This window comes from Mustela putorius, unplaced genomic scaffold, assembly GCF_011764305.1.
Source record: "Mustela putorius furo isolate JIRA1106 unplaced genomic scaffold, ASM1176430v1.1 tig00003845_pilon_pilon_pilon, whole genome shotgun sequence".
NCBI classification, from domain to species: domain Eukaryota; kingdom Metazoa; phylum Chordata; class Mammalia; order Carnivora; family Mustelidae; genus Mustela; species Mustela putorius.
In genome coordinates, this window is record NW_025421998.1 from 15,761,424 (window position 1) to 15,905,602 (window position 144,179).

At 38.1% G+C, this 144,179-nt stretch overlaps 1 protein-coding gene, 1 long non-coding RNA gene and 1 gene segment (V, D, J or C); 1 reads left to right on the forward strand and 2 right to left on the reverse strand.

Moving 5' to 3' along the window:
• The first annotated feature begins 21,331 nt into the window (after window positions 1–21,331).
• Window positions 21,332–32,615, forward strand: LOC106006555. The segment is given in 4 exon segments: window positions 21,332–21,619; window positions 25,970–26,299; window positions 29,119–29,154; window positions 31,247–32,615. Coding segments are annotated over 4 exon segments (549 nt in total).
• On the reverse strand, window positions 25,095–28,459 carry LOC123394859. The gene is made up of 2 exons (XR_006609581.1): window positions 27,040–28,459; window positions 25,095–25,267 (listed from the first exon to the last, which is right to left on the reverse strand). It is a non-coding gene; the product is annotated as an uncharacterized LOC123394859 (long non-coding RNA).
• Window positions 32,616–35,654: 3,039 nt separating the features above from the next.
• Window positions 35,655–89,363, reverse strand: STARD3NL (STARD3 N-terminal like). Of its 6 annotated transcripts, XM_045089640.1 has the most exons (10): window positions 89,147–89,363; window positions 88,389–88,444; window positions 79,442–79,495; window positions 60,073–60,340; window positions 53,940–54,017; window positions 50,785–50,862; window positions 48,116–48,169; window positions 47,885–48,002; window positions 47,581–47,676; window positions 37,356–41,768 (listed from the first exon to the last, which is right to left on the reverse strand). In XM_045089640.1, exons 4-10 carry the CDS (start codon window positions 60,295–60,297, stop codon window positions 41,656–41,658), a joined length of 762 nt encoding a protein of 253 aa, XP_044945575.1. In that variant the 5' UTR covers window positions 60,298–60,340; window positions 79,442–79,495; window positions 88,389–88,444; window positions 89,147–89,363; the 3' UTR covers window positions 37,356–41,655. The 6 variants fall into 6 exon arrangements, with proteins under 6 accessions (XP_004739552.1, XP_044945575.1, XP_044945576.1 ...); XM_004739495.3 differs by lacking the exons at window positions 79,442–79,495; window positions 88,389–88,444 and adding an exon at window positions 35,655–36,150 and having other exon boundaries at window positions 37,300–37,375; window positions 89,147–89,353; XM_045089641.1 differs by lacking the exon at window positions 79,442–79,495.
• Between the last annotated feature and the right edge of the window lie 54,816 nt (window positions 89,364–144,179).

Here is a 144,179-nt window from a genome sequence, read left to right on the forward strand (position 1 = left end):
AAAAAAAATTTAGAGATTACATAAATAAATAAATTTTAAAAAGAGATTGTAGAGATTACATAAATAAATAAAAACTTTTAAAAAGGAAAGTATTATTGAAGAAATAGGCATGGCAGGGTCCTACTAAAATTTTTAGATTATACGTTCACATGGTTCCAAAATTTAAACACTCTAAAAATTGAACTACAAAATCTTACTCCAGCCACTGTCACTACCTGCCCACCACTTACAGGTCACATCTTTTGTTTCTTGCCCGTCCTTCCAGGTTTTATTTAGGCAAATATGAACTTAGATATTTTAAAAAAAATACGTATAGATCTAATTTTCTTCCTTCTAACACACAGGTAGAAATGACATACATTATCCTGCACTTCTCACTTATATACCCTTCTACTCTTTTTTTTTTAATTTTTTATAAACATATATTTTTATCCCCAGGGGTACAGGTCTGTGAATCACCAGGTTTACACACTTCACAGCACTCACCAAAGCACATACCCTCCCCAATGTCCATAATCCCACCCCCTTCTCCCAAACCCCCTCCCCCCAGCAACCCTCAGTTTGTTTTGTGAGATTAAGAGTCACTTATGGTTTGTCTCCCTCCCAATCCCATCTTCTTTCATTTATTCTTCTCCTACCCACTTAAGTCCATCAACAGATGAATGGATCAAGAAGATGTGGTATATATACACAATGGAATACTATGCAGCCATCAAAAGAAATGAAATCTTGCCATTTGCGACAACATGGATGGAACTAGAGCGTATCATTCTTAGCAAAAGAAGTCAAGCAGAGAAAGACAACTATCATACAAATGAATCTTTTTAAAGTAAAAGTTTTTATATACTGGAATAAAACAATGCCTCATTTAAAATTGGGAAGGATTTTCTGTTTATTTACAATCAGCCTCATTTCTGTGAAACAGGTTCTATTGGAAACCAAGTAGAGGTTCCCAAGTAGAGGACCCACCAGATACAAGAAAGTGGGAATTTAATTTTTTTCTACTCCTTGATTCTCAAGAATGTGATCAGACTCCTTTAGGACAAATACCTGGCTTCTACTTAGAGATCTGGAACTGTTTCTGCATATGGAAATCATTGAGATACAAAAGGAAAACTAACAAAAGATAGAAAGCTGTGTGGAGCTGATGTCACTGCTGGGGCTCCTAGGCAGTGCCTCCTGTGGCTTCCAACTCCTTAGTACCCTCATTCCCCAACTGGACTTGGACTGCCCAGGACTGGGAAATGCAGAGAGGGGGAGGTGCTGGAGACCAGTGTTGGTGGCAGGAGGGTGCTGGTGTGATGATGGTGTTCTATTTTCTCAGGCTTGTTTTATCTATGTGCTCTGTCAAATGTGGTTGATTCATGGAAAATGCTTGAAGTCAAACAGGCCTTTACTAGTTGGGACTGTCAGTGGTGGTTGCCATGTTAAAAGATAAAATAAGGACAGTTAAACCCCAGCCAACTTTGCTCATCCAAAGGGCCACAACTAATCGGAAGAACATATCCATCTGCACACGCATGCTCCTTCTGTCAAGGCTGTGGTTGAGGGCCCCCATATTTTATACCAAGGCTCATTCCAATAGCTGCTACATGAGTTGGGATTGTAAGATCAGAGGTATTGAGATACTGCACCCTCAGTCCACTGTGATGACACTGTTCTGAAAGAAAGAAATAACATGCAGACTTGTAGAACTAGGTGATCCCTGACATTCTACCAAGACCTACTCTTTTCCACAGCAGATGATTTACTGAGGGTCCTATTTTCAGTCTCATTTTGTCACTATAGGCAGGGATATATGAGATCCTTCACCATGAAACTACTAGCACAGACAGACTGTAGACATTATAACAGCAGGTGCTTCTTTCCTCACAGGAACACAGACATACAGAGACCCTGAGTTCCACTGTGTCATTGGATGTCATAAGCTGAATCTTCTCAATGCCTCTAAAGAGACAAATGACTGCAGAGTCAAGAATAATTAGAGCAAAGCCATTTTTTAAAAATTTAATTTAATTTAAATTAAATTACTTGACATATAGGGTACTATTAATTTCAGAGGTAGAGTTTAGTGATTCTTCAGTTGTATATAATACCTAGTGTCCTCCTTAATGCTCATTACCCCATTACCCCATATACCCATGCCCCTCCCCTCCAACAACCCTGTTTGTTACCTATGATTAAGGGTCTCTTATGGTTTGCCTACCTCTATGATTTTGTCTTCTATTTTTCCCTCCCTTGACCTATGCTCCCCTGTTTTGTTTCTTAAATTCCACTTATGAGGGAAATCATGTGATAATTGTCTTTCTCTGATTAACTTATTTTGCTTAGCGTAATACCCTCTAGTTCCATCCACGCCCTTGTAAATGGTAAGATTTCATTTTTTGATGGCTGGCCAATATTCCATTGTATGTGTATTCCACATTTTATTTATCCATTCATCTGTCCCTTTCTCCACATTCTCACCAACATATGTTATTTTCTGATTTATTAATTGTAGCCATGGAATACATGGTATACATGGTATAAGATGGTATCTCTTGTGAATTTGATTTGTGCTTCCCTGATGCCAAGTGATGGTGAGCATTTTTTCATGTGTCTGTTCACCATTTGTATTTCTTCCTTATAGAAATGTCTGTTCATGTCTTGTGCCATTTCTTGACTGGATTATTTGTTCTTTGGGTGTTGAGTTTGAAAAGTTCTTTTTTTTTAAATTTTTTATTTTTTATAAACATATATTTTTATCCCCAGGGGAACAGATCTGTGAATCACCAGGTTTACACACTTCACAACACTCACCAAAGCACATACCCTCCCCAATGTCCAAAATCCCATCCCCTTCTCCCAAACCCCCTCCCCCCAACAACCCTCAGTTTGTTTTGTGAGATTAAGAGTCACTTATGGTTTGTCTCCCTCCCAATCCCATCTTGTTTCATTGATTCTTCTCCTACCCACTTAAGCTCCCATGGTGCATCACCACTTCCTCATATCAGGGAGATCATATGATAGTTGTCTTTCTCTGCTTGACTTATTTCGCTAAGCATGATACGCTCTAGTTCCATCCATGTTGTTGCAAATGGCAAGATTTCATTTCTTTTAATGGCTGCATAGTATTCCATTGTGTATATATACCACATCTTCTTGATCCATTCATCTGTTGATGGACATCTAGATTCTTTCCATAGTTTGGCTATGGTGGACATTGCTGCTATAAACATTTGGGTGCACGTGCCCCTTTGGATCACTACGTTTGTATCTTTAGGGTAAATACCCAATAGTGCAATTGCTGGGTCATAGGGCACTTCTATTTTCAACATTTTGAGGAACCTCCAGGCTGTTTTCCAGAGTGGCTGCACCAGCTTGCATTACCACCAACAGTGGAGGAGGGTTCCTTTCTCCACATCCTCGCCAGCATCTGTCATTTCCTGACTTGTTGATTTTAGCCATTCTGACTGGTGTGAGGTGATATCTCATTGTGGTTTTGATTTGTATTTCCCTGAGGCCGAGTGATATGGAGCACTTTTTCATGTGTCTGATGGTCATCTGGATGTTTTCTTTGCAGAAATGTCTGTTCATGTCCTCTGCCCATTTCTTGATTGGATTATTTGTTCTTTGGGTGTTGAGTTTGCTAAGTTCTTTATAGATTCTGGACACTAGTCCTTTATCTGATATGTCGTTTGCAAATATCTTCTCCCATTCTGTCAGTTGTCTTTTGATTTTGTTAACTGTTTCCTTTGCTGTGCAGATCTTGATGAAATCCCAATAGTTCATTTTTGCCCTTGCTTCCCTTGCCTTTGGCGTTGTTCCTAGGAAGATGTTGCTGCGGCTGAGGTTGAAGAGGTTGCTGCCTGTGTTCTCCTCAAGGATTTTGATGGACTCCTTTCGCACATTGATGTCCTTCATCCATTTTGAGTCTATTTTTGTGTGTGGTGTAAGGAAATGGTCCAATTTCATTTTTCTACATGTGGCTGTCCAATTTTCCCAGCACCATTTATTGAAGAGGCTGTCTTTTTTCCATTGGACATTCTTTCCTGCTTTGTTGAAGATTAGTTGACTGTAGAGTTGAGGGTCTATTTCTGGGCTCTCTATTCTGTTCCATTGATCTATGTGTCTTTTTTTGTGCCAGTACCATGCTGTCTTGATGATGACAGCTTTGTAATAGAGCTTGAAGTCCGGAATTGTGATGCCACCAACGTTGGCTTTCTTTTTCAATATCCCTTTGGCTATTCTAGGTCTTTTCTGGTTCCCTATAAATTTTAGTATTATTTGTTCCATTTCTTTGAAAAAGATGGATGGTACTTTGATCGGAATTGCATTAAATGTGTAGATTGCATTAGGTAGCATAGACATTTTCACAATATTTATTCTTCCAATCCAGGAGCATGGAACATTTTTCCATTTCTTTGTGTCTTCCTCAATTTCTTTCATGAGTACTTTATAGTTTTCTGAATATAGATTCTGTGCCTCTTTGGTTAGGTTTATTCCTAGGTATCTTATGGTTTTGGGTGCAATTGTAAATGGGATGGAATCCTTAATTTCTCTTTCTTCTGTCCTGCTGTTGGTGTAGAGAAATGCAACTGATTTCTGTGCATTGATTTTATATCCTGACACTTTACTGAATTCCTGTACGAGTTCTAGCATTTTTGGAGTGGAGTCTTTTGGGTTTTCCACATATAGTATCATATCATCTGGGAAGAGTGATAATTTGACTTCCTCTTTGCCGATTTGGATGCCTTTAATTTCCTTTTGTTGTCTGATTGCTGAGGCTAGGACCTCTAGTACTATGTTGAATAGCAGTGGTGATAATGTACATCCCTGCCGTGTTCCTGACCTTAGCGGAAAAGCTTTCAGTTTTTCTCCATTGAGAATGATATTTGCGGTGGGTTTTTCATAGATGGCTTTGATGATAAGGTATGTGCCCTCTATCCCTACACTTTGAAGAGTTTTGATCAGGAAGGGATGCTGTACTTTGTCAAATGCTTTTTCAGCATCTATTGAGAGTATCATATGGTTCTTGTTCTTTCTTTTATTGATGTGTTGTATCACATTGACTGATTTGCGGATGTTGAACCAACCTTGCAGCCCTGGAATAAATCCCACTTGGTCGTGGTGAATAATCCTTTTAATGTACTGTTGAATCCTATTGGCTAGTATTTTGTTGAGTATTTTCGCATCTGTGTTCATAAAGGATATTGGTCTATAGCTCTCTTTTTTGATGGGATCCTTGTCTGGTTTTGGGATCAAGGTGATGCTGGCCTCATAAAATGAGTTTGGAAGTTTTCCTTCCATTTCTATTTTTTGGAACAGTTTCAGGAGAATAGGAATTAGTTCTCCTTTAAATGTTTGGTAGAATTCCCCCAGGAAGCCGTCTGGCCCTGGGCTTTTGTTTGTTTGGAGATTTTTAATGACTGTTTCAATCTCCTTACTGTTCATGCTTTCTAATTCTTCCTGATTCAGTTGTGGTAGTTTATATATTTCTAGGAATGCATCCATTTCTTCCAGATTGTCAAATTTGTTGGCATAGATTTGCTTATAGTATGTTCTTATAATAGTTTGTATTTCTTTGGTGTTAGTTGTGATCTCTCCTCTTTAATTCATGATTTTATTTATTTGGGTCCTTTCTCTTTTCTTTTTGATAAGTCTGACCAGGGGTTTATCAATTTTATTAATTCTTTCAAAGAATCAGCTCCTAGTTTCTTTGATTTGCTCTATTGTCTTTTTGGTTTCTAATTCATTGATTTCTGCTCTGATCTTTATGATTCCTCTTCTCCTGCTTGGCTTAGGGTTGCTTTCTTGTTCTTTCTCCAGCTCCTTTAGGTGTAGGGTTAGGTTGTGTACCTGAGACCTTTCTTGTTTCTTGAGAAAGGCTTGAACCGCTATATATTTTCCTCTCAGGACTGCCTTTGTTGTGTCCCACAGTTTGAACCGTTGTATTTTCATTATCATTTGTTTCCATGATTTTTTTCAATTCTTCTTTAATTTCCCGGTTGACCCATTCATTCTTTAGAAGGATGCTGTTTAGTCTCCATGTATTTGGGTTCTTTTCAAACTTCCTTTTGTGGTTGAGTTCTAGCTTCAGAGCATTGTGGTCTGAAAATATGCAGGGAATGATCCCAATCTTTTGATACCGGTTGAGTCCTGATTTAGGACCGAGGATGTGATCTATTCTGGAGAATGTTCCATGTGCACTAGAGAAGAATGTGTATTCTGTTGCTTTGGGATGAAATGTTCTGGATATATCTGTGATGTCCATCTGGTCCAGTGTGTCGTTTAAGGCCTTTATTTCCTTGTTGATCTTTTGCTTGGATGATCTGTCCATTTCTGTGAGGGGAGTGTTAAAGTCCCCTACTATTATTGTATTATTGTTTATGTGTTCCTTTGATTTTGTTATTAATTGGTTTATATAGTTGGCTGCTCCCACGTTGGGGGCATAGATATTTAAAATTGTTAGACCTTCTTGTTGGACAGACTCTTTGAGTATTATATAATGTCCTTCCTCATCTCTTATTATTGTCTTTGGCTTAAAATCTAATTGATCTGATATAAGGATTACCACTCCTGCTTTCTTCTGATGTCCATTAGCCTGGTAAATTCTTTTCCACTCCCTCACTTTAAATCTGGAGGTGTCTTCGGGATTAAAATGAGTTTCTTGGATGCAACATATAGATGGGTTTTGTTTTTTTATCCATTCTGATAGCCTGTGTCTTTTGACAGGGCCATTTAGCCCATTCACATTCAGGGTAACTATTGAGAGATATGAATTTAGTGCCATTGTATTGCCTGTAAGGTGACTGTTACTGTATATGGTCTCTGTTCCTTTCTTATCTACCACTTGTTGGCTCTCTCTTTGCTTAGAGGACCCCTTTCCATTTGGTGTTTGCAAATTCTTTCAGTTTTTGTTTGTCCTGGAAGCTTTTAATCTCTCCTTCTATTTTCAATGATAGCCTAGCTGGATATAGTATTCTTGGCTGCATGTTTTTCTCGTTTAGTGCTCTGAAAATATCATGCTAGCTCTTTCTGGCCTTCCAGGTCTCTGTGGATAAGTCAGCTGCCAATCTAATATTTTTACCATTGTATGTTACAGACTTCTTTTCCTGGGCTGCTTTCAGGATTTTCTCTTTGTCACTGAGACTTGTAAATTTTACTAATAGGTGACGGGGTGTGGGCCTATTCTTATTGATTTTGAGGGGTGTTCTCTGAACCCCCTGAATTTTGATGCTTGTTCCCTTTGCCATATTGGGGAAATTCTCCCCAATAATTCTCTCCAGTATACCTTCTGCTCCCCTCTGTCTTTCTTCGTCTTCTGGAATCCCAATTATCCTAATGTTATTTCATCATATGGTGTCACTTATCTCTCGAATTCTCCCCTCATGGTCCAGTAGCTGTTTGTCCCTCTTTTGCTCAGCTTCTTTATTCTCTGTCAGTTGGTCTTCTATATCACTAATTCTTTCTTCTGCCTCATTTATCCTAGCAGTGAGAGCCTTCATTTTTGATTGCTCCTCATTAATAGCTTTTTTGATTTCAACTTGGTTAGATTTTAGTTCTTTTATTTCTCCAGAAAGGGCTTTTATATCTCTCGAGAGGGTTTCTCTCATATCTTCCATGCCTTTTTCGAGCCCGGCTAGAACCTTGAGAATTGTCATTCTGAACTCTAGATCTGACATATTACCAATGTCTGTATTGATTAGGTCCCTAGCCTTCGGTACTGCCTCTTGTTCTTTTTTTTGTGTTCAATTTTTCCGTCTTGCCATTTTGTCCAGATAAGAGTATATGAAGGAGCCAGTAAAATACTAAAAGGGTGGCAACAACCCCAGGAAAATATGCTTTAACCAAATTAGAAGAGATACCAAATCGTGATGGGCGAGAAAGGGGATAAAAAGAGGTTCAAAAAGGAAGAAAGAAAAAAAAGAAAAGAATTAAAAAAAAAACAAATAAAAAAAATATAAAAATATAAAAAAGAAAAAAAATATAAAAATATAAAAAAGAAAAATATATATATATATATATTAGATAAACTGGTTAAAAAACGTTAAAAAAGAAAAAGGTAAAAGTAAAAAAAAAATTTTACCAGAAGGCGAGAAAAAAAAGAAAAAATGAAAAAGAAAAAAATTAAATTAACTTAACTGCAAGACTAAAAAAAATCACAGGCTAAAAGCCATGAGTTCCATGCTTTGCTTTCTCCTCCTCTGGAATTCTGCTGCTCTCCTTGGTATTGAAACCGCACTCCTTGGTAGGTGAACTTGGCATCAGCTGGATTTCTTGTTGATCTCCTGGGGGAGGGGCCTGTTGTGGTGATTCTCAAGTGTCTTTGCCCCAGGCAGAATTGCACCGCCCTTAGCAGGGCCGGGGTGAGTAATCCGCTTGGGTTTGCTTTCAGGAGCTTTTGTTTCCGTAGAGTTCTGGAGGACGGGAATACAAATGGCAGCCTCCTGGTCTCCGGCCTGGAGGAGCCGAGAGCCCAGGGCCCCACTCCTCAGTGCGCCCTCAGAGAACAGCGCCCAGTTACTCCCGTCTGCCTGACCCCCGGCCACGCTCCGAGCTCACCGAGCCTGCTGCCGGTTCAAGGTCACCCCGAGCTGTGAGCTTACTGTCAGCTCTGTCTCTGTAGCCGGCTTTCCCTTTCCAATACCCGCAAGCTCTGCGACACTCAGACACCCCCGATCCTTCTGTGACCCTGCGGGACCTGAGGCCACGCTGACCCCGCATGGGCTTTGCCCGGTTTAGCCTCTGGAGCGATGACCCTCAGCGGAACAGACTTTTAAAAGTCCTGATTTTGTGCTCCGTTGCTCCGCCGCTTGCCGGGAGCCGGCCCCTCCCCCCGGGGTCTAGCTTCCCGTCGCTTTGGATTCACTTCTCCACCGGTCCTACCTTTCAGAAAGTGGTTGTTTTTCTGTTTCCAGAATTGCTGTTCTTCTTCTCTTCCATCTGCCGATGGATTTTCAGGTCTTTGCAATCTTTAGATAAGCTATCTAGCTGATCTCTGGCTAGCTGAAGTAGTCTCAGCCTGCTACTTTTCCGTCATCTTGGCTCCTCCCCCCCAGTACCATACTGTCTTAATGATGACAGCTTTGTAATAGAGCTTGAAGTCTGGAATTGTGATGCCACCAGATTTGGTTTTCTTTTTCAAGATTCCTTTGGCTATTTGGGGTCTTTTCTCATTCCATACATATTTTAGGATTGTTTGTTCCAGCTCTGTGAAAAATGCTGGTGGTATTTTGATAGGGAATGCACTGTATATATAGATTGTTCTGAAGATATTTGTTCTTCCAATTATTAAGCATGAAATGTTTTTCCATTTCTTTCTGTCTCCCTCTATTTCTTTCATGAGTGTTCTATAGTTTCCAGAATACAGATCCTTTACCTCTTTGGTTACATTCATTCCTATGCATGTTATGGTTTTGATGCAATTGTAAATGGGACTGATTCCCTAATTTCTTTCTCTTCTGTCTCATTGTTAATGTATAGAAATGTAACAGATTTCTGTGTGTTGATTTTATATTATTCCATATTTCTGAATTACTGCTTGAGTTCTCACAATTTTCAGGTGGAGTCATTTGGGTTTTCCACATGGTGTGTCATGTCATCTGTGAAGAGTGAGAGTGTTATTTCTTTGCCACCTCAGATGATTTTTATTTCTTTTTGTTGTCTGATGGCTGAGGCTCAGACTTATAGCACTATGTTGAACAACAACGGTGATAGTGGACATCCCTGCCACGTTCTTAACTTTAGGGAAAATGCTCTTAGTTTTTCCCCCATTGAGATTTTCATATCTGACTTTTATGATATTGAGTTATGTTCACTTTATCCTTACACTGTGAAGAGTTTTAATCAAGAAGAGATGCTATATTTGTCAAATGCTTTTTTTACATCTATTTAGAGGATTATGTAGTTCTTGTCCCTTCTTTTATTAATGTAGTGTATCACATTGATTAATTTGCAGATGTTGAACCAACCTTGCAGCCCAGGAATAAATCCCACTTGGTTGGGGTTAATAATCATTTTAATGTACTGTTGTATCTTATTGGCTAGTATCTTGGTGAGAATTTTGGCTTCCATTCATCAGGGATATTGGTCTACAATTCTCTTTTTTTATGGGTTCTTTTTCTGGTTTTGGGATCAGGGTAATGCTGGCCTCACAGAGAGGGTTTGAAAATTTTCCTTCCATTTCTGTTTTTTAAAATAGCTTCAGAAGAATAGGTTTTATTTCATCTTTAAATGTTTGGTAGAATTACCCTGGGAAGCCATCTGGCCCTGGATTCTTGTTTGTTGGAAGATTTTTTTATACCTGCCTCAATTCTCCTTGCTACTTATGGGATGGGTCTGTTCAGGTTTTCTATATCTTCCTGTTTCAGTTTTGGTAGTTTGTATATTTCTAGGAATAGATTCATTTTTCCAGATTGACTAATTTGTTGACATGTAGTTGCTCATAATATGTTCTTACAATTGTTTGTATTTCTTTGGTGTTGGTTGTGATCTCTTCCTCTTTCATTCATGATTTTATTCACTTGAGTCCTTTCTGTTTTCTTTTTTATAAGTTTGGCTAGGGGATCATTGATCTTAATTCTTTCAAAGAACCAGCTCCTAGTTTCACTGATCTGTTATACTGTTCCTTTGGTTTCTATTTCATTGATTTCTGCTCTAATATTTATTAATTTTCTTCTCCTGCTGAGTTTAGGTTTTATTTGCTATTCTTTCTCCAGCTCCTTTAGGTATAAAGTTAGGTTGTATATTTGAGTCTATTCTTGTTTCTTGGAAAAAGTTGTATTGCTATATACACTCCTCTTAGGACCACCTTTGCTGCATCCCAAAGGTTTTGAACAGTTGTGTTTTCATTTTTATTTGTTTCCATGGATTTTTAAAAAATTCTTCTTTAATTTCCTGGTTGACCCATTCATTCTTAAGTAAGATGTTCTTTAGCTTCCATGTATTAGTGTTCTGTCCACATTTCCTTCTGTGATTGAGTTCAAGTTTTAAGGCATTATGGCCTGAAAACATGCAAGGAATAATCCCAATTTTTGGTACCAATTGAAACTTGATTTGTGACCCAATATGTGATCTATTCTAGAGAAGTTGTCATGTGACTTGAGAAGAATGTGTATTCTGTTGCTTTAGGATGGAATGTTCTGAATATATCTGGGAAGTCCATCTTGTCCAGGGTGTCATTCAAAGCCCTTATTCCCTTGTTGATCTTCTGCTTGGTCTGTCCATTGCAGTGAGTGGGGTGTTAAAGTCCCCTGATATTATTGTATTATTATCAATGTGTTTCTTTAATTTTGTTATTAATTGCTCTATATAATTGGCTGCTCCCAAATTTGGAGCATAAATATTTATAAATTTTAAATATTCTTGTTGGATAGACTCATTAGGTATGATACAGTGGTCTCTTTGTCTCTTATTACAATCTTTGGTTTGTTCTAAACAAATCTAATTTGTTTGTTATAAGGATTACTACCCCAGCTTTCTTTTGATATCCATTATCATGATAAATTGTTCTCCATCCCCTCAGTTTCAATCTCGAGGTGTCTTTGGGTTTCATTTAAGATAGAATTGAGAATAACTATTATAAAGATACTAGCTGGGCTTGAAAAGCTGGGCTTGCAGACAACATATTGATGGTCTTGCTTTTTAATCTAATTTGATACTCTGTGTCTTTTGATTGAACATTTAGCCTATTTACATTCAGAATAGCTATTGATAGATATGAACTTAGTACCATTGTATTACCTGTAAAATAGATGTTTTTGTATATTGCTCTGTTTCTTTCTGGTCTATGTTACTTTTGTGCTCTCTCTTCACTTGAAGGATCGCCTTCAATATTTTTTGCAGGGCTGATTTAATGATCACAATTTCTTTTGTTTCTGTTTGTCCTGGAAGCTCCTTATCTCTCCTATTCTGAATGAGAGCCTTGGTGGATAAAGTATTCTTGGTTGCATATTTTTCTCATTTACCATCCTGAATATATCATGCCAGTCATTTCTGGTCTGCCAGGTCTCTATGGATGGGTCTGATACCAACCTTATATTTTTACCTTTGTAGGTTAGGAACCTCTTGTCCCAAACCACTATCAGGATTTTCTCTTTGTCTCTGAAATTTGTAAGCTTCACTATTATAGGTCGATGTGTTGACCTATTTTTAGTAATTTTGATGAGGGTTATCTCTCCTTCCTTGACTTGAGTGCCCATTCCCTTCCCCAAATTAGGGAAGTTCTCAGCTATAATTTCCTTAAATATACTTTCTGCCCTTCTATCTCTCTCTCTCTTTCTCTTTCTCTCCTCTTCCTCTGGGACCTCATTATCCTAATATCGTTTTGCTTTATGGTGTCACTTATCTCTCACATTCTCACCTCATGATCTCTCTTTTTCACAGATTCTTTACTCTCCATCATTTTGTCTTCTATATCACTGATGCTCTCTTTTGCTTCATTTATCCTAGCATTAGAGCCTCCATATTTTATTGCATTTTATTAAAAGCTTTTTTTATTTTGATCTGATTAGATTTTTGTTCTTTTATTTCTCTAGTAAGGGATTCTCTAGTGTCTTCTATATATTTTTTAAGCCCAGCTAGTATCTTTATAATTGTTATTCTGAATTCTTTTTGTTGCTGTTGTTGTTATTCTGAATTCTATCTCCACTATCCACTTATCCATATTGATTAAGTCCCTGGCAGTTAGTACTTCCTCTTGTTCTCTTTTTCAAGTGAATTCTTCCATCTTGTCATTCTATCCAGAGAAGAATAGATGAGTGTGAGAACAAAATAAAAAAATAACAACAATGAACCCAGAAAAATATACCTTAAACAAATCAAAAGAGACCAGAAACCAAAAAAAAAAAAAAAAAAAGAAAAGAAAAAGTAAAAAAGAGAATATAATCAAACAGGTGAATGGAACAGAGCAATATACTAGATACCTGGTGTATCTTGGTCTGTTAGAAGAAACTAGATCCCAAAATTGTAAAGAAAGAAAAACTTTTTTTTTTTTTAAAGAAAAAGCCACAAGTTCTATATACTATTTTCCCCTAGCACTGGAGTTTTACAGTTCTCTATCGTCAGTAAACTTGGAATTGGCTGTATGTTCTTGCTGATCTTCTTGGGGAGGGGCCTGTTGCAATGACTCTCAGGTGTCTTTGCCACAGACAGAATTATACCCCCTTTTCAGGGGGCCAGGCTCTGTGTAAGCAGCAGCTCCAGATTGTTCTTTGCAGTTTTTGTTTCCTGATGGCATTCAACACCAGTTTGGGATATGGGAATTAAAAATGATAATGGTGGTGTTCCAATCTCCAGCCCCAGAACAGAAAGCTCATGTAACCCTCTCAACTCCTCAGTGCACCCTCAGGGGAAAACAATCAATAACTCCTGCCTCTGTGGTTTCTGGCTGCACACCATGCTCACCCAGCCTGTGACTGAGTATTTCTATCTCAGGCACACAACCCTGACACCATTTGGAGTCTTCAAATCCTGAAGAGTCTTGGGGCTGATATTTGTACCACTTTTCCCAGTGAAGGGGGTGCATCCCATCATAGTTCTTCTGCTTGCTGAGTCCTGCTTAGAGAGAAGTCACTGATTGTGCTAGGCTTCCCAACTTATGGCAATACTGAGCTGACAGGTCACTCCTGGGATTGCTGACTGCAGCTGGCTTCCCCACTCTGATGCCTGGGAACTCTGCCACACTCAGACACCCCTGTTCTTTCTGTGACCCTACAAGATCCTGAGACTACACTACCCCATCAAGGTCTGTGCTTGCTTCACCACCTGAGTACCTTTCAGGCAGGGATGTCCTTCTCCTTCTCCCAAACAGACTTCTAAAATTTCCATTTTTTTTCGCCACTGTTGTATCACTTTCTGGTGCTGGCTTTTGGAGGCTCCCTCTTGGATTCACTTCTCCACACCTCCTACCTTGCAAAAAGTGGTTGCTTTTCTATTTATAGAATTTCAGAAATTATTTTCTTGGATGTAAGTTTGAGTTCACAGGTGTTCAGAATGATATGATAGCTATGTAGCTCAAGTCAAAGGACCAGATGAAATTAGAGTCCCCTATTCCTCTGACATCTTCCTCACTTCCCTAGAACAAGTCTGAATAGAAGACATGCATATCAGAGAAGTGTGCTGGGAGTGGAGCAGAGGAGGGTTGTTCAGCAATATAAGCACAAAGAGCAAGTGTCCTCACCCTCACCCCACCTAAACATGGAATAGAGATGGTGCCCAGTCCAAGGTCCTAATCTTTCCAGTCCCTGGCAAAGTATAGCTCTATTCCTGAGATCACCACCCCAGGCTTTCACAATCTGACTTTGCAGCACATTCTCACCATAGACTTTACACCTCTTGGTCTGTGCTTGAGATCCAACTTCTGGGTGAGCCTTGACTTCCATGAGCATGGACCAAATGCTACAGGTTCAGCTTAGCATGTGTAGGTGAAGGCAGTTTCTCAGAGTAAGTTAAGTCTGGCTTAGGCATCATCTGTGGGTCTGGAGTGAATGTGGCTTCCCTCCTGAGACAGAATATTCCAACTGACCACACATCTGACTCTTAAAATTTGGGTCCCAATGCCAACCCCCCACCTTCCTCACCCATTCTCCACCATAAGAAGCTCTTTCTGGTTAGGCCTCAACCTCCCACCCCCTTCCCAGTGGCACTTCTATTATTTGGTCAATTCTCAGAACAAGCACAGTTGGATGATCTGACCTGCACAAATCAATGTTCAGTTTCCATGCAGACCAGCACCATTGCCACTACAAACAAGTGAGTTTTTCTTGAAGGACACAATGAATAAAGAAGGAAAACTAATCAACACACTACTTTCCTATGAAGCATTAAGGTAAACATTCACATTTGAATGAAAGGGCTCAACACATAATTTAGTTCACTTTAATTCAAATTAGTGAAACACACTATTAAAAAAAAAATGTGCCAAACACAAAGGGAAAACAATGGCTATAATTTCAGACTGTGGATTCAAAATAAGAGTCTCACATTATTTGAGAACCATATTTCTTAGTTTCTCTATTTTTGTGTTGAAAATACAGAATGTCTGGTTACACTTTACATTCCCCCTTTGGTAATTCCAAATCTTCAGGCCAAATACGTAATGCAAATCAAGAGAGGCAAAATGAATCATTTTGATATGTTGGATTTTATTACTTTTTAAAATTGTACAAAGAGCACATGAGCATGAGTTAAAAAACATAAAAGAAATAACAAATAGCATGAAGGACACGGGGAGTTAGAGAGGAGAAGGGAGTTGGGGGAGATTGAAAGGGGAGATGAACCATGAGAGACTATGGACTCTGAAAAACAATCTGAGGGTTTTGAAGCGGCAGGGGGATGGGAGGTCAGGGTACCAGATGGTGGGTATTATAGAGGGCACGGATTGCATGGAGCACTGGGTGTGGTGCAAAAATAATGAATACTGTTATGCTGAAAATAAATAAAAACTAAATTAAAAAAAAAGAATATCATAAGATTAATGTGTTGATCGTAAAAAAAAAAAAAAAAAGAAGGATGTTACCAAAGAAATCTGAGCCATAAAAAAAAATTCCATTTTGCTTATCAAATTAAAAAGATACTTTCTTAGGGTGCCTGGGTGGCACAATTGGCTAAGTGTCCCACTCTAGACCTAGGTCTTGGTCTCAGTGTTGTGAGATAGAGCCCTGTGCTGGGCTCCAGCTTAGTTGAGAGTCTGCTTAAAGACTCTCTCAACCTCTGACCCTCCCCCCACCCTGCTTCCTTGTTCTCATGCACATGCTATTTTGCTCACTTAAAATAAATAAATAAATCTTTAAAAAGAAAGATATTTTGTGGAATAAAAATAAAAACTGTTATTCTAATATATTAAGAAGTTTTAAATTGGGAATATAGCAGAAGACTTTGCTCCAACAATTCATGAATAGATCAGATTCAGTCTCATGGAACATAGATGTATCATCACATTATCTTACCAACCACAGGCAGGTCCTAAATGTACACGATCTGGCACAATGTCTTGCAATAAATAAATTCTTCACTAACGATCATTCAAGTCAGTAGCAGATGTCGCCTTCAACTTTCAATAGGACGACCCCAGCTCTGGTCCTTTTTTTTTTCCTCCAGTGACTTTCAATGATGAATTTTCACACTTAGAAAAATTATTTAAGATGTACAGTTAAAGGGAAAATGGTACTTTGCCTTATGTTTTTATGAGAAAGTCTGTGTGCTAAAGATGGGCTGTTAGGACACAAAAAGACCTGAGTGTGGGCACACAAGAATTCGTTTTAAAGTATTTAAGGATTTTATTGTTATTTTGTTGTTATTTGTTATTTTATTGTTATTTTATTTTATTGTTATTTTGCTCCCATCTCTGCTGTATCACCGATAAGGAAAGCTCAGCCAGAGCTTGTGGAGCCCTACAGGTATAGGCATGAATCCCACTTGCAGTCCCCCCTCTACAGGCCCCTCCACTCCTCTGAGCCAGTTACCACTTTCTTTCTGTCTTCACATAATTAGGTAGAGCTATTGCTACTACAATTCACTTTGTTTTTATTTGTGGGCATTTCAAAGGTTGAAGAGATTTGCTTGATGATTTGAAGGAATTGAACAAAAGGCCTCATCTTGTGGCCCATCTAGTTATTGCCCTCATTGGACCACATGTTTCATCTTGGAAGCTCTATAGCACTTGGTGGACATCTGGGTGCAGGGCCAGGATGAACCCTGGTACCAAATTGGGTGGGTCTGAGTCCCAGCTCTGCCACTTGCCAGCTGTGCTGCCTGGGACAGTGACTCACCATGCTAGTCCCATGTGCCCAGGGGTAGACCAAAACACAAATGGTACCTGAACCCCATAGGACTGCTACCATCATAGCACACATATGTGAAAAACAACTCACAGGGACACATGCTGACTAAGAAGACAAAGATGAACTCAATCTTAGGGTGTAGTAATTTGGGTGGTAACAAGAGTTAATGGTTGTGATCACTTTGTAGTGTATACAAATACTGAATTGTAATGTACTCCAGAAACTTATATAATGTTGTATGCTAATTTTATCTCAATAAAATAAAGAAAGAAAGAAAGTTATTTTTTCGTACTTTACAAAGTCACAGCAATGCAAAATAATGGTCAGAAATTGGGGAACCCGGGTGGCTCAGTCATGAAGCATCTTCCTCCAGCTCAGGTCATGATCCCAAGGTCCTGGGATAGAGCCCTGCACTGAGCTCCCTGCTCAGCGACAAGTATGCTTCTCCCTCTTGCACTCTCCTTGCCTGTGTTCCCTCTCTTGCTGTGTCTCTCACGGTCAAATAAATAAATAAATAAATCTTTTAAAAAAGAAAAATTGGCAAGAAATTGTACATGAATATCATGAAACCTTAAATTCATGTGAACAGAACAAATTTGCTACATACCTGAACTCATATTCTTCGAATTCTACCTTAAATCTACTTAAGGAATTTTACCCTAAATCTACTTAAAGAAATGAGCATTTTTAACTGCTTCGTTTCATACAATTACTTCAACTAAAATAAGTTCTTAAACTGTTCTAAGCATAGTGTTTCACTGTCCTGCTTTTTGTCAGCTTTTTCTTCAGATCCTACTTAGTTGGGAAGAGGACAAAAAGTATCACATTCCATTCAGGAATAACACAAGTTATTTAATATTACAATATATGTGCATCAAATTTTAAGACTTCCAAAGATACACAGGTTTAATCCTCAAGAGATTTAGGTTAAAAAACTATAACTGTAAAATAAAGTCTTATTTTATTTTTGTAGGAGGAAAACCTTTAAAACAAAATCTCTAACTCATGCTAACTTGTCAAAATGGATGTCACTTCTGTACCACTACAAATATTTATATGGACTAAGAACTATTATCTATTTCTGCTACTCTCTTCCACCTCTTAGCTGACAAGCTTGTATATGCTTTTCAAGTGCAAGTAACTGTAAGCTTTGGTACAAATACTCTAATCTACTTATTTTTAAAAAATCACTGTACCCAGTGAGTGAGTGTGGTGAGAAGTTCCCAATGCCATGGGAAAGCTCAGATGGTCACTGCTGTGAGCTCTAGCCAGTGACTACTGCCACAACCATGGCGGGTCTCCCCTCAGGAGTCTCAAAAAAAAAACAAAACAAAACAAAACACTTCAAATACAGTCTAACTTCTGACCAGTTAACACAAACTCCTACACTAAAGGCCTAGAGGAAAAGATGTGCTCATTTCCAAGCACAAAATATATTTACCTCAGTATCTACTATACCACAGAAGCTCACCTTCCAACCTAAAATGTAGAGGTATACCATAAGTCAAGAAGAAACACAGTCTGAGGACACAAAGCAGTCACCAGAACAGAGTGAGACATGACACAGATATTGAACTATCAGGGAATTCAAAATAACTATAATTAATATCTTAAAGGTTCTAATCTAATAAAAAAGGTAAACAGTATTCAAGATTAGACAGATAATTTTAGTAGAGAGATGGAAACAACCAAATTAAAAGTAAGAAATAAAAACACAGTTACAGAAAAGAAGAATGCCCTGAAAGGCTTAACAGTAGATTTAAGAGATATGAGGAAAGAATTAGTTAATATTAAGACAGACCACTAGAAATTACCCAAACTGCAATGGAAGGACATATGGAGAGAGAGATACAGAGTCAGAAAGAGAGAGAGAGAGCAGATAATCATAACTCATAGAAGAAGAGAACTCTTCCCATCTGTCTCCTGCATCTGTGTCCTCAGCAAGGTCTGACCTCAGACCCTCAGACCCAATCTATGATGTTTCTTTCAGTTAGGACAAGTTATCCTCTATTTACCTCTCTGGGGCCTAGGCTGGCTTTTGTTAGTTCTGATTTTTTTAATTCCTGCATCTATTAGAAGCTTCCTGGGAAAGAAGCCAACCCTAATGTGCAAAATGGTGTGCTGACTAAGGAAGGAAGGAAGGAAGGAAGGAAAGAGAAAAGGAAGAAAGGAAGAAAGAAAAAGAAGAAAGAAAGAAGAAAGAAAGAAAAGAAAGAAAGAAAGAAAGAAAGAAAGAAAGAAAGAAAGAAAGAAAGAAAGAAAGAAAGAAGGAAGGAAGGAAAAAGGAAGGAAAGAAAGAGAGAAATCTGAATTCCAAATTCCTACTCAGCCACTTACCTGACACAATCCAGGAAAGTTACACAATCTTTCTCCTAGGGTTGCTGGGGACAGAAGAAAGTTGTATACAGGACAGTTCTAGCACAGGATCAACACATCACAGTGTCCTTTCCCATTACAATTGACCTGCTTCACTGAGCCTTCTCACTTAACACAGAAACTCAGGGGGCTCTTTGAAAGTCCCACGTTCTGTCCTCCAAACAGTAAAGTTTGCTTTATTTTGAAAAGCTAAGATTTGTGGAGAAGAGTCAAAGATGGTAAATCAAAGGATATGTTTACTCCAAGATTTTTCTTCATTCACACTAGAGTGTAGAAATGTAATAACCTCTAAAGCAATAACTACAGTAACTTTTTAAGATTTTATTTATTTGACAGACAGAGATCACAAGTAGGCGGGGGGTGGGGGGGTGGGGGTGGCGGGAAGCAGGCTCCCTGCTAAGCAAAGCCTGATGTAGGGCTCGATCCCAGGACCCTGGGATCATGACTTGAGCTGAAGGCAGAGACTTTAATCGACCCGGGCACCCCAATTACAGTAATTTTTAATATTCACCAAACTTTGTGAACTTTCTACAAACTACTGATCTATAAAACGTGCATACTTCTGCATAAAGTTGTGGGATTATTGTCTCATTTATTGTATAGAATTAAGATTTTTCCCCCCAATTCTCATGATAAGCATAGAGTGCCCCACACTTTCACTCAGTGAAAAAGAGCTCAAAGATAGTGTGTTTGAAACAAAACCTAAAGGACAATGCAAGAGTATTGTCCCCAAGGGGAATATAACAAAGAGTTATTATAACATGGGTGTTTGGTGAGGTCTTCTGAGTTCTGATAGTTCTTTATACCAGGAACATAATAACACTAAGACAGATCATACTGAGGTCTTTCATTGGTGCTAAAGCAAACATTCCTTCCCTCTCCTTGCCTTTGAAGAACAGGACTGCCACTGCCTCCCCAGTTCTGATGCATGACCATCTTAGAGAAAATTCTGACAAGTCATTGGCAGTGCCAACCCCATGGATATACATGTATCTTGCGCTTGGGTTTGTAGGTTTACTATATTCTATTTTTGTCTTTTCATGTTTTTATGTCCACTGTCAACTTGTTCAAGTATCTCTGATTTTCTCTTTTGCTTTACAACGTAGATAGCAAAATGAGACTCTCAGGATCAAGTTTCCTTTACCTGAAGACATGCGAGAACAGTGCACATAGGGCTGCAAGCTTTCTGGGGTTTCCCTGGAGAAGGCTATTATGCATGGTACCAAAAAAAGAAAAGGAGCCCTTGAAATGACTCTTATATAGATCAACCAGTATTACTTGTAAGACCAGCCCAATTCTGGCTTGGGCACAGGTAAGAGAGACAACAGAGTCTTTTACCTAATAATCCTTAATGTCCTCAAGTCTGAGGAAGCCCCCTGCTATTGTGTCCGCTGGGATCTCACAATGTCACAAATTCAGAAGGGACCTGCAGGAAAACCTTCTCCATTACTAACCTTCAACTCCTTTTTCACTTGAGCAGCCACAGCAAACAAACCTGCTCTTAATCACAGGTTCGTAAGCTGTGGGAAAAGGAAGAGCCCTTTGGACATACATAGCCCAATGTCCACACAGCAAATGGGAAGTGGTGTCCCGAGTATGACAAACACCTTATCCAAAGCTAGTTAACCACACAGGCAGAGCTACATGTGCATTTCTGAAGATCATAGAATAGCTTCCAAGAGGCTTTTTCCTTCAACATATCAGAGAACTGGGTTTTGTTTTCAAAAATTTTGGTTTAAATAGGAATCTATTATTTCATGGAAGATAGAGTTCTACAAATTTATTCCTTCATTCCAGGAATAGTATGTCATTACACAAATTCTATTTCTCATTTTGCATTATGTGGTAAAAAAAAAAAAAAAAAATTTGCCAAGTCATAAAAGTAGCTGGTCACAAAATGAAGAACATTGTTAACAATTCTCAAATAGATATCTGTTGATATAATTACATTTTGGATTACTAAAGAGTTTCCTCCTTTAGAAATACAATCCCAAACTGCTAATGGAGCAGGGTTTTTTTGTGAGAACAGAGGGGCTTCTCCTTTGATGCTTCTCTAAGCAGTTTCGCACAATTGAATACCTGGAAATCAAAACCTCTTAACTGATTGAATACTTTTCCTGGTAATTTAGATAAGTGGTTGGTTGCCCAGTTACTCCCTCTCTCTCTGTTTTTTTTTTTTTTCTTTTGCTCTTTTTATTTGTTTTCTGTTGTTTCTGTGATTACTGCCTCCTTGCAAAACAGATATTGTTGTCAGTTAATTTGAGGAAAACTTATAAGATATCAGATGCCATGAAGCTTATATTCAAAGACTTTCAGGGGAATGCAGAAAATCAAATTGCCAGTACAAGGTTTCTACCTGCTGGTCCTGCCATGAAGCTCCGGAGAAGGCTGGTGTCTTTATAGAACCTCTAACCGGTGTGATAACTCAGGCTGGATCAAGATGTTTGCCCAAGGGACTAAGCTCATAGTAACTCCCCCAGGTAAGTAACTTTGTTCTGTTTTGACCCTGTAAATGGTAAACTGAGAGATGTTTTTTAGAAAAAACAATGTAAGATCACCTCAGCATCTGGGCAGCAATTTTGCAGCTACTGGTTACTATATATGGAAATAAAACTACTTTGCAAATGGTTTATTTACTTCCCTGTGTATGAGCAGATTAAAATTCTACTTTTAGAATATACATACACACCCAAAAATAGATTCAGGCTTGAAATTAAAATTATTTTTAAGACTGTGCCTACAAACCATTGGTGTGACTTATTGGTTCAAAATGCTTTTCTTCTTTTTTAAAGATTTTATTTATTTATTTGACAAATAGAGAAAGAATGAGCACACAAGCAGGGGGAGCTGCAGACAGAGAGAGAGAAAAGAAGCAGGTTCTCCAATGAGCAGGGAGCATGATGCAAGGCTATATTCCCGGCCACTGGGATCCAAAATGGTTTTCTTCTAATTGGTCACTTAAATGAGAAATGCTTTGATTAAGTACCTCTGGTGTCAATAGTGTTCCTTTCTTAATGAATAGTGTTCCTTTCTTTAATAACCTGCAAAATGTATGTGATCGCTTTTGATCTCATTTTTAACAGCAGTGGGAAAAAAAAAAAAAAACTCTTATGGTAAATGACAATAGAACATCAATTATTCTGAATTGAAAACCAATACCCTGGAATTTATTAGGGGGTAATTTCGAGTTCAGAGAGGCAGTCTTTCAGGAATAAATATGTTACAGGACTCTGTAACAACTCATCTCGTCTCTAATTAGTGGGGATTGCATTCTGGAAAGAGCTTACTTTACAATCAAACAAAACACTCACCCCTCAATATGTAGAAAGAAAAAAAATCTGTAAAAACATTGAACATTCATTTATTAAATACTTTTTGATCCTCTTTTAAAACAAAATAAATACTAGCTGTAAGTTATGTCTAGTAAAAGAAGTTATATTGCACAAGAAAACCCTTTAAAGGAAGAGATAGCTAAGGGTCAAGAAAATGGTGAGGAAAAGTGAAATCATACTCCCCAACTCATGTGAGTGAGCTGGAACAGACAGACCCAAGCTGTCCAGGCAGGGAGGGGTCAGTTCTTCCATTCTCAACTGCATTCATATCTAATGTGATTTTGCTTGAGCTTTATCTTTGTTTAATGTTAACAAGGTCCATTTTTATAAATTTATGTAAATACTGAAAAAAACTGTGGGCACAATTTTAAAAGAGGCACAGAAAGATTGCTGTAAAAGTTTTTCAGGTGAGATTAGTATGGCTGGAGCAGAATCAAAGTGTTTGGTCCTGGCACAAAGTTAGGGTTACAGGTAAATTTCTTTACATTCTTCAGTATAAGGTAGGGAGGGGAGGCTGGCAATGCAGGGGCCACATACTGGGTGCTGGTGATGGCTCAGAATGCACTGGGTGTGGTGCAAGAAATACTATAGTGCTGAGAAGAAATGAAAAACAAACAAACAAACAAATTATAAGATAAATAAAACATAAAATTAAAAATTAAAAAATTAATAAAAAAGAATTCTAGGCTTTGGTCCCAGTTTGGTCACAAATAGCAGCAGGATCCTTGGGGAGGCAGGAAATTCCATCCCAGTCCTTGGGGGTAATTGCTGCTTGACCTAGCATGGAGGATATTAGCAAGGAGCTAACTAGCTGCAACAACTGAGGGTTTCTAAGATCTTAGGGCAATTTGATATTTCTGTGTTGAAACTTTGTAAAGAGGCTTATACATTTATTTGATTTCAAAAATAACCAATGGAAAAGAACAAAAAATTGCTAAACTTTCATTTGTCAGAGGATGACTAATATAAAGTATCAAAATACTTAACTGTGTAAACATATTCAAAAATGTATAAGCTAAGTTTTTTTCCCCCTAAATTCAATCTACTAAATTTGTTCATTCTTCGCTAGCCTTAGAGATGAAATTTTGCCTGAATGAGGAAGAACATCTCACAGGGAAGTTTCTAGCATACTGGGTCTGCACAAATAAAAGTTTTCAAGAATTTTCACAAAGGCAGTAAAACATTGAAAAAAATGAGAGAAAGTATACATTTTGCTTTTCTTAGTGGTTGTGATGATAGGTACATATGAATTCCTAAACTGAAAAACAAGGTTCTGGTCTTTTTTTTTTTTTTTCCCAACTGACTGCATAATCAATGTGTATTCTAGCAATCGAATTAAATAATGCTTAGTGAACTATTCTATAGAGAAAATTGTGGAAGTTCAACACACATTTTAATTTTTTATAAACATATATTTTTATCCCCAGGGGTACAGGTCTGTAAATCGCCAGGTTTACACACTTCACAGCACTCACCATAGCACATACCCTCCCCAATGTCCATAATCCCACCCCCTTCTCCCAACCCCCCTCCCCCCAGCAACCCTCAGTTTGTTTTGTGAGATTAAGAGTCACTTATGGTTTGTCTCCCTCCCAATCCCATCTTGTTTCATTTCTTCTTCTCCTACCCCCTTAACCCCCCATGTTGCATCACCACTTCCTCGTATCAGGGAGATCATATGATAGTTGTCTTTCTCTTATTGACTTATTTCGCTAAGCATGATACCCTCTAGTTCCATCCACATCGTCACAAATGGCAAGATTTCATTTCTTTTGATGCCTGCATAGTATTTCAATTGAATACTATGCAGCCATCAAAAGACATATTTTATCCAAAGAATAAAACACCAAGAATCTAAATAAGGGGACAGAAGATAAAAAACAGTGTGTTACTGTCTAGAAACTTTTCAAATTCATCATTTGATTTTCAATTTCTTTACTATAATGAATCAGTATTCCTATTAAAAAAAATACAAAGTTTCTAAGATGAAAATTAGATTCCTTAATGTTTGAGTAGAGGTTAAAATTATGTAACTATTATGTGCAGTTGAAAAATTAATTTTTAACATGCTTTTTAAATTAAAAACAAAGTGTATGGTTGGAGCAATACACAGTGTCTTACTATTATAATCAATAAAATACTATTTGCACTGCAAGCAAGATGTATAAACTTAAAATAAGTACGTTATCATCTAATTCTACTTATACCTTGAATAAGAACTCATTGTTTTCTTACTGAATTAATATGGAAATCAGGAGTTTTGCTACAAAGGTAGAAATTCTCATGAATTTTTTTGGAAAAAAAAAAAAAACAACAATATTAAGAATCTCTCCCAAAAGAACTTTTTCCTTCTCTTCTTAAATGAGAAATCCAACTCCTCTCTCCTTAAGAAATTGAATTATTAAACTAACTTCAAACTAGCTCAAAGAGAATATCAGAAAAATACTTGAATTTCATTTGGAAATCAATTTTAAAATGTTTCTAACATTTGTAATTTCAATCATTAATTTAATAGTAAATGTATAATCAAGTAACATACCAACATTCAAGTGACACATCCTTTAAAACTATGATGTTTTGTTAAATATTTTGACATTATTTTAAAAAAGTCTGGAATCATAACTTTTATACTACTAGTTATATATCTATTTTATTCAGCAGGTGAAATTACAGAATATTATGGCATTCTAAAAATGTTTAGCAGTGTTCTAGAGCAGATTCAACTTTGAGGGGAGATGCTGAGAGTCCAAATTCTTCACAGTGTGTCTTCTTTTTAGGGTGTCTTCTTAGTTATACCTAAAGTACAAATGAAATTCCAATGTAAAATGTGTTTTCAATGAACATTTTCCAAAACAAAACAAAATTCTGAAAAGTGTGTTACTTGATAAAGTTAATATAAAAGCATTCCTGAAAATAAGCTTTCCAATAGCAGTTTTGAAATACTGCCCCTTTGCTTCTAAATTCAAGGCATTATAAATAATTGGGAAGTACAGTTTTAAACATTGTCTTACTTAAAACCCTGGAGTCATTCAGATGTGAGATTGAGATATTTTATAAAATCAGGAATTAAGAAGGAGACCTCCACTACTTCAGAGTGGGCATGGGATCCATATTTGAAGAGTTAAATGTCAACTTGATAGATGGCCAAATACATGTTAGTAGAACCCATTCAGAAAGTGAGCATGTACTGTTTCAAAAATCTCACATTTTAATCCAGACTCTAAGGCTTACTAGCTGTGACTTTGGGCAAGTTATATGATTTATTGAATCTGTTTTCCCACTGAAAATAAGAACAATCAATATCTCATAACCCACTGTGGATGAAAGACCATGATAAGCACTAATTCTAGAGCAAATCCCCCCCTCGCTTCACTCTGTACTAGGAGTTCCAAACCACACGATGTTTGTATTTCTCTAATGTGTTTTCTAATGTCTTTAGTTGCTATTGTCTTTAATTGTCTTTAATGTTTTTAATTGATATTCTATTTTCCCCTACAGACAAAAGCCTTGATGCAGACAAATTCCCCAAGCCCATAATTTTTTCCCCTTCACTTGCTGAAATAAAATTCCACATGTCCGGTACATATATTTGTCTTCTTGAGAATTTTTTCCCCAAAGTTATCAAGATACATTGGAAAGAAAAGGATGGCAAAAGAATTCTGAAATCCCAGCAGGGAGACACCATGAAGACTAAGGACACATACATGAAATTCAGCTGGCTGACCGTGGCTAGAGAGTCATTGGCTAAAGAACAAAAATGTATCATCACACACGAGAGTAATAAAAGAGGGATTGATGAAGAGATTGTTTTTCGTTCAATGAAAAGAGGTATGTGCATATATGGAGATATAACCTCCCATTACCTATTTTTTTCCAAAGGAAATACCACACCTTTTCTGTTAAATATTAATGAAAAGAAACAAAGAAACATTCAGAACTATCTCTGAATGTTGTTACCTTTAAAGGCAGTATAAATGTCCTGCTATTTCCCCAGTGAATTGAAATAATATGGGCTTTGAAATATTAAAAAAGAAAAAGGAAAAGAAAAATTCACTTATTCTTTCTTGCTTCAGTTTATCATCCAAAATATGAAGGGCACAACGATTTTTTTTAGGGTCATTGTAGAGATTAAATGAAACAATACACATGAAAGTATATAGCAAATTAGCGCACCATATATGTTTAAAAAGAGAGTCCACTTTTGACGATCATACTTAGTCAGGAAATAAAAACAATTATACACCTTTCAATAATGTTCTACTCAGAAGTCAAAGTCCCTCTCACTTCAACCTGGTCTACTCAAGGTATAACCCATTAACGATGAGTTGGTGACAAGATGCTATTCATTTGATAGAACCAGATCCCAACTCAACAAAAAACAAACAAAACAAACAAATAAACAAACAAACAAAAAACAGAATAATTTGGGAGCTGAAGTTTTAGTATGGTCTTGGGTTTTTTAGATTTGAATTTTATATACGCCATAAGGTGAAATTTGGTAATTGAAGATTGAATGAGGCTAATGTGTACATATATTCTTCATTCAACCCAATGAACATATTTCTTACCTTTGGTAAAGCTGCTCAGCAGCATTCTTGCAGTCCTGGTGTGTCCCAGGCCGGGGAGGGATGCAGGATGAACTACTGTCCCAAGGAGGATCACTACAGTAGAGAGAACATGCTTTTCCTAATCACTCTGGGTCACTTGTGATTCAGGCATGGTGTCCCAAATGAACCTCATTGGTGCAGATACTGGATATATTTAGACAGTGTGGGCAGACGGCTGAATGCGCCCTGGCCCTGCGGTGATCCAGTAACCCACTAGACTCAGTGAAGTGCTGGCATTAACATCACAGACCAAGACCCAGAGGGCCCATAAGAAGGTACCAGTTTGTATTTTTCGCTGTGGTTCACAAGCCCTTGGGAAGCAGCAGGGGACAAACACTAACAAGATGTGCAAAGACCATTGCAGTATACCACTCTGAATTGCTGAGGTGATTCTTTATCTTCTTGGATCTTTAGTTTTTCTAACAATCAAATTGGGGTGGAACAATTATCTTCCCTTTTTCCTGGCATATGGTGAAGAAGCAGCACAATAATGTCTGAAAATGCTTGTTTTTGAAGACATAACATGTATATATTTATTCATATATTTATTGTATTTATGTATATTCTTCCCTAAAATAACTGAAGTGAGACTGAAAACAGTCTGAATTCTTTTTATTTCTACAACTAAGAAACAGAGAGGAGGCAAATGAGCTAAGCATAAGTTTAATGTAACCACTGGGCTGAAGTCCTTTAGGTATTGATTTTTATACTGATCAATGTGAAAATATACTATAGTAACATCCCATGGTGATGATTATAACAAAAGGAGAAGTTCTTATGATGTGTTCTTTATGATGTGTTTTACTTGGGAATTAAATTATGAAAGGAATGTCTCCCAAGGTCTTCTCATAGCAAAAAAAGCTAGTGAGGCCATCTTGTTAATGTTTATCCTCAGCAAATTTCTAATGCTATTTCTTGTTTGTTCTTTTTGTTTTTGATGAAAACTAAAAATATATAGAACATGGAAGCCCAAATTGAAAAAGTGATTTTGAAGAAGTAAAACTATCTGGTCCAAGCTTTCAACCAAGCTTGATTGAGAAAGAAGTATTCTTTCTTGGGTGGGAGATTTTAGTAAAAAGGACATTAGTTGTGATGAGCACTGGTGATGTATGGAAGTGTTGTATCACTATGTTGTACACCTGAAACTAATATTACACTATATGTTAACCAACTGGAATTTAAATAATAATTTTAAAAGTAATAAAATAAAGTGCAAGAAAGGGCCGATACCAAATTTTCTGCAACTTTAGGAGGTCAAATTCACTCCTTTGTCTTTCCTGAATACCCTCATTTTAGCCACGATGTTATATGATAATTTGCATTTATTATCCTTGAACTTTTTTTTTTAAGATTTTATTTATTTATTTGACAGAGAGAGATCACAAGTAGGCAGAGAGGCAGGCAGAGAGAGAGAGGAGGAAGCAGGCTCCCTGCTGAGCAGAGAGCCCGATGCGGGACTCGATCCCGGGAACTCGAGATCATGACCTGAGCCGAAGGCAGCAGCTTAACCCACTGAGCCACCCAGGTGCCCCTATCCTTTGAACTTTCTTAGGAAATACATGATGTCAAGAAATAATTAGTGCTAACAATGGTGGGACAAGTTGGCTACTCAATGAATGATCAAGCTGAGTCTGTTCATACGGAAATTTCTTTTATGTGTTTATCTCCAAAGAATCAGAAATTCAAAATCATTAGCCCTTAGCCTGGAAAGCAACCTTGAGTGTTGCTGTACTCATAACTCCTTGCCCTTGGCCTGGTAATATGTTAGCTAAGGTCCACAGACCCCTTGAGTTTGGACATGGAGGACAGATCAGCAGAACTTCATGTGCAGAAATACAATATATGAATTGATCTACTGAATTACAAAGAATCAGACCAAACATTTCAGGAAGTGTGGGGCTCATATTTGCAATGGATCTCTCCTCTCTGTTTACTAATTGTTATCTACTTATCATCTACCTATCCATTTATCCACAACACAGATACTTGTCTAATAGTAGATATGAATATTTGAATAATACTTGTTCTCATTTATTTTAGAGCTCACTGCTATTGATTCTACAAAAATTGAAGATGGTAAGTTGTTTTTTTTTAATATTTTATTTATTTCTTTGACAGAGATCACAAGTAGTCAGAGAGGCAGGGGGTGGGGGGGAAGCAGGCTCCCTGCTGAGCAGAGAGCCCGATGCAGGGCTCGATCCCAGGACCCTGGGATCATGACCTGAGCCGAAGGCAGAGGCTTTAACCCACTGAGCCACCCAGGTGCCCTGAGGATGGTAAGTTTTTGTCTATGTTTACCTTTATGTTATGCTGTAGCATTTTTTTCTTCCTGATCAACTTAACTTTTGAACTCCCCTGGCTTCAGGTAGAAACCTCAGAATAGCTGGATCTTGCAAAAGAGACTGAGTGTTATGTGAAGTCATCTTCACACAGCAAATGCTATTTGGGTGTGAGAGGACTATAAGTTAGGGGTACAATGATGTGATCTGAATTCTTTCAACAATGGACTTCATTTCTGGGACCTTTGTTTCTACTGATTAAGGAAACCTGGTATTAAGTTGCTTCTAGTGCTTTTTTAAATCTTAGTTCTTGATGGTGAGTAATAACATGAACACCAAGAGGTTCTCATACAGAAGGTGTTATGCTGCACCAAGAGTGCATTTTGTTTAATTCTCCTAACACTCACTGTGAAGGATTTTATTCCTGTTTTACACATGAGGGCAAGGAACTGAAATTAATTAAGTCCCTTGAACCATGCCACACAGCGAGATCTGGGGCATCAACCCAGAACTTCTGAATCAACAATACAAACACTTACTCAGTTTTTTATTCTTCTTCTATGATGTAATCATAGAGCAAGAAATCCCAAAGCTAAGGCCCTGAGACAGGTGTACACATGGGGGGAGGGTCAGTGAGTGCAGGGCTTCAAGTGCCACAGACTAGACATTAACAACTGGCTTTTAAATATTAGTTGCATGAATATGGGTACAGTAGTTAACATTTCTGAGCCAACGAGGAATAACATGAGTATCACTTCACTCAGTTACTGAAGATATGATGTCACATATGTGGAATGTCTAGCATAGGGTATTACATTTAGCTGATACATTTTAAGTACTGGTTTCTAGCCCTTTCTCCCTGCATATGTACAAAGAATGTGACTAGGACCATTGACTCTAGCCCTACTGATCTACCCTCCATGAACACAATCAACCATGAACCTACTATGAACACAATCAAATTTCCATTGATTGTACCCTTGATAGGAATCTCATTGATGCACAATATGTAATGGCTGAGATGATTCTAAATCAGCAGTTCGGGGGTGCCTGGGTGGCTCAGTGGGTTAAAGCCTCTCCTTTCTGCTCAGGTCATGATCCCAGGGTCCTGGGATCGAGCCCTGCATCGGGCTCTCTGCTCAGTGGGGAGTCTACTTTCCCCTCTCTCTCTCTGGCTGGCTCCCTGTCTGCTTGTGGCTTATCTGTCAAATAAATAAATAAAATCTTAAAAATAAATAAATAAAAATAAATCAACAATTCATATCTTTATATTTATGCTTAACTCTTTGTTGTCAGGGCTGTTTATTGAATGTGGAGGTTCAGAATTACAGAGTAGGTATATGTGTTCTTGAATATTATGTTGCTGGGATAAAATCTGGCTTTTGGTACTTACTGTTTGACATCAGGCAAATTAGTTCTCTGTTCTCAATTTATTTGTGAAATGGAAATGAAAATAATCTCATAGATATTGAGAACTTAAATAAGATTAGAGCTTTGCACACAAACCTCTAAAATTAAATATCTGCCATTTAGTTAGTGGTTAAAGCATATGTGTTAATATTATTACTTACAGACATGGTAGGAGTAAAGAAATTATAAAAGCTGCCTACCACCAGTGCTTTTTTCAGGTTGACTCATCCATCTAAGACCTAATCTTACTTTTTAATACTTGAGAATGTTCTAAGTGAATTTCCCAGAGGTTGTTGTTTGACTTGATGTACAAGTTGGATTCTGAGTTGTCTTGGTGGCAATGGTGGATAGATATTCACTCTCTGGTTGTTTTGTGGTGGGGGTGTCCTTCAACCTAGATATTCAGAAATATGTGACCCCCCCATTAATAAGACCTGGTCTTTCAAAATAATGTGAAACTAATAAATGACCTCTTTTAGCCACCCTGCAGCTACAGCTCAAGACCACCTCTGCCTGCTACACCTACCTCCTCCTCTACTTCAAGAGCCTGATCTCCTCCACCATCACCACCATCTATCTGTTTGGGAGACCAGCACTCGGTGGCAATGGGAAGAGTTCCTAGCACATGGTGGCACCAAGGATCCACTTTTCTCCATTGGCTGTTGTCGTTAAAAATCTTTCTTTCTTGGTTAGCTTTATTTCAGTTCATGCATGCATTTTCAATTGTGTCATTTCTGCAGAATGGGTTTACAAATCACTGGGCAAACAGCAATTTTCAGTCTGCAGCAAGAACAAATTCTGCCATGACTCCAGGGCGGGGCCAGGGGGCATCTAGAGGGGCATCAGCACGCCTCTCTCCTTAATGTCCACCAGCTCCTCAGCCACCCAGTCCCCGTGCCTGAGTACAGCCAGCATGCAGCTTCTGTCCCCTGGGGCTCTTTAATCAGATAATTGCCAGGAAGCCTTTTATTCTGCACATCCAAAGAATAAAAGAATAAAAGAAGCCTTTTATTCTACACATAAGCTGCAATCTTTGCTACCTGAATTTTGTACTGTTTTACAATAAAAACAATTAAATGTCTACTTTGGCCTCTGTGTACTTTCACTTGGTGCAATCTGAGAGTCCAAGGTGAGGGACAGGATGACAACTGAGCCTTCCAATTCAGCAGTGATTGTAATAATGGTCAATTCCACATTTCTAATTTTTTCTCTGAGGTAGTCCTTATGATGCCTTTTTTGGGGGCACCAGCTGTAAGAGAGCCACAGCCAGTGAAGGTGCCCTGGTATTTCTCCTTCAAAGGTCAGCAGATTCACTCATTTGGTTAAAGACGCTCCAGTGGTGACAGTATAACCTGTCGCATGACTGGCAGGTGTGCTCAGACCTGTCCCAGTATGTCACCGTCACCATGTTCCTGATCTCACAAGAATCCCATGACAGCAGCACTAACACTGGAAAGGTAGGGTGGGGGAGGGGTTAAGTGCTTGGACTCTGAACCCCAAGTGCCTGGATTGAAATCTTTGGTCTACAGCTATTTGAACTCTCTGTGCCATTATTTTCTCATCTGTCAAATAGAGTTGTCAAATGTGTCCTGTCTCCTGGGGTTGTGTGGATGAGAAGAGTTAATTTTGGGGATACATGGGAGTCCTCAGCAGCATTAGCATCTACTGTTGGCAGCTCTCCTTTAGAAATAATAGTTAACACACCCACCCAGCCCCACACATACAAAAGGTATGCACTAAGATTTATGTGTGATACCATAGTACCATTCACAAAGGTCCCAAATTCACTCAAATGCCAGTAAGAAACTAAAAAATAATTAAATGGTATTATATGATGGAGTAGTATGCATCTACAAAAAAATATAGGTTGTCAAAGAAATGTAAAATTAATCAGAAAGTGTTGCTGAAGAACTATGCATGCCAGGACTTTTCTAAAATTCTTTTTTTTTTAAGATTTTATTTATTTATTTGACAGATAGAGATCATAAGTAGGCAGATAGGCAGAGAGAGAGGAGGAAGCAGGCTCCCCACTGAGCAGAGAGCCTGATGTGGGGCTAGATCCCAGGACACTGGGATCATGACCTGAGCCCAAGGCAGAAGCTTTAACCCACTGAGCCACCCAGACACCCCCGCTTCTAAAATTCTTAAGAGTACAACTTCACATGGCTCCAAAATCAAAACTCTAAAAATGAAACGGGAAATCTTCCTTCAACCACTGTATCAACCTCCCTGGCACTTACAGGTCACACTTTAGTTTCTTGTGCAACGCTCCAATTTTTTATTTATGCAATATGAATGTACATATAAAAAACAAATCCACATGAACTAATTTTCTTCCTTCTAACACAAAGGGAGTATACAACATACAATATTCTGCACTTCTCATTTATGTATCCTTGAGCTCTTTATATGTCAGTATACAGGGACACTTAGCTCCAAAGTATTTTACAGGTGACTCTAAAACTTTCTAAGAGACATTATAAAGTCAGTTCCTTGTGATAGACCAATGGATTATTTCCAGTCTTTTACTGTTATAAAATATGCTGAAATTATAATATTGCCTTATGTCAATATATGCTTTATGTCACTATGGACATGTGGACTGGTCATTTTACTAGGTACTGTCAGCTTACCCAATAGAGATAGCACCATCATGCATTTCTACCACAATGTAGGTGAATGTCAGGACACTGCTGCCGAACATCAGGATTTTGCTAATCTGACACATGAAAAACAGTATTCTATCATGTTTTGAATTTGTCTCTGATGAGGATAACCACCTTTTCATTTTTTGAGTTTTTTATATTTGTGTGTGCAATTTTCATTCAGTCCCTTGACCACAATTTCTATTGAGTAATAATACTAACAAGTATGACACTGATTTATATGTGTGTGTATCTCTTCAAACATGATTATAAAACAAATGTTCAATGTATGGTCAGTAGAGGAACAAATAAGTGGATGTTTTTCTTCTTTTCTAATGAATCCTTTTAAAGTAGAAGTTTTTATATATTAGAATAAAACAAGACCTCATTTAAAATTCGAAAGGAGGGGCTCCTGGGTGGCTCAGTGGGTTGAGCCTCTGCCTTCGGCTCGGGTCGTGATCTCAGGGTCCTGGGATCAAGCCCCGCATCGAGCTCTCTGCTTGGTGGAGAGCCTGCTTCCCCCGTCTCTGTCTGCCTACTTGTAACCCTTCTCTCTGTCAAATAAATAAATAAATAAAATCTTAAAATAAATCTTTAAAATCCTAAAATCTTTAAAATCTTAAAATAAAATTGGAAAGTTTTTTTTGTTGTTTTTTGGGGTTTTTTTGTTTTGTTTTTACTTAAAATCAGCTTTATTTTCTGTGAAACAGATTCTGTTGGAAACCAAGTAGAGGTTCCCATGTGGAAACAACGTTAAGACCCACAAGATATAAGAAAGTGGAAATTTAATTTTGTTCTATTCATTGATTCTCAAGAATGTGATCAGACTTATTTAGGGCAAATGCCTGGCCTCTACTTAGAGATCTGAACCTGTTTCCACATGTGGAAAGCAGAGAGATACAGAGGGGAAACTAACAAATGACCTACAGCTCTGTGGGCTGATGTCACTGCTGGGCTCCTAGGCAGTGTCTCCTGTGGCTTCCAACTCCCTTCCCCAACTGGCCCTGAGCTGCCGTGGACTGGGAGGTGCAGAGAGCAGGAGGGTGGTGGTGCTGGAAAGCCTGTGAGTGGCAGGAGAGCTCTGCTGTGGCGATGGTGTTCTATTTTCTCAGGCTTGTTTTTATCTACGTGCTCTGTCAAATGTGGTTGATTCGTGGAAAATGCTTGAAGTCAAACCGGTCCCTGCTGGTTGGGGCTCTGCAAGCATTGGCTTTGGGTCTTGTAAGATCAAATAAGGACAGTTAAACCACAACCAACTAGCTCACTTCCTAAAGGCCACAGCTAATAGAAAAAAACATATCCATCACACAGGCATGCTCCTGCTGTCAAACATACTCTCAGGCTGTGGGTGAGGGTCCCCTATTTTATACTGAGTTCATTCCAAGTAGCTGCTATGTGAGTTGGGATCGTATGACTAGGACTGTCGAGATGCTGCTCCCTCAGTCCACTCCAATGACACTGTTCTGAAGGAGACAGCAGGCACACTCCTTGTAGTAGCACTAAGTGATTCCCGACATTCCTCCAGGGTCTGCGCTTTTCCATGGCAGGTGATTTACTGAGGCTTCCATTTTCAGTCTCATTTTGTCAGTGTAGGGAGGGTGAAACGAGATCCTTGCCATGAAGCTACCAGCACAGGTAGACTGTAGTCAACACAACAGCAGGTGCGTCTTTCCTCACAAGAACACAGACATACAGAGGCCCTGAGTTCAACTATGTCACTGGAAGTCACAGGCTGAGTCATCTCAGTGTGTTCAGTAGAGTCAGGCTGAGCCAGGCTCCACAGAAGATATGCACATCAGGTAAGTGTGTGGGGGTGGGGGGGGAACCAGACCTGATCTGACCTGCACAAAGATCACTTTCTAGCCAAACCAGCCCCAGTCAGTACTCACAACTGAGTTTTTCTTGAAGAACACAATGAATAAGGAAAGAAAACTAAGAGACACAGTGTCTCCGCATGAAGCATTAAGGGAAATATTCATGCTGGAAAGAAAGAGTTCACAATATAATTTAGTTTATTTTAATTCAAATTAGTCACACAAGGAGAATGATGGCAATGATTTCAGACTGTGGATTCAAAATAAGAGTCTCACACTATTTTGATAAGAAAGATGCTATTGCATAATGAAAATAATACAAAAATGTCTGGTTACCCTATATATGTACTCACATTCCGTCCTGGCCCCCTCTGGTAATTCCAATACTGTAAGCCAAATACATAATGAAAAACAAGAAAAATAAAATGAACCATTTTGATATGTTGGTATTTATTACTTTTTAAAACTGTACAAAGAGCGCATCAGCGTGAGTTAAAAAAACACAAGGGAAATGTTGGATGTTAAAAAAGAAATACAAAAGAAATCTGAGACATGAAACAAAAAATTTCAAACTGCGGATCAAATAAAAAGATATTTTGCTTACTAAAAAAAGTGTTATTCCAATATATTCAGAAGTCTTTTGATCAGGAATATAGCACAAGACTTTGCTCCCACTATTCATGAACAGATCAGACTCAGTCTCACTGAACACGGGATGGATCATCACATTATCTTACCAGCCACAAGCAGGTCCTAAATGTATGTGATCTGGTACAATGTCTATGAGGTATTACAATAAATAAATTCTTTATTAACTGTTCATTAAAGTCAGCAGTGGATGTCACCTTCAACTTTCAATAGCAAGACCCCAGCTCTGGTCCTTTTTTTTTTTCCTCCAGTGACTTTCAGTGATGAATTTTCACACTTGGAATAAAAGAGAAGAACGTAAAAATATTTGAGCTGCAGTGTTACAAAGTAAAGCGCTACGCTTTGCCTTATGTTTTTATGAGAAAGTCTGTGTGCTGAAGATAAGCTGTTACAGACACAAAAAGACTTGGGTGTGGCCACACAAGAATTTATCATAAGGCATATTAAAGCTTTACTATTCACAGGGCCCCATCTCAGCTGCGTCTCAACCACAGATGCAGAAAGCATGTCTCGAGCATATGGGGGTGCCGGGGGTAGAGAAACAGGGTCCACCCACTGGCCCAGGCTGCTCTGCAGCCGGTCCCCACCTGTCCCCGCTGCTCGCCAGCTCCAAGCCAGCCACCGCTCTCTTCTGTCCTCACATAATTAGGCAGCGCTGCTGCTACTACAGTTCACTTTGTGTTTATTTGCTGGCATTTTTGAGGTGGAAGTGATTCCCTTTGATGATCTGAACAACAGGCCCCACCTTGAGGCCCATCACCTCCTACTCTGATTGGACCACATGCTTTCATCTCAGAAGCTCCACAACATGCGGGGGACATTGGGATGCAGGGCCCCGGCGGACTCTGGTACCAGATTGGGTACCAGGTGAGTCCCAGCTCTGCCCCTTGCCTGCTGTGCTGCCTGGGGTGGTCACTCACCATTCCAGGCCCAGGGGCTCAGATGTAGACAGACACTCGGTCCCCACATCCCATACCACTGCTACTCTCACTCAGCTATTAGGGCCTGTAACTGAACAGCATCTGACATGGAGACATGCTAGCTAAGTAAACAATAATGAACTCATCCTTATTCTATAGAAATGGAGATGGTAACTAGATTTACGATGGCAATCACACTGTAGTGATTTGTACCATATACAAATACCAAATTCAAATGTTATACACCTGAAATTTACATGTTACATGCCAATTTTACCTCAGAAAAAAAAAAACAAAACTTGAACTCTGAGGTATTTTTCATACTTTACAAATTCACATCTATGCAAAAGAATGTTAAATTTTACATGAATAAAATATAATTATAAATCCATGTGACTAGGATAAATCTGACTATATATTTGTACTCATATTATTGAATTTGACCTTGACAGTACCCAAAGAAATGATCCAGTTTTTTGTTACACTTTTACTTTCAAACACTTACTTTAACAAAAGTAGTACTCATAGCTCCAAAAGTGGTTTTTCACTGTCCTGTTTTTCTTCAGCTTCTTCTTCAGATCCTAAAAGGTAGGGAAAAGGGAAGGAGAGAAAAAAATGGTGAATCTTATATCGTTCATACATTCAAGCCCACCATTTCACTCTGGAATCATTTGTTTAGGAAGTATGTCTAACGAAATGATATTTGTTTTTCATTAAGTAGATTTTGACAAAAATGAGGGGGAAAAAATCTAGATGCCTGAGGCTAGAAGAAAGTTTAAAAATTATTTTATTTCCACAAAATATTTCATATCCACTTGCATTTATGTAGTTCATTACAGCATGGAAAATGCACATTTTATAAAGTACAAGCAAATATATAATGAAAAGAACTATATCCAATAGGATCGTAATTACAAAAATAAAAACCCAAGTACATATGTGCCAATCAGAAAGCCTACAAGAAAATAACCAGAGGACAGAATCATTTCCGGATAATCCAAAACGTGTACAACAAACCAACTTTGTAATTTTTAAATTATGTATTTTTTTAAAAAGGGTCTAAATAAATACCTTTATTTATATCCTTTATACCCATAATAATAAATTATGTGGAATTACAAACACAAAACCAGCAGGAGACAAACTGCTGTCTACACTGCTGTGGCACAGAGTGAAGGACAGGTTCTGTGATTGCTGTTCTGTGCACATTTTTATAAAAGCATGTGATACTCTCACAGTCAGGGAAGGAACACAAAAAGAGATCTGTGGAAAGACAAGGTAGCGGGTGAGGGATAGAGCCGACTCACAAAGGAACAGCCTGCCTCACTGTTGCTTTCCTCTGGTCAGATACCACACCTCCAACAGCACATTTCTGTTCTGAGAATGTTTGCCTCACTAGAGCCAAGAACTAATTTGGTCCAAGAGAACAGTTATAGCAGAGAATCTTAAGATTGTACCCCATGTCTTAACCTCATAAATGGCACACGGCTCAGGTTAAGCTTGTGGTAACATACACACATGAAGGTATAGGGGTTGGAAGGCTTCACTTTTCATCCTATTAAATTGCTGTAAGTCATAGTCACCCTGAGGCAGACTAAATGCCTTCTCACTTTGAAATGAGTCTAAGGCAGATCGTCATACCATGTCTTCCTGCTTCTGGACTTAACTGTCCACCTGTCAGACAAATGGCACTTGAGCCACAAGAGCTGACATGTCTTGTAATTATTTGGGAGTCCTAAATAAAACCAAACTTTTAATTAAAACATAGGAATATATATGTTTTACATAATTTAAAAATAAATGCTAGCAAGGCCATCTTGTTATGGTCAAGTGAAGTTAACAAATCTCCTTGAAAAGCAACTATAAAACCGGACTAGATGAACAAAATTAACCATTTCAGCAGTTGGGCAATGTCCAAAATACACAACAATCAGAAGTGATTTTGCTTGAAAAACTGCAGATCAGAAACAACAGTAGTGCTCTTGCCTGGAGCTGAGCCCATTCCTCACCACCTCCCAATACCCAGCTCCACGGGCATGAAAATTTTTCTATGACAGGATGGCCCATGAGGACTAGCAGTACAATTACACAGTGTAAGGAGCTGGGTTAATTTGGGATGGGGAAGCACACAAAGGTGAGCTGACAAGCTGTGTGGTGTGCAAGCAGGAAGGCCAGGGGCTCTGTTGGTCTGCGGTTGGGGTCATGACTGCAGCAAGCATGTGCTCGGCTGAAACTGTGTGCATGCTTAGGGAGACTCAAAAGAGCCCACACCAGCCACACACTTCCTGCTTGACCCTGAGGCTTTGGATATATTGCAGAGGAGATGTGAAAAGACTCGGCAAATAGTACAAGTAGAGGAAAACTTGAAATTCCCTAAAATCTGAATATGCTACTCAATATAAACACATAACTATCTATCAGAGGATGGAGGTCTTTATTTAAATTTCCAGTATGACTAATGTATACTGCTATATTTGTTTCAGACATACAATATAGTGATTCACCAATCCCAAACATTACTCAGTGTTTATCCCAATAAATATACTCTTAATCCTGTTCACCTATTTCACCTATCTGCCTACCTACCTCCCACTCTGGTAGAAAGTTTGTTTTCTATATTTAAAAGTCTGGTTTTTTTGTCTTTTTTTCTTTCTTATGTTCTACAAATGAGTGAAACCATATGGTATTTGTCTTTCTCTAACTGATTTATTTCACGTAACAGAGGCTGGAATTCTTATCAAGGTGCCTGAGCACAACCTCCACCCAGTCACTGGCTATGACTAAACCACGTAGACACAAAGGTGGTCCCTGGGGAGCCAGGCTTAAAAATAACGGAGTAGAGCCACTGAGAGACACAAACTGCAGGGGACATAATTTCACAGATTTAGCCTAAGCAATTTTTTAAGCAAAAGAAGAACAATAAAAGCAACCTTTTGGGGAAAGAAGTCAGACTCTAGAGTTGCTAGAATGTTTTTTCCACAAAATATTTTTCAATTAAAAAAAAATAAAAAGAAAGGCAAATAATCAATAATTGGGTGGCAGAAACCCTGATAATTCAATAGAAACTGTCTCTGGGTGTGTCCAGGTTTTTTATTTAGCAGACAAAGACTTCAAAGCGGCTATTATAAATATGTTCAAGAAAATATGGAAAGCTATGTTTAAAGAAGTAAAGTATGACAATAATAAATGAACACACAGATATTCTACAGGATGCAATAAATTATAAAAAAGAAAAGATTCTTTAGAAGTAAAATGTAGAATAGAAAAATATAATAATTTAAGTATTCTCTAGAGGAGTTTAAGAAAATATTCAAATTGGCAGAAGAAATAATCTGTGAACCTGAAGATAGCACTGTATGTTATCCAAGCTGAGTAACAGAGGAAAAGACTGAAGAAAAAATGAACAGAGCTCAGAGGCCAATGAGATAGCATTAATGGAATGGGACTCCCAGATAGAGCAGAAGAAAAAAAGAACAGGAAAAATATTTGAAGAAACAATGGCCCAAACTTCCTTATGGCTAACACGTCCAATATTGTTGAGAAATATTAATCTATAAGTCTAATAAAGGAAAGGAATACCAATTAATATATATACAAATATATTCACCTAATAGGCAACCTTCTGAAAGCCAAGAGTACATGAAAATAAACACATAATACATCAAATCTCCTAAGAGGTTGCTAAATGTCTAAAAGAAAATTAATAGCTTTAAATAAAAACCTTAGAAAAGAAGAAAAATGTAAACTCCAACATGGAAAAGAAGAGCAAGCTAAACCCTCCCAAACACAATAAGGGAAATAAAAACTGGAACGGAAATAACTGAGGTAGAATGCAGAAAAACAAGAGAGAAATACCAATGTAAACCAGATGGTGTTTTGAAAATACTTGAAAATATCAGTATTTAAGCTAGAGTTAAGCTAGAGTTACAAAGAGGGAAGGAGAGAAGACAAATTACCAAAACTAGGAAACAAGAACATCACTACCAATTCTGCAGAAATTAAAATATTAGGAATATTAATTATTAATTAAATATTAAATATTAGTAATGATTAATTAGGAATAATTAAATAATTAGGAATTAAAATATTAGGGATAATTTATGTCCACTAAGTAATTTAGAAAAAATTGTGAATTCCTATAAATTCACAAATTATCAAAGACTCCAGAAGAAATAAAAAATCTGAATACATCTATATATAAAAGGTAAATAAACTGAATGAGTAATTAGAAGTCTTCTCACAAAGGTAACTCTTGCTCCAGATGGTTTCACTGATGAATCTATCAAACATTTAAAGGAGAAATAATATTAATCACTCATAAGAAGAATTCATTCAGAAAATAGTATGTTTGGAAAGACTTTCTAATGTATTCTATGAGGTCTGCATATTAAAGGTAAGGACAAAACAAGAGAATTACAGACCAAAAGGTAAAATATCGTGAGCATATGTTTTATATCTACACATAGGTACAAACATTCTCAGGAAAATATTAGCAAATCAAATCCAGAAAACTACTACTGGATTATACAACATGACCAAGTCAGATTTATCCTTTATATATAAACAGTTGATGTGATATACAGATAGTACTTAATGTGCGTCATCATATCAACTGAATATAGGATAAAAACCATACTATCGTTCAACAGATGCATATAAAGGCAAAACATTTAATGTTTATTCAGGAGGAAAACTCTCACACTAAGAATAAAAGCAACCTTTTTTAACCTGATCAAGGGCATCTGTGAAACCCACAGCTGACATCATACTTAAGGCTGAAAGACTGACCATGTCCCCCCCAGACCAGGAACAAGACAGGGTGTCTGCTCTTGATATTTCTATTTAACACGGTACTACAATTCTAGACAGTGTGGCTAGAAAAAAAATAAAATATATTTAACAGAAGAAAATTAAAAGTAAAAAAGTCTTTTACCACAGATGACATGATCTTGTATGTAGAAAACGCCATGGAATCTATATGTACACAAAACCAAAATTAAAACTCATGAACAAGCTTATTAGCATTGTCACAAGGTACACATTCCATATACAAAATATCAATTAGATTTTTATATACTAGCATGGAAAACTGAAAATAAAATTAAGGAAACAATGCCATTTACTATAGAACTAAAAAGGATAAAACACTTAGGAATTACCTTAACAAAAGAAAAGCAAAACTTATATGCTGAAAATTACAAAATAATGCAGAGAAAAATTAAAGGATATCTAAATAAATCCAGAGAGGATCCATGCTAATGGATTAGAAGATTCAATACTGTGACACCAATTCTTCCCAAATTCATCTATAAATCCAATGTAGTAGGCTTTACTCACAAAAATTAACAAGCTCAACCCAAAATTGACATGCAAACCCAAAAGACCTAGAATAGACAAAATAATGCTGAAAAAGAACAAAGTTGGAGAACTGACATGGTCACCCTACAGAAGTAATTGGGGGGGCGCACCCAAAATTTGATTTGGATGATGAGACTGATGATGCCGCACACACAGAGGGTGTGGAAAGCTTTGTCACTGACACATGAGGTCCTGGGGACAGCAGGGTGGGCCTTTCAAGCACAGGCTTGCAGCACCTGATTTCAAAGCTACAGAAAGATTAAGTTACAGAGTAAGGCCAGTGTGGTACTGGTGCAAAGAGAGCATACAGGTCAGTGAAAGAGAACTGAGAGTCCAGAAATAAACCCTTACACTTATTGTTAAATGGTTTTTGACAGATGTGCTGCATTAATTTGGTGCAGGAAGGGAAAGTCTGTTGGACAAAGTGTACTACCACAGCCAGATATTCGAAAGGCAGAAGAATAAACTTAATTCCCTACCTTTTCCATAGATGAAAATTAATTCACAATAGACCTTAAACTTAATGGAAGAGCTAACACCATAAAATATTCTCTAAGAAAACATAGGAAGGATACAAGACTAAGGCAAGGAGTTCTTAGATATGGCTACAAACACATTATCCATAAAAGAATATATTCTGATAAACTGGATATCATCAAAATCAAAACACGTACTTCAAAAGGTTCCATGAAGAAGATGAAAAGTCTACAGCCGGCAAAAGAAATATTTGCACATCATTTAAAGGACTTTTATCCGAAAAAGGACTTTTATCTATTTTATCTAGAATTTCTAAGGAACTTCTACAATTCAATAAGACATACAACATAACTTAAAAAAAAAATAAAGGTGGTAAAATAGACATTTCTCCAAAGAAGACATATGACTAATTAATAAGCTCATAAAAAGGTTCTCAAGGTCATCCATCAGTCCTTAGGGGCAAATGAAAACCACAAGGAAAGAGCACTTCAGACCTGCTAGAATAACCATAATCAAAAAGCCCCTGCCAGGTATGGAAGAGTACATGGAAAAACAAACCCTTACACACTGCTAAAGGGAACGTGACATGGTACAGCACTTTGGAGAACACTTTACCAATCACTTGAAAAGTTCAACAGAAACTCACCCTAAGATTCAAATCAAAACGACATTGAGATACCACCTTACACCAGTTAGAATGGCCAAAATTAACAAGACAGTAAACAACAAGTGTTGGAGAGGATTTGGAGAAAGGGGAACCCTCTCACACTGTGGGTGGGAATGCAAGTTGGTGCAGCCTCTTTGGAAAACAGGGTGGAGATTCCTTAAAAAATTAAAAATAGAGCTTCCCTATAACCCTGCAATTGCATTACTGGGTATTTACCCCAAAGATACAGATGTCGTGAAAAGAAGGGCCATCTGTACCCCAATGTTTATAGCAGCAATGGCCACGGTCGCCAAACTGTGGAAAGAACCAAGATGCCCTTCAAGGGACGAATGGATAAGGAAGATGTGGTCCATATACACTATGCAGTATTATGCCTCCATCAGAAAGGATGAATACCCAACTTTTGTAGCAACATGGACGGGACTGGAGGAGATTATGTTGAGTGAAATAAGTCAAGCAGAGAGAGTCAATTATCATATGGTTTCACTTATTTGTGGAGCATAAGGAATATCAGGGAGAACATGAGAAGATGGAGAGGAGAAGGAAGCTGGAGGAAATTGGAGGGGGAGATGACCCATGAGAGACTATGGACTCTGAGGAACTAACTGAGAGTTCTGGAGAGGAGGAGGTTAGGAAGTTGGGTGAGCCTGGTGGTGGGTATTGTGGGGAGGGCATGTATTGCATGGAGCATGGGGTATGGTGCATAAACAATGAATTCTGGAACACTGAAAAGAAATTTAAAAAATAAATAAAAATTTAAAAAAAAAAAAGGAAAAGAAACTCGCCCTAATACCCAGTGAGTCCTCTCCTAGGAATCTAAGAAAAATAAAATGTCCCCAGAAAGACATGCACATAAAAGTTTGTAGCAGGATTAGTCATGATAGCAAACATAGCCAACAATTCCAATGTTTAACTACTGATAAAGAAAAGACTGTATGTCCCTAAAATGTAATAGTATCAAGTCACATAAAGGAATGAACTACTTATACATGCCACACCATGAATGGCTGTCAAGAACATTATATTAAGTAAAAAAAGCCACATGCAAAAATTACATATTCTATGATATTGATATTAACTGTCCAAAAAGGGCATATTTTTAAGACAGAAAGTAGATCAGTGGTTTATCTGGGACTGGAAGTAGGAGTGAGGGTTAGTTAAAAAATATTTTTGGATGATAAAAGTGCTCTAAAATTATACTGTGATGTTGGCTTAAAAGTATAGGTTTACTAAAAATCATGCAGTTGCATATTTACAATGGATCAATTTTGTTTTCCAAATTATAACTCATTAAAGCTACTCTTTTTGTAAGTTTTTTATTTCTTTTCAGCTTAACAGTATTCATTGTTTTTGCACCACACCCAGTGCTCCATGCAATCCGTGTCCTCCCTAATACCCACCACCTGGTTCCCCCAACCCCCCACCAACCCCTCCCCCTTCAAACCCTCAGGTTGTTTTCAGAGTTCATAGTCTCTTTTTTTAAAATCAAGGTTAGACAGTATCTTCAGTGGCGATGTTTTAATACACTTCAAACTTTTAAATAAAAAGTAGTAAAACTATGTTTCAAATCTGTTGATTACACATCAAGTGACTATAGAATTGATCATCTAAACGAGAACATTTCCAATAGATCAAAGAAGCTCTAATAACAACTACATGGAACCACAGGACACTGCCAAGACTGTCCAGGGCAAACCAGCATGTATGGCTGGTTGCTATTAGAAAGTGTAAAATTATAATTACAGTGTCTTTCTCTAGATTTGCTTACCACAGATTGTATTATGCAACTGAACTGTTCTTCAAATTAAGTATTTTGATGATTTACGAGGTGGCTAACTTTTTCTCAGCATCACAATCGGTTCACTTCAGCTGTCTGACCCCATATAACACCTTCAGCCCAACTGTCTGACAGAGGATTGTGGTTCCTTGTTCCTTCCACTGAATACACAGGGAAGCAGGACACAGACCAATACGTAAACTGGCAAACACATCACGTTATAACCCTTCAAAGTACATCTAACAAAAGTTGCTAATTTTCCAAATCTCTATGATAATAAAACTCAACCCATCCCTTTAAAAGGAAAAGTGCTAACATTTTAATTTTAATTCTCTTCTCATCCATTCCTTCCACAGCTATCCTCTACTCTGTGCCGTTGCCTCACTAGGTGCTAGAGAAAGAAAGTCAGGAGAAGGCCAGCAGCCCCCAGACGCCCTCTCCTCCACCAGGGGCCCATCAGCGCTGGATCCGTCCCAGAGCAGCAGGAGCCCAGATGTCCTGTTTCATTTGTAGCCACTGGCCAAAAGAGCCCACAGTGCTTTAGAGTCGAATCTTATGTTGTAGGAACCTTATTCCAATAATAGTTTCAATTTTAATAACTTCCTAACTTGATGGTCAGACAATGAAAATATAATACAGTAAAGTCAGTCATTTTGAACACTCCTTCTCTGCCTGCTACTCAACTGCATTTTGTCTTGAACAAAGCACAACACCGCGACAATGTTTGTTCTAGCTCAGCTCCTTGATCCAACGAAATGGTAATGCTAACAACCACCACTAGGTGGGGGTAAAAGTCAGAGGCAGGAAGACAACCATAGATTCAGAACTAGAAAGCTTGAGGAAGAATGTCTAAGTGGTATTCCTCCTGTTACTATTCTGGTCCTCTGAACTTCTAACTAAGTAAATACATTACTACTAAGAACATTTATTACTCTTAGAAAAAGAAAATCTATATGAAAGCATGAACAACAATGTAAACTTCCTTTTTTTAAAAGGAGTCCTATGACAAAAAAAAAAAAAAAACTCAAGGAAATAATTCTCTTATGAGGTAAGCAGAAGTTTAACACTTATTTCAGTTACTGTTGGCTGAAAAAGAGATCTTCTGCTAGCTTGCATCTGTATCTTATCTAACTCTGTGCTTTCATGGTTTAATCTGCAAGAGTCCATAATACCAAGTTACTTAAGAGTTCTCCTGACTCACTGTCCCATGGCCATGGCCATGCCTCTGATCTTTAAGTCTTTCTGCCTGGAATCTGCTTTACTATTGTGTGTGTGTGTTTCATTACTTACTTAGGGTACTTAGGGTCAATGCTGGGAATAACATAACACAGTCTCTAACTCAGTTTACTATCCCAGTAGTGGAAACAGGTCAGGTCAGTGCAGAGGGCAGTGCAGCCAGCACACAGGACAACGTTGGGGAGAGTTCCTAAGGAAATGCAGAGAACACCTCCCAACAGCCAGGGGGTGGGGGTGGGGTGGGAGAAGCCTTCTCCCCTGGCAGTGGAGAGTAGGACTACAGAGCAACAGTGTGAAGGAGAGAGAAAGCAAGCTGCCGAATGGCCTGAAGGTTTGTTTAGGCACACAAGGTCTTCAACAAAGTTCAGAAGAGAACACAAGAGGCTACGGGGAGGTTGGACTACTGTAAGTGAGGTCAAATGGTGCTTCTGCCAGGCCAAGGACCCATCACTTCCCTTATCCTTTTTGCCACTGAAGGATTTTGAACAGAAGAAGATGGGATCAATGTTACATTTCCATAAATACTGAGAGCCCCCACATGGATTAGCTGTGAGCGTGGACTCCAGCACTGAGACGGGGTTCAAATCTGAGCTCCCCTTCTCACTCTTTATATGGCCTTCCACAATTACTCCCTTTCCTATGCCTCAATCTGCTCATCTCTGAAATAGGCTCCTAGAGTGGATTGAGGAACTCATGGAACAATGCAGTGTTCTATGTCCCATGGCACTCTGGTGGGGCGGGGAGAGGCTGACTGAGGCAGGGAGACAGGAGCTGGTGCAGGAACCACAGCAGGAAGAGCTGGATGGAAGGTGGGGGAGACAGGACGTGGTACAAAGCAGGAGACACAGGAGGCAGGAACACAGAGGATGGAAATGGCAGGTGACCAGTGGGATGGGGGCCTGAGAAAGGGCAGCTCCCCATGGAGGCTCTGGTCTCTGTCTCGGGCAACCTGGAGGACAGCGCTCCCGCCTCACACAGGGGGTGTCGGAGGATGGTCAGGTGAGGGGATGACAGGGAGTAGGAGAGCATCAAGACCCTTCCCCTGCTCTGTCTTCTGAGATGCAGATCACACATCACAGGGTCTGTGGCCCTCGGTTACATTTATTTTACACTCTGGGTCTCACCACAGGTCCCACAGCAAGGCCATGTCTCAACGCCTGCTGTGTTCAAGTCTGCTCAGGTTCTAAGAGTAGGTGAGGGAAAGGAAAAGGAGGGAGGGTCGAGCTATTGAGTGATGGATGAAAACACAAACGATAATCACATTATTTTACCTGCTTCAGATTCAGGAGGAGAATAAAACTGACCATCTGAAAGACCACCAGGTATAAGTGCTGCCCTCTCTGAAGCATCCTGAACTATCAGGAGTCCTAGAAGAGAAGAGATTGAGTTGCTGGGGATGATGGCACAATTCTGGGAGCTTCTTGGCAAGGTTAACCAAAATAAAATGCTGCTATCATTACATTAAAAAGAAGTCTTGGCAAAAAGCTAAGCTCTGTTCAAATCATGACTACCAGAATCTTCCTTCTGGCCTGCTCCCTAACCACTCTCAGGAGACTAACCTGGGGAAACACTTACTGTTTTCCTCTTCTGCCTCTTGAGGTAAGACTTTGAAATCCAGGAACCACGTCTCAATCCAGGCAAGGAGAAATGAAATGATGGGCAGCACGTAGCCGAAAGCCCCTTGGGAGAAAAGCTGGAAGGACAGACGTGACGAGGAGAGGGACATGCAGTTACCGGGAGCTCACACTGGAAAACGAGGCTTCGCCATTAGAGACGATAATTGTAAGAAAACGTGGGAGGCTGTACCTTTGAGAGGATCACCTTTGCGAGTAAAAAGGCACTGGTCACTGCTGTTGTCAACTGAAAGACACATAATCAAGCACCATTTGAATTAGACATTTGACATTGGGAAGGCACCTGCTCCCAAGACACCTGTCTGAGTGAGAAGCTTCTAATGCCTGGAGAAGCTCTGCCAGGCTGGGCTCCTGCCCACATCACTCTCTCCAGCTCCTGAACATGCACTGGGCCTACGTGGGCTTCTCCGTGGTGCCCCATCCTTCCCTGGCTGCTGGTGCTCTCCCTCCTCCCAGGGTCCAGCAGGCTAGTGTGTTGGCAAACTAAGTTTTGTCCCCCACAAGGTGCAACAGGCAAAGGCAGTCTCCCCACAGAAGGGACCCCTGAAATGTAGAGGCAGCACTCCCCTTACTGGTTGGGGACCCAGAGATCATCCCACAGGACCTGGGCCTTGTCCCTCCATCCACCAGCTAGGACTCCTAGTAACAGGAATGCTGTCTGGAGTGATGCCGACAGTAGCCCGACTCACAGCATGGGGTTGGGGGGACATCGAATGTGAAGCTCTGTACGTATTAAGACAGCTGCAGAGTCAGTATTTGTTAGCAATTCACAGCGTGCGCACACACACACCCCCCAGTCAAAGTAAGCTCTCTGGAAGAGGAGGCATTTTACATTCCGACACTCATTAACTTTATAGGCTGACATTTAGTACCTTTTCAGGTACTAGGTGAGTCCTCCTTCCAGTTGCCTGATCCCTCACTGTGAATGTTTTTAAAACGAAAAATCAAAAATAATCAAATGGATGTGCTAATCATGATTCATCGCTTCATAACTTGGTTTAGATATTGAAGATACTTGGGATGCCTGGGTGGCTCAGTCAGTTAAGTGTCTGCCTTCGGCTCAGTTATATCCCAGGGTCCTGGGATCAAATGCCGCATCGGGCTCCCTGCTAAGTGGGGAGTCTGCTTCTCCCTCTCCCTCTGCCTGCTGCTCCTCCGGCTGTGTGTTCTCTCTCTCTTCCTCTCTGATAAATAAAATCTTCAAAAAAATTTAAAATAGATATTGAACATACTTCCTAAAAAGTTCAGACTTTCACTGAAAGTCACTCTCTCCTCTGAAACAAATACTGAGACTGACAGTCTGACAAACACTAGTGTACATTAAGGAGATCTGGAGTAGAACGTCTTAAATGGGATGGCTGTAGAAAACTGGGAACGGACAATCACAGCAGTTGGTTATCAGCAAAAATGTATTCAGGAAAGGGAATCAAGTCTGGCTAACACCGTCAGCCTACAGCTGAGACACATTAGCATGGGGCTCAGCTGATGGTCCGATGTCAGTCCCATGATACTGTGGGTGCTCGGGAGAGATGCCCCAGGCCAGTGCAGCTCCTGGTGGACTGTGTCTTAGAAGGGAGTCTGTCCCTCTTAGAAGGGAGTCTGTCCCCAGCTGGGCAAGCCATGCGGGCCCCCACACACACCCCAAGGCCTCACTCCAGGAGCAGGTCTACAGGCACTCCTAAACAGGTCTCTCCAGCTGGGGGAGTTCAGCATTCCTCCCCATACACCTGCCTTATCAGAGTGCTCCAAAGGGTGAGTGTTCAGACATCTGTGAAAATGGCAAAAATAATTGAGGCAGAATGGCTTATAATTCTTCTTTTAACCAGTTAATATTTACTGACAGTGAAGAGCAGGTGCCAAGCTCCGTGTCAGATCCAAGAAACAGAGATGAGCAAAAACACCACTGCCTTCGGGGCTTCTGGGTGGCTCAGTCAGTTAAGTGTCCAAACCTTGGTTTCAGTTCAGGTCCTGATCTCAGGGTGGAGAGATCAAGATCAGTGTCCAGCTCAGCACTCAACTGGGAATCTGCTTCAGGTTCTCTCTCTCTCTCTCTCCCCCCTCCCTGCATTCCCTCTCTCTCTGTGTCTCTAAAGTAAATAAATCTTTAAAAATGCCACTGCCCGGGCACCTGGGTGGCTCAGTGGATTGAGCCTCTGCTTTTGGCTCAGGTCATGGTCTCAGGGTCCTGAGATCGAGCCCTACATCGGGCTCACTGCTCGCCAGGGAGCCTGCTCCGAGCAGACCGCCCGCTTCTCCTCCTCCGCCTGCCTCTCTGCCTACTTGTGATCTGTCTCTCTCTCTCTCTCTCTGTCAAAAAAATTAAAGTATTTAAAAAAAATTAAAATGTCACTGCCTTCAAGAAGTCTGAAGGCAACAACTAAAAGGAACATGGAACTTTTCCCTTTAATATTGAAGGGAGGGGATAAAATAGCAAGAAAGCCAATTATCAAAATAAGCAGAGAACAAGTCGTGAAAAATTACCAAGCAGTTTCAACCAAAGGGGAAATTTTCTAAGTATCTTTGTGCACCAGGGCTGATTTCACCACTCATTTGCAAAATGAGGCAGAGGGTGTGCTGGTGCTTGGCCAAGAATCACTGCTGGGGCTCTACGTTCTTCATCCGGCTCAGAGTCCACCAAGGCGAAGCTAGTTACTCACACCTCTGGAATCACCACCACCCCAGCGCATCGAACCTCCTGAAGGGTGGAGGCAGGGGACTCAGGAAAAGCTAGCAGAGTTCAACCCAGAGGAAAAGCGCATTTTCTCCCAGCCTGTCCCTGCTGTGAGCAGGCCTGGGCCACCAGCATTGGACGGGATGAACCAGCCACACAGACATACTCACCGCTATGGCCCACCAGTGGCGCAGTCTGCATACAGCATATGCAAGTATTAACACTTTAAATCGAAAAACTGCCAAGAGCTACATTAAAAAAAAAAAAAAAAAGACAAGGTAAGTTTTTAAAAAGAGATACAAGTATCAAATAACTGAGTTTTATGAAGAACTCAACAGAGCGTCTTTACTATTCTAATTTAACTTGAGATGGGCACTGGGCTGTAGACCCATATTTGGATCTCTGCTTGAGAATCTATGCAGTACTGCCCAAATGAGAATTCAAATTCACGTCCCATTAGCAACACAAGAATATATAATTACATGTTTTATTTTTCCTTTCTGTTTGAGTGCACATATATTTCTGATATCCTTTTAAGACTGGAGAAAATGTTCTGAAAGTTGACTTTTCCACTCCTGGTATAAACACCTTTGGAAGATACCAGGTTCTTAGTAAAGTCCACTGCAGAGCTCTAGGTTTTGGGGTTATTGGGACAGTTCTATCCAAGTAACTACCACCCGGTTATTCAGGGTGGCTCTGGGACTTTTGTGAAATCCTTTATGTGTATTATTATCCCATGTAATCCCTTCCTTAACAATCCCATGCATCAGCTACTGTCTTAATCCCATTATACACAGAAGGTGGTAGAAATAGTGTACAAGGTCACACAACTCCTTAGAGAGGAAGAAGAGGACTTGAACCCTAGCCGCCAGACTCTACTGAGCCACTACATCACAACTGTCTTCGTAATTCTCATCATTTAAGAAATACACATAGAGGGGCGCCTGGGTGGCTCAGTGGGTTAAAGCCTCTGCCTTCAGCTCAGGTCATGATCCCAGGGTCCTGGGATCGAGCCCCGCGTTGGACTCTCTGCTCCCCAGGGAGCCTGTTTTCTCTCCCCCCCCCCCCCTGTCTGCCTCTCTGCCTATTTGTGATTTCACTCTGTCAAATAAATAAAATTTAAAAAAAATACACATAGAATAAGATTTTACCCATTTTCCCTTTGGAAGGCATGCCTACTGTGAGCAGGGAGAAGTCAGGTGACTCTTGAGCAGTGCCTGAGGGCAGGGGTCTGCCAAAAGTTCCTCACTAATCAATTCTGCCGGAAGGCTGGAGGCTGACAGTCTTTTCGAGGCCACTGACCAGAGAACTATACTACAATTCTTTTATGTAAATGAAGGTCACAAGTTACGCTTTGTTTTTAATTTGCTGTTTTCATTAAAAATGTGTTTTCCAGGGCGCCTGGGTGGCTCAGTGCGTTAAGCCGCTGCCTTTGGCTCAGGTCATGATCTTAGGGTCCTGGGATCGAGTCCGGCATCGGGCTCTCTGCTCAGCAGGGAGCCTGCTTCCCTCTATCTCTCTCTCTCTGCCTGCCTCCCCATCCACTTGTGATCTCTCTTTGTCAAATAAATAAATAAAATCTTTAAAAAAAAAAATGTGTTTTCCAACAGTCTGCAAACTGTTTAGCCTCTCTATTCATTCCAGCTCTATCCCTGCATTCTGGGTTTGGCAAAAAGGGTCTTCATCAGCCCTCTATCTCAAAGTCTCCCAGGCCCCAAGGTTTCCTGGAGGCTGTGTCCATTTCCCAGGCCAGGCATGCCAGTCCTTCTAGTCTAAACTAATGGGCCCTGCCTATTTGGCCATTACCACTGACTTCTCCAGCATAAAGGACAGACAACCCTCAGAGATCTGGCTGGTAGATTAGCCTGGTTTCTTGGCTGAGGCTATTTTAAGATAAATTCAGCAAGAGAAAGAAGAGAAAAAAAGAGAAATCCATCTTGCTATTATATGTCAATAGTTTTAGGAGAAAGAAATGGGATCTAACATGCTCTGCCCCCAACTTCAATGACCTGGGTGGGTCGAGACACAGCACCAAAGAATCTCAATTTCCTCATCTGGAAAAATGAGGGGATTAAATTATATTAGCGGTTCTCTAAATATTCTGCAGCAACCAAACACCTGTTCAACACAATCTTACTGGAAACAGACTGTACAGATTAAAACAAAACTACCTGGGTTACACAAGGCTGATGAAAGGGAACCCTAACCTCTACTTATTAGGAGGCCTACCTCCTTCTCCATACACAATTCTGCAGGTCCCTTCAGAAATAAAACAACAAAAAAGCCTTTCTAGTGTAGTTTGAAAACCACCAAAAATATAATTACTCAATTATTAAAATTCTCAACCAAAAATAATGATGATGGTAGTAACTGAGGATGGTTCTCTGAGCTCATTGCTCATTGGGCAAATGTTTTCCATGCATTATTTCATTTACTTTTAAGAACTAGGATGACAACATTTTACATACAAAAAAACATACATACATACAAAAAAACTGAAGTTTAGGCCCAATATATTAAAGACATACAAACAGTGATAACGTTGTGAATCAAACCCAGGTTTTTCTGACTTTAAGTGTCCTGCTCTTCCTAACCATTATGCATAACGATTCTAAAAGTAATAAAACAAGTAGGTAAAATGAATTTGGAAGAATTCACTGTGAATATTGCCCATACTGCATCTAACACAATGTTAGGATCTGATTTACTTACACCATAAACTATAAAGAAAATACCAGGGAGGTGTACCAAGCCCAGTGAGAGTCACAGTATGTCCTAGAAAGACTGTAAGCATTCCTTTGAATGAAATGAAGGCCTCATCGACAGAGAATTGAATCTTTGCAATTCTACAACTGGCTGGTGTTGCCCAGGATTCCCAACAGCTCATTTTCCTCAAGAACTCCAATTACCGAAAAATGTAACATAGTATCATTATTATCACTCACAAATCTATCTCAAGGCAGAAAAGGAATGGCATTTTCTTCATGTTATTATGTAAAATGGGGAATTTTCCTGTTAGAGATTAGGGTATGTCGCTGGCTTCTATGAAAAGAATGAAGGCTCTCCGTCAAGAAAAGCAGAATGGCTCCTTATGCTGCCTTTTCTTATCTCTCGTTAATCATGCCCTTCTTTCCTGTGACCAGACAATTCCTTATAAAGAGAGCGCAAGTACACTGACTGGGCCAGAAACTGAGGGGAAAGGAAGGCCCGTGTTCCAGTGAGGGAAAGAGAATGGCATAGAATGTGCAATCTGTTCAGAGGAAATTTGCCTGGGGGTTACAGATGAATCCTATCTGAAATGAAAAGTAAAACAGGAAATACTTACGAATATATCAAAATAAGAGGAGTAGTAGTCATACTGCACCACCTCCTTCTCTAATGTGTTCTCAATGCCTCCATTCACCTGGGAAGCAGAGTGAGAAGTAAAAATGAGATTCATATGGGAAAACAATACAAGAAAACATACAAATAAGGTATCGGAAGCACTCTTCTGCCTACCTTCTCAGAACCCTGGAATGTTGAAATAGGAGAAAACTGACACACTCCTAACTCAGACAGAAAAATGCCAGAAGAGCATTTCCCACTTCAATTCTTCATTCATTCATTCGACAAATGCATGTGCATCATGAGAAACAATGCCTTGTTTGTCATTCCTATTTTGGCAAACTAAAAATGTTAAAAAAATGATACTTTTTCTCTTCTAAGATAAAGTCTTCAATCAAACCAATGTATAATTTTAAGGAAGACAATTCACATTCATCCAGTTCTGCCCTCTCTGGCCACACTCCACTGTTTCAGCTCTGGAAGGCCAACAGCTCCTCTGATCTTAGCAAAGGTCAATGACATAAGATAGAAGTATAGATGTTCTCCCTGGTTTTTCTTTTTTATTTGTTCCTGGCATTTGAAAATCCTGCACTCTCATCAACTTTCATATAGATATTTAATTTGATAGATAATGAAATGAGGGACAGACTAGACCTATAATCATATGTGTAGAAGTTACAGTTAAATGATGAAAATCAGACCTAAGATGACAAACTTTCTCTCCTCTCCCAATTCTCCTATCAAGATGACTTTTAAGTGAGCAAGTTCAGAACTCTACATATTACACACTTACAGAAAACATTTTTTTTTTAATCAAGTAATGGAATGTGTGTCTGACAGCTAAGGCAGCACCCAAGCAGACACTAGAATTGTTAGGGTCCGTGGATTAGGAAACATGACGTAAATTCTCATTTCCAGTCTGGAGTACAGACATTGTTTGTCCTGGCAAACTGATGGACATGATCTGAAAAAGGACAAAGTGAAGGGCGGTGGACCCAAGACCTGGATAAAGGCGGAGAAAATTAATAGAGAACATCTTTGCAAGGTTTGCTAACTGGTCAAACTAGAGTTAAAGTTCCAACAAAGAAAAAGGATCCTCTTGGCTAGGAAAACTTTAAAAGTATTTGCATTTGTTATTCAAATGAAAGTACGCCATAAACACCATCGGGTACTTTAAAACTCCCTTAAGGAGGTTTAGATTTCTGCGTAATTTCTGCAGATTGCCCACTGACCTGGTTGAACACAGATCTTTACAAGAAAATAGAATGGAAAACTTGGGAGCAAAGAGAAAACCAATGTAGTCTTCTCACTGTGTCTCTCCAGACTAAGAAAACTTAGCACTAAAATATTAAAAGAATGATTATTCCAGAGCACCTGGGTGGCTCAGTTGGTTGGGCAGCTGCCTTCAGCTCAGGTCATGATCCCAGAGTCCTAGGATTGGGTCCCACATCAGAATCCTAGCTCCATGGGGAGTCTGCTTCTCCTGCTGACCTCCCCTCTCATGCTCTCTCTCAAATAAATAAATAAAATCTTTTTAAAAAATGATTATTCCAAATGATTTATAGCAAAGAGGAGTTCTCTAAGGCACAGAGACTACCCTCCTAGCTGAGAGAACCAAAATGAACCTGCTGATACAGTCTTTAATAAACAGCCAGTAGAAAAAGGGTTTCTATGACATCTGTACTTTAAAAAACACTGACTGGGGGCAGGGGTCACCTGGGGGCTCAGTCAGTTAAGCAACCAACTCTTGGTTTCGGCTCCCCACATCAGGCTCCACCCCCAGCATGGAGTCTGCTTGGGATTCTCCCTCTCACTCTGCCCCTCCCCCCCACTCGTGCTCTCCCACTCTTTCCTTCTCTAAAATAAATAAATCTTTAAAAAAATAATAAAATAAAAGACTCTGATTTTGTTACCTTTAAATAGAGAAATCTAAAATCTACATCTCTACCTCCAACTTGTACTCTAAATTCCTTATTTCAAAATCTTTGTCTCAAAATGTACCCCATAGACTCATCTTTAGTTTCATATGGAACCTCTTCTCACAGTTCTGACAGAGCTCGCCGATTCTTCTACCGTCCATCATTAGAAATCTTAAGAGTCGTTTCTGGACATGAGGGATAATAAAATCAGCATATCTGTAAGTCTATCAGCATACTTTTTTTTTATGAGTATGTCTCTCAAATCAGTTTTTTCCTTTCTATTCCTACTACCTTACATGGGATTTCTTTCATAGCTTCAGAGCCAATCTGTCCCTAATGTAATCCAACTGGTAAACCACTGCCACAAGATCTTTATCGATTCACCAAGTATTTGCTGAACACTTATTGTCAAGTATGATCCTAAATACAATAAATTCTTAATCTTTAGTAAACAAAACCATATCTCTGTCTTTCTGGAACTTACATTCTAGCAAGGAGAGATGACAAACAAGAAAATAAGTGCTCTACAGAGAACAAAACAGGACAGTGGGACAGACTGAGTAAGGGTCGACTGCTCTGGGACCGGTGGTAAATGGAAGCCTTCCCCGTGGTGATATTTAAACTGACAGACACCAGCATGATAAGGAGTCAGACTCTGCATCAAGATAAAGGAAATGAACCATTTCGTGAAGAAGGAACAACTCATATGAAGGTCCAAGACTGAAGGCATCTTGTTCCATTGTGAGACCAGGAGGCAAGTCTGGGATGATCTGAGTAGGCTGGGAACAGAGAGTGGGGAAGGAAGTCTGGACAGGCTTCTTGGAGCTATACAAGCCCAGTTAGGCAATTTTTATTCAAAGTGCCCTGCTAGGGCAGTGAAGGGTTATAAATAGAAAGAACTACCTGATTTGTTTTTACTTTTAGAAGTCCCTCTAGAGGGCGCCAGGGTGGCTCATTCATCAAGTGTCTGCCTTTGGCTCAGGTCATGATCCCAGGGTCCTGGGATCAAGACCGACACAGGGATCCCTGCTCATTGGGAAGCCTACTTCTCCCTCTCCCACCCCCCTGCTTGTGTTCCCTCTCTTGCTGTGTGTCTCCCTCTGTTAAATAAATAAATAAAATCTTTAAAATGAAGAAATAAAGAAACATTCCTCTGGCTTCTATGAGGAGAACGGATACTAGGAGGGCAAGCATGGAAGCAGGCCAACTAGTTGGGCCTCTGGTAGAGTAGCTTGGAGGAGCGATAACACCGGCTGGGTTGAAGGGGCAACTGTAGAAATGGAGAGGAGAGGTCACATTTTGGATACATTTAGCAGGCATATCTGACAGGGCTTACTTTTCAACTGGATATGGAGTGTGAGAAATACAAAAGAAACACCCAAATTAATCAAGGACGTGTCTTCATTTTTGGCCTCGGCATCTTGTTTCCTTGAAGCAAGGAGGAAAATTGGCTAATGTGGAAGTCACATATGAAGACAAAATATTTTAGTTACAGTTATAATTGCATAGTACAGCTGGGTTCCATTACTCTTCTGAAGACCTAAACACCGTTTGTGCTATTTCTTTTCTCTTTTCAAGACCAACGCCACAAGGCAGTATATGCATTCTATCTCCTCAGCTAAACTTCAACTCTCATATGATTTTTCTGTGGAACCTGCCATACCTGAATCTGAAGCCTATGCCCTGGGACTCAGTAAATGTATAGATAGATATGAAAAAAGAACAATGGATTTGAGTAATTAGAGATTTATAGAGAGACCACAATTCTTAAAAAAAATTTAAAAATAAAAAAATAAAAGCTTGCTAAAAAAAGACAAGATGTGCTATCCTAAAGATCACATATTCTTTTTTTTTAAGATTTTATTTATCTGACAGAGAAAGAAATCACAAGTAGCAGAGAGGCAGGCGGGGAAGGGGGAGGAGGCTCCCCCTTGAACAGAGAGCCCAACATGGGGCTTGATCCCAGGACCCTGAGATCATGACCTGAGCTGAAGGTAGAGTCTCAACCCACTGAGCCACCCAGGCACTCCAAGATCATATGTTCTTGTATGATCTTTTTATTTTACAACTGGGGCAATTTGAAAAGATATATGTATACCTGTGTTTACTGCAGCATTGTACAATAGCCAAGATATGGATATGTCCATCAGCAGATGAATGGATATGTTATATACACACATACATGCGTCCATGCACAAATACAGTATTAGCCATAAAAAAGAATGTGATCCTGCCATCTGCAACAATGTGGATGGACCCAGACGTTATTTTATGCTAAGTGAAATTAAGTCACTCAGAGAAAGACAAATACTAAGTGATCTCACTCACATGTGAAATTTATGAAATAAGACAAATGAACAAACAAAAAAGAGACAAACCGGGGTGCCTGGATGGCTTAGTCATTAAGCCTCTGCTTGCGGCTCAGGTCATGATCCCAGATTCCTGGGATCAAGCCCCATATTGGGCTCCCTGCTCCGCAGGAGGCCTGCTTTCTGTCTCCCACTCCCCCTGCTTGTGTTCCTTCTTTCTCTATGTCTCTCTCTTTCAAATAAATAAATAAAATCTTCGAAAAGTAAAAAGAGACAACCAAAAAGCAGACTCTTAAATACAGAGAACAAACTGATGGTTGCCAGAGGAGCGGTTGGGTAGGGTGATGAGTGAAACAGATAGAGGGGATTAAGAGATATAAACTTCCAGTTATAAAGTATGTAAATCACAGAGATAAAAAGTACAGCACAGGAAATACAGTCAGCAAGACAGCAATAAGGTTCCTTGGAGACAGATGATGACCACACTGATTACAGGCCCTGAGTAATGCAGAGGAACGCTGACTCATGTTATATACCTGAAACTGTGATAACACTGGTCATTATATTTCAATAAAAAATTAAACAGAAATTAATTTTTATTTCTTAATTGCTAGGTCTGGTGATTTTTCATGTATAACATGTTGCACACAGATGAACACTGATCCCCTCTGATGCATAAGAACAGCGTGCAGTCCACTTCACTTCCATTTCAATTTTGTTGAAGCAGTAAGAAAGGGGGGGAAGTGAGAGTGTGATCCATGAACCCCACCACAGTTCTACCCCCATGATTTCCATCACTTAAAAGCAGGGAGTGATATTAGTGGTAAATCAATAAATACTTTGATTTTGTGCTGTTATTTAAATAACTTTTACGTGAGCTCCCTGAAAACTGCTACTGTGCTTTCCTGTTAAATGATGGATCAGATTCGAAACTAGTTTTCAATTTTGGAAAACATCTTACTCCTTTGAAAAATACATTAATTTAAATATTGTCTTTAATGTATACATGTGGAACAAATAATAAAAAGAGATACTCTAAATTAATGTGTCCTATCACTGGCTTGTTTGATTTTAAACAATTCTTCCTTGTGAGAGAAGCATTCTGGAAGAGTTACCTATTTGTTGGTAAGGAATATAAACAGAGCCAAGGTTTTAGGGGCAAACAGACATACTGGGTTAAATAAAATATATTATTAAAATGTATTTTATCTGTTTATTTTTACATTTATTAATATAGCAACTAGAGAACTTAATCATCTACGAGGCTTACATTATATTGCCATTGGACAGTACTTACTGGTCTAGATAATTTTATTTGGCAATATAACCGCAAAGACTCGATGAGAAGGGGACAAACCTCCGAATGGTTCTAGAACATTTTTTCAATAACATATTAATTATCTCTTTGTGAAAAAGTAAAGAATACATGTATGGAAAATCTTAAACATGGGGATTAGAAAAGTAAATGTAACATCTAAAACGTATTCCAGAGGCAAGAAAAGGGCCAGGAAATAAATACTTTTGCCTTTGTGGCCCAATATTCAACTCAACCACTTAGCACAAAAGACAGCCATAAACAACAGGCAAACAGTAAGGGCTGGGCTGTGTTCCAATGAAACTGTATAAAAACAGGCCAGCTGAATTTGGGCCCCAGGCTATAGTTTGTTAACTCCTGATATAGAGCAAAATACTGTGAATTCAAATTCCAAAGTGAGTTTTAAATGAACAGGCTCTGCTTTAAAACATGACAGTACAGAACAAGAAAAGTCAAAATCATCTGGAAAAGAGCAATATTACTCCCTCTGGAAAAAAGACAGTTTTCACTAAAGAAAGAAATGATGAGAAAAATAAAATTGTTTGTGTCTGGAAACAATTCTTATGTAGAGCCATGGGGAAAACCACTTACATTTAACTCTATTATCCAGAGTAATGTTACAAATAAGAGGTCAAAGGTGACAAACAAACAGAAAGTCCTCCTGACATCAGATATCCCTTTCTTTTCCCTTCCTTCATAAGACTCGATCCTGGCCATGAGGTGTGTGGGGTTGATGGAATGAACATCGCGCAAAGAAGCGTGAGAGCTCTGACTCCCTGTGAGAGCGTTCTCCATGTCTTCTTGCAGGGGGTTCATCCTGGAGGAGGGTTAAAGAAGCCTTTCTCCAACTTCACCATCCCTAGAGAGAAGAGAGTTTTGTGTTAAATCAGAGCTCACCTAAGACCACCATGCCACCCCCCTACTAGACAACTGTTTCTCTGAGAAACAGTGTCTTAACTGAAGACATTTTTCTGATGAAGACATGAAGAGAAAGTGAAATGAGAAGCAATTCTTGATGTTATCAATATTATAAAAGAGCTTTATTTCATTCATTTCTGAATGAAATAAAGAAGAACGCAATTTACAGAATTAAAGACAGAAGACAGAATGCTAACCACATCAAGAAAGGTCTCAGTGATAACCTGAAGGCCAGTTCCTTTGCTGGGCCCTAGAGAAAACCTCTCCAACTCTTGTCATTACTCCTGAACCAGGAATCCATTTCCTGAAAGCTCCCCAGAGAGTTCATAACCAGAATGTGTAAACAAGACAGGAAAAACGTGTTTCCTGAAGAGGAACTGCTTTCCACCAAAGAAAGTATCTAATAAACTGACTTTAGCATTTCCTCATCACCTCATAATGAATAAGCATGTTTCCAGGTCTCTTCTTGGAAAAGAAGTATACACACTTCTAAAGTTCAGCATTCTCCAAATACCTCTGTGCTAATTACACAAGCTACAGCTCTATCTAGAGATCCAGGAACCCCCTTCTCCAACCAAGACCAAGATGTGCTTCTACAGTACAACTAAAAGATTAGTCACCTAAGTGGTCTGGTCTCTTCATGAATGATGGGAAGTCATAAAACAGTATGGTAGATGGCATTACTGTTTGCCAAACATTCCTGCTTCCCTCCTATAGCACCTCTCCCCATCGGAGTTTCTATACCACAGGCTCTATTGACCTCATGTGCCTTTCTTTGGCCAAGGGAATGCAAGCAAAAGTTCATGTGCCACTCTTTTTTTTTTTTTTAGATCTTATTTATTTATTTGTTTGTTTGTCAGAGAGGGAGAGAAATAGGGAGAACACAGGCAGGCAGAGCGGCAGGTAGAGGCAGAGAGAGAAACAGGCTCCCCGCTGAGCAAGGAGCCCAATGCGGGACTCGATCCCAGGACCCTGGGATCATGACCTGAGCTGAAGGCAGCTCCTTAAGCAACTGAGCCACGCAGGCATCCCTCATGTGCCACTCTTGTCTAGATCCAGGAACCATGCACTAGTTCTCTTTGCTTTTGCCAGTGACCAGCAATGGCCAGATAAGAAGAGGATTTTCAAATCTATGTCATTAGAGGTTGGCTTAGTGATTATCTTCAAGCAAGAGGGAGGGAATAGCAACTAGAGCTCACAAGTTTGGTCAAATTCCATTTCTTGGCCTGAGTAGTGCTAGCATGGCTCTGCCCACTTAATGATAATCTACTGATGTAGGTAGTAGCTTCAGCAGTGTATTGATTTGTGAATATTCAAAATGCTGTACGCCTATGTACATACACATATATTGTCTACATGTCTCTACATGATATCTCTACATGTGAAGTAGACTTTATCACTTTATCATTATACGTCTATAACAGTTCCAACTAGAAAACAATCTAAATATCTAACAAGGGATTAGATAAATCATAGTACAGCCACAGTAGTCATTAAAATAAATACTTAGAAAGTATGAGTACTTAGAAAAATGTCTGTTTTAATAGTAACTTGACTAAAATCTGAATATTAAACAAAACACAGAGTACGTTCACAACTTCGTAAAAATAAAACCAAATTTTTATAAGAATGTATCTATGAAACATACCAAATCTTAGTACTGATTATCTTTGCCTGATATCAGAACCCCCCGCACTTTTACCTTTTCCATATTTTCAGATTCCCTATTTTGCACATATTGTATTTACAGTAGGAAGGATTATATTAAAATGTAAAATTGTTATAGTCCTGGACAGATGTCCCAGGACTCTATAAGGCTCTTCCCTCCCTTCTCAACACATCTGGATGACAGTAGATAACATCACCTTGGACATTCTGAAATGCTCAATAGGAGTCCAATTCAGTGCTTTATAAAATAAAATACAAATTTCCAAAAATTGAAGCATTTCTACACAATTTATTTCTCAATGAGATCATTATCATTCTAGGGGAAGGAATACCAGTGGGATATTCCCCAGTACAGTTTGCCTTAAAACAAAGCTCTCAAAACACTAAAGTATCTGCCAGGCTTCTAAGAGTTAATTCTGGAACAATAGCTAAAAAGGAATGTAACTGTTTTTTCTGTGGTGAAACACACATTTTAAAGTTCAAAAAGATACTGCAGTTGATCTCTAAATTTCAACCTGGATAAATAAAGACATATTTCTGTAGCCCTGCATTCTACATAAGAAAAAGCAATCTAAGTAGTTTTTAAGCCAATCTAATATTCTATTAGCAAGTATATTTAAAAATTAATTTAAATTTTTGGTCTACTAAACTGTATAGACAATCCAATAAATTCACAACTGAAACTCAGGACTGTAATTAGGAAGAAAATCACTTCTAAGGTAATTAGATCATTTTCTCAATCTCATCCAGTCCTCCTTCCCTGAACCTACTCCTCATGAATAAAAAATGGTAACGAAGCAAAACACCAACCCTAGAAATCTGAGGCTATTTCAAACTAAAACCTGACATCATACAATGATATACACCTGCCCTGAGAAATGACAATCATTACACTATTTTTCAGGAGCATGCACACAATTGCTAACTAGCTAGAATTTACAGATACTTGCATACCTTCAACAATAGTTACCCGAAGCACAGACTGTTGTGAGCAGCTTCCTATCAGATTTAGGACAGAGGGAAATCCTAAAAGGGAGAGAGCTTCCTTTTAATGTATAGAAAAGGATACTATATAAAGCCCCTTTCTACTCTACGGTCATAGGACTTCATGCTAACACTGTTTGAATCCCTAAAGATTCAACTGTGAATTCCTTCAGGAAGAGTTCAGTGAAATGCTCCCCACATTCTAATCTCCAGGCAAGGTCAAGTACATCTCCTCCAAGTTCCCCTAGGACTGTGGATATGCCACTTCTGCTACTGCTTACCACAGTGTGCCCTAATTATCCATTTATTTGCCTGTTTCTCCTGCTAGTCACTATGCTCCATGAAGGCCTTGAATTTGATTTGCACACTCCTGTGCCCCGTGGACTACTACAATAGAGCACTACCACAGAGGAGGAACAATACAACTGGTCAACTAAGTTAATTCTACCATCTATCACAAAGATTAGCACAGAGTCAGCTTTCAACATTCTCTGAAAAGATTACAACTATTTTTCCCCCTAAGGAAGAGCTCAGACAGTCTTCCAGATATAATTTTGGAAGTATTAAATATTCAGTTCTTGGTACCGACAACTTCTCTGGGGTTGGCTTAGGGAAAACAAGCCTCTCTAAAGATGGTGTTAAGCATTGATTAGCTGTATGCACCAGAACCTAAATCTGTAATTCAAGATTTAATCCAACCATAGGGAAAGTATGGGGGAGGAGGAGTAGGGTGGAGAATTATTCTTTAAAAAGAAAAACATCTCCTTATCTTTTTCTGGGATTTGTGTGAGGAGATAAGAATCTCCTTTTGTTGCTTCAGTTATTGAAAATGAGATTCATGTCTTCTTCTCTAGATGAATAACTATAATATTAGCCAGCTACTTCTACAATCACGTTATATTGACACCTCCACAAAATTCAGTGGCTTAACACAATCTACCTTTATTCTCAAGCACACGGGTCTACAGGTTGCCTGAAGTTCAGCTGTTCTAGTGGGGGCCCAGCTGGGAAACTGCTTCTGGAGGCAGAAGAACTTGGCTTCAAACTGTGTGTTGGATCTAGGTCTGATCTTCGTCTTCCTCCTTGGATCAGGACTGTGTGGGTCATGTTCTTTTCACCGCAAGAGCACAGGAAACAAGCTAGATCATGTAAATACACTTAAAATTTCTGTATGCATGCTATCTGTTCATAGTCTATTAGCCAAAGTATACCTCAAGGCCATGCCCAAGGGCAGCAGAGCTACCATGTATGCTCCCCTCAAAGAGCAGGAGAATGTAAGTGCATATTTGCTGATTAGTACTCCAATCTAGGACAGCTATCAATGTTCTAAACCCAGGGTTGACAAACTATAGCCTGAAGTTCAAATATGACCTGCTGCCTGCTTTTGATTACCAGGTTTTATAGGAACGCCACCACAACCATTCTTCCAGTCTATTGATGCTTTCACATGAAGATGGCAGAGGTGAATTGTCCCAACAGAAACCAGACTTTATGATGGGCATTTTTCTAGAAAGAGGGATTACTGCTTTCATTAGCTTCACAAAGGAGACCCAGGTGAGATTTAGTTGTTGGATTAGCAAAAATAGGCTAATTGATGAATATTCATTTTTCCAATGCATGCTCTGATTGTATGACTGGCAAGAACCTATGATTCATTCTAATTTCTCCACCCGTTGTTCTAGTGACACCACAGGTTAGGGACAGACCGTATTTTGGCTCCCTGGGGCCACTTCAGCAGTGCTTACAACATCAACATGCTGCTCTTTGCTCTCTTTCCTTAATTCCATACTACCAGAATTGGAGAAGAATTCTGTCCCATCTATGTTGGTAGTTTCTTAAATGATGACATCCGTCCCAAGTGGAAAAAACAAAACAAAACAAAAAGAACTCGAATCCTTTCTGTTTCCAAGAGGAATTGCTCACATCTCCAGGATTCTGCCACGGCACCCATCCCCAGGCTGGGTGCAAAGCTGAGGCACAACTTCAACTCCATGGGCTTCAGCACAGAATTGATACTATCAGATGGTAAAAAGGAGCTGCTCTGGGCACTGGCTACCACTGCTAGCATCATACAGGAGTCCCACAGTTTCCTGTACCTTCCTAGAGGAGGAGAGTGAGCCTCTGGGCACCCACAGGTGGCCTCAAACCACATCTTTCAACCAAACTACCCAGCCTCCTTCTCTGCACTACTTCTGGCAACAGCCAGGACACTGTATGTTCTCCTTGAAGAGAGTGTCAGAATAACAGACACTAAAACCATTTCTTTCAGACAGACTTTAGCCATCATCTTAACCAAAGGCCTAGGGAGCAGAGTTGCCTTATAGACATGTTTTGCTTGGTCTTGCACAGTGTTGCTCAAGATTTTGAACTAATTGCGGACATTTTAAATAATGAATTTTCATGTAAAAATCCAGATTTCTAGATTCTCTTGAAAAGTTAAACACAGAACCACTAGTCCTGCATTTCCTTACCATGACAATAAGGCCAAGAAGCTGCTGACCTCCTTAGAGGCAGTAAGATGCCCTTTCCACTTGGCCTCAGTTTGACCTAGCCTGGAGGCATTTGAGTTTTTCACTCTAATCTAGTCCACTCTCTTGTTTTAAAGGTAAGAAAATGCATTAACACCTGGAGACTCTCTTATCACATTGTTTCAAAGCTTTCTTCATGTTTGTTATTAAAGTTATTTTTGTCTATAAAACAAATGTATGCTTAAAGATTAAAAAAAAAAGAAGGAAGAATCTGAGGCCTCTGTGGATTATAGGGATGTGCCCATATTTTAAGGATTTAAAATTTAGTTTAGGATTAAAACTGAGGTCTTCTACGTCTTTCTTCCCCATCACTCAGCCTCCTCCCATATTACTAGACGGAAACAGGAGGTACATCAGGAGGTGTTTAAATGGACTTGGGGATGCAGGCACCGAATTTGAGAATCCCGAAAGACAGGGCTACCTCAGCTATGCCCACTCTACCCTAGGACTGGGTTTCTTTGGGAGCAGGGAGCAGCCTGAGCTAGCTAGCCTCTTGCAAGGCCCACATGGGATAAGATCTAGTTTACTGTGGTAGAAGTCCCATCTAGAGCCTAAAGGCTCCAAGATGAAACAGCTAGAACTAGAAATAGGAATACTGAGGGGATAACCTGACATTTACAAACATGCCTTGCCAGTATAAGAAACATAGAGGCTTTAGAAATTAAATATACACAGAAAGAGAGGCAGTGGGAAGGAAGCCACAGCTAATTTGAAGTATCAGAAAACATAAAACCACTTTCATATTTTAAGGATATCAGTATGAGGTGAGCAAAGTTCTGCCATGCCTAAGAAGAGCTTGATAACCTACATGTCAAATGCAATCAATTATTAACCTTTCCTAAAATATAAATTTCTACTTAATGTTTGCTTCAATGAGGCTGCTTATGTTTTTTTAAAACTTCCAATGTTGTTTGTAGATAAGATGTTCTAAACAAAGAAAAAAGTAAAATTCATTGTCCTATACTTCATGTTGTTGATTCTACCCTGTAAAGTAAAAGCCAGGCAGAACTCTGATGAAAGTGGCTTCAGAAAGACTAGCAGGGGACAAGGTTAAGCAGTTGACACCTTTGGACAACACTTCAGCTTCCTGAGCTGGAGAACCAGCATCAAAGTACTAAGATCAAATCCAAGATCAAACCAACCTTTTTTTGGCCAATTGCCCATTACCACTGTGTTCACATTTCAAAAAAGTCTTGGCTTACTTTATGCCATATATACTACAAACTAAATACAATGTCTAGAAAAATGTTTCTAAAAATTAGGCTACTGGATTGAATTTTATTATCTTTTATTTTGTTTCAGGCTTTTATTTAAATTTTAGTTAGTTAACATACAGTGTAATATTGGTTTCAGGAATAGAATTCAGTGATTCATCACTTATATCACGCAGTGCTTATCACAAGTGCCCGCCTTAATGCCCATTACCCAGCTAGCCCAACGCCCACTAGCAGCCCTCAGTTTTTTCTCTACAGCCATCAAAAAGAATGAGATCTTGCCATTTGCAGAATGGAGCTACTGGGCATTACGATGAGCAAAATCAGTCAGTCAGAGAAAGACAAATACCATATGATTTCGCTCATATGTGGAATTTAAGAAACCAAACAGATGAATACTGGATTGAGTTTTAAAATACCTACCAATCACATTCAAATTAGCAGCTGAAACAACAGGATATTACTGGATAGAGAGAAATACAGATTACTGGATACAGAAATCTGTGGGCAACAATCAGTTACTGCAAATGATTAAATAAAAACTCTTTAAAGCATTTAAATAACATCACCCTATTGTTTGGTACAAATAAAAATTAACTCCTCGGTCAGAGTCAAATTTTGCCAGCAGTTCCCTATTAATTTGACTACTGAGTGAAATACTTAAAAAAGAAAAAGAAAACAATGTACGTGCATGTATGAAGGTCTGCAAGGCTTTTTACAAATCTGCCCATATCATCAGGGCTACAATGGGGGAGCAGAGCGGAGACGTGTGAAACCATTAGAGTTAAGACTGCTCTCAGAGTTCAACTCTAAGGTCACACATAATGAATCAGAGTAGATGTACGGTGTCCCTGAAGGAGCAAAATGGTTTGCAAGACAAGATAGGAGAACGCTGACAGGGCATGCATTCAGCTCTAAAGAGCAGAGGTGAAAATGTGCCCATCAGAAAGGGGATGGGTCAGTTCAGAAAGCACAGGAAGAGGAGTATCACAGCAAATGGAAGCTGTGTTTAGACTGGCATCTTCAAGGGGGAGTTCCTCGCCTGTTGGATTTTAAATATCTCCAGTCCGCAGGCCAGATTATTCCTATGACTGATATGACGGCACAAGGGTATCATCAGTGCCTTTTGTCACTGAACAATTTAATAATTCCTGGCATGCCTCCTATCATCTTTTTAAAATTCTGGGTTTTTTTTTTTTTCTTTTCTAATCCATACAATATGTGCCCTCCTTAATATCCACCACCAGGCTCACCCATCCTCCAGGCCCCCCTGCCTTCCAAAACCCTCAGTTTGTTTCTCAGAGTCCACAGTCTCTCATGGTTCATCTCCCCCTCCAGTTTCCCCCAATTCACTTTTCCTTTCCTTCTCCTAATGTCCTCCATGTTACTCTGTTTCTTATTAAAATGTCACAGTGTAGGGCCCCTGGGTGGCTCATTTGGTTAAGCAACTGCCTTTGGCTCAGGTCATGATCCCAGAGTCTCGGGATCGAGTCCCATATTGGGCTCCCAGCTCCAAGGGGAGTCTGCTCCTTCCTCTGACTTCCCCTCTCATGCTCTCTCTCACTGTCTCTCTCTCAAATAAAATCTTTAAAAAAAAAAATGTCACAGTGTACATAGAGAAACAAGAGATTGTTCAGCTTGAGATAGTCATTCAGTCTACACTGAATGTTCACTAAAGATTTGGGGATGTGAGTTGACCCACATGAGGCAGAGTCACTCTCCATGGGACTCTGGCAACAGATGGTAACAAACCAGGTTTCTCGGGCAACAAGAGGGCTGGACTATAACATTAACAATCAGTGTGATGCCACTAAGAAACTTTTGGGAAAGTGGGTGTCTGGATGTCTCCTGATGACCCACAAAAGCACTGCTCTTTGAGAACTCCTAGAGATACCATTCAGATACCACCTTAGAGATAGTCACCTTAAATATTACCATCTCTTATGTATCATGGGCAAGTGGTGACATTCCAAAAGCAAAAGAGAATTATAGAAAGTTGTACTTTCACTCCAGTATTTTTCCAATATATCTTTCACAACTCACATGATAAACAAGAGTGGTGAGAGCGGACATCCCTGTCCTGATCCTGACCCCAGGGGAAAAGCTCTCAGATTTCTCCACTGAAGATATTCGCTGTGGGTCTTTCGTATATACGGCTTTCATGATGCTGAGCTATGTTCCCTCTATCTCTACATGGTGGAGAGTTTTTATCAAGAAAGGACGATATATTTTGTCAAATGCTTTTTCTGTACCTATTGAGAGGATCATATGGTTTTTATTCTTCTTTTATTAACGTAATGTATTGCACTGATTTGCGAACTTACATGCAGTTATCAATAATTTACTGCAAGTAAATTATTAAGAGGACCACAGTTATCAGGCTCAAAACAAAGCTAGAATAACTGAACTTGACTCTGTAATGGTAATACAGTACATTTGCTTTTTAAAAAATCTGACCTACAAGTATTTAAGTATGATTATTCATTTATAACCACTAAAAAGCAGGGAAAGTTCAGCAAAAGGCTCTTAATAAGTACACAGATTCTGAGATATATCCTCTCAACTTAGCAAGTATAGCTAATATTTGGATTTCTAAAAGTTGAGAAGTATAATACATTTGTAATCAGATTTAAGATTTAACACTCAGTATCAATAATGTATGCAGAGGAAAAAAGCCCATCTTAAAAATGAAGACAATGTAAGAGTGAAGAAAATGAAATGGAAGTGTTGACAGTTTACTTCTCTAAAACAATCTATTTGGTATTTTAAAGACATACATATGGATGCAGATTATTTGAATACATAATTTTTTAAAGACTGATAATTATTTTTTAACCCCTCAATCACAGACAATATGCTTTTTTTGAGGATATGATGTTATGCTTATAAAATTTAGCATAAAACTATATTGCTAAATAAAATCTAATTCAATAAGTCTTTTAATTAGGAACTGTACATAGGAAAAAACAACACATAACAATCAGAACACTATTTTCTAAAATACTGAAGTAAATATATTTAAAATTTTTAATATTTAAAAAACAACAGCAAGACCTTAGGAAAATGTTTAGAGAGTTGTTTATAAAAGAATTCTGAAGGGGCACCTGTGTGGCTCAGCTGGTTAAGCATCTGAATCTTAATTTGGGGTCAGGACCTATCTCAGGGTCCTAGGATCAAGTCCCGGGTCGGGCTCCACACTCGGCATGGAGTCTGCTTGAGATTCTCTCTCTCCCTCTGCCCTTCCCACCTCCCTGCCTGTGCATGTCTGTTCTCTCTCTCTCTCTCTCTCAAATAAATAAATAAATCTTAAAAAAAATTAATTCTGAAAATGTCCAACTAACTAAGCAAGAACTAAGTAAGAACATGTCAAACTCTCTGATGTTCAATGTAAATATCCATTTTCTCCTCTCAGGATGAGAAGTAGATTCAATGAAAGTAAAACATCTTATTCTGAAAAAAATAAATAAATAAATTGGGTTGTATGATTTTTTTTAAATGGCAGTAAAAGCAGTGGAAAGCTGTCAAAGCTGTGCTTAGCATCAAATTCACTTCTTAAAGTACTTTAATTACTTTTTAAGTAAGCAACAAAATTTTTAAAATAGGCACTTAAATTTTAAGACTACAAAAACTACATGTATCTTATAGGGAAAAATATCAAAAAAGAAAAAACAGTTAAGTACGATTAATAAATAAGTCCTAAAGGAGAATGGTAAATGTTCCAAGCTGGGGAATGGGTACAATATGATTCATCACACTCAATGCTCTATTTTTGTACATGGATGAACATTTCCACAGATTTAAAATATATAAATTAAACCCAAGAAATAGGCAAAGAGGTAAACCTAGATTGGGAAAAGAGAGATTAAGAAAGAAATAAAAGTACCACTATAGGAGAGGCTATTTTTCAAGCTACAAATGATACTTAACAATAATTACATTTCAGCATCATAAAGGTAATACTCTGGAAATATTTTAGTATTCTTGATTTATCAAGAAGACGATGGCCTGATTAGAATGAACCATCCTAAAAAGAAAAGTAAAAAAGTTGACAAAGAATTACCTAGCAAAGGAACTACAGCAAGACAGTTTGCTCAGTATTTCAAAATTTGAGAAAAAAAAAAAGATAAAATCTTGCAAACTACTCTAGAACATTAAAAAAAAAAGCTATTATAGTACTAAATAAAACTAGCATAATCCTGACTTAACTGTCCAAAAACACACAAGAACAAAGAACACAAGTATTAACTAATCCCACCTATGACCATGTATATAACACTATATATACCACATATTAACCTAATAGCAAAATGAGTAATTTTGTTAGTGCAAACTGAGTTGGGCATATTACGGAGTACTTAATTTACAATAGAGTCATTTAACCTCACAACAGCTCCCATGAGTAAGACTCCCATATTTGAAGGTATTTCTGAAACATCACATAAATTAATCAAAACTCATATAAATAAAAGCTAAACCTAATAAGGAGGCAGATATTTCGGTTTCTTTGCATTTCAAAAGCATGCATGAACACAACTTATGATTCATGTGGGCCAAAAAGCTTTGAAATTATGTAAATTTTGACTGGTTTTCAATTCGGGGGAACTGGGATGATTTCAAATTTTGTGCGGCTCATCTCCATATTGACCTGCTGTCTTCCACTTTCTTTAAAGCGAGGCCCTTTCAAGTCTCTTATTCTCCAGGTTTTGAAAGAGATATAGGGAAACAAACTAGTGATATAAGAAAAACAACTGCAGACTGAAGGAAAAAAGTGGCAAGTATAATCACGCGGAGACAAGGAACAACAGATAGAAGAGGAGTGTGTGCCAATCTTCATGGGCCACACAAGTGGACAGAGAGGCCACAATGCTGATTTATCAGAAGTCAGAAATTTTAACTGAGAAAGGAAATTAACTACCAAGTATTAGTTCAATTAAAAAAAAAACACTAAAGATCAAGGAAAACGTATTACCTATAAGCCATCTGGCCTGTACTTTTAAGCTCTTCAGCAAAAAATATTTACAGATGATAAAAATGCCATCTAAATTCAGTTACAAAAGAAAGAAACTATTAAATAGTCATTATGGCTCATGGAGAAAGAAATCTATACATCGAAATATACTGAAGGTTCCATTTAAAAGTTAACAAAACAAGGGGCACCTGGGTGGCTCAGTCATTAAGTGTCTGCCTTGGCTCTGGTCATGATCCCAGGAGTCCTGGGATTCAGCCCCACATCGGGCTCACCGAGAAGCCTGCTTCTCCCTCTCCCACTATCCCTGCCTGTGTTCTTGCTCTCACTACCTCTCTCTCTCTATCAAAGCTACCTCTCTTTCTGTCAAATAAATAAACTTAAAATTTTTTTTAAAAAATAATAAATTTTTAAAAAGTTAATGAAACAAAACCATTTGAATGTGTTATGCAGTAGAAGAAACTGCAGGTAAATAAATGTTTTTAGGATGACGAATTTAAAAGAACATCTACAAAGAGATACATATGAATACATAAAAATCAAAAGCTTCCCTATATTACGTTAGAAAGTGAAACTTTTGTTTTTTAGATAAGTTGGTATTATTTTTTTTAAAGATTTTATTTATTTATTTGACAGAAATTACAAGTACACTGAGAGGCAGGCAGAGAGAGAGAGAAGGAAGCAGGCTCCCTGCCGAGCAGAGAGCCCGATGCGGGACTTGATCCCAGGACCCTGAGATCATGACCTGAGCCGAAGGCAGCGGCTTAACCCACTGAGCCACCCAGGCGCCCCTAGAAAGTGAAACTTAAAGGTGATTAAAGACCTAATGAAAACCTTAAAATTCAACCGGAAGAATGGGCAAAGAAAAGACAAGGCACACAAGATAAAGAAATTTATTGATAATCTAATAAAAAAAGAATTCTCATCAAACACCTGTAAATTTTTTAGAGAAGCAAATTTGAGATATGATTATTTATTAAAGTTTCCTGGGACCTTCAGGTAGACACACCTGAAACTCTTTAATGTTGCCTAACCTAACACATGGTCTACTTCTGCCTCCCTCTTCAGAACCACTTCATGCAAGAAATTGTAAGCACTTCCCTAAAGGAATCAAATTCTCTGGAAGCTCTACTTGTACTTTTCTCTCTACCTGGAGTGCTACTCTCCTTATGTCTATGGCTTACTCAACCTGTAAGCCTTAATTCAAAGGTTGCTTTCTCAGGGAAGCTTTGGCTTCCTCCCACTCTTCCACACCCTGCTGCCAGAGCAGAGAAAAGCATACGCAGATGTCTGTAATGACCTTTATTATGCTGCAACAAGATTATTTTTGCTTTTCATTTTTTTTTTTAAAGCAAAAGTTTGCTTAAAATTTTGGGATTCACCTACTTACCAGTCCCTTCATTCCGGACAGTGAAAGTGGGAAGAAATTAAAGACAGACAAACATGGGGTGCCTGGGTGGCTCAGTCAGGTAAGCGTCTGACTCTTGATTTAGATTCTGGTCATGATCTGAGGGTCTTAGGACTGAGCCCTGCATCAGGCTCCCCGCTGAGTAGGGAGTCTGCTTGTCTCCTGCCCCTCCCTCTGCATGCACTTTCTCTTTCTCTCCAAATTAAATAAATAAACCTTTGAAAACAATACAGACCGAAAAAGACTATTTAAAATTGCATCAAAAACATTAAAATAAATTTAACAAAATATATGCAAGTTCTCAACACTGAAAATTTCTGCTTAGAAAATAGAGATGAAAATAAATGGAGAAATATATAATGTTTATGGAGTAGAAGAACTCATAGTATTAATATTTCAGTTCCCCCAAATCAATCTATACATACAACTCAATCCCAATAATAATCCCATCAAGTTTTTTTGGTAGAAATTGACAAGCTAATTCTAAAATACATATATACAAAGGCGAAGAAATGAGAATATCCAAAGCAATTTTGAGAGAAAAAAGAACAAAATTGGAAGACTCACATTGCCTAACATAAAGATTTTCTATAAAGCTTCAGTAATGAAAACAGTATGGCACTAACATAAAGGTCAACAAATAGATGAACGGAACACAAAAGAGAGCCTAGAAATAGACCTGCACTTATATGATCACTTGACTTTGGACAAAAATATCAGAGCAATCCAATGGTAAAAAGACAACAAATGAAAAGAAAAGGACTTTGAACCCTGACTCACACTGTGCAAAAAATACGAATGTATAGGAGAATATTTTTAAACATTTCTGTAAGCAAAGATTTCCTACAGAAGATACACAAAGAACCCAAAATCATTTAAAATAATTGTATAGGCTGTCTTGAGGGGCTCCCACTGGCCAATGTGGGACAACCTGAACATGAAAATAAGTAATGGCAGTAATGTTAGTAAAATCTAAAAGTTCCAGAAGTCCATTAGTATGTAAAAGAGAGAGAGAGAGAGAGATGGGGCAGAAGTTCTCCTTTACCGAAAAAAAAGATAAAAAAGGAAGAAGAGATAATGAAATTAGAAAAATCAACAATTTGTAACCCACAGTTGGAGTAATTGAACCACGTAAGAATCTTCAACAGATGCTAAAAATTATTAAGAGGTTGTTGAGAAAAAGGATCTTCACAGTCTCAAAAGTATTATCCCTCAGATTATCCAATAAGTCCACTGGGAGTAATACACCTTTACAGTGAAGAGATCTAGCAGCCACCATCTGTACCCAATCAAACAGCATCATCAATATTGGAATAAGCTGACATTATTATATATGTCCTGATGTGATGCAGTAAGAAGTATACAACACCACTTATCTATCATGACATACCCTAGCAAAAATGTTTAACCTGATTTTAGTCATAAAGAAACAGTTAGATAGACACAGTTTTGGGATGTTCTCCACGACAGGTATTGCAGACTGTTTAAAGAAGTCAATGTGGTTAAAACAAAACAAGAACAGAAAGAAGGAAAAGTGTTGTGGATACTCTTTGAACTTAAAAAAACATCAAGAGATACAACTACCAAATGCAATACACAAGCCTAGATTGAATCTTGAATATGAAAGAAAAAAAAAATAAAAGAAAAAGAAAAGAGAAGAGAAAAAGTTACAGAAAACAATTGGAGAATTGATTACAGTCCAGTCTCCTGGTTATGTAGAAGAATGCCCCTATTCTTAGGAGACGCATGCTGAAGTACTGAGTAGTAAGCGTCATGAAGTACATGGCTTAATTTATGAATAGTTCAGAAAACAGGAGGACAGAAAGATGTTTTGTAATAGAGTTGCCTCTATGTATCTATCCATCCATCCATCTGTATCTGTAAACCTACATATGATACAAATTTAAGTATAATGTATACATGTAGTTGTACATACATACATGTAACATGTAGCATACTGCTATTACAGAGAGCAAATGTAAATTTTCATTACAAAAAAAAAATCATTAAATTAACTCTGCCACACTGTGAGCTACTTTTCGGAGCACAGAGGAACCAGAATCATCTTCAGAAATAACTTATCATTCTATAAAACAATGCACATGAATTTTGCACATATTTGCATAATTCTTCTATACAAGACAGTTTAAGTGACAGACTAAAAGGAAAACCTCTGTAAGAGGCATGCAAAATAATTTTGCCCTTTATGTAACTATCAAATTATCTCCACACAAATGAAAACTGGTTGAAGACTTCCTAAGTACTTGTGACTGAAGATGGCAGGTATTCTGTCTGAATGTTCGCCAGTGTTAAGTCAAACCCCTACTAATGGCCTTTCTGGTTGTTGTCCTGGGGCCTAAGTGGAACATTGGAGAGTATACTGAGCAACAGTCTAGGCTCTAAAGTTTGCCCAGGTCTTTAATGAACATGTGCACAAGATAATCACTTTTCTATAAGCTTTTAGAAGCCAAATCTGTCCTTCATTTGGTTCCACATATTAGTACCCAAACTCTTCCTAGACTTGGGGAGAGATTTTTTTACACGGCACCATCCACCGAGGCTTGGACATACCAGATGCTGTTTAATTCATGCAGCTGATTTATTATACGACTACTGATTGCTATACTTCAATACCACTTCCTTCTGTTCTTTCTCTTAGTTCTCTTTAAGAATTTAGAATTTCTGGGCACCTGGGTGGCTCAGTGGGTTAAGCCGCTGCCTTTGGCTCAGGTCATGATCTTAGGGTCCTGGGATCGAGTCCTGCGTCAGGCTCTCTGCTCAGCAGGGAGCCTGCTTCCTCCTCTCTCTTTCTCTGCCTGCCTCTATGCCTACTTGTGATCTCTTTCTGTCAAATAAATAAATAAAATCTTTGAAAAAAAAAAAAGAATTTAGAATTTCTGACTCCATAGTAATATCTCTCTATATACTTTCCACTGTTTCATTCCAAATATTTATTTTCTAGGTCTTTTCTAGTGTTGTTTACTCACTTGGGATATAATGAAAGCTTTTATTCCATTCTGATAAATCTGCTCTCTCTTTGCTGCTATTTTCCGCCCTCCTCCTGCCCACTTCCCCCAACACACACATTTAAAGCTTTCTGTCAAAAACCTCTGTCATTTCTTGCAGTCTTATATCACTCAATAATTTCTGCTAATATCAGCAGATCAAAGTAACCATATGTGCATAAATAGGACTTAACCTTTCAATGATATGCTTTAGGACTAAGATTTATTTAGAAATTGATATCAATGACCACGAAAAATTAAAGCAAAAAACAAATATGCTATAGTATTTTTAAGTAAGTCTTCTAACAACACTAATTTATCTACCAAACCCAAACCTGTTTTTTTTAATTAATTAATTTTTTAAAAATAAACATAGAATGTATTTTTATCCCCAGGGGTACAGATCTGTGAATCGCCAGCCCAAACCTGTTTTTATAGAAACTTAATTTCTAAGCAATCTATTTCTATAGCAATAGTAAAAATATTAGTGAACTTTTTTTGACACTAAATATAGAAATATTAAGATTTAAAGATGGCTGGATAAATGTATATTGATGTTTGCGAAATTTATGAGGCGAACTCAAACATATACTGAGAAACTGAATCTAGATGTGTACTACAAAATTTTAAAATTGCACTTGATAATTTCTGAAAATTCAAAGTTTGCCAGGAATATACTATGTCTACTTCATTTACTCTACAAATATGTATCGACCACCGAAAAGCTGTACCAGGTCTTCCTCTGAACATAGGATGTGGCAACGAACGAAATAAAAAATATTTCCTATGCTCACAGAGCTTACTTTCTTTTTCATTTTTTTAAAGACTTTATTTATTTGAGAGATAGATCACAGAGGGAGAGAGAGAAGCAGACTGGCTGCTGAGCAGGGAGGCTGACTCAAGGCTCGATCCCAGAACCCTGAGATCATGACCTGGGAAGAAGGCAGACTTTTTTTTTTTTTTTTTTTTTTTTTTTTTTTAGTATTTATTCACAAGCATGTTTATTGGGTTAGAGTCACATAAAAACTGAAAATAACATGATTGTTTATCAGTGGAAATAAGTGAATAGGCTATTGAATCAGAAGCTGCTTATAAAAATAGTTACATCAGGGGTGCCTGGGCGCTCAGCTGGTTAGATGTCTGACTTGATTTCAGCTGGGGTCATGATATCAGGGTTGCAGGATCCATCCCCACATCTAGCTGCCCACTCAGTGGGGAACTGGCTTGGGATTCTCTCTCTCCCTCTGGAAGGCAGACTTTCTAAAGGGGGCAGGAGGTAAATAAAAAAGCACTGTACATTTAAACTGCGTGTTTACAATGACCTCACCGACGAGGTGGAGCAAAGACCAGCAAAGAGCATTGCAGGGAGAGGGAAGAGTAAGGGCACTGCCCTGAGGTGGGTGGACTTGGCCACCCTGGAGTACAGACAGTCATTAGCTTTCAGCTTGGCTGTAGCTAAGTAACAGAACTGGAGAGCAGGGGCGTCTGGGTGGCTCAGGTCATGATCTCAGGGTCCTGGGATCCAGCCCCGCATCGGGCTCTCTGCTCAGCAGGAAGCCTGCTTCCTCCTCTCTCTCTCTGCCATCTCTCTGCCTACTTGTGATCTCTGTCAGGCAAATAAGAAACAGACAAAAACAAACAACAACAACAAAAAAAAACTGAAGAGCAGCAGGAGGAGATAAGAGAGAAGTTGAGAAGAGGCAGAAAACCTTATAGGCCACTGTAAAGATTTTAATGAGACAGGAAGACACTGAAGGTTTTCAGCAGAGGCTCTCTAGCTGAGAGAGCCATAGAAGCAGGAAGACCAATCAGCAGATACGGTAACAGATTCCGGAAGGAGGTAAAGCACTGACTTATTAGACTAGCATGGTAGCATGGAGGTGGTAAGAACAGACTGGTTCTAAATACAGAGTCGAAAGCACTTGTTGATGGGTTGGCTGTGGGGTCAGGGATAAAGGAAGGACGGAAAGAGAACTGCTGGGTTTACAGCCTGGGGAAACTGAAGGATGGAGCTGCTATTTACGGAAATGGAGAAGATCGTGGAAAGGCAACTTCGAGGAAGAACATCAGTTCAGTTTGGACACATCAAGTTTGAAATGCTTATTAATATCCAAGTAGATAGTTATTCTTACTAAAGGAAATTGCCAGAAAGAAGTCAGGAGTTCAGGGAAGAGATCTGAACTAGAGAGAGAAATTTTAGAGTTCGTAGCTTAGGGATGGAAGTTAAAAGAATTCAATAAAACAGAAATTTGAATGTCCTCCCTTCTTTCCATAAAAGATGAGAAAATAAAACAAGGCTCCTTTATCTGTAGAACAGAAAATAATTAAGATGGGGCCCACTCTAAGTCCACTAAAATTCTCATTTTATTAAATAATAAGCACTGAACACCTACAAAATGTAAAGCCCCAAGGACATTTAAAAGGTTTCAAAAAGCAATGTTAAGTGTTCCCCTGCTTTCAGAACTGCCATCTACTTGAGGAGACAGCTAGATAAATAATAGAAGGGAATGACGAAGAGGAAGAAAGGAAGGAAGGAAGGAAGGAGGGAGGGAGGGAGAGAGGGAGGAAAAGGAAGAGAAGAAGGAAGGAAGCTAGTCAAGTGAGTACCCCGACAATAACCATGCCCCTGGGTGTTGCCTGGTCCAAGGGAAGATGAGCCAGCTGGGGAGAGGAAGGACACTTGACAATGTAGATTTGTTCTTCCACAGATCACAGGTTGGCAAAATGGCAGCATGCCATGGAATGGCCAGTCACGTTGGGTAGTTCATGTTGTTCGCTCACTACCTCCGCAAGGGTTGACAACTCGGTAGACAATTACGCCACCAGCCCTGGCTGAGTCAGATGGCTGGCAGGTTACAGCCACATCTCATCACCATCCAAATTTAAAAATCTCTCTCAAGATGGGCTCTGGCAAACAAGAATATTCATCTTTTTCAAAAACAGCTATCAGGTGGCCCAGAATAACCGGAACAACGTGGTCTCTACAGCTACTTCCCTCCAACTTCTACTGTTTCTTTCCAAACTCTGAGTCTTCTTCCAGTAGATCTCTTTTGGTGCTCAAATAGATTTTTACAGCTTTTCTCCCTTTCACAGCTTCAGCTCTAACTTCTATACTCATATACTACCTTCACAGCTCACCTAGAAACAACTTTATTTTAATCTTCTAGGTCACAGAAGCTATACATAACCCCATTTCCCTTCATGAGTCAAACAAAGTCATTTCCACAGGTATAAAAGACTGCTGATTTTCTTGGTTGCTGACTACTCACCATTTTCCAGAACTTTTTCTTCTTCCCACAGAACAAAATCTACTTTTAGCTTTCCTAAAAAATCACAGGAAATCAGTTATTATGGTTATTATGGAGTTAGCACTATTTTTCCCAATTTTGCATTCATTAGTACTCTCAACCGTCAGTAGGTGGTAATTCAGAGCAACCGTGTTCCTCCTTAGTGCACACATTCTCATGAATATTTAAAACTTCCTCTTCAGGATGTGCTACCAGCTTTAGCAACGATGGAGTCAACCATCATATTACTTCCTTTGGAGGAGATCGTCACGATGTGACCACCAGCCAACCTGTGAGCTGGACCTGGCCACCAGGAGACTCGCCACCCCCTTTCCTGTCCTTGGAATGTATATTCTGCTCGTCTTCCTCACTCTCAGAAGCTGCTCCAAAGATACAGGCTTGAAATAGAACTGTGGTGCTGAGACCATCTGGACTGGGTGTGTGTGACTGACTGAACTCACTTGAGGCCTTGACATAAACTTTGAAGATTCTGGAGGCCGGGTGAGGAAAACTACTCATCTTGCAACTGCTCAAGACAAGCCTTGTAAGTAAGTTCCTTCATCCCTACAACTGCCATGGCAAATGTGAAATGGTCTGCCTCTTTCTTCACTGTCCCTGCCCTGCACACACAGCGGCCAGTTTCATTTACACCCCAGAAGCTCCAGAGGAAGCTGTAAACCAACAAATCCCTCAGTTATGCAACCTAAATATTTTCCAATGCATATGAAGACATCTCTGCGCCATGTACTGCCATTTCGTCAGTGCTCACTGCAAGCAATTTTCAAAAAGAGGATTTCGGTTCTCAGGACAGAACTGCGATCTTATTGATCTCTATCTGAAAATCAGTAATGTCCCAAGACAGTGAGCTCAATGACCTCCCACGAATCATAGCCAAGTGGCTACAAGTGGACACTTCTTTTAGTAACCGTCTCTCTTCATCTCAATGACTAGAATTAAGAATATGTTCATCACACATTCTCCACAGCCCTCCCCAAACTTATCTCCTCTACAGGGGAAAAACTGTAGAGTAGCCAGCTGTAGCTGGCCAGCTGACAAGTAGACAGCAAAGCTAAGGTGGTTATTCAGAAGTGAGGAGCAGGGTTTCTCTTCATTCAAAGGCACAAGACCCTTTCCGTGAAAGAGGAGAAATAGGGGCGCCTGGGTGGCTCAGTGGGTTAAGCCGCTGCCTTCGGCTCAGGTCATGATCTCAGAGTCCTGGGATCGAGCCCCGCATCGGGCTCTCTGCTCCACAGGGAGCCTGCTTCCCTTTCTCTCTCTCTCTGCCTGCCTCTCTGACTACTTGTGATCTCTGTCTGTCAAATAAATAAATAAAATCTTAAAAAAATAAAAAAAAAGAGGAGAAATAAACATTCCTGCAAATGTCACTCTAGCTGACAAAGCCATCCTCTCCTCACTGCTCCTTGGTGGCTCCAACACTGGGAGAAGTAGTACACCAAGAGCAATGCCAGGGAAGACGGAGTATCAACTGCCCCTGGCATTATCCAAGGCCAACTCCCTAATTCACAAACCAGGACAAGCCAAGAGAAGGAACGGTCATTCACATCTTTGCCCAGGAGTATCTACCAACAGGCAGAAGTTACATATGTCACCTCCTACTCTGGTATACAAAATGGCACATAGTTCCTAACATAATTACTAATCTTTATGGTGGGTGAAGGTCTGCTTGGTGCACATGACAGATTAAGAAAATCAATGGCAAAATCTTGACATCTGGATTTGAAGGGGAAAAAAAAAAACTGTAACCTTTCCTTCTTTCATCAGACTTCATAGGTGGCCATATAGGAAACTGATCTTCAGAAGATCAGCATCAGATGACTTTAGCTTATGCTTCAGGAAACAGAATCACAAAAACAAAGACCACATAAGACTCAGTGCAGTTATAGGCTAATATACTCAGGAAACAGAATTAAAGCCTCATAATGAGAACGGATTCAGAGAATGTTACAGAGGTAGAGGATATCATAAAAGTAGTAGGAGCTCAGGCGCCTGGGTGGCTCAGTGGGTTAAAGCCTCTGCCTTAGGCTTAGGTCATGATCCCAGGGTCCTGGGATTGAGCCCCACATCAGGCTCTCCGTTCCGCAGAGAGCCTGCTTCCTTCTCTCTCTGCCTGCCTCTCTGCCTACTTATAATCTCTGTCAAATAAATAAATAAAATCTAAAAAAAAAAAAAAAAGTAGTAGGATCTCTTTAAGCTCTCAAGGTTCTCAAAAAGGTTTGAAACCAGCTCCATTATTTGCTCTAAAATAATGTAACAAGAGATAAGTAATTACAAAGTCAAAAACAAAACTGTAAGAATGACTTAAAAATACAGATATTGGTGTAGAACATACATACTACCCGTAAATACTTCAAAAAATATTTAGGGAAGGAAAAACTAACAAATAATAACCCATAATTTCTTGTGTACAGCTTTTATTATGAAGATAAGCATTAAATTTGATTCTGCTATGAGCTTCATCTTCCGAACTGGTGACCATGTCATTCCCTAATATCTTTTACTGGACTTTTCCAGTTTTCCCAATTATCACTCATTCACATTACTCAATAATTCAGACTCACTCATCTCTGAAACATCTTCCATCCTGGTATCACGCTAGTTTTTTTTAAAAAATGAAAACTCGAACGAACCATTTTATCCCCTTTCTCTCATACTCAGGGCTCTAGTCATAGGGGCCTATTTTTAGTTCCCTGTGCAGGAGGAAATTTCACCATCCATGCCTTTGCTCTAATGCTCCATTTTCCTGGAGAGTCTTATCATCAGAGCACTTAAACAACAGCAATAAAAGCCTGTTCACTATTTAAGGAAGCTTAAGTACCACTTCCTCAAAGAAACCTTCCATAAACTCACTGGATGACACACATGTCATGCATCTTTTATGGCACCTCGAATCTTTCACACATTATTCACATGTCCTTTTCCCAGTGCTAGACCAACAGTTCCTACAAGACATGTAGACATATAATCCTTCACACCTAGGGAAATGCCTAGCTATGGGTTATGCATTTGATTTGTTTAATTCATGAATCACAAATATCATCATATAAAAGTCTGGGGTCTGGGTGCTTGTTAACTAAAATTAGGCAAATTTATACACATGTCTGGGATTTCAGTATATTACGTTAAATGAACCAAGAATATTTAACTTTCTTTAATTACTGTAACTGACAAAACAATGAATCAAAATGTCCCAAATTAATTAATTTGGTCATCTCTTATTCCAATGTATTTTCAATGCTATTTACTGAAGTCATCCCAACAACACACTACATAAACTGATATAAATATATGGAAAAAGGGAAAGAAACCACTAAAGGAATGGGACCCAAGTAGACAGATATTAAAATCTACCACAAGTAAAATACTATGCTAGAAGCTGTGAGGAAAACCAAAATGAGAAAGACAAGCCCTTGATCCTCAAGTAGAACAGTTTTATAAAGGAGGTAAAATGGTTATAGAAATAATTAGAAATCAAAGCCTAAGATAATTATAATACAGAGAAGACTGAACTTTGGATTGTGGTGACCAGAAAAGCCTTCATGAAAAAGCTGGCCCAAGAGTAAACATATGACTTTGCAAGAAATGGAAAGGAAATGCATATTGTGAATAAGGGGAAGACTGGAGTAAATTAAAAACGGAGGTGCAGGAGCATGTCCAGGACCAGTGAGCCATGGACGGTCTGGGAGGGACCCCATGTGAGCATGCCTCAGAGGGTGCGGCTGGGCCAGGAAAGAGGACAGGTGACAAGGGCCATGGATGGTCAGCACGGGAGTGAGGGCTCGCTTTTCATACCTAGAGCCGGGGCATGAGGGTACACAGGCTCGACTAAGGGGGTCAGAGACTGAGGACAAGGAAAATGCGTCAAAGGCCACAGCTGTCCATTGGCTACTGAAATGCAGGCAGAGATGCTCTTCAAAGCGTTAAACCAGACTCAATGGGTTTCTGGCTGCCACAAAGTGAGGTGTAGTTGTGGTTTGCTTCTCCAAGGATACAATCATTACAGGATTCCAGAATTTATGCTTTCTCTCTGTCCTATAAAAATGTGTATTTTACCACCTGTACACACAGAGGGCAAGAGAGAAACACCGAATTGCCAATACTAAAATACTAAAATATGAGACTTTCCCCCTCATAGATCCAAATTTCTAGTTTCTCTTCAAATATAGGCAATCCTGGCAATATTTCCCAGCTCCCCAGTTTGACATCCTGCCACCTCACTTACATGCAGCCCCACCTAGTCCTTCTTGGCATTTGTTTGGGCTCCTAGTTTACGTGGTCTTTGGATCCCCAATAGTTGGGGTCCAGTCTCAGCTGGCTGTGGGAGGATGGGGCTCACAAAGAACACTGCCTAGTGTCAGTCCCCTCCTTACTATCTGTGTAACCTGAGACAAGCTACTTTAACCTCTCTGTGTCTCAGCTTCTCCTTCTGTAAAATGAGGACAATTATGATGTAATGTACTTCAGAGAGCTTTTGCGAGGAATATATTAGTTTCTAGAAAGCAGTGGTTGGGCAGGTATTGGGGCCAGTGAGACGTTTTTGGTTGTCACAACTGGGGGAGGTGTCCCTGGCATCTGGTTAGAGTCCAGGGATGCTGTAGGATGGCTCCCACAACAACAACAACAACTAGCCAGCCCAAAATGTCAACAGGATGAGCAATCCAGACACAAAGCGATGAGAACAGCGCTGGCCCAAAGGAAGCCCTCTTTTAAGTGTGAGCTCTTATCAATAATGCCCAAAGCGAGGACTGGCTGGTACTCCTGGCTCAGCTGGAGAAATTTCTGATAGCTCAGGAGCTCCTTGCTTGATGAATTTAAGTACGACACAAATAGCAAAATGTACTTGAAACTCCCTGGTTCCACATATTCACTCAACAAGCAAGTGGTTAATATAAAGAAAACAAAAACAAAAATATGAGAGTCTATTTTCCTAAAACAAAAAGCAAACAAGAATACACCCAGGGGAGCAATAATGCACAGGATTTGAAAAGCACACTGTCCTAAAACACATGGGTGGTGGAAACCAGTGACTACTGCAACTTAGAGGGTACTAGGCCAAATTCCTCTCCACTCCAAGTTTTATACACTGAGGATGCCCACTGGTCCCAAGATAGTTTTTGGAAAACTGTGACAAGACGAGAAGTAGAGGAGAAGGGTTTTAAACTAAAGAGTCAACCAAACCCCATACTACTCCAGTGCCTGCGCAGGAATATCCTGCAGGCTGGCAGGGGTCCTGTGATGGGGAGTCATCACAACAGGTACCTTCAAGATCCAGATTGAGAACAAACAAAACAAGTAAAATAGCTCAGACAGGCTCGAGCTCTGCAGGACAGTAGAACTCATGACATCTGGTGCAAGCCTCCACTGTCTCCAGCCAGGGATACGGACCAGGCTTCTTAGCCCAGCACCACATGCATCCCTGGCTAGGCTCTCTGGGCCTTTTCTAATTTTTAATATTCAAAAGCTAGAACTGCTATTATATTATCCAGTACCATAAACACAGGCAACAATGATTTTTACTTGTGACCACTTATAACCCAAAGATTTGAGTTCCTCTCAAGGGATCCCTTGGTAACTGCAGAAGTCAGACCCTTAACTGAAACAGGAAAGAGGTTCTGTTGAATCAAAGCCAAGAAAAACAGAACAGTGCTTCTCTCAAAGATGAGATGATAAAAGTATAATAAAACTAAAGGGCTCTACAAGCTACAAAAAACTTTGCATGTATAACAAGAATAGTTAAGTGTCTCCTAAGCTCAAGCAAACATATAATTTGAACACCCATGTATAAAAGAGTGCATTATCAAAGATACCAGGATTGGTAAACTACATCACAAAGAAAGACTCCCAAAAGTGTTATGAAAGAGAAGGCTTCTGTTAAAGACACAGGAAATATTCCATTAAATAAGCAGCACAAATGAAACACGGAAGGACAGGCAGAACTTTGGCTGGATTTGTCCATCTATGAGGCATTCCAGGCAGAACACAAGCAAAGACACAGAAGCTGAAACAGCCGGTTCAGTCTGGGGCACTGGGTTCGGGAAAGGATGGCGCTAGAGTCTGAGACCAATTCATCACAGCCTAGATCTTCAAAACATGGACACTGGTTGCACGAACAATCTTGAAGGACAGAGAAACTCAGTCAAAATACCCAGTGAATGGCTTAAAGAGCAAAAGCTCTCTTTTGCCTAAATTTAAGACTTTCCAACGTGTAAGAAAGATAAATGCATTTACATAATTCTAATTCAACTAATGAAAGACAATCCCTATTACATTACAGGAGAGTCAAGAAATCACCAGAAAGTAAATTGAACTATTTGTTAGTTTACTATTACTCACCTACCATATCCCAGTCATAAGAAGCAAAGCTTGGAAATAAATAATGAGTATTTTTAAATTGGAGAACATAGCAACTCATTTTTTAACCATAAAATCCATGAACCGATTTTTACTTAATTTTTTAAACTGATTATATAGTACCAAGAAAGAAGCTATATCCCAAAGCTGACCCAAAGACGTCCTCAATTCTAGGAAGAAACTCCACTTGCTTACAAGAGTATGAGCCAGCAGCTCTACACAATGTTCCCACACCTGTAAGCACAAGGTTAATGCTAGGAATTCAGTAACAAGTTTTGAACTCCCTTTCAAAGATGTGTGCAATTAGGGGCACCTGGGTGGCTCAGTCAGTTAAGCATCTACCTTCAGCTCAGGTCATGATCCCAGGGTCCTAGGATAAAGCCACACATTGGGCTCCCTGCTCAGAAGGGATCTGGCTTCTCCCTCTCTCTCTCTCAAATAAATAAATAAAAATCTTTAAAAAGGAAAAAAAAAAAAAAAAGATGTGTGCAATTAAACCTTAAATTTTATAGTCATTTTTGAGGGGCACCGGGGTGGCTTAGTCGGTGTCTGCCTTCCACTCAGGTCATAATTCCAGGGTCCTGGGATCGAGCCTACTTCTCCCTCTCCCTCTGCCTGTTGCTCCCCCTGCTTGTGTGCACCCTCACTCACTCTCTCTCTGCCGAATAAATAAACAAAATCTTAAAAAAAAAATCATTTCGAAACCACTGCCTACTAACAAAAATTTATAATCTACTAACAAAAATACTGTATTCTCAGGGGCGCCTGGGTGGCTCAGTCAGTTATGCATCTGCCTTAGGCTGGGGTGATGATTCTCTGGGTCCTGGGATCAAACCCAGCATCAGGCTCTCTGCTCAGCAGGAAGCCTGCTTCTCCCTCTCTTTCTGCCCCGCCCCTTACTCCAGCACTCTCTCTCTCTCAAATAAGTAAATAAAATCTTTATAAAATAAGAAGACTAAATCATGATCTCTAAAATGCCGTTTCAAAAAATATAACTTCAAAAAATATATAACTTCAAATAATAGAGATTTGTAGCTGTAGCTATGTATTCAGAGAAGCAGTGAGGTAGAGTAACGTGGATTAGGCTTTGGGGTCAGGCTAGCTGGAATGTTCGAATCTACGCTCACTCAGTACTAGCTAGATGGCTGAAGTACAAGCAAGCTTCCCTTCTGATCAAGAAGGATTAATATTTACCTTTGCAATATGTTGGAAGGACAGAATGTATGTAATGCTCCTGGCACAGTGTAGGCACTAAATAAAGGCAGACATTAACTCTCTGGTTAGTTAAAATCTCTGATGAAAAATGGTAATCCATTTGACCATGCAGTTTCCTAAAACTCAGCTTGGACAAGAGCAGGGAGTGACTGCCAGTCCTTTCCAAAGGGTGACCCCACATAAAGATTGGAGGGCTCATAGGAAGGAAGGATAAAAGCAGGGAGCTGAAGACAAGCAGAGGCTGAGAGTCCTGCACATAATAATGAATGGGAAAAAAACAGCATGAGACACTGTGCTAAAGGGAAAGAGACGTATTTTCATTAAGAGAGAAGACTACTGGTGAAAAAATATATACATAATGAATTGCTGCAATCATTTCATAACCAAAATAAAACAGAGAGCTAGCTAGAGTCTATGAGGACCATTAAATAAAGAGGCGTTTGGCAACACACAAATCCTATGCCTTTTGCCTGAATGCCCACCTCTCAAGTGTCATCTCCCCCCACCTCACTCTCTCCAAGGTTCAATCCATTCCACATGGTTTCTCTTTTACCCCTGGTATACTCTAAGCCCATTTTTCCTTTAGCTCCTTTGCACTGCAGTGTCTGCCTGGAAACTTCCACCAGATCTTCCCATGGCTGACTCATTCTAAACACTTAGGTCTCATCAAACTATCACTTCCTCAAGGAAACCTTCTCTTGTCACCATATCTAAATTCTCTCTTACTCCCCCATATCCCAGTCACACTCTATCCCCTTATCCTGAACTATTTTTTCTATCATTTATCATTATTTAAAATAGTCATTTTTCTTTACATGTTTATTAGACACCAAAATGGAAGGTATTTGAGGGCAGTAAACTAAGTAAACTTTTCAATCTCCAACACCTCAAACCAAAATGTGGCACAGATGGGGTACTCATCTGATAAACTTGTTCAAAGAATAAACTGAAATGATTGAAATTGCCATCCTGTGAACATAAGGAAAAGTCTCCCAAAGTGACTTCAATTTCACTTCTTTAATGCAGTTTTATGCAATCATGCAGACTTAAAAGTTCACTGCTTTACCAAGATTTAAAGAGAATGAATTTTTAATGAAAATATTATATATGTATGTACATACTGTACACCACACATTTTCACTTTATGGGAATGAATCTATGCATAAAGCAAAGGTCGTAAAAGTTTTATTTTTTGAGATCCTGCTTTTAGAAAGAGAGTAGATGGGTAGGTGGTACACTGAATTATCTGAATTATCTTTCAGAACCTTTCTCAACAAAGATTCTGAGGTAAACAATCTGAACTAATTCCTGGATATTTGAGAAATTAGACCTGTTACTTGGTTACCTTGCTAAACTTATCCAAACTATTACTGAGTCAAGTGATGAATTCAGTGATTCCATCTGTGAAATAGAAGACAAATGACATGGTGAATAACTGGCACATTAATGGAAGGGTAAGAAAAGTTCCACAATGTTAACCCATATTTGAACAAAAGAGGGGGAGGGGACAAAAACAAACAAACAAAAAAACCCTCTTTCTAGAAAATCCTAAACAAAAATAAGCATGCTACTTTGATTTCAAAATATGGCCGGATACTATGAGTGGGCAAGGCAGTGAAATGAAACTAGGGCCACAACACAACTTGGGCTTTGATTTTTCAATGCTGTTCTGTTTTGAACACAGATTTTCTTAATGAGTAAAAGAGGCCAACGATCGACCTTGTCTGTATAACCCACGCATCACCCTAGTCACCGTTCGTGGTTAACTCCGGAGGGCCATGGCGCCAGCACGGGGCGGGACCCCACCGAGGACTCCTCGAGGTCCGCAGGGGGAAGGAATGCAGACCTCTCTACCAGCATCCCAGCCTCAGCGCTGGAACGAGGTGGGGCCCAGCATTCTGCAACTTCACTTTTGCATCCTTTATAAACACAACCTGCCTAGCCCCTCCTCCTCCCCGAGGACCGCGCAGCGCTCCGCAAACACCCGACGCTCCGGCTCTGGCCTCGGTTCAGGGGTCTACCATGAGCCCCGGGCAAGTCATTTGATCCCGGGTGACTCAGTTTTCCAATCTGTCAAATAGGGTGACGAGAAACCCAGCCTACCTTATCGGGTGGTTTCGGGCCGGCCGCCCCAGGCTGGCCCGGGGACAGCGGTTCCGTGGTTGCGCCCGCGCCAAGCGGGCGGAGGGGCGGGGCTTGGCGGGGCGGGCCCGGGCACCAAGCCTAGCAGCCGACGCGCAGCCCACCGCCGGCAGTCAACCACCCCCTGCCCTCTTCGAGTACCCGGCCCGTGACGTCAACACGCTGACGTCGACGCACAGAGGCTCACCTCGCCGGAGGGACCAAAGACTGGGCGGCGGCCTGCGTGCCCCCCGTAACAGAGCCAGCGATTGGTGCAAGGGTCTGTCGATCATTGGCTGCCCAGTAAGCGACACAAGAAGCCGGGAGGGGGCGGGCTGGCTTGGCCCGAGGGGAGGGTGTGAATCTGGACTTCGTTTTGAGAGCCTCGAGCTGGTTGGACTTGATTGAGTGTTGTCCCGCGGTGTTTTCTTAATGGGCCGCTTCTCCCCTGCGGGAGATTTTGCTTCTTTCGCTTTCCTGTAGTCTCTTGGTGGAGATTTAGGTTCCAGTTTGCGGAAAATAGTCATGCCTGGATTTCAGGGTCCCTGGCACTTCCCACTGTGCTCTCCGGTGGGGAATGAAAAAGTAGGACCTTATATTTCTCTGTTGAAACGTCACCTCCAATTTGAATTCTCCTCAAAGCCCCCAGACTTATTTAGGAGACCCTTTCTCTGTTCTCCTGTGGCATAATAATTATAGTCACATATAATTATATTTGTTTTCCCGCGAGATGGGGCGCCTTTTAACGATTGTTTTAATTCAAATTACCTTTAAGTTTTAAAAGATCTTTTTACCAATAGATGATCTATAGTTCAAATATTTAAAGGTGTAGAAGGTCATACAGTGAAAATTTTTCCGCTTCCAGTTTCTCAGGCATTCAGTTCGCCTCTTGGAGGGAACCACTGTTACCTTCTGGATGGATAGCCTTTCAAAGTAGACGTTCTAAGTGCTATGATCAATTTTAAATTACACATAGTAGTAAATGTAAACGTTACAAATAGGCTAAAATCATATTCAGGCACTAATTACAAACCCAGTCCCTATATGATGACTTCTAATTCCTATGCATTTACATATGTGTAGGCTTTTTTTTTCCCCAATCAACATTATATTCTTGAGATTTTTCCGTATCTCTATATAGATCTACCTCATTCTTTTAAGATACTTCATGGCAGTCCTCGGAACCAATAGATACAATTTATTATTTCCGTACGGTTGGATATGTACTTAATCTCTTTTTTGTTTTTCTGTCAGAAGCATTGCTACATTGAACATAAATGCATGCTGAAAATACATACATACATACATACATACATAAATGCTACTCCTTTTTGTACCTGTATCCAACTGTTCTCCAGGGTAGAAATACAAGCAAGTGAATGTGCTGGAAAGAGAATTTTCAGAGTAGATTCTTCATAGCAAATTTTAAATCTTCATAGTAGATTCTTTCATTTGCTCCTTTAAGTAGCTGTTACAACTTGCATTCCTACCTGTAATATATGAGCAACTCCCTGCACTTGCTAAAATGGAAACAAATTTAATTTTAAAAAATTTCTGAACTGATCAGTGTGAAAAAATTTTTGAAGGATAACACTTGTGCAAAAGAAGTGCAGTAATCATGAGTGTATGTGTTGGTAGGAAAGTGAATGAACTTGTGTAAGCATCTCCTAGATCAAGATTTTGAAAATTTACCAGGAACATAGAATCTCTCCTTATACTTGTTCTAGTCATTGCATGCCTGGACAGAAATAGCTACTATTTGAATTTTACTACCAAAATTAGTTTTGCCTGCCTGAACCATTGAATATGGACAGAGGTAGTATGTGCTCTTGTGTGGCTCTTTTAGCTCAGTACTATGTCTATAATATTGATTCATATTAAAGAATGTAGTTGTTTGTTTTCATTTTTGTATACACTTCCAAAGTTTCTCCATTTATTCTAATATTGCTTGAGGTGAAGTTGTTTGAAGTTGGGGTGGCCACAAGTGATAGTACTATAAATATTCTTGTAGATCTCTGTTGATGCACATAGTTGCACATTTGATTTTGGTATATCCCTAAGAATGGTATTACTGTGCCACAGGATATGCTTGTATTCACTATTAGTAGAACCTGTCAAATAGTGTTTTATTTTGGTTTACCAATTTACAGCTCACTAGTGGTGAATGAAAATTCCAGTTGCTCTACATCTTTGCCAACATTTGATATTCTCATTTTTGTTTTGTGCTTATCCTCTTTTTTTCTGTTTTCAATTTTATTGAGGCAAATCGAATACACAAAAAGTTGCATATATTTTATACAGAAATCTTAATGAGTTTAGATGTGTGCATATACATGATACCATCACCACAAACAAGATAATAAACATATACATCACCACTAAAATATTTATTGTGTCCCCTTGCTTTTGATGTTGCTCTTGTTGGTAAGAGAACATAACATAAGATCTACCTTTTTAACAAGTTTTTAAGTGCGTAACACCCTGTTGTTAACTATGGCCTAATATAGATTTTTCATGTAAGTGGAATCATGCAGCATTTGTTCTTCTGTGGCTCACTTATTTCCAGGCATAATGTTCTCCATGGCGATATGATATCTCCTGTTCCTCACCCAGAACTTCATGAAAGCCTCAAACTGGGCTGGTCTTCAGTGTCTGCCCTAAGGATAATCATCCTGAGGGGACCACAGCCGGTAAGAGGGCTGTGGTGACAGTCGGTCACCTTCTACTCCTTTCTATCTGCAGCCCCTCTTATCCCTCACCTCAAACTTCCCCCAGACCTACCACCTAAGCCTGAAAATTTCTCTGCTCCCTCCTGATTCAGGCTCCAGGGATCCTTGTTTGCCTGGATGTCCGGGACAGGTTTTGGCCTTGGATTTTGTATTCCAGAAATCCCTAGGAATTGTCTAGGAAAGCCAGATGCTGTAAAGAAAAAGTGATGATTGAACTGAGTAAAACAAATCAGAGTAAGAACACGTCTCTGGTTGTGTAACTGGCCTATCACATGATAGGTCACTTTTAAGCAATTAGAACTAGATAATGCAATCATTTCTTAACCCAGTTAAATTTGTAAGCCCAGAAATGCATGAATTAGCACTTTAGCTTTTGCTTCAAAGCACTTTAGCTTTTAGATGAAAGGACATTTAAAATGAGAAATGGATTTTGATAAAAAAAAAATATAGAGGTGTAGATAATATGCACTTCTTGTTAAATGCTTGAAAAATGTATGTTTTCTCATCTATGCATGATGTCACAAATGGTAGGATATCCTTCTTTTTTTAAGGCTGAATAACATTGTATTGTATGCATCTTCCACATTGTATTTACTCATTCATCTGATGATGGTAATTTGGACTATTTCTAAATATTATTCTTGTGAATCATGCTGCAATAAACATGGCAGTACAGCTATCTCTTTGAGATCCTGATTTCAATTTGGATATATACCCAGGAATGGAATTATTGGGTCGTATGGTAAAAGAAATAGAAAATATGAACAGACCAATAGACAAGTAAAGGAAATTGAATCAATAATCAAATCTCCCAACAAAGAAAAGCCCAGAACCAGATAGCTTCACTGGTGAATTCTATCAAATGTATAAAGGATTAATACTATTCCTTCTCAAACTCTTCCAAAAAATTAAAGAGAAGCAGCACTTTCAAACCCAAGGTATGAAGCCTGCATTACACTGACACCAAAACCAGAAAACAAAACTGTAGGTCCATATCTCTAATGAACATGGATGCAAAAATCTGTAAATAAAAAAAAAAAAAAAAAAAAAGTCTAGATGCAAAAGCTTGTAACAAAAAATTCTAGCAAACAGAATTCAATGGCATATTAAAAGGATCCTGGGATGTCAGAATGTGTTAAAAGACATTTTAACAGAATGAAGGATAAAAATCATATGATTGTCTCAATAGATGCAGAAAATCTATTTGACAAAATCGAATATCCCTTCATGTTGTTGAAACTTTCAAATCGGGTATAGAAAGAATACACCTCAATATAATGAAGGCCATATATGACAAGCCCACAGCTAAACTCCAGCTTAATACTGAAAAACTAAAATCCTTTCCTCTAAGATCAGGAGCAAGATGAAGGTGTCCTTTTCCACCACTTCTATTCAACATAATACTGGAAGACCTAGCCAGAGCAATTAGACATGAAAAAGAAATAAAAGGCATCCAAGTTTGAAAAGAAATAAATTGTCTGTGTTTGCAGATTATATGATCACATATGATCATATATATAAAACCCTAATGATTACACACACATGCATGCACACACACATATTTGTTGGAGTGAATAAATAGATCTAGGAAAGTTGCAGGGTGTAATAATCACCATATACTCTTTGTTTGAGCTCAGGTCATGATCTCACGTTATGAGATTAAGACCCCTGTTGGGCTCCGCACTCAATGTAGAATCTGCTTGAGATTGTCTCCCCCTTTCCTCTGCCCCTCCTGCTCATGCTCTCTCTCTCTCAAATAAATAAGTAAATCTTTAAAAAAAATTTTTTAATCACCTTGTAAAAGTCATTTGCTGGGGCACCTGGGTGGCTCAGTCAGTTAGACATCTGCCTCCATCTCAGGTATGATCCAGGGATCCTAGGATTGAGCCCTGCATTGGGCTCTCTGATCATCGGGGAGACTGCTTCACCCTCTTCTTCTGTTTGCACTCTCTTTCTCTCTCTCTCAAATAACTAAATAAAATCTTTTAAAAAAATAAGTTGCATTTCCATACACTACCAATGAATTATCCAAAAAGGAAATTAGGTAAATATTCTCAGTTACATTAGCACCAAAAACAATAAAATATTTAGGAGGTGAAAGGTTTGTATACTGAAAATGATAACACACTAAAGAAACCAATTAAAGAAGACACAGGGCACCTGGGTGGCTCAGTCGGTTAAGCATTTGCCTTCAGCTCAGGTCATGATTTCAGGCTGCTGGGATCAAGTCCCACATCAGGCTCCCTGCTGGATGGGCAGCCTGCTTCTCCCATTCCACCACTTGTGCTCTTTCACCCATGCACACACACACTCTCCTTCTCTCTCAAATGAATAAATAAAATCTTTTTTTTTTAAGAAAACATAAAAAAGTGAAAAGACACTTTGTGTTCATAGATTGGAAGGCTTAATATTATTAAAATGACCATACTTGGGCACCTAGGTGGCTCAGTGGGTTAAAGCCTCTGCCTTTGGCTCAGGTCATGATCCTAGGGTCCTGGGATCAAGCTCCCTCTCTCTTCTGCCTGCCTCTCTGCCTACTTGTGATTTCTGTCAAATAAATAAATAAAATCTTTAAAAATAAATAAAATGACCATACTACCAAAGCAATCTCCATATTCAGTGCTATTCTCATCAAAACTACAGTGGCATTTTATACAGAAATAGAAAAATAATCCTAAAATTTATGTAGAACAGCAAAAGACCCAGAATAGCCAAACCATCCTTGAAAAAGAACAAAGCTGAAGGCATCACACTTCCTGATTTCAAAATATAATACAAAGCAGCTGAAGTTAATATGATACTGGCATAAAAAGACTTGCAAACTAATAGAGCATACTAGAGAGCCTGGAAATAAACCCACACATATATAGGCAAATAATCTTCAACAGTGGTGTCAAGAATACACAATGGGAAAAACATAGTGTCTTCAACAAACGGGGTTGGAAAAATTAGATAGCCTCATGTAGAAGTATAAAAAATAAAGCCCTATCTCACAAAAAGCACAAAAACCAGCTCAAAATGGATTGAAGCTTTAAATATAAGATCTAGAACTGTAAAGCTTCTAGGGAAAAATTGCACAATGCTAGCTTGGCATTGATTTCATGGCTATTTGGACTGGACAGCAAAAATAAAACAAAACAAAAGTAGACAAGTGGGACTACATTAAACAAAAGCTTTTGCATAATAAGGGGGAAAAGTACAATGGAAAGGCAACCTAAAAATGGAAGAAAATATTTGAAAACCATGTATCTTATAAGGTGTTAACCTACCCCCTGCAAAATATATCAGGAACTCTTTATATAGTCCCCTCCCCGTAAGACTCCTACAACTCTTCAATTAAAAAAAAAAAAAAGGCAAAAGACTTGAGTAGACATTTCTCAATAGGAGACATACAGATAGCCAATAGAGATATATGAAAATGTGCTTAACATCACTAATCAGAGAAATGCAAATCAAAATCACTATGAGATATACACTCCACACCAGTTAGGACAGATATTAACAAAAGATAATAAGGTGTTGATGGGATATGGAGAAATTAGAATTTGTGTACACCATGGGGATGTAAAATGGTACAGCCACTATGGAAAACTGCATAAGTCTTTTTGTGATGTTATACATTCTGATGCATATGTAGGGGTATCACATTGTAGATTTAATTTGCATTTCCTGGATGACAAAAAGAGTTTAGCACTTTTTCATATGCCTATATGTCACTTGTTCAAGTCTTTTACCCAATTTAAAATTGGGCAATGTGCTGTGGTAAGTGTTGTGTATTGTGTAAGACTGATGAATCACAGACCTATATCCCTGAAACAAATAATACATTATGTTAATTATTTAAAAAGTAGACTATCTGTGTCATTTTCAGGTTTTTCTACATTTTAGATATGATTCCTATGTCAGATATATGTATTGTGTATATTTTTATTACTCTGTGGCTTACTTTATCATTATAAAATATTCATTTTACTAGAATGTACTACAATTAATACTTTTTCTAATTTTTGGAAAATTCAAGGACATTAGAACATTAATTTCATTTACCCAACTCCTGATTTGGGGGCAATTTTTGTCATCTATTTTATTTTTTAAAGATTTTATTTATTTATTTGTCAGACAGAGAAAGTACAAGCAGTGAGAGCAGCAGGCAGAGGGAGAAGCAGGCTCCCTGCTAAGTAAGGAGCCTGATGTGGGACTCAATCCCAGGACCCTAGGATTATGACCTGAGCCAAAGGCAGCCGCTTAACTGATTGAGCCACCCAGGTGTTCCCTTGTCATGTATTTTAAATTCTATTAAATTTAAAAACCCAACAAAATATTATTTTATTTCACATAGAAGAGTTTATATTTATCCATATATTTTCCTTTACTTTGCCTTTTATTAATTTTTGCTTTGGGGGGATTACATTTGAAATTATTGCATTCTTTGTTAAGTTTTAAAGTATGTCTGCTGGTGACAAAAATTTCTACTGCACTACCTAAGATGAGATACCTATGCTGTCTCTGCTGGCTGTTTTGGTTACTCTCTGATGCAACTGTTTTCTTTTCAAACTTAATCCAGCATTGTGGTTATTCTTGGTAGGAAGTTGGTCTGATACCAAATCGTAAATTATAGCTCAAAATGGATCGAGTATGTTGACAAGTGTGAATAATATTATTTTGGTGTCCTTGGCCTAGAATAGTGATGTGCACCAAAAGAAAAATATTTGGAATGACAAAGGTGAAAATGGTGGAGTAGGCAGCTCCAATAACCTACTTATCTACAGAAACATTAAAAAATTAAGCAAAAACAGTCAGAATCAACGCTCTCAGAAGTCTGGAAAACAGACAAAATTTTATAACACAAGTACCTGCTGAATTAAGGAAAAGGGAACTTTGTAATGGTAAAATATTTTTGGGGTGTTTTTACTTGCCCTTGACCAGGCTCCTCCAGGTTCTATAGTGGTCCTAAAGATGGGAACCTGTGTTCCCAGTATGGGACCCTGGTCCTTGGGTAGAAAAAGAACAGAGCAAAAATAAAAGGTATCCAAATTAGAAAGGAAGAGAAGTAGAGCTAATAACTAGAGCTAATAAATGATTTTAGCAAAGTTGCAGGCACATCAACTCAAAAAATCAGGTATGTTTCTGATCAGGTGTTTATATTCACTAGCATAAACAATAAGAAAATGGAATTAAGAAAACAGTTCCATTTGCATGAGCACAAAAAAAAGCTAGGAATGAATTTAACCAATGAGGTGAAAGCCTTGTATACTGGAAACTATACGACATTGCTGAAAGAAATTTAAGAACTAATTAAGTGCAATGACATCTCATGTTCATAGATTGAAAACAGTATTATTAAGATGGCAGACTTCTCAAAATCATGTACAGATTGAGTACAATCTCTACTAAAGTATCAATAGCATTTTTTTGGAAGGGAAAGGCTGATCTTCCAATTTACATAGAATTGCAAGAGGCCCCAAATAGACAAATCAGTCTTGAAAAAGAAGAATAAATTTGAGGAACCCATATTTTTTGGTTTTAACACTTACATCAAGACTACAATAATCAAGACAGTATGATACTGGAATAGAGACATATAGATCAATAGAACAGAACTAAGAGTTCAGAAATAAACATCGGTTGCACAGGGATTTTCAGCAAAGAGGCGAACACCATTCAACAGGGTAAAGAATAGTCTCTTCAACAAATCATTCTGGGACAACTAGACATATATATTCTAAAGAATAGAAATGGACCCTAACTCACTGATACATATATTTTGTGTATGTGTGTACATATATGTACACACACACACACACACACACATATAAATCATCTCAAAAAGAGCCAATAACCTAAATATAGGAGCTAAAACCATAAAACTCTAAGAAGAAAACATAAGGATAAATCTTTATGTCCTTGGACTTAACAGTGGATTCTTAGCTTTGAGAACAAAATTTTGAAAAACAACAATAGATAAAATGAACTTCATCAAAATTAAAAACTTTTGTGCATCAGAGAACAATATCAAGAAAGTGAAAAAACAGCCTGCAGAATTGTAGAAAACACTTGCAAATAATGTTTCTGATAAGAGTCTAATACTCAGATTTTATAAAGAACTCCCATGACTCAGCCACAAAAGATAATCAAATAAAAAATAGGCAAAGGACTTGATAGACATTTACTCAAAATAGATATACAGTTGGCCAATGAGACATGAAAAGATACTCAATATCCTTCATTAATTATTAGGGAAATGAAAATCAAAACCATAGTGAAGTACCACTTCACATCCACTAGAATGGCAAACAAAACAAAACGAAAACAGTCCCCCCAACAAAAAGGGAAAATAAAAGTATTAGCAAGGATGTGGAAAAATTGGAACCCATGTCCATTGTTGCTAGGGATGTAAAATGATGCAATTTTTGTGAAAAACAGTTTGGCATTCTTCAAAAAGTTATGTATGGTACAACCCCATTTCTACTTACAGGTGCATTCACAAAATTAAAAAAAAAACAGTCAAATAAATATATGTATACACATATTCACAGAAGCACTATTCACTATAACCAAGGGGTGGAAACAGAACACCCATCAGTAAACAAATGGGTAAGCAAAATTTAGTATATATGTACAGTGGAATATTATTTAGTCATAAAAAATTAAAGTACTGATTAAAGTACTGAAACATGCTGCAATATGAATAAACCTTGGAAACAGTATGCAAAGTGAAAAAATAAGACAAAAAATATCATGTATTATATCATGCCATTTATATGAAATATCCAGAATAGGTAAATCCATAGAGAGAATGTACATTTATGCTTCTCAGGGAAGGGGGAGTAGAATGGGAGCAAGCACTTGAAGGGTAAGAGGTTTTCCTTTGGAGTAACAAAAATGTTTTAGAATTCTAGAGAGATGGTGGTTGCACAATGTTTGGAGTGCATAAATAAACACCACTGAATTGTTTACTTTAAAATGTTAATTTTATGTTATGTGAATTTCACTTCAGTTTAGAAAGTAGCGATTCAATGACCTCTCCCCACGCCAAAGAAAAATGTTTATAAGAGTTTTCTTCTCTTTCCCAAACATCCATGGATTTGAGGTAGTGGAAAGACCTATAGCTATTTTAAATATGGAAGAATTATCTAATTTACACCTAAATTACATGAAACATATTTACAGCAGAATGTAAATGTAAAAATAGAACTTAATACAGAAGATTCTACCACTATATGCCCAACCTATCTGCCACTCCTCCTCCGACTTCCCTTTTGGCTAGCTACACCTGTTTTCTGTCCCAGATCAGGTGCTTAGGAATATTTGCTGAATGATGATACAATGAATAAGCATTTAACAATGCTCGTGCAATACAGTGCTTCCATTTAATCTGTTCTCTATGCTGCCACTAGTTAGTCTCTATGAGATATGATGAAAGTCCGCAGGCTTGCAGTAGTTATGTTTATAATAGAAATCAGTAATATGCATTCATATGGATTGAAAAGAAAGCAATGAATACATGTGTAAGCTGTTAAATAGAATGGACAAGATTTTACTATTTACTTGGGAAAATAAGAATAGAGAAGGAGGGATTAGTTGGAGAATTTCACCATTAACTTCATCAGGAATTCAGAAATAAAGTTGGATTGAATAGGGTTTGTGTCATAAACTCCCTTTTGAACATTTTGTTTGAAATATTTGTGGCTCTTTTGGAATTTTATGTCTAGTAGGCATCTAGATTATAAACTGAGAGAGCTCAGGGGCACCTAGGTGGCTCAGTCAGTTGAATGTCTGACTCTTGATTTTTGCTCCGGTCCTGTGTGGTGTTTTGTACTCAGCAGGGAGTCTGCTTAAGATTCTCCCTCTCCCTCTGCCCCCCTCCTTTCTCTCTTTTTCTCTCTCAAATAAATAAATCTTTAAACAAATAAACCTACATAGTTCAGGAGAGACACTTCAGGATGGTATCACTCAGGAAGAGCACAGATTGAGAAGGAGGACAACCCAGGGCAGAATCCTGAGACTATCATCAGTTAAGGAGTAGGTGAAAGCAGAAGAGACTAAAAGGTAACTTAGACACAGTGAATTCAGAGATCAGAGAAGTGCCAAGAAAAGAGTCGTGAGTGACCAGAGAAAGCCATATTTTAAAAATGATCATGTGGTAAAGATTTAAATCAGAGTGAGCAAGAATTAAGGGAATACAGAATATATCTTTCATATTAGTGTTTCTTTGGGTAAGGATCCAGGAGTGGAATTATCAGATCTCTGGGTATTTCTAGTTTTAATCTTTTGAGTAATCTCCATACTGTTTTCTACAAGAAGGTGCACCAGTGCACATTCCCACCAACAGTGCATCCCTATCCTTACAACACTTGTTATTTCTTGGCTTTTTGATTCTAGCCATTTTGGCAGATGTAAGCTGATACCTCATTGTGGTTTTGATTTGCGTTTTCCTCATGATTGCTGATACTGAGCACATTTTCATTGGCCATTTGTATGTCTTGTATATCATAAAATGAATGAGATCTTGCCATTTGTAGCAACATGGATGGACCTAGAAGGTATTATGCTAAGTAAAATAAGTTAGAGAAAAACAAATACCATATGATTTTATTTGTATGTGGAATCTAAAAAAAAAAAATGAACAAAGAAACAAACAGACTCTTAAATTCAGAGAACAAACTGGTGATTGCTAGAAGGGAGGTGAGTAGATAAAGGGGATTAAGAGTTATAAACTTCCAGTTATAAAATAAGTCATGTTGATGAAAAGTACAGCATCGGGAATATAGCAATAATATTGTAATAACATGTACAGTGATTCTCTAAGCCCTGAGTAATGTGTAGAATTGTCAAACCAGTATGTTGTACACCTGAAACTAATACATATAATATGTATATTATATGTATTATGTATATTATATATAATACATATAATATATTATATGTAATATGTATATTATATATAATACATATAATATGTATATATAATACATATAATATGTATATTATATAATATGTTAATTATGCTTCAAAAATAATAATAAGGTAATACAGAATAGAAATCCTAGCAGAGTGAGGCACTTATGCCAATATTTAATTAAAGAGATTAATTGTAATTTGGGGAGTTCTGGGTGGCTCAGTTAGCTGACTCTCTGATTCCTGGTTTTGGCTCAAGTTATGATCTCTGGGTCATGAAACTGAGTCCAGCATCAGGCTCCCTGCTCGGTGGGAAGTCTACCTGAAGATTCTCTCCCTCTGCTCCCCACCTCTCTTCCTGTCTCTCTTCCTCACTCTAAAATGAATACACACACACACACACACAGACACACACACACACACACATATATATGTATATATACATGTGTATATGTGTATATTATTATACACACACAGATACACATATATATATGATTAATTGTAACTTGGATTTTAAGGATGTAATATAAAGCGGTAAGAAAGTAAGCAGAACATGAAGAAGGACAAGCATTATAGGAAAAGAAAAGGATGTAACAACATGTGGACAGCCTTGAGGGTAGCCTTGACTGAATGATACATGAAAATATAGGTCCCTTTATTATCTAACCTGATAAATCATTTTAGATTCTGAGAGAAGCTATCTTTGGTCATACACTGAAAAGAGGGATTAACACATTTTGGTCTAATGTTTTCCTTATATGCCCTTTATTATTTTTTAGTTTGCAACTAAAACAGCCTGGGGAGTTTATCTAAAGGGATAATCCTCCTAGTAATTTAGGAATTTGACAAATCATGAGAATACAGTACAGTTTAGTTCCCATAAAATGATACTACCATATAAGTAAAAAAGTTAAAAACCTAGCATTGGAGGTTTTAATTTAACAAACAGTACCCCAATACTGGAGAACACAATAATCGATGGCTGCTGTGAAGGGCAGTATGTGTACTGTCCAAAGAGACATGGATTTGGGGGCAAGCTGGGGCATTAGGTCTGATCCAGGATAGAATTTAAATGTTGATTCACGGGGCGCCTGGGTGGCTCAGTGGGTTAAGCCTCTGCCTTCGGCTCAGGTCATGATCCCAGGGTGCTGGGATCGAGCCCCACATCGGGCTCTCTGCTCAGCGGGGAGCCTGCTTCCTCCTCTCTCTGCCTGCCTCTCTGTCTACTTGTGATCCCTCTCTCTGTCCAATAAATAAATAAAATCTTTAAAAAAAATGTTGATTCACTCTTAAACAGAATGGAAATTCCTATAGAATTTGTTCAAAAGACAATTCAATTGTAGCAATTTAATTACTAGAAGTCGAGAAGACAGGAAAACATGATTTATGAGCCCGGAGCTAATGTTAGACTTTGATAGAATCTTGCCAACTCAAACCATCATTGAGTTTGGTCTTTCTCATCCTGTTCTCTCCTAATTTGAGGGATTTGGTTGCATCTTGGTGAAATTGTTTAGCTCACCGCGGTCTCTCACGTAATGGGACCACAACCCCGATGAGCATTCTCTTCTGCTCCACAGTGAGTCAAGACAGCCAGGAAGAAGGCTCTCTTCTACCACTGTGACTCATGGCACATGAGACTGAGCTGGTTCCCTGGGGTATGAAGCCACTGCACACCCCTCTTCCATGTGGACTTGATGTTAGCCAAGGCTGGGCAAACCACCAAATCCACATGTCAAATTAGGCCTCTGTCTTGCAAAGTTGTTAAGAAGTCATACAGAGGTCATTGGTTTATTCTTCCCAGTGATGTTTCTAAAGTTTTCACACAATGCTTATGTTGGCAGGAAGCAGCTCCTATAAGATTCTAGTGGTAACATGTGAGGAAAGGCCAAAATAATGGCAGAATATCCAGGAAAGCAATGTTTACCATTTATCATTAATTATGTTCAAAGAAACTTTTCCAGATTGCTTTTTTGACCTACGAGAGGTTCTCTTAATCTTTTTATAAAAGAGTCAGTAAGCTGATGTCCTTTCTGTGTTAAAAAAAAGACGTAAAGGCACTGTTAGTAATTCTTGAAAGCACCGTGTTGATGTAAAATTTCTCCAAAAAGTTGTGCTATTCATTAAGAGGCTTTAAAAAAAAAAGTAATAATACAGACAGAACTGTAATGCTAATGTTCACTCAGTGAAATTCACTATTAGCAGAAACTGATAGAGTTAGTAAGGGTTTTGTTTTGTTCTTTCCTGTTTAAGAATTTATAGGAAAAGGTTAGACTTAACTCATGCTCCCTTCCTTCCTTCTGTCCTTTATTTTTTACTTCCTTCTTCCTCTTTTTGCTACAGAAAAAGAAAAAAAGTTAGAAACACAATCTTCACACCTGGCCTCATTTTTAAATGCTGGATACCAATAATTTCAAAGAAAGTTTGTCTTTCCCATGAAGTTCTCTAATGTCTGGTTATAACAAAGGGGACAATATTGAGGCAGATTCATTACCTGTATGAAATAAACCTGCATAATATGTTAATTCCAAATTCTAACTTTAAAAATCCCATATCACTTGCATAAGGTATATATGAATACATGCTCCTTTCAAATAATCCAAATATTATAGATGTAGAGTGAGTGAAGATTAAAAATCTTTCAAATGCCCCCTAAAGATGTCTATTAATCCATTGAGTGTACAGCCTTCCCAACGTTTTTTTTTTTACAGTTTATTGATTTTATTGGATTTGTTGACAATAACATACCATAATTTGAAAATCAGCTGCAACTTGCCTATAGAATTCTTATTTTTTGATTCTTATTATTTTTTTAATTTAATTTAATTTTTTCAGTGTTCCAAGATTCATTGTTCATGCATCACACCCAGTGCTCCATGCAATACATGCCCTCCTTAATACCCACCACCAGGTTCACCCATCCCCCCATCCCCCTTCTCTGTATATTCGCATGATATACATTAGCATTTGAAACCGGTATACTGGACAGATGAAAAACATTGGATATACATTGAAAATATCTTTATTTTTGTTTCCCGTTCTATCTTTAAACAGGCTTAGTGGAAAGTTTCTTTCTCTGTCAATAGGTTAAAACTGGGCATATCTATTAACTCATCTGCTCCTTCCTAGTTAACTCTACATTATAAATTATAATCTTATCTTAGAAATTAGAATGCTAAACACTCTATGTTGATCAGCACTTCAGTCTCCCAAACACAAGCCATCCCTCCTTCCCTTGACTGGGCAGTAGATCACCTGCTGATAGAGAAAGGGTGCCCCTCTTCTCCCTTCTTTTTAGTACTTCTTTCCCTCTTACTGGCAGTGATATTTGCCCCACTCTAGTTGGAGCTAGAGGCATGGGAAATAGGGAAGAAAGAGGGATGAGTGTGGGAGGTAGGCAGGTAGGGAAGTGTTAACTTTTAATGAATTTTAAAAGAAGGCTCCATGGTATTTAGGCCTGGGTGTTTTGTATTTTAATTGTGGTTTAAAAAAGAAACGAACTTTACCATCTTAACCACTTTTAAGTGTACCATTCCATAGTGTTAACTGTGTTTACATTGTTGTGCAGTTGCTCTCTAGAGCTCTTTCATTTTGCAAAATGGAAACTGTACCATTGAACAACAGCTCCCCATGTCCCCTTTCCTCCAACCCTTGACAAATACCATTTTACTTTCTGTTTTTATGAGTTTGATTACTTGGGGTATTCTTATAAGTATTATATATTTCTTTGTCTTCTTTGACTGAATTCACTTAGCATATTGTCTTTAAGGTTCATTTATGTTATAGAGTGTATTGGGATTTCCTTCTTTTTTAAGGTGGAATAATACTTCACTGTATGTATATAACCCTTTTTTTCTTTTTTCTTTTTTTTTTTTAACCCTTCTTTTCTTAATCCATTAATCCTTTAATGGGCATTTGAGTTGCTTCCACCTTTTGGCCTTTATGAATAATGCTACAATGAATATGAGTGTGCAGATTGTCTTCAATCCTTGTCTCATTCTTTTGGATAGATACCCAGAAGTGGGATGGCTGGGTCATATGATGATTCTATTTTTGACTTTTTTTTTTTTGACTTTTTGAGAAACTTTATATTCCCACTAACACTGCATATTCCCACTAACAGTTCCAATTTCTCTTCATCCTCACCAACACTGTTATTCTCTGAGTTTTTTATTGATACCTCATTGCATTTCTCTAATAATTAGTAATGGCCAACATCTTTTCATATTGTTGGCCATTTGTATATTTTCTGTGTATATTCCTCTTTTGGAGGAATGTCTGTTTGGGTGCTTTGCACATTTTTAAAATCAGGGTTTTGTTGTTATTGTTGTTGAGTCATAGGAGTTCTTTGTATATTGTAGATATTAACCCCTTACCATATATATGATTAGCAAATATTTTCTCCTATTTTGTAGGTTTTCTTTGCTCTGTTGATTGCTTCCTTTAATGGACAGAAGTTATTAAGCTTAGTGTAGTTCCATTTATCTACTTTTGCTTTTTTTTCCTGTGTATTTAATGTCATATTTAAGAAATTATTGCCAAATCCATTGCCATGAAGTTATACCCATATTTTTTATAGTTTTATAGATTTATGTCTTACCTCTAGGTCTTTAGTACATTTTTAGGTCATTTTCATGAATACTATAAGCTAAAGTTCCAACTTCATTCTTTTGCATGTTCTGAATAAAAGATTCACAACAGCTGTGTTTTGGTTTTGAAAAGGAAAGAAAACTTTATTATTATTATTGAAACCTGGTAGAAACAGAAGAGAAAAAGAATCTACACATAGATGAAGGTAATAGTAGACAATAAATGAGAATAAGGCAAAGTTACATCAAATTACAACATCCAACCTCATTAGCTGCGGAAGCCCCATAGAAACAGCCAGGCTGGAGTCCCAATTGAGAGACCTGGGTGGAGCATCCTCATCTCAAATGAGACTTCCAAGTGACCATCCTCATAAGGGCCATATTTTTAGGGCAATGACAGGGTTTGAAGATAAACATTAATTTGCCTACGTGCAGTTTGGAATGAGCTGTATTTCTATGTTATCATGTATTTATATTTTCAAGTAGCTGAGCTGTATGTGTCTGCCTCCCCTCCAGGATTCCACTCTGGGGGGCCAGCCCAGCCTGGAGCAGGAGGGGATGTGAGACAAGATTTGTAGTTCTTGGAGTCCAGAATAGAAGGGCCAGTTCTGACCTGGAGGCCAGATAATAAATATTTTAAATAACCAGGCTCCCAAGGTTATTCATATAACATGAGTCTCACAAACAACATTTCTTAGCCTGCTTGTGTACATGCAGATCCAGGTGATTGGTTATCTGGGACAAATCACAGAACATATAGAACACATGTGAATACCTAGTTTTCACAGCATAATTTGTTGAAAACTATTCTATGTGGTCTTGGCAACCTAATCCAAGGTCATACGACCAAATGCACGAGGGTTTATTCCAACCTGTCTATTCTGTTCTATTGGTCAATACGTCTGTCTTTACATAGTACCACTCTGTCTTGATTACTGTAGCTTTGTAATATGTTTTGAGGTCAAGAAATGTGAGGCCTCCAACTTTGTTCTTTTTCAAGATTTATTTGGGTTACCTTGAGAGTCCATCTGAATTTTGGAATTTTCTTCTATTTCTACAAAGCTATTATTGGTGTTTTCTTTGAGAATGATTTAAATCTGTAGATTGCTTTGGGTAATACGGAGATTTAAACAAAATGAAGTCTTCCAATTCATAAACATGTGTTGTCTTTCCAGGTATTTGTATCTTCTTTTAATTCTTTTAGCAATGCTTTGTAGTTTTAAGTGTATAATCTTTTTCCATTTTGGTTAAATTTATTTCTAACTATTATGTTCTTTCTAATGTCATTATAGTTGGGATTGTTTTCTTAATTTCCTTCCTGGGTTGTTGTTAATGTAGAGAAACGCAACTGATTTTGGGGTGTTATTTTTATATCCTACTATTTTGTTTATTCTAATGGCATTTGTATGTGTGTGTGTGTGTGTGTGTATGTGTCTGTGTTTATTCTTTAGTTTTTTACATATAAGATCATGTCACTTGGCAAACAGATTATCTTATTTTTTCCTTTCCTATTTAGATGTCTTTTTTTTTTTTCCTGACCTATTCCTCTGGTTAGAATTTCTAGTATATGGTGAATAGAAGAGATGAGAATGGGAATCCTTCTTTTGTTCCCTATCTGAGAGGAGAAGCTTTCAGTTTTTCTCCATTGAGTATACTGTTAGTTGTGGGCTTTTCATATATGGCTTAATTATGTGAGGTAATTTCCCTTGATTCCTGATTTTATGAGTGGTTATTTTTACAATTTTTTTCTTTTTTAATTAATTTTTTTATTTATTTTCAGCATAACAGTATTCATTATTTTTTTCACCACACCCAGTGCTCCATGCAGTCCGTGCCCTCTATAATACCCACCACCTGGTACCCCAACCTCCCACACCCCCTGCCACTTCAAACCCCTCAGATTGTTTTTCAGAGTCCATAGTCTCTCATGGTTCACATCCCCTTCCAATATCTCCCAATCCCTTCTCCTCTCTAACTCCCCATGTCCTCCATGCTATATGTTATGCTCCACAAATAAGTGAAACCATATGATAATTGACTCTCTCTGCTTGACTTATTTCACTCAGCATAATCTCTTCCAGTCCCGTCCATGTTGCTACAAAAGTTGGGTATTCATCCTTTCTGATGGAGGCATAATACTCCATAGTGTATATGGACCACATTTTCCTTATCCATTCGTTCGTTGAAGGGCATCTTGGTTCTTTCCACAGTTTGGCGACCATGGCCATTGCTGCTATAAACATTGGGGTACAGATGGCCCTTCTTTTCACGACATCTGTATCTTTGGGGCAAATACCCAGGAGTGCAATTGCAGGGTCATAGGGAAGCTCTATTTTTAATTTCTTGAGGAATTTCCACACTGTTCTCCAAAGTGGCTGCACCAGCTTGCATTCCCACCAACAGTGTAAGAGGGTTCCCCTTTCTCCACATCCCCTCCAACACATGTTGTTTCCTGCCTTGTTAATTTTGGCTATTCTAACTGGTGTAAGGTGATATCTCAATGTGGTTTTAATTTGAATCTCCCTGATGGCTAGTGATGATGAACATTTTTTCATGTGTCTGATAGCCATTTGTATGTCTTCATTGGAGAAGTCTCTGTTCATATCTTCTGCCCATTTTTTGATATGATTGTCTGTTTTGTGTGTGTTGAGTTTGTTTTTATCATGAAAGTGTGTTGAATTTTATTGTATGATTTTTCTTCATCAATTGTGACGATCATGTGGAGTTTTTTTTTTTCCTTTATTCTGTTAATGTCATATATTAAGTTGATTGGTTTTCATGTGTAGAACCATCCTGACATTTCAGGAATAAATCGCACTTGGTCGTTGTGGAGTGCTTCTAATGTCCTATTGAATTCAGTTTGCTTGTATTTTGTTGAAGATTTTTATATCAATATTAATCAAAGATATTTGCTTCTAGTTTTCTTGTAGTCTTTCTCTGGCTTTGTTTCAGGGTAATTCTGGCCTCCCAAACTGAGTTTGGAAGTGTTGCTTCCTTAATTTTTTGGAAGAGTTTAAAGAGTATTCATATTTTCCTCTTTAAATACTGGTAGAATTCTCCAAAGAAGCCAGCTGGTTCTGAAGTTTTCTTTTGGGGGAGATTTTTGACTACTGATTCAGTCTCCTTAGTGATTATAGGTCTGTTTGGATTTTTTTTCTTTATGATTCAGTCTTGTTAGGGTCTATTTTTCTAGTAATTTGATCCATTTCTTTTAGATTATCCAATTTGTTGGTGTTTAACTATTCATAGTGGTCTCTGTAAATCTTTTATATTTCTGTGGCATTAGGTGTAATATCTCCTCTTTTATTTATTTAGGTTTTTTTTTTACTTTTATTTAAATTTTTTTTTTTTTTTATAGAGAAAGAGAGCATGTGGGGAAGGGAGAGGTAGAGGGAAAGGGGGAAGAGAATCTTAAGCAGACTCAACACCCAAAAGGGACCCCTTCTTAGGGCTCCATCTCATGACTCTGAGATCATAACCTGAACCAAAACCCAGAGTTGAACGCTTAATCAACTGAGCCACCCAGGCACCTTTCTTTTATTTTTTAATTTTATTTATGTGGGTCCTCTTTTTATCTCAGTATAGCTGAGTTTGCCAATTTTGTTGATTTCTTTAAAAAAAAAACTGTATGTTTTGTTGATTTTTTCTATTTTCCTCTTCTCTATTTCATTTATTTCTTCTCTGATCTTTATTATTTTCTTCCTGCTGCTAACTTGGATTAAGTTTGATCCTTTTTAGTTCCTTAAGGTAGAAGGTCAGGTTGTTGATTTGAATGATTTGAGATATTTCTTCATTTTTAATGTAATTATTTACTATCATAAACTTTCCTTTTAATACTGTTTTTACTGCATCCCATAAATTTTGGTATGCTGTATTCTTTCTTTTTTTTGTCTAAAGATATTGTGACTAATTTTTGACCCATTGATTGTTTAAGAGTGTGTTAAGTTTTATGTATTTGTTAAGTCTGCAGTTTTTCTTTTTGTTATTGATTTCTAGTTTCATTTCATTGTGGTTGGAAAAGATCTTTGGCAAGATTTAAGTTTTCTTAGATTTGTTAAAACTTGTTTTGTGGCCCAACATTTGGTCTACTGTGAAGAATGTTTCATGCGCACTTGAGAAGAATGTGTACTCTGCTGTACTTGGGTGGAATGTTTTGTATATGCCTGTTAGGTCTAATTGGTCTACACTGTTGTTCAAGATTACTGTTTCCATATTGATTTTCTATCTGGTTGTTCTAGCCATTATTAAAAGAGGGCTGCTGAAATTTCCTACTATAATTCTATTACTGTCTATTTCTCTTGTCAATTCTGACAACTTTTTTCCTATATATATGGGAGCTCTGATGTTAAGTGCATATATTTATAATTCTTATATCTTTTTGATGAATTGCCCCTTTAATCATTATAAATTGTCCTTAATCTCTTGTGACAGTTTTTGACTTACCTGTTTTATATTATAATTATTTCCACCCCACCTATTGACTATTTGCACATTAGGCATTTTCCCATCTTTTTGCTTTAAGCCTATGTATGCCCTTAGATTTTAAAATGAGTATTGTAGACAGCATATAGATGGATCTTGTGTTTTTTCAGCCCATTCAATAACTCAATGTCTTTTAATTGGGAGGTTTAAGATATATACATTTAAAGTAATTAATAATAGGGTAGGACTTACTATCACCATTTGTTAATGGTTTCCCATATGTCTTGTACCTATTTTGTCCCTCTTCCTCTCTTACTACCTTCCTTTGTGTTTCACTGATTTTTTTGTTGTTACATACTTTGATTCTTTCTCATTTCCTTTTATGTATCTTCTATAGTACTTTATTTGTGATTACCATGGAGATTTCATAAAGCATCTTAAAGTTACAATAATCCATTTTATTTTACTTTTCTATTTTTCTTAATTTTAATTTCAGTATACTTAACATACAGTATTGTATTGGTCTCAGGTGTACAATATAGCGATTCAACAATTCTATACATTACTCAGGACTCATCAAGATAAAGTGCTCTTAATCCTACCATTAATCCTCTTTACCTATTTCACCCATCCCTCCCAACACATTACAATCCATCTTACATTGATAATAATTTACCTTACATTGCATACAAAAACTCTACCCATTTACATCTCTGTTCACCCAACTTTATGTTTTTTATATCACAAATTTACATCTTTTTATACTGTATATACATTAATATAGGTTTATAGTTATTTTTATGCCTCTGTCATTTAAATTCTCTGCCAGAATTAAAAGTGATTTATGAGATGACATTACAGTACTTGAGGATTCTATGTTTGTCTATATATTTATCTTTACCAGAGAGCTTTATAATTTTGTATGTTTTCATGTTGCTGTCCAGTATCTTTTTGCTTCAATTTGAAAAACACCTTTGGCATTTCCTGTAGGGCAGTTCTTGTAGCAGTGAACCTCTTCAGCCTTTTGTTGTCTAGAAAAGTCTTAATTTCTCTTTCATTTTTGAAGGACAGCTTTGCCAGTTACAGTGTTCTTGTTTGGCCATTTTCTTCTTTCATCATGTTTACTATATTGTCCTTGCAAGATTTCTATTGAGCAATCCACTGATAATCTCATGGAAGCTCCCTTATATATAATGAGTCACTTTTCTCTTGCTGCTTTCAAGATTCTCTCTTTGGCACTTTTGACAATTTGATTATCATGCATCTCAGCATGACCTTTTATGTATTTATCCCAATTGGAGTTCTTTTTATTTCTTGACCTTGTATATCCATTTCCCTTCTCAAATTTGGGACATTTTTGCCATTTATTTCTTCAAATAGACCTTTTGTCCATTTCCCTGTCTTTTTTGTGACTCCCATAATGCATATATTACTGCTTTTGATCTTGTCCTGTAAGTCCCTTGGCTCCTACCTCATCTTTTCATTCTTTTTTCTTTTAAAATTCTCACTTGTAATTTCAAATGACCTGTCTTTGTGTTTATTGCTTCTTTCTTCTGCTTGAACAAGACTGTTGTTGAATCCTACTAGTGAATTTTTTGTTCTGTTTTTATATACTTCAGCTTCAGAATTTCTCTTTGATCCCTTCCTTAATAGGTTGTATCTCTTTGTTGATATTCTCATTTTACTCATGCATTATTTTCCTGATTTCATTTAGTTTTCCGTAAGTATTCTCTTTTAACTCATCAAGCAGCTTTAAAATGGCTATTTTTAATGTCATTGTCATTGTCAGGTAATTCATAGATCCCTTTTATTTTTTTTCTTTTTAAATTTTCTTTTCTTTTTAACTTCTATTCAGTTAATTGATATATACTGTATTAATAGTTTCAGAAGTAGAGTTTAGTGACTCATCAGTCTTATATAATATCCAGTGCTCATTATATCATGTGCCCTCCTTCATATCCATTATCCAGTTACCCCATCCCCCCACAGCCCTCCCCTCCAGCAACCCTCAGTTTGTTTCATATGGCTGAGAGTCTCTTATGGTTTGTCTACCTCTCTGATTTTTGTCCTCTTTTATTTTTCCCTCCCTTCCCCTAGGCTACTCTGTTTTGTTTCTTAAATTCCACATATAACTGAAATTATATGATGATTGCCTTTGTCTGATTGACTTATTTTGCTTAACAAAATACACTCTATTTCCATCCATACTGTTACAAACAGCAAGATTTCATTTTTTAATAGTGGAGTAGTAGTCCATTCTGTGTGTTTGTGTGTATTTGTGTATAACACATCTTCTTTATCCATTCATTCATTGATGTAAATCTCAGCTATTTCCATAATTTAGCTATTATTTCCATAATTTAGCTATTATACATTTCTGCTATAAACATTGGGGCCCCATTTGAATCACTACTTTTGTATCTTTACAGTAAATCCCTAGTAGTTCAGTTTCTGGGTCATAGGGTAGTTCTATTTTTAACTTAATCCTTTCAGTGTACTGTTGATCCTATTGGCTAGTTTCTTGCTGAAAATTTTGGCATCATTGTTCCTCAGAGATATTGGTCTATAATTCTCCCTTTAGTTGGCATCTTTGTCTGGTTTGGGATCAAGGTATTGCTGGCTTCATAGAAATACTTTTCAAATTTTCCATTTCTATTATTTAAAACAGCCTCAGAAGAATAGGTATTAATTCTTCAAAAGCATAGAAGATATTAGAGAATCCCTTTCTAGAGAAATAAAAGAACTAAAATCTAGCCAAGTCAAGATAAAATGGCTATTAATGGGATGGAATAAAAAAATGGAGGCTCTAACTGCTCAGATAAATGAGACAGAAGAGAGAATTAGAGATATAGAAGAGAAAATGATGGAGAACAAAGAAGCTAAGAAAAAGAGATAAACAACTACTGGATCCTGAGGGGAGAATTCAAGAGATAAGTGATATCATAAAGCTAAACCATGTTGACTAATTGGGATCCCAGAAGAAGAAGAAAGAGAGAGAAGGACAGAAGGTGTACTGGAACAAGTTGTAGCAGAGAACTTCCCTAATTTAGGGAAAGAAACAGGTATCAAAATCCAGGAGGCACAGAGAACCCAACTCCTCCAAATGGTGGAGGAGTAGGAGACCTAAATTTTGTCTGGTCCCAGGAATTTAGCAAGATAGTTATCAAACCATTCTAAACACCTACAAACTCAAAGAGTAGCAGCAATTCTATGAACAGAAAAGTGACCACTTTCTGGAAATATATATTTTTCTGGGGTCGTTGTTACCCTTTTAGCATTTTGTTCATTCATTCATCTATTCTTCTCTGCAAAAAATGACAAGGTGGAAATGTTAACCCCCCCAAAAAAGGAACAAGAGGTAGTATCGTGGCTGGGGACCTAATCAATATGGACATTAGTAAGATGTCAGAATTAGATTTCAGAATGATGATTATAAAAATGCTAGCTGGGCTTGACAAAAGCATAGAAGATGTTAGAGAATCCCTTTCTTCAGAAATAAAATCCCTTTCTGGAGAAATAAAAGAACTAAAATCAAAGTTGAAATCAAAAGTTGAAATTAAAAAAGCTATTAATGAGGTGCAATAAAAAATGGAGGCTCTTACTGCTAGGATAAATGAGGCAGAAGAGAGAATTAGTGATATACAAGACAAAATGCTGAAGAATAAAGAAGCTGAGAAAAAGAGAGATAAACAACTACTGGATCACTAGGGGAGAATGTGAAAGATAAGTGACACCATAAGATGAAACAATATTAGAATAATTGAGATCCCACAAGATGAAAAAAGAGAGAGGGGGGAAGATGGTATATTGGAGCAATTAATTATAAAATTATAGCAGAGAACTATCCCAATTTGGGGAAGGAAATAATCATCAAAATCCAGGAGGCACAGAGAACCCCCCCAAAATCAATAAAAATAGGTCCACAACCCATCATCTAATAGGAAAACTTAAAAGTCTCAGAAACAAAGAGAAAATCCTGAAAGCTCCTCGGGACAAGAAGTCTATAACCTACAAGGGTAGAAACATTAGACTGGCAGGAAAACCTATCCAGAGAGACCTGGCAGGCCAGAAGGGACTAGCATGATATATTCAGGGTGCTAAATTAGCAAAAAAATATGCAGCCAAGAATACTTTATCCAGCAGGGTTGTCATTCAAAATGGAAGGAGAGAAAAAAAGCTTCCAGGATAAACAAAAAGTTAAAGAATTTGTGATCACTAAATCAGCCCTGCAAGAAATATTAAAGGGGATCCATTAAGTGAAGAAAGAGCCCACAAGTAACATAGACTATAAAGGAGCAGAGACAATGTACAGAAACAGTGACCTTACAGTTAACACAATGACACTAAATTCATATCTGTCGATACTTGCTCTGAATGTAAAAGGGCTAAAAGCCCCAATAAAAAGATACAGGGTATCAGATTGGATTAAAAAAAGCAAAAAAACAAAAAAAAAGACCCATTGATGTGCTGTCTACAAGACACTCATTTGATATCCAAAGACACCTCCAGAATGAAAGTAAGTGAGTGAGTGTGGATATTCCTCAAAAAATTAATAATAGAGCTACCCTAGGACCTGGCAATTGCACTACTGGGTATTTTCCCCAAAGATACAGATGTAGTGAAAAGAAGAGCCATATGTACCCCTGTGTTCATAGCAGCAATATCCACAATAACCAATCTGTGGAGAGAGCCAAGATGCCCTTCAACAGATGAATGGATGAAGAAGATATGGTTCATATATACAGTGGAATATTACTCAGCCATCAGCAAGGATGAATACCCAACTTTCGCAGCAACATGGATGGGACTCGAGATTATGCTGAGTGAAATAAGTCAAGCAGAGAAAGTCAATTATCATATAGTTTCACTTACTTGTGGAACATAAAGAATAACATGGAGGATACTGGGAGAAGGAAAGGAAAAGTGAAGGGGGGGGGAATCGGAGGGGGAGATGAACCATGAGATACTATAGGTTCCAAGAAACAAACTGAGGGTTTTAGAGGGGTGGGAGTGGGGGATGTGTGAGCCTAGTGGTGGGTATGAAGAAAGGCACATATTGCATGGAGCAGTAGGTGTTATATGTAAACAATGAATCTTGGAACACTACATCAAAAACTAATGATGTATTGTGTGGTGACTGACATAACACAATTAAAAAAAAGTGAGGTGGTGGAGGACCATTTATCATGCTAATGGACATCAAAAGAAAGCTGGGGTAACAATCTTATGTCACACAAATTAGATTTTAAACTGAAGATATTTGTAATAAGAGATGAAAAGGGCCACTATATCATACTTAAAAGGGTCTATCCAACAAGAAGTTTTAACAATTGTAAATATTTATGCTCCAAACTTAAGGGCAGTCAATTACATAAACTAACTACTAACAAAATTAAAGAAACACATCAATAGTAATACAATAATGTTAGGGTACTTTAACACCCCCTTCACTGCAATTGACTGATCATCTAAGCAGAAGATCAATGGAAACAAGGACTTTGAATGACATCTTGGACCAGATGGACTTCACAGACATATTCAGAGTGTTACATCCTAAAGCAACAGAATACAGTCTTCTTGAGTACACATTGAACATCCTCCAGAAGAGATCACATCCTGGGTCACAAATCAAGTCTCAACCAGTACCAAAAGATTTGGATCATTCCCTGCATATTTTCAGACCACAGTGCTTTGAAACTTGAACTCAATCACAAAAGTAAATCTGGAAAGAACACAAACACATGGAGGTTAAAGAACATTCCACTAAAGAATGAATGGGTCAACCAGAAAATTAAAGAATAATTTATAAAGAATATTCATGGAAACAAATGAAGATGAAAACACAGCTGTCCAAAATCTATGGGATGTAGCAAAGGCAGTCCTCAGAGAAAAAGTTTATAACAATACAAGCCTTTCTCAGGAACCAAGAAAGGTCTCAAATATACAATCTTCCACCTAAAGGAGCTGGAGAAAGAACAACAAATAAAGCCTAAACCCAGAAGGAGAAGAGAATTAATAAAGATTAGACTAGAAACCAATGAAATAGAAACCCAAATAACAGTAGAACAGATCAACTAAACCAGGAGCTGGTTCTTTGAAAGAATGAAGATCTATAACCCCCTGGCCAGACTTATCAAAAAGAAAAGGGAAAGACTCAAATTAATAAAATCATGAATGAAAGAGGAGAGATCACAACCAACACCAAAGAAATACAACTATTAGATATTTACCTGAAAGATACAGATGCAGTGAAAAGAAGGGGCACATGCACCCCAATGTTCATTGCAGCAATGTCCACAATAGCCAAACTGTGGAAGGAACCAAGATTCCCTTCAACAGATGAATGGCTAAAGAAGATGTGGTTCATCTATACAGTGAAATATTACTCAGCCATCAGAAAGGATGAATACCTACCATTTGCATCAACATGGATGGAACTGGAGGGATTATGGTAAGTGAAATAAATCAAGCAGAGAAAGACAATTATATCATTTCACTCATATGTAGAATATAAGCAATAGAATAGAGGATCATAGTGGGAGGGAGAGAAAAACTGAATGGGAAGAAATCAGAGCGAGAGATAAACCATGAGAAACTCTGTATTTCAGGAAACAAACTGAGGGTTACAGAAGGGAGATGGGGTAACTGGGTGATGGGTACTAAAGAGGGCATATGATGTGATGAGCACTGGGTGTTATACACAACTAATGAATCATTGAACATTACATCAAAAACTAATGATGTACTGTATGTTGGCTAATTGAACTTAATAATTTTTAAAATAGTAATAAATAAATAAATATGAACATATTTTGAGCAACTATATACCAACAAATTAAGCGATCTGGAAGAAATGGCATTCCTAGAAATGTATAAACTGTGAAAACTGAATCAGGAAGAAACAGAAAAGCTGAACAGACCCATAGCCAGGAAGGAAATTGAAGCAATAATCAAAAATCTCCCCACAAAGAAGAGTCCAGGTCCACCTGGTTTCCCAGGAGAATTCTAGATCCCCAATTCTTTAATGTTGGTTTCTGGAGATTTGTTTTATTACTTTGATTTTGCCATATTTCATGTTTCTTTGCATGTCTTGTGATTTTATTGAAATTAGGGCATTTGAAAAAAGAGCATCCTCTCCCAGTCTTAATGGACAGACTTTGTACAGGGGAAGATCTTCAGCAACCAGGCTGACTAGACTCTGGACCATCTTAACTGTTGTAGGCATATGTGACTTCTCTAGGATTGTGCATGTAATTTCTGTGTTAAAGAAACTTGAACTTGTTTCTTTTTCACGTGCTTGTAATATTTTGCTTTCCCTGCTTTTGTGTGTGGTAATGTAGTCTCTCTGGTGTTGCAACAAGCCACCATCCTAGCCTTTGCACTAGGCGGCCCCAAGTCATTCCAACTTTATTGGTTCCTTTCAGAACTGAGTTAAGTGACAAAAACTGTCCTTGGAAAAGCCCTCTGAAAGGTCAATGTATTTGATAGATGTTCCACTCTTCTTTACTCTCCCTAGGGAAGAGCCATCAGTTGGAAGTTTTCTACCAATATGCTTATTCTGTGCTGCAGAAGGGGAAGAGATGTGGCAGGTCAATGCAACAAATTTTCTTACCAGATTCCTTGTGACTCTTCTTGACTTTGCTCTCATCAAGTCCTGCAAACTCTTAACTGGTTTCTTCAGTTCTCACAAAGGCAATTTAGCAAATACATCATTGAGTTGGTGTCTCTATGGGGAAACAGGGGACTGGGGCTTCCTATTCCACCATCAAACTCTTGTCACTCCTGGGCATGGGTGTTCTTTACATGTTCTTTATTCACTGACAATTTTACTTTCTCTATTTCAAATTCTGTATATAATTTCGTAAGTAATTTGGAATATACATCTATTTTATCTCCAAATTTAACATCCTGTTAACACATATAGAATTGCTGTTCCTATAAGGCTAGTAATGCATTCTTATCTTTGCATCTCTGCACTCCTAAGTCTCTGTTAGTATGCACTTCATTCTGATGTTCTTTCAGGGTCCCATCTCAAGGTCAACCTCATGAGTAGGATTTTTAAAGGTCCCAGGCTTGCTCTCTCTCCTATGTGTTGTGATCCACAGGAAATACTCTTGCATCCTTTGCACCACAGTGATGTATGTTTAGTTCTGCAACCCCAAGGTGATCGCCACAGCTCCTCTCCATTAGAGTTCTGAGGGCCTTGCCAGGGATAAGTTTTCTGTGACACCCAACCACACAACTCCCAGAGAACTCATAACATGCCCTCTGAGTGCTCTTACAGGACTCCTTCTAGAAAAGGTTAGTAGCCGCTAAAATAATCTACACCCTTCTATAGACAGGTATAGTCTGTTCTAAAGAAGTATTTTTTGCAAAATATTCTCTCAACTTTAACCAGTTTTAGTTACCCAATTTCAAATTCTGAATATTGTTTAGTAAGCCTTTTAGAATATAACCTCATATCTTTAAATTTAACATATTGCTTACACATAGAGAATTGCATTTATGGGCACATAATAGATTTCCAGTTATGTGTCTATGTGTGTGCATGTTTTCTTTGTTTTTTGTTTTTTTTTTTTGTTTTTTATTTATTTATTTTTTTTTTACAAAAATGGGATCATACCATGTGTGGTAGGCAGAATAATGGCTCTACAAAAATGTCCACATCATAATGCTCACAACTTGTGAATATGTGACCTTACCTGGCAAAAGGGACTTTGCAGATATGATTAAGTTAAGGATACCATATTGGGTAGATTATCTTATATTACTTGGGAATGTCCAATTAATCATGAAGGTCCTTATAAATGAAAGAGGTATATATGAGAGTCTGAGTGGCAGATATGATGATAGAAGCAGAGATTAGAGTTATCTGATTGGTGGTCAAGGTCATGGTTCAAGGAATATTGGCAGTCTGTAAATGAAAAAGGCAAGTAAAATTGATTCTCCCATAGAGACTCCAGTGTAATATGGCTCTGCCAATATCTTTGTTTTTAGAACAATGAAATCCCCTTCGGTCTTCTGACCTCCAGAAGTGCAATGTAATAAATTTGGGGTGTTCTGAGGCATTGAGCTTTTGGTAATTTGGTACAGCAACAATAGAAAATTAATAAGTGTTTGATTAAATAAAATATGGAGACCATAGATCAAAAACTTATAGAGGAGCCAGGTATTAGTCACCCCTACAACCCAGGTTCAAGTGCACCCCTACATTTCCCATGATCCCTTGCAGTGAAGTTGGGACTAATCATGACTAATGGAGTGGAAGTGGAAGTACATGTTACTTCCAAACCAGCTAAAAGCAGTGCACTTCTGTCATCTCTCTGCTCTTCTTTCTTGGCAATTTCAAAGGCCACCTGTTCAAAAGCTTCACTACAATAAGAGCTAGAAGATGTCAGTAGACTGTCATTTTATCTTATAGTTTTTATTTTTTATCACAAGTCTTGCAATGTAAATAAAAATTATCAATATCAATACTGTCATAAATATGTTATCTTTTTTTCCTAAAACATTAGTTTTCCTTTCGCAGTTAGGTATTTTTTCAACTGGAATTTATTCTCTGTATTATGTTAGCTAGTAGTGTAATTTCTTTCTGTATTCATAATCAGCTGGACCCTCCCCTTTTTTGAATGGTCAATCCATTTGCACATATTTGTCATTCATGTTTTCCATATATATGTGAGAGAAGGGCTATTTTGAGTCTACTGCTCACTTCTGTTTTATTTGCTTCATTTATCTATCCCTGAGCTAATACTAGACAATCTCAAATACTATTGATTTATAACATGTTTCTCTTCCTGTTCTTCAAATTTGTCTTTGAGAGCTTTGGTTGTCAGTTTCCATGGAAAAGTCTGATGCAACTTTATGCTTATATTTAATTTGTAGATTTATATGAAGAGAATCTCTTCTTTTTTTATGTTGGAACATTTTCTTTTCCTTTTTTAAAAATTTTAATCTTATTTTTCCAGTGTTCCAAGATTCATTAATTATGCACCATACCCTGTGCTCCATGCAATAACCGTGCCCTCCTTAATATCCACCACCAGGCTCACCCATCCCCCCACCCCTCTCCCTTCCAAAATCCTCAGTTTGTTTCTCAGAGTCCACAGTCTCTCATGCTTTGTATCACCCTCCAATTTCCCCCAATTCACTTTCCTTCTACTTCTCCTAATGTCATCCATGAGAATTTCTAGAGAAGTTTCCAGGTTTTGGAGTTTGTTACTTTTTCCTCTTAATTTAGATTTTCTTTTCCATCCTTCAAAAGCACTTTGTGGTTTTCTTTGTAAAAAACCATTCGATTTCTTTCAGGGCACCCATAAGTTTTGGCCACTCTTATAAATGAAATATTTTTTCTATAACCCTAATAGTAGTAGAAAACCCTAATATATAATTGGACATATATATGTCCAATAGATTTTTTCTTTGTATCCAGCAAAATCACTAACCGCTGTTATTGAGTCTAAGGGTTTATCTGTAAATTTTCTTGAATTTTCTATGTAGCCAATAATAGTATCTAAAATAGAAAGAGTTTTGGCTCTTATTTCTCAATTCTTGCATCACATATTTACTATTATTATTGTTTTAACTAGCATACTGTTAAAAGCCAATATGACATGGGAAGATGCTCAACATCACTCATCATCAGGGAAATAGAAATCAAAAGTACAGTGAGATATAACCTCACACTGATCAGAATAGCTAGAATTGACAACAGGGAAAACAACAGATGTTGGCAAGGATAGAAAGGGGAACCCTGCTACTCTGTTGGTGGGAATGCAAACTGGTGCAGCCACTCTGGAAAACATTATGAAAGTTCCTCAAAAAGCTAAAAATAGAACTACTTTATGACCCAGCAATTGCAGTGATAGGTATTTACCAGAAGGAAACAAAAATACTGCTTCAAAGGATACACAAACTCTGATATTTATAGTAGAATTATCAACAATAGCCAAATTGTAGAAAGAGCCCAAATGTCCATCAACTGCTGAATGGATAAAGAAGATGTGGTACACACACACACACACACACACACATCACCCCACTGGACTATTACTTAACCATAAAGAAGAATGAAATCTTGCCATTTGCAATGACACAGGTGGAGCTAAAGAGTATTATGATAAACCAAATAAGTCAGGTAGAGAAAATTAATGCCATATGATTTCACTCAAATTTGGAATTTAAGAAACGAAACAGGCGCATATGGGGGGAGAAAAGAGGCAAACCATAAAACAGACTCTCTTTTTTTAAGATTTTATTTATTCATTTGAGAAAGAGACAAAAGAGCACAAATAGGTGGAGAGGGAGAAGTGGACTCCCGCTCACCTGGGAGCCTGATGTGGGGCTCAATTCTAGGATCTGGAGATCATGGCCTGAGCCAGAGGGAGATGCTTAACCATCTGAGCCACCCAGGTGCCCCCATAAAACAGACTCTCAACTATAGAAAACAAATTAAGAGTCGCTTAGGGGAGGTGTGGGGTGGGTAGGTTAAATGGATGATGGGTATTAAGGAGGGCACGTGTGATGAGCACTGGATGTTGTATGTAAGTGATGAACCACTAAATCCTACACCTGAAACAAACAAAGGCAATGTGAATTCTTTTTTTAAAATTTTCACTTTCACTTATTTTTCTTTCAAGTTTATTATCCTCTTTGTATTATTCTTGTTCCTTTTCTAGTTTTTCTTAATAATTTTTATTTATTTTTTTATAAACATATACTGTATTATTAGCCTCAGGGGTACAGGTCTGTGAATCGCTAGGTTTACGCACTTCACAGGACTCACCATAGCACATACCCTCCACAATGTCCATAACCCCACAACCCTCTCCCAACCCCCTCCCCCCAGCAATCCTTAGTTTGTTTTGTGAGATTAAGAGTCTTTTATGAGAAGGGACAAGATGGTGGGGAAGTAGGAGGAGGCGCCATTTCAACCTGTACCCTAAATGGAGCTAATTACCTACCAAAGAACTCCAATCACCATGAAATCAGCCTGAAATCAGAATTATACACGTCTGGATCTCTACAGGGGCAGAAGATGCCAGTGGGCAGGTAAAGCGGAGCAGGAACGTTGGACTGATATCAGAAGATAAAAGGGGGAGAGAGCCACCAGAGGCGACCGATTGGAAAGTAGTACCCCAATATGAGAGTGCCCTGCATCTGGGGACCAGTATTAACTTGGGGTTTGGTTTAAAGTACTCAAAAAGAGCAAAGGATCGTGGGGGAAAACTGTGGGAATTGGGGCAGTTAGGGACAGGGGTAAGTCCCTAGACCCAGGACAGCCTCCCCTGGCGCTGAGCCAGAGAGAGTGTGGTGGAAAAACCATGTCTTGGTCCTTGAGCCGCCAGCGTACCAGAGAACACGTGGGGTCTGGCTCCCAAGAACAGCTGGGAGCCTCGCCAGACAGCAGAACGCCTCGCCGTGCTATCAGAGCCTGAGAAGCGCATGCCCCACACCTTCCCCTGGGAGAGGTATGGGCAGGTGCCAGCCCGGTGCTCTTAGACCTGGAAAGACCAGACACTCCCAGCCTGGGCCAGTGGGAAAATCTCAGTGTGCAATCACTGCTTGGAACATCTCTGGCGGTCTTCAGCTGCCCAGACAGCCGCTGCTGCCACGGTTTTGGGTATGAGCAGGAGATCCTGCATCCCCAGGGACTGTGACTGGGAACCTGCTCTGCCAGCAGCTGAGGGGGGCCTTATGTGCTCTGCAACACTCACAGGGGAGCAGACTGAGGATTCTCTCTGAGAGGGAGGTCGGGGTGCAGTTTGCTTTCCTCTAAACCTCCAAAAACCATCAAAAGCAGTCAAGGCAAGAGAAAACAAATGAACATAAAACGCTCCAGAGAACAGAAGCCTGAAAAAACCAGTTTCCTCAGAGCCCTCTCCCTTGAGGGGGGCGGGAGGACTTAACTCAGGGAACATCATTGACTGAAAACCCATGTGGCACGCCCCTCCCCAAGAAAACCAACCAGGAAAGAAAAAAAAATGATGACAAGAGAACAACCACCACTACTTCATAGATACAACTTTTATTTTTAACCCTTTCCCACTATTCTGGTTCATTTTTTTTTTATATACATAATTTCTTAACCTATTTACCATCACAGTGAGATGCCCAGTACATCAAATTCCATAATAACCTTCTAACCTAAACTTTTTGATACATACACCCATGTTTTTCTTTTGCTTTTCTATTTTTTAAATTTTTTTAAATTTTAGTTTAATTTAGTCTAGTTTACTCTTTTTTATTTTTATTTTCTAATATTCATATAGAGTTAAACTTCAAGGTAATGCTACCCCTATAGGTAAACCAATATTTTTTAAGTATTTATATGACAGACCGAGATCACAAGTAGGCAGAGAGGCAGGCAGAGAGAGAGGAGGAAGTAGGCTCCCCACTGAGCAGAGAGGGCAATGTGGGGCTCGATCCCAGGACCCCAGGATCATGACCTGAGCTGAAGGCACAGGCTTTAACCCACTGAGCCACCCAGGCGCCCCTAGGTAAATGAATTTTTAATCTCCCTTTATCTAAGGAAAGTTGAGTCCTTTAAAAAGATATCAAGATACATCCAGGAAGAATCAAAATAACCTTCCTCACCCACACAGAATTTTAACCACTCTCCCATCTTTTTTTTCTGCCAGTGTTTCTGTGTATTTGTGTTTGTCCTTATAGTATATAAATCTTATACTTGAGGTTTTTTTGATGAGTTTCTTTCCTTTTTTTGCATATATATATATATTTTTTTTTCTCTTGTCATATACTTTTATCACTCTTTTTGTTTGTCTGTTTCTGTTAGTATACTTCATAAATCTTACCTAGGGGCCCATTTGGGCTGAGCCTTCTCTTTCATCTTCCCTTTTTTTCCTCTCTCTCTCTCTCTTTTTTTTTTCTTTTTTCTCTCATTTGGGTGGGGAATCCTGATTGCTCAGAAGCGTTCCAGTGTGCACCTTGACTGCACCATAGTCTATACATCCAGTTGTATCCATTCAGTCATCTCTCACCAAAATAACTAAGAATAGGAATCCCCAACAGAAGAAAATACAGAGGATGGGTCTTCTGCAACAGAGCTAATGGTTACTGACATAGACAATATGTCAGAAAGGGAATTCAGGCTAAAAATAATCCAGGCAATAGCTAGGTTGGAGAAAGCCATGGATGATGAAATGGAATTGATTAGGGCAGAACTGAAAGCCACCAGGAATGATGTTCACAATGTTAGGGCAGAACTGAAAGCCATGAGGGATGATGTTCAAAATGCTCTCAATGAGTTCCAATCTAATCTAAATTCTCTCTCAAAGCTAGGGTAACTGAGACAGAAGATAGAACTAGTGATCTGGAGGACAAACACATAGAGAGAAAGTATCAAGAGGAAGCCTGGAACAAACAACTTAGAAGCCACGAAAACAGAATCAGGAAAATAAATGATGCCATGAAACATTCCAACTTCAGAATAATTGGAAGCCCAGAAGGGGAGGAGAAAGAAAGAAGTCTAGAAGATATAGTGGAACAAGCTGTCCATGAAAATTTTCCCAATAACGTGAATGGAACCAGCGTTCATGTACTAGAGGCAGAACGGTTTCCCCCCAAGATTATAGATTCTCAAAAGTCCTCAAGACACCTAATAGTAAGAATGAAGAATTATAATTGTAGGCAGACCCTCTTGAAAGCAGCTAGGACAAAGAAGCTCCTTATGTACAGAGGAAAGCCCATCAGAATAACATCAAACCTGTCCAGAGAGACCTGGCAAGCCAGAAAGGGCTGGCAAGATATATTCAGGGCACTAAATGAGAAGAACATGCAGCCAAGAATACTTTCTCCAGAAAGACTGACATTCAAAATGGATGGAGAGATAAAGAGTTTCCAAGACTGGCAAGGCTTAAAAGACTATGCCACGACCAAGCCAACACTGCAGGAAATATTAAGGAGGGTTCTATAAAAGAGAAAAACTCCTAAAAATATCATTGAACAGAAATATAGAGACAATCTACAGAAAGAAAGACTTCAAAGGTAACACGATGTCAATAAAAACGTATCTATCAATAATCACTCTCAATGTGAATGGCCTAAATGCGCCCATAAAACGGTACAGGGTAGCAGATTGGAAAAAACGACAGGACCAATCCATATGTGGTCTACAAGAGACCCATTTTGAACCTAAAGATACACCCAGACTGAAAGTGAAGGGAAGAAGAAGCATCTTTAATGCCAGTGGGCTCAAAAGAAGGTCAAGGTAGCAATTCTCATATCAGATAAATTAGATTTTAAACTAAAGACTGTAGTCAGAGATACAGAAGGACACTACATAATCCTTAAAGGGACTATCCACCAAGATGATCTAACAATTGTAAATATGTATGCCCCATATTGGGGGCATACATAAGAAAACTATTAATCAAGATAAAGAGTCATATTGATATGAATACACTAATAGTAGGAGATCTTAACATGCCTCTCTCAGTAATAGACAAATCATCGAAGCAGAAAATCAATAAAGAAATAAGAGCATTGAATGAGACATTGGACTGGATGGACCTCATAGATATATACAGAACATTTCACCCTAAAACAACAGAATACTCATTCTTCTCAAGTGCTCATCGACTCTTCTCCAGAATAGACCACATATTGGGTCACAAATCAGGACTCAACAGATACCAAAAGACTGAGATTATTCCTTGCACATTCTCAGATCACAATGCTTTGAAACTGGAGCTCAATCACAAGGAAAAGTTTGGAAGGAAGTCAAACACCTGGAAGCTAAAGACCACCTAGCTTAAGAATGCTTGGATCAACCAGGAGATCAAAGAACTGAAACAATTCATGGAAACTAACGAGAATGAAGACACTTCAGTCCAAAACCTATGGGATACAGCAAAGGTGATCCTAAGGGGGAAATACATAGCCATCCAAGCATCCCTCAAAAAAATTGAAAAATCCAGAACACAGCAGCTGTCTCTACACCTTAAAGAACTGGAGAATCAACAACAAATCAAACCAACTCCACACATAAGAAGGGAAATCATCAAGATTAGAGCTGAGATCAATGAGGTAGAAACCAGAGATACAGTAGAACGTATCAATGAAACTAGAAGCTGGTTTTTTGAAAGAATCAATAAGATTGATAAACCAATGGCCACACTAATACAAAAGAAAAGAGAAAAAGCCCAAATTAATAAAATTATGAATGAAAAGGGAGAGATCACAACTAACACCAAGGAAGTAGAAACAATCATCAGAAGTTATTATCAACAGTTATATGCCAATAAACTAAGCAACCTAGATGAAATGGATGCATTAAGGTTATCAACAAGATCCTAGCAAACAGGATCCAATAGCACATTAAAAAGACTATCCACCATGACCAGGTGGGACTCATCCCTGGGCTACAAGGATGGTTCAACATTCGCAAATCAATCAATGTGATAGAACAAATTAATAAGAGAGAAGAACCACATGGTCCTCTCAATCGATGCAGAAAAAGCATTTGACAAAATCCAGCATCCGTTCCTGATTAAAACGCTTCAAAGTATAGGGATAGAGGGAACATTCCTGAACTTCATAAAATCTATCTATTAAAGACCCACAGCAAATATCCTCCTCAATGGGAAAAAGCTTGCAGCCTTCTCATTGAGATCAGGAACATGACAAGGATGCTCACTCTCACCACTCTTGTTCAACATAGTATTAGAAGTCCTAGCAACAGCAATCAGACAACAAAGAGAAATTAAAGGTATCCAAATGAAGAAGTCAAACTCTCTCTCTTTGCAGATGACATGATTCTTTAAATGGAAAACCCAAAAGACTCCACCCCAAAACTACTAGAACTCATACAGCAATTCAGCAACATGGCAGGATACAAAGTCAATGTACAGAAATCAGTGGCTTTCTTATACACTAACAGTGCAAATACAGAAAGGGAAATTAGAGAATTGATTCCATCTACTATAGCACCAAGAACAGTAAGATACCTGGGAATAAACCTAACCAAAGAGGTAAAGGATCTGTACTTGAGGAACTACAGAGCACTCATGAAGAAATTGAAGACACAAAAAGATGGAAGACCATTGCATGCGCTTGGATCAGAAGAATAAACATGGTTAAAATGTCTATATTGCCTAGAGAAATCTATACTTTTAATGCCATCCCAATCAAAATTCCACCAGTATTCTTCAAAGAGCTGGAGCAAATAATCCTAAAATTTGTATGGAATCAGAAGAGACTCCGAATCGCTAAGGAAATGTTGAAAAACAAAAATAAAACTGGGGTCATCATGTTACCTGATTTCAAGCTTTACTACAAAGCTGTGATCACCAAGACAGCATGGTACTGGCATAAAAACAGACACATAGACCAGTGGAACAGAGTAGAGAGCCCAGATATGGACCCTCAACTCCATGGGCAAATAATCTTTGACAAAGCAGGAAAAAATATACAGTGGAAAAAAGACAGTCTCTTCAATAAATGGTGCTGGGAAAACTGGGCATCTCTATGTAGAGGAATGAAACTCGACTATTCTCTTACACCATACACAAAGATAAACTCAAAATGGATAAAAGACCTCAACGTCAGACAGGAATCCATCAGAACTCTAGAGGAGAACATAGGCAGTAATCTCTTCGATATCAGCCACAGCAACGTTTTTCAAGATATGTCTCCAAAGGCAAAGGAAACAGAAGCGAAAATGAACTTTTGGGACTTCATCAAGATCAAAAGCTTCTGCACAGCAAAGGAAGCAGTCAACAAAACAAAGAGGCAACCCATGGAATGGGAGAAGATATTTGCAAATGACAGTACAGATTAAAGGTTGATATCCAGGATCTATAATGAACTCTGCAATACCTATATTCAACAAAGAATTTCCTTCCACAATATGTACAGGTCTCTTATAACTCAGCAATAAACCAACCAACACAACTAAAAATTGAGTAAAATATTTAATAAGATACTTTAGAAAATAAGGTCTAGGGGTTGCTAATGATCACCTAAAAAAAAGTTCAGTGTCTTTAGCCACTGTGAAAATGCAAATAAAACCACAACGAGAAATCAGTATTTCATATTATCATGGCTCAAATAAAAATACCTGACTATCAAGTGTTGAAAATACACAATTAGTATAAATTCTTGTACATTGAGCAACTGAACTTTCACAGATTGCTGATGAGAAGTCATTTTCAAAGTTTGGAAATCTCTTATAAAGTTATACATACAGTGACCATATAGCCCAGCAACCCACTCTAGGTATTTGCCCTCAGAAAATAAAAATTTGTGTTCCTGCAGAAACCTGCACAGATGCTTATAGCATTTTTAATAAACATCAAATGGGAAACACAAATAACCAAACAAGCCTTTATATATCTATATAATATAACACTGCATAATAAATAAAAAGGGACAAACTATGGATACATGAAACAATGTGGATTCATGTTAAAAGCATTATGCTATGAAAGAAACCAAATAAAAAGTAGTACTTACAGTATCATTCCATTTTCAAGAAATTCTAAAAGAGAAAATTACAGTAATAGAAAGCAATTCAGCAGTTGCCAGGAGCTAGGGGATGGAGAAAGGGCATAAGGAAACTTTGGAGGTGACAGAAATGTTCCATATTATGATGATGACTATATTTGTCAAAGTAATCAAATATGCACTTAAAAGTTGTAATTTTTTTTAAAAAGTTGAAGATTCTGTGTACACTAGACCTCAATAAAATAATCTCCCAACACAAAACTAGTGAGCAGAAGAAGCAAATAGGAAAATAAGCAGTTCACTTACATTGTCTTCAAAAATAGACAAAACTTAGTTTTGCTAAAGGATAAAACATACATAGGAAGAAAGCAGTAAGAGTCAGGAAATAAGGAGTTAATATAAATTCCTGTACATTGATTATCACTAAAAACAAGGGAAGGAGAATAATCCAGGAGGGTACCATAAATAGATTCTAGGGATGATGATACATTTTTTTTTTTTTTTGGCCTTGGTATAGGTAAAGATGTGGACATTTTATAATTGTTCTTTAAACAAAATTAATATATTTTCATACACTTCATTGTTAGAATGTTTTATTTCTCTGTATTATTTTAAGCTTAATGAAAGGCATTAAGGAATAGAAATACAACCTATAGCTTCCAAATTAATAAAGGGGAAAAAGAATTATAGAAACTTTATCGATTTGAGGCAGGGGAAGATAAAATATAAAAAGACACAGTTGATATTGAAAACAAGATAAACATCTCTCTTGATCAGAAATTGAAAAAAAAATTGCAAGTGGTCAGCAGGGTTGAATCTACAGGCCTGCTGAGCTCTGGGTGTGGAAGCAGAGTCTGGGAGTTTCAGCTATGTAAGGTAACATACCAGAAAAAGATCCATCCAAGACAAGAAATTTGAGAGGTAGACTCATGACTCAATGCCAGGGACTGCAGTAGACTTTCCTTGGTCATGAAAGCACAATGAGAAGGGAAAAAAAAACAAATCAAAACAACCATCAAACCATGGCTGACCAACACACCATCTGGCTACAGCTTTTTTTTTTTTTTTTTTAATTTGGTAATTCTTTTCTTTTATTTTCTTTTCCTTTTTTTTTTTTCAGCGTAACAGTATTCATTGTTTTTTGCACCACACCCAATGCTCCATGCAATCCGTGCCCTCTCCAATACCCACCACCTGGATCCCCCAACCTCCCACCCCCCCCTTCAAAACCTCAGATTGTTTTTCAGAGTCCATAGCCTCTCATGGTTCACCTCCCCTTCTAATTTCTCCCAACTCCCTTCTCCTCTCAGAAGCTATGGTCTACACTCTGGAAAACAGTATGGAGGTTCCTCAAAAAGTTGAAAATAGAGCTACCCTACAACCCAGCAATTGCACTACTGGGTATTTACCCTAAAGATACAAATGTAGTGATCCAAAGGGCATATGCATCAGATTATTTATAGCAGCAATGTCCACAATAAACTATAAAATGAACCTGGATGTCCACCAACAGATGAATGGATAAAGAAGATGTGATATATATACATTTGTATATATATCACATATATATATGTGTGTGTATGTTTGTGTTTGTATATATATATATATATATATATATATATATATATATATATATTATGCAGCCATCAAAAAACCCCCAAATCTTGCCATTTTCAGTGATGTGGATGTAACTAGAGGGTATTATGCTAAGCAAAATAAGTCAATCAGAGGAAGACAATTATTATATGATCTCTCTAATATAAGGAATTTGAAAGGCAGGCAGGGTGGGGGGTCATGGGGTGGAAGGGGGGGGAAATGAAACAAGATAGGACAGGGGAAGGAGACAAACCATAAGAAACTCTTAATCTCAGGAAGCAAATGGAGGGTTCCTGGGGGGTGGTGAGGCTAGGGACAGGGTGGCTAGGTGATGCACATTGGAGAAGGTATTGCTATGATGAGTTCTGTGAATTGTGTAAGACTAATAATTCACAGACCTGTACCTTTGAGGCAAATAATACATTATATGTTAATAAAATAAAAATAAAAATAAACTTTAAAAAATCATACTGAGAAGAAAAAAAAAGAAGGAGCTATGGCCTAAGGAAACAGGAAGACACCTAAACAGCCTCATAAACAAGAATGGAACCCAACCACCCACTGTCTCAGATATTGATCTGCTTTATGTCCATGTCACAGAAGAACATGAGCATTAATCCCTCATTATATTACACAGATTTGGTTCTAGACTGGGAAGCCATATGATTCTACTGAAGTCAACTATACACCTGAGACAAAAAGACTGAGACTGAGAGAGAAACCTTTCTACTCCAAATGAAGCTGCAAACTAAATTCTAAAACACAGAAAATAGCTAAAGACAGACAACAAAATCACTAATCAGAATGTTTTGACAAAACCTTTAAAATCAGTGGGTTTTGAATACCCACTGAAAATAAAAAGGAACAAAGTTCTGACACAAGCTATGATGGATAGACCTTTAAGGTGTTATGCTATGTAAAATAACCAGATGCAAAAGGACATATGATTCCATGTAGATATCCAAAAGAGACACACCAATGGAGACAGAGAGTAGATTACTCATGATCAGAGCCATGGGAGGAGTAAAGGGGAGTTGTTGCTTAATGGTTATGGACTTTCTGTTTGGACTAATGAAAAAGATTTGGAAATAGCAGAGATGGTTACATAATACTGTGAATTTAACTAATGACACTGAATTGTACTCTTAGAAATCATGAAAATTGTAAATTTTATGTTATATATCTTATCATGGTAAAAATATATAAGGCAAAAATGGAACTAAAGGGAAAGAGTATACATCCACAATTATAGTGGAGAACGCTTACATGTACCTATCATAAAATGATAAGAGATAGTGAACAAAAATTAGAACGGATATAGTACACTTAAATAACAGAATTAGCTGCTTGATTTGGTATATTTACATACATGTGTATATAAAGATTACTCCCCAAAACTACATAAAATATATTACTTTAATGTGTACAAGGAATATTTAGAAAAGCTGCAATGCATTGCTGGTATCTGGCCAAAGAATCATTAGCATATAAATTATGACCTTTGACTGTAATACAATAAAATTAAAAATAAATTTAAGATTGTTTAAAAGGAAAATTTCCTTTAACACCCTGCATTTGAAACATAAAAATGTAAAGAGATATCATAATAGAATAATCATAAAAGAACACCTGTGAAAGTACTATATTAAAGTTTATGAGATGCAGTTAAATGGAGTTTATAGGTAAATGGATACAATTAAATGAATATATTTTTAAAAATGAGATGGTTTATAATTGAGAGACAACTATCATATGATCTCTCTGATATGAGGAAGTAGAGATGCAATGTGGGGGATAGGAAAAGAAGAAATGAAACTAGAAGGCATTGGGAGGGAGACAAACCATAGGAGGCTTTTTTTTTTTTTTGCCATTTTTAAAGATTTAATTGTTTAAATATTTATCTGAACCATACATTTTGTTTCACTTTTAAATAATAGCTAAAAAATATCATAGGAAGCATATATACTGAAGAATTTTTAAGAAAAACCATCTTACATACCTTTAAGCTATGTGTTCGCCAAAAAGAAAAAAAATAAACGAGTCAATGGTGACCTGGCATTTTTGTTGAATTTTAATTTAGATGCAAACAAATGTTTTCCTCTCCTTTGGGGAGACAGAAGGTTTTTTTGATTGTTTTGCTTTTGTCTTTTGCTTTGAAAAAAAATTTTTTTATTTCTTTTCAGCATAACAGTATTCATTGTTTTTGCACCACACCCAGGGCTCCATACAATATGTGCCCTCCTTAATACCTACCACCTGGTTCTCCCAACCTCCCACCCCCACCGCTTCGAATCCCTCAGGTTACTTTTCAAGAGTCCATAATTTCTCATGGTTCACATCCCCTTCCAATTTCCCTCAACTCTCTTCTCCTCTCCATCTCCCCATGTCCTCCATGTTATTTGTTATGCTCCACAAATAAGTGAAACCATATGATAATTGACTCTCTCTGCTTGATTTATTTCTCTCAGCATAATCCCTTCCAGTCCCATCCATGTTGTTACAAAAGTTGGGTACTCATCCTTTCTGATGGAGGCATAATACTCCATAGTGTATATGGGCCATATCTTCCTTATCCATTCGTCCATTGAAGGGCATCTTGGTTCTTTCCACAGTTTGGCAACCATGGCCATTGCTGCTAGGAACACTGGGGTACAGATGGCTCTTCTTTTCACTATATCTGTATCTTTGGGGTAAATACCCAGGAGTGCAATTGCAGGGTCATAGGGAAGTTCTATTTCTAATTTCTTGAAGAATCTCCAAACTGTTCTCCAAAGTGGCTGCACCAACTTGCATTCTCACCAATAGTGTAAGAGGGCTTCCCTTTCTCCACATGCTCTCCAACACATGTTGTTTCCTGTCTTGCTAATTTTGGCCATTCCCACTAGTGTAACGTGGTATCTCAATGTGGTTTTATTTGAATCTCCCTGATGGCTAGCGATGATGAACATTTTTTCATGTGTCTGATAGCCATTTGTATGTCTTCATTGGAGAAGTGTCTGTTCATATCTTCTGCCCATTTTTTTTGATATGATTATCTATTTTGTGAGTGTTGAGTTAGAGGAGTTCTTTATAGATCCTGGATATCAACCTTTAATCTGTATTGTCATTTGCAAATATCTTCTCCCATTCCATGGGTTGCCTCTTTGTTTTGTTGACTGCTTCCTTTGCTGTGCAGAAGCTTTTGATCTTGATGAAGTCCCAAAAGTTCATTTTCGCTTCTGTTTCCTTTGCCTTTGGAGACATATCTTGAAAAACGTTGCTGTGGCTGATATCGAAGAGATTACTGCCTACGTTCTCCTCTAGAGTTCTGATGGATTCCTGTCTGATGTTGAGGTCTTTTATCCATTTTGAGTTTATCTTTGTGTATGGTGTAAGAGAATAGTCGAGTTTCATTCCTCTACATAGAGATGCCCAGTTTTCCCAGCACCATTTATTGAAGAGACTGTCTTTTTTCCACTGTATATTTTTTCCTGCTTTGTCAAAGATTATTTGCCCATGGAGTTGAGGGTCCATATCTGGGCTCTCTACTCTGTTCCACTGGTCTATGTGTCTGTTTTTATGCCAGTACCATGCTGTCTTGGTGATCACAGCTTTGTAGTAAAGCTTGAAATCAGGTAACATGATGACCCCAGTTTTATTTTTGTTTTTCAACATTTCCTTAGCGATTCGGAGTCTCTTCTGATTCCATACAAATTTTAGGATTATTTGCTCCAGCTCTTTGAAGAATACTGGTGGAATTTTGATTGGGATGGCATTAAAAGTATAGATTTCTCTAGGCAATATAGACATTTTAACCATGTTTATTCTTCTGATCCAAGCGCATGCAATGGTCTTCCATCTTTTTGTGTCTTCAATTTCTTCATGAGTGCTCTGTAGTTCCTCAAGTACAGATCCTTTACCTCTTTGGTTAGGTTTATTCCCAGGTATCTTACTGTTCTTGGTGCTATAGTAGATGGAATCAATTCTCTAATTTCCCTTTCTGTATTTGCACTGTTAGTGTATAAGAAAGCCACTGATTTCTGTACATTGACTTTGTATCCTGCCACGTTGCTGAATTGCTGTATGAGTTCTAGTAGTTTTGGGGTGGAGTCTTTTGGGTTTTCCATTTAAAGAATCATGTCATCTGCAAAGAGAGAGAGTTTGACTTCTTCATTTGGATACCTTTAATTTCTCTTTGTTGTCTGATTGCTGTTGCTAGGACTTCTAATACTATGTTGAACAAGAGTGGTGAGAGTGAGCATCCTTGTCATGTTCCTGATCTCAATGAGAAGGCTGCAAGCTTTTTCCCATTGAGGAGGATATTTGCTGTGGGTCTTTAATAGATAGATTTTATGAAGTTCAGGAATGTTCCCTCTATCCCTATACTTTGAAGCGTTTTAATCAGGAACGGATGCTGGATTTTGTCAAATGCTTTTTCTGCATCGATTGAGAGGACCATGTGGTTCTTCTCTCTTATTAATTTGTTCTATCACATTGATTGATTTGCGAATGTTGAACCATCCTTGTAGCCCAGGGATGAGTCCCACCTGGTCATGGTGGATAGTCTTTTTAATGTGCTATTGGATCCTGTTTGCTAGGATCTTGTTGATAACCTTAATATCCATATTCATCAGTGATATTGGTCTGCAATTCTCCTTTTTGGTAGGATCTTTGCCTGGTTTGGGGATCAGGGTAATGCTGGCTTCATAGAAAGAGTCTGGAAGTTTCCCTTCTGCTTCAATTTTTTGAAACAGCTTCAGGAGTATAGGTGTTATTTCTCCTTTGAAAGTTTGGTATAATTCCCCAGGGAATTATAGATATAGATTATAGATATCAGTCTATTCAAGTTGTCAATTTCTTCCTGGTTCAATTTTGGGAGCTTATAGTTTTCCAGGAATGCATCCATTTCATCTAGGTTGCTTAGCTTATAGGCATATAACTGTTGATAATAACTTCTGATGATTGTTTCTACTTCCTTGGTGTTAGTTGTGATCTCTCCCTTTTCATTCATAATTTTATTAATTTGGGCTTTTTCTCTTTTCTTTTGTATTAGTGTGGCCATTGGTTTATCAATCTTATTGATTCTTTCAAAAAACCAGCTTCTAGTTTCATTGATACGTTCTACTGTATCTCTGGTTTCTACCTCATTGATCTCAGCTCTAATCTTGATGATTTCCCTTCTTATGTGTGGAGTTGGTTTGATTTGTTGTTGATTCTCCAGTTCTTTAAGGTGTAGAGACAGCTGCTGTGTTCTGGATTTTTCAATTTTTTTGAGGGAGGCTTGGATGGCTATGTATTTCCCCCTTAGGATCACCTTAGGTTTTGGAACGAAGTGTTTCATTCTCATTGGTTTCCACAAATTGTTTCAAACTCAACACACACAAAACAGACAATCATATCAAAAAATGGGCAGAAGATATGAACAGAGACTTCTCCAATGAAGACATACAAATGGCTATCAGACACATGAAAAAATGTTCATCATCACTAGCCATCAGGGAGATTCAAATTAAAACCACATTGAGATATCACCTTACACCAGTTAGAATGGCCAAAATTAACATGACAGGAAACAACATGTGTTGGAGGGATGTGGAGAAAGGGGAACCCTCTTCCACTGTTGGTGGGAATGCAAGTTGGTGCAGCCACTTTGGAGAACATTGTGGAGATTACTCAAGAAATTAAAAGTAGAGCTTCCCTATGACCCTGCAATTGCACTCCTGGGTATTTACCCCAAAGATACAGATGTAGTGAAAAGAAGGGCCATCTGTACCCCAGTGTTCCTAGCATCAATGGCCATGGTCGCCAAACTGTGGAAAGAACCAAGATGCCCTTCAATGGACGAATGGATAAGGAAGATATGGTCCATATACACTATGGGGTATTATGCCTCCATCAGAAAGAATGAATACCCAACTTTTGTAACAACATGGATGGGACTGGAAGAGATTATGCTGAGTGAAATAAATCAAGTAGAGAGAGTCAATTATCATATGGTTTCACTTATTTGTGGAGCATAACAAATAACATGGAGGACATGGGGAGTTAGAGAGGAGAAGGGTGTTGGGGGAAATTGGAAGGGGAGGTGAACCATGAAAGACTCTGGACTCTAAAAAACAATCTGAGGGGTTTGAAGTGGTGGGGGGGGTGGGAGGTGGGGTACCAGGTGGTGGGTATTATAGAGGGCACAGATTGCATGGAGCACTGGGTGTGGTGAAAAAGTAATGAATACTGTTATGCTAAAAATAAATAAAAATTAATTTTTAAAAAAATAATAATATAAAAGGTATATAGATATTGCAAATAATTTCTTCAAGTCTGTGGTTTGCCTTTTCACTTTTCTTAAGACTGCCTTTTGAAGAGACAAAGTTTCTTAGTTAATAATGTCTAATTTACCTATTTTTTAATTGTTTGTTTATTTTGTATTCATATTGAAGAAATCTTTGCCTAACCCTGGTTCAGTAAGATTTTCTACTATGTTTTTCTCTAGAAATTTTATAGATTGAGGCTCTTCTATTTGTGGATATACAAATATTCCAACACCATTTATTGAAAGAATTATCCTCTCCACATTGAATTGTTCTGACATCTTTGTTGAAAATCAATTGGCTCTATGTATGTGGGTCTATTTTTGGAACTCTTATTCTACTCCATTGATCTATATGTCAGTTTTTATACAAATAACACAGCATCTTACTTAGTGTAGTTTTATAATTCTCCAGAGAAATCATCTGGATCTAGATATTTCTTTAAGAAATACATTCTAGGGGCGCCTGGGTGGCTCAGGGGGTTAAAGCCTCTGTCTTTGGCTTGGGTCATAATACCAGGCTCCTGGGATTGAGCCCCCCATCGGGCTCTCTGCTTGGCGGGGAGACTGCTTCCTCCTCTCTCTCTGCCTGCCTCTCTGCCTACTTGTGATCTCTGTCTGTCAAATAAGTAGATAAAATCTTAAAAAAAAAGATATACACTCTATTTCTTTAATAGTTATAGGACTATTCAAACTATTTCATTCTGGCTGAGTTGTGGTAATTTGCTTTTCCAATGAATAGGTCTATAATATTTAAATTGTTCAGTTTATGAGCATAGCGTTTGTTTGTAGTATTTCTTTCTTTCTTTTTTCTTTTTCTTTCTTTCTTTTCTTTTTTTTTTTTGACAGACAGAAATCACAAGTTGGCAGAGAAGCAGGCAGAGAGTGAGAGGGGAGGAAGCAGGCTCCCTACTGAGCAGAGAGCCTGATGTGGGGCTTGATCCCAGGACCCTGGTATTATGACCCAAGCCAAAGGCAGAGACTTTAATCCATGGAGCCACCCGTGCAAGCCCTGTTTGTAGTATTTCTTTATTATCCTTTTATTCTCCTGAAAGTGTATAGAGATATTCTGATATGGATAATTTGTATCATTTCCCTATTTATCAGTCTTGTTGAAGTTTACCAATTTTAGAGACATTTTAAAAGAACCATTTCTTCTTTCATTGGTGTTTTCTATTGTTTTTCTGTTTTCAATTCCATTGGTTTCTGCTCTTATCTTTATTATTTCCTTTCTTCTGCTTGATTTGGCTTCATTTTGCTCTTCTTTTCCTATTTTCCTGAAGTAGAAGCTTTGATTATTGATTTGAGACTTTTCCTTTTATTCTAGTGTGTATTTAATGCTGTAAAATTTCTTTTCAGCATTGCTTAATTTATGTCCCCCAATTTTTGATATGCTGCATTTACATTTCATTCAATTAAATGATTTTTTTTAGTTTCCCTTGAGACTCCCTCTTTTATCTATGAATTTTTTAGAAGGGTTCTTTAGTTTTCAAGGCTTTGAAGATTTCCTATTATTGATTCTAATATGGTCAGAGAGCACACTCTTTTTCATTTTAGTTCTTTCACATTTGTTGAGATTCATTTTATAGTCTGTGATCTATCTTGATCCATGATTCCTGTGCACTTGAAGAGAATATGTATTATGATATTTTTGAATTCAAGTATTCTATAAGTGTTGATTAGATAGTGTTAGTTGATGGTGTTGATAAGTTATTCTTTATCCTTGCTGATTTTTTTTTTTTTTTTACCTACTGACTCTATCATGATTGAGAGACTGATGTTGAAGTCTCAGATAATTATTGTGATTTATGTATTTCTCACTTCAGCTCTATCAGGTTTTGGTGTATCCACATTTAGGAATGCTGTGTCTCTTTGGCAGATTGATCCTTTATCATTGTAAACGTTTCTCTCCATCTCTGTTAATTTTCTTTGCTTTGAGGTCTACTTAATACAGCCAGTTTTTCTTCTACTTTTAATTTTTCTTCTACTTTTACTCCATTTAGATTTGGATATTATATCTTTTTCATCATCTTACTTTCAACCTGCCTATATCCTAATACCTGAAGTGAGTTCCTTGTAGAAAGCATATAGTTGGGACGTGTTTTTCAGTCCACTCTGCCAATCTCTGCCTTTTGGTTAACATATTTAGACTATTTACATTTAATGCAATTGCTGATGTTAAGGCTTAAGTTTGTAATTTTTTTCTTGTCTTATGGGGTTTTGTTGTTGTTTATTTGTTTTTCTGTTTTCTTTTTCCTGACTTCTTGTGAGTTACTTGAACATTCCTAAGGATTCCATTTTGATTTATTTAGAGTACTTTGGGGTATATCTCTTTCTATAGCTTTTATAGTGGTTTATCCAGGCATTTCTTTATATTTGTACAGAACTTATTACAATCATTGGTGTCACCATTTTATCACTTTAAGTGAAGTATAAAGGTTATTTCTCTTTACATTCCTTTACTCTCTCCATTTATCATATAATTACATTAAATCTTTGCTCTATATGCATTTATAACCACATTGTGTTATAGTTTAATTACACCAACAAAAATCATTTAGAAAAATCAGAAGGATAAGGAAAGTCTATTGTATTTACAAATATTTTTGTTTATTCTTTTTCCCCTTCTCATGTTCCAAAGTTTATCCTTTTATCATTTCCTTTCTGTTTTGATGGCTTTCTTTAGCCATTCTTTGAGGATAATTCTGCTGGCAACAAATTCTAGTTTTCCCTCATATGATAATTTTTTTATTGTGAAAATGCATTTACTTAAATTGTGATAGGGTTATAATCCAATATGATGATGTTTTAATGTTCTCTTCATTGTTGAAGGGGATGTTGTCTGTGGATATAGGATTTTAGATTGAGTTATTTTCTGTCAGCTCTTGAAAAAAGTTGTGTCTTTTCATCCTGGCCTCCTTGGTTTTTGATGAGAAATATGCCACCATTGGAATTGTTTTTCCCCAAGAGTGAAGGATCACTTCTCTCTCACTGCTTTCAAGACTTTTTCTTTGTTTTTAGCTTTTATAAGTTTGACTATATCATATCTTGGTATAGACTTCTTTTGATTCATTCTCTTTGGGATCTCCTCAGCTCTTATATCTGTAAGGAAAATGTATTTTCCCTAACTTAGGAAGCTTTCAGTCGTTATATCTTCATTTTTTCAGCTCCATACATTTTTCCTCATCTTTCAGGATTATGACTACAGCAATGTAAGATCTTGTCCCACAGTATTGTAATTATCTATTTTTTTCTTCAGTCTCTTTTCTCTATATGTCATTGAAAATTGATAGTTGTTGAGTCCATTCATTATTGTGTTTTTCAGTTATAAAAAGTCTCCACTCCTTTTTATCTTCTGTTTCTTTGCTAAGACTTTTATCTTTTTCATTCCAAATTTCATTCATTTCAGTTGTATTCACAACTGATGAGGGTCTAACTCCCCACTGGGTCTTCTCTGACACTATCCCAGTATGGAATACGAGGGATGCTTATTACAAGGCAGGGGATAGAATTCCAGAAGAGTTTGAGTATAGCAAAAGGTAAGATAAGAGAAATATACAGTACTAAGTCACAAAAAGCTTTGTAATTCCTGTGAAAGAGTTTAAATACTCCTTAAAATTTTGTTTTCTTTTGTTTTCTTTAGTCATTTATATGTCCTTTCTTAGGTATTCTTTAAGCCACAAAACCTTTTCCATAGGCTACTTTTTCTCATTACTTATTCCTTTTGTTTTGTTTTGTTTTGTTTTTCTTTTTCTTATGATGTTATGTTAGTCACCATATAGTACAACATTAGTTTTTGATGTAGTGTTCCATGATTCATTGTTTGCATATAATGCTTTATGTAATACGTGCCCTCCTTAATATGCAACACCAAGCTAACCCATTCCCCCACTCTCCTCCCCTCTGAATCCCTCAGTTTGTTTCCCATAGTCTCTCATGGTTCATCTCCCTCTCTGATTTACCATCCTTCATTTTTCCCTTCCTTCCCTAATGTCCTCTATACTATTCCTTATATTCCACATATAAGTGAAACCATATGATAATTGTCTTTCTCTACTTGACCTATTTCACTTAGCATAATCTCCTGAAGTTCCATCCATGTCAATGTAGAAATTGGGTATTCATCCTTTCTTATGGCTGAGTAATATTCCATTGTGTATATGGATCACATCTTTATCCATTCATCTGTTGAAAGGCATCTCCACTCCTTCCACAGTTTGGCTGTTGTGGACATTGCTGCTATGAACATTGGGGTACATGTGCCCCTTCTTTTCACTTTGGGGTAAATACAAATGCTGAGTCATAGGGTAGCTTTATTTTTAACTTTTTAAGGAACCTCCATACTGTTTTCCAAAGTGGCTGTACCAATTTTCATTACCACCAACAGTGTAAGAGGGCTCTCTTTTCCACATCCTCTCCAACATTTGTTGTTTCCTGCCTTGTCAGTTTCTGCCATTCTAACCAGTGTAAGGTGTTCAACTGTATGGTCAACTAATCTTTGATAAAGCAGGAAAAAAGATCCAATGGAAATAGATGGTGCTAGGAAAATTGGATAGCTATATACAGAAGAATGAAACTCAACCATTCTCTTACACCATACACAAAGATAAATTGTGTATAAATAAAACTCTAAATAAAAACTCTAAATTGTTGGAAGACATCAATGGGAGACAGAAATCTATCAAAATCCTAGAGGATAGCATAGGCAGTAACCTCTTCGACATCAGCCACAGCAGTTTTTTTCAGGATACATCTCCAAAGGCAAGGGAAACAAATGTAAAAATGAACTTTTGGGACTTCATCAAGATAAAAACTTCTGCATAGCAAAGGAAACAGTCAATAAAACTAAAATGCAGCCCACAAAATGGGAGAATATATTTGCAAATGACACTACAGATGAGTGGCTGGTATCCAAGATCTATAAAAAACTTCTTAAACTCAACACCCAAAAAACAAATTATCAAGTCAAAAAATGAGCAGAAGACATGAACAGACATTTCTCCAAAAGACAAAGAAGATAAACAACAGACATATGAAAAATGTTCAACATCATTAGCCATCAGGGAAATTCAAATCAAAACCACATTGAGATGCTACCTTCATTATTCATTCTTAAATGAGTTTTCTATCCTGGTCTGGTTTTCTCATATGAGTGGTTTCTTTCTGGATTCTCATTTTTCATTTTGATGCTATCTTAGGCATTCTCTTAGTTCTCCAGCACTGCCTAGACAAGTAAGAAAGAGACCTGGAGCATTGATGCATCTGTTAGTGCTTGCCCTTTTCAAACCATCCATTTCCTGTTTGGTGAAGCTGCCTTGCCAAATCTAGGCCCAGTGTCCACAGACCTTTTTACTAGTGTAGAGAAGCCTTGTCCTTTGAGGAAGATAGTCCATGTTCTACCACTGGTGATGGCCTATTTTATGGTGTTACTACACATTTACTCAGTCCCATGCTTAACTTAACAAGAAGTTCTTCAATATATTAGCCATATACCCTGGTCACCTGGGAACACCATACCTCAAAGGAATTGCTGCATTGTCCATGGCCTGCTGTTCTTAGTAAATGCTTAGAAAATGTTTCCTGGCATCTGACTTCAACAAGGTGCTTGGCAGTGGGTCAACTAGAGACACTCAGGGCACTTCTGCAGACTGCTACCCACATTACCTACTACTCAGGAAAGCCTCTACTGCATCTGACTTTACTACCAAATAGTCCCTGAATTTTCCCTTCACCATCCAAGGCAGTTGGTCTGAGTCTCTCTCAGTCTTTCAAATGTTGCCTCCACCCTTTGCCCTTCATAACTATAGTATGTTTTTGGAACCCAAGAGCATTTCTGTTTATTTGTTTATTCCAATCTGGTCTGATTGGCACTGTGTGTGATATATATTCTTGATATCCTGTGATATATATTCTTCTATATTAAGGGCAGCTGTTAGCCAATGCCTGTTATCTGGGGCTGGCATTCCTTATCAACTTCTTATACTAATAATGCTGGCTATGCTCTCTCTCCCCTGCTAAACACACACACACACACACACACACACACACACACACATTTTTGGGTATTTTTAAATGCCATTGGAGAGGAGAGAGGTCATACATATGCTCTGACTGACCATCTTTTCCAATAAATCTTGATCATTATATGCTAGATACTTTCTAGTTCTCTATTCCATTTTGTTTTAACCTCCAAGTTTTTAACATTTCTCAGGCTTTCAAATATCCACCTATCACAATATCATCATCCTCCCTTTTTCAATTAACTCTCCCTACCCATATATCTTTTCTCAAACATGACTACTAGGACATCCACAATTTACCTATAATTCACCTAAGAAAATTTGTTGATGGGAGTTGATATTCTACTAGTCTATCTGCCTGAAGTTTAATATACATGCATCTGTGTTTCTTGAGCTTCCACTTTTCAAAGTTTCTGAGCAGTGTTTCAACTCTAGAATGGGGTCAGCTTTTATTTTAATTGTTTATTATTTATTTATTTATTTAGAGTGTGAACAGGGGTAGAGAGAGAGAGAGAATCTTAAGCAGCCTTCATGTTCAGCACATAGCCCAACACAGGGCTCCATGTCATCACTCAAAGGTTGTCACCTGGGATCAAATCAAGAGTTGGATGCTTAACCAACTGAGCCACCCAGGTGCTCCTGTGGTCAGCTTTTATAGTGAGAATGGTATCCTTTAGTCAATCTTCAAATAAGCAACTTCTCTCTTTCTTATTTTTTTATTCATGTATCAGAACGTTATTTTAATATTTTGTAGGACTTACAATTAGACCAACCCCTCCATGGAATTTGTGACATACTTGAAGAACAGAATCATTCGGGAAATTGAAGAAAAGATCATTTGACCAGCAGATATCTAATGAGTATTCCTAAAAATATAAGTTTCTCACCCAGATTTCCTTAGTTGTAGGTGTTCTAATGTTTATATATGGGGTAGGCATAATGACTGCTGATGCTCAGCACTTGTCTGTAATGTCTACAAAGAAACTAGCAACAAGACTGCATTAGTTTCTTAGGGCTCCCCATCCAAGTACCACAAGCTGAGTGGCTTAAAACAACAGAAATATACATTATGTCACAGTTCTGGAGGTTAAGAATCTGAAATCAAATTGTCAGTAGGACTTTGCTCAGGCTGCCAGCTTTAGAGAATATCTTTCTTTGCCTTTTCTTAGTTTCTGGTGGCTGCCACAATACTTGATGCTCCTTGGCTCACAACTGTGTCACTTCAGTCCTGGCCTCTGTCATCACATGGCACTCTCCTTATATAACTGTCTTCAGACATCTTTCTTTCCTTAGGGCACTAATAGTTTTGGATTAGGGGCCCATCCTACTTCAGTAATACCTCATCATAACCACTTATATCTGAAACAATCCTATTTCCAGGTAACATATTTGAGGTTTGGGGGTTATGACTTCAACATATCTTTATAGGGTACCATAGCTCAACCTGTGACAAAGACTAAGCCCAGTCCTAGAGGCACTAGAGAAGTAGTTACAATAAATGTCAAGTTACATAGAAATGTTCTTGAGAACAAAATATAAGACTGAAGTCCAGTCCTAAAAATTAGGTCAGAACAAAAGTGAGATCAAAGATCACTGGCAAACCAGTCTATTAACAAAAGAGAGAAGGCATTGTGGCCAAGGTGAGAATTTATTCTAGTACCATAATATTGGGGTCAGGAGGAGAGAGGGGATTGTGGAAGCTGGAAGCCAGGTATGCACAGATAATCATTAACAATTTATTGTACATTTAATGATGTGAACCACTGTATGTAGCCCTTTAAAGTTTGCACAAACATGAGACCATCTTTTATGTGCCAGGTCAACTAAGTAACTTGGCAGATATAGTGATGGGGGATGCCCTGTCCTTTAGGGCTTTCTAGCATTTCTAGCTTTCTAGCATTTCTAGCTTTCTAGCATTTTGGCAAAACACAAATATGGCATTTACACACAAATATTATTATTATAAAGGGCAATCAGACTATAATCAGTGCATAAATGTGATACTGAATGGAG

Excerpts from the sequence above, each read along its gene's own strand:
- STARD3NL (XM_045089641.1), bottom strand. The coding sequence starts at position 60,297 with ATGAACCCCCTGCAAGAAGACATGGAGAACGCTCTCACAGGGAGTCAG. Across the intron at positions 48,003-48,115 it reads CAAAGGTGATCCTCTCAAAG|CTTTTCTCCCAAGGGGCTTT; the intron begins GTACAGCCTCCC and ends CTGTCCTTCCAG. Across the intron at positions 41,769-47,580 it reads TCCTCCTGAATCTGAAGCAG|ATTCCATGGCGTTTTCTACA; the intron begins GTAAAATAATGT and ends GTGTACATATAG.